The following is a 121,896-nucleotide window of genomic DNA, read 5'->3' on the forward strand; positions in this document are numbered from 1 at the left end:
ACAAAGCAGTGACACAAAATGCCTTGTTTCTTTTCCATTTTCCCCACTGGGTTTGTCCGACTCTTCTCTCTTTCCTGTCTCAGGTGGGATTGTTCCGCAAGTCCGGTGTGAAGTCTCGTATTCAGGCTCTGAGGCAGCAGTGTGAGCTGTCCCCCGACTCTGTGAGCTACGAGGACCAGTCAGCTTACGACGTGGCCGACATGGTCAAACAGTTCTTCAGAGACTTGCCAGAGCCTCTGCTAACAAGCAAGCTGGGGGAAACCTTCCTGCATATTTACCAGTGTAAGTCGCCTCGGAGCTACAAATACTGCCACATGTTGACGCAGCCAAAGTCATCTGCCTCAGACTGTAAATGGTTTTAATTGTTCAGCTGGCCTTAGTGGAAATTCAGTCAACAAACTGTGTGTCATCTGTTTGTTTCTATTCAGAGTTTCAAATTATCACAGTTTTCCTTAGGCACTCTGGCCAAAGAGATCATTTGAATGTGGATTGGAACAGCCAACCAGTAAACTGATGTTAAGCTGAAATTTGTAGCAGTGTACATAGCATGAACAGAAAGTACAGTCAAAATAAGTGACAAACAGCTTTAATGTCTCATTGACAAAAATGATTTGATAATTAGATAATAATACCTATAATATTGTTGATCTTATCCAAAATGCTGCAAATGTGAATTGTTTTTATCATGAAATGTATCACATTCTGGACACCATTAGCCAAATTTGCCATGAACAGTGATATAAAATGTAAATTTTAGCTACTTACTGCATGTATGTTTTATGTTAAAGAAATGTGCATATGTGCACTAAAAGACGACATCAAAGATTTTGATGTTGGGAACTGAGACCTATTCTTTGATGCATCATTCCTCCTCACTTCCTCTTTTTGTCTTTAGATGTCCCAAAGGAGCAGAGGCTGCAGGCCGTCAGGGCGGCCATTTTGCTGATGCCAGATGAAAGCCGGGAGGTTCTGCAGACGTTGCTCTATTTCCTGCGGGACGTTACTTCCTTGGTGGAGGAGAACCAGATGACGCCGATGAACCTGGCTGTTTGTCTGGGACCTTCGCTCTTCCACCTCAGCATACTAAAGAACGAGACGCTGTCGCCAAGGTGCATAAACCAAATGATGATGCTTACATAGAAAAACTCCACGATCAAAGTGTGTTGTTATATCAAAGTGTATTATTATTACCTGCAAGCACTGGATTAACGGAGCTTTTGCCTTTCAAAATAAATGATGTCCTGGAGTCCAAAAGAAGGTTATATCCTTATTATATGATTTTAGATTCAGTTCAATTTTGCGCCACATTATTTATGTTAATCTTCATTTTCTTTTACATTTTTATATATTCAGGAGGTAAATATTTATTAAGATAAAACAAAACAGCTCTGCGGGTTTCACAAATGCAGAGTAGTGTTTTCTTTGATTTGCAAAATGGCTTTACCCTGTTGTTCTTTTCTCCTGTCTTAGTACTACTACTAACCTAGTACTACTTGTAATACTACTGATATCATTACTATAATGATTGCTATAATGGTCTTATTGCCCTCTATGTAATTTGCCACTATGACAAAATCAAGGTTCTTCCATGTTATTTTGATGTGATTTTGGTTTCTGTACATGTCAGTCAGTTTGCATAAAGGCTTTATGCATGTATGGGAACTCCTTATGATAGAAATTGCCTTCACGTCAACAAGTGCATTCTTCTGTCCCTCCTATGTAAATGCTCACATGATTTATGTTCTGCATATTCTGTGTAATTTCTATCCCTCAAGGTCAATCCAGAGGAAGTACACCACGGGCCGCCCCGATCAGAAAGACCTGACTGAGAACCTGGCCGCCACCCAGGGCCTGGCACACATGATCACTGAGTGCCAGCGACTCTTTCAGGTCAGGATTTACGATTTACAGCAGTATTTGATTGCTTATATATTATCCATATATGATGGGTTGTTTCCATAATAGCAAAAATTGAAAAATGACTGACAGAAGTTGTACAATTCACGGTGTTGACTAAGACATAATGCATGACCACGTCTTTATATATGAAATTAACAGACAAAAATAACTGACTACAGGAAGTGGAGTGATGTTTCCCCTTCTGAGTTGTTATTATCCAAGGCCACAATATGATTATGTGTAATGACCTCATTTCTAAAACTGTATATCAGTGTGTATAGTAAAGTATATACTGCTGGTGTCAGTCAAAACCTTTTCAGGGACTAAGAAAAGCAGCCCTGATGATCACCGTGCATGTTTCATGTTTAATGCGGTTTTAAGAGTTTTCCTATAAGCATGAATGGTGGAATCTTCTTAACCCAAAGAGGATAGTGTAATTCAACGATATTTGAAAGGCAGAGGACACTGGATACTAAAATGTCTACTTTTGTACTAAAAAATACTTTGCAAGAGCTGGTATGACGTATTTTTGTCATCTCAGTGCATTTGTTATTACTCCAAGTGGACAACCCAGTCAGAAGGCGTTGTTTTATTTGTCAGGGTCTATTTCCTGCTTTAGACATGGTAGCGTTTAGGCCCGAGCTGATGTGGTGCGATGTGATGTGATGCACGTCCTCCTGCTGTTCCCCCAGATCCCAGAGGAGATGGTGACCCAGTCTCGCAACTCCTACATGGAGGCTGAGCTGATGGTGCCCCCGCTGGACGAGCTGTGCAAGGCTCACGAGGAGGAGGTGGATGAGGACGAGGAAGAGGAGGACGAGGAAGGATCCTATCATGCCCACCTAGAAAGGCTGGTCCAGAACCTCCTTGAAGAGGCCAAAGATAAGAGCAAAGGCTGGGTGTCTCGCTCAACTACTGACCACACAGAACTGGCATTTAAAAAGGTGTGTGGTCATTGAATTCCTGGAATATCATGGGATTTTGGGAGGGGCAGGAAAGACAGAAGGGAAAACAGGGAATATCAGCATCTTTATAAATGTATGACACAGGAGCTAAATTATTAAACTACTTGTTTAACATGTCATTTTCAGTTGTTAGCTTCTCCACAGGAAGCACAACTCAAATAGAAACCTGACTGTTTTTTCTGAGACCCCCACACACGATCAGATAAGGTCTAAAGCTGTTGTGATGTGTCTGTGTGTAAGGTGGGAGATGGTAACCCTCTAAGGCGGTGGCGAGTGTGTGTTGAGGTGTTGGCAACTCCCAGCGAGGTGCTGCAGCGGCTGCTGAGAGAGCGCCCTCTGTGGCAGACTGAGCTACAGCAGGAGAAGGTTCTGGAGACGCTGGATAAACAGACAGACGTGTACCAGTACTCCTGCCGCAACATGGCACCTCAACCCAGCTGTGACTATGTGGTACTCAGGTCAGGATCAATGAATATATATATTCACATGCTTTGTGTCATTTGGAATTTGTTATCTAAAGAATTATTCATTATTGAGCAGTACATAGCTTTTCAGGGACCGTAATCAATCACTTTACAACGTCAATACCAACAGATATGTAAAAAGAATGGACAGCTATTCAAAACAATCTGCACAAACATTCCCTAAAATACATTAACATTTCTAAAATAGCATACTGTATTTTATACAGTATGCTATTTAGTAGAGCTGAAACAATTAGTTGATTAAAAGAAAATTAATTGGTAACTGTTCTGAGAATCAATTAATCATTTTAAGTCCTTTTTTCAAGCAAAAACACCAAACATGTGGTTCCAGGTTCTCAAATGTGAGAATTTGCTGCTTTTCTTGGTTTTGCATTATAGTAAATTGAATATTTTTGACTGTTTGTCAAACATTTGATGACATGACCTTGTGCTCTGGGATATTGTGACGTTGTTTTCTGATGTTTTATAGACAAACAATTTATAGTTTAGTCAAGAAAATACTCGGCAGATTAGACGATAATGAAAATACTTATTAGTTGCAGTCCTAATAAAAACAATATCTCACATTCCCACATTAAATGCCTGACTAAGCTCACAGTTTTCCTCTTTTTTTGTCTTTCCGCCCCCTCAGATCATGGCGCACAGACCTGTGTAAAGGCTCCTGCGCGCTGGTGTGTGTGTCCGTCGAACATGATGACAGCCCGCGCATGGGAGCAGTGAGGGGGGTGGTGCTGGAGTCACAGTACCTCCTCGAGCCCTGTGGGGCTGGGAGGACCAGGCTCACACATATCTCCAGAGTGGACCTCAGGTGTGGGCGGACTTCAAGTGCTCTCATAGTCAAGGTTTCAATCAACATTGCAACCACTGATTTATTGTTATTTGCTATTCTTGTTACAGGGGAAGATCTCCAGAATGGTACAACAAAGCTTTTGGTCACCTGTGTGTTAACGAAGCCCAGATGATCCGCTCCTCTTTTCAGCCGCTGGATCAAACGAGCACTGAGGCCAAGATCTGAACCCCAGAAGTCAAGCTTTGTCTTGTGTCTCACTGACAGAGCAGCTGGACCTGAGAACCAATGACCCAGCAGGGGAATCATCCCGGCAGTGGACTTTAGTGTCTTTTCACACTTCTGAGCCACACTGAGCTTAACTGTACCATACTGTACTGTGTTACAGTCATTCACACACACAGAGGAGAGTGTTTTGTGTCACGTATTCCAGTTCCAGTCTCTACATAGTTGTCTTTAAACAACACATCACTACTTATTTATCTCATAACTTGTGGTTTTTAAAAGCCACTTTTTGCACCACAGAACAAACGTTGGTTTCCAATTCCAAATATGATATATATTATATTATTAATATATAACTCATTGGATTTTCTCTGAATATGATGTTTCACATAATTGTCTCATAATCATGTGCATTATCCCAAGGATGAGGTTGCATAGACAGAGATTATTTTCGGTGTTTATTCTTCCAAATCCATCATCTCCTTATGCAATATCTTGCAAAAACGATGACCTAATAAGACAGCCAGCACCAGCAGGTGTGAGCATGAGATGGTTGCCATAGTGATAGGGTTAATGTTTAATCTGCAACACCTTAATTTGACATTGCTTTGACAGTTATCTACCTGAAGCTTACACATAACTGTAATGTAACTGTATTTTGAGAAATCTCTCTTAACTCCAAATCTTTAAAATGTCACCTGGCCTGTCAGAGGAATAATACATGACTCATTTGATTGAATCCTACAAAGCTGTTAACTTCTCACTTACATATGCACATTTATAAAATGCACTTAATTATGATATCTACAGATAAAGATGCATAAATCCCAGTGCCCTAAAACAAATCCCTGTCCATAGGAATGACCAGGACCAGTACAATATGAGTACATGTCTGCATTACATTGTGAAAAGTGCACTAGTTCAGAAGAAACAAGTACATGAGGGATCTGGATCACAGAACGGGGAGGCACTCATTGGGTCCATAAATGTGCTTTAATCCTGTTCTGGACACATTGTGTTGGATGTCACTGTTGATTTAGTTCTCTGTCACTATTTTCAGTGTTAATCTTATCTAAATGTTATTTTAAAGTTATTATTGTCATTATATCGATGTATATGGTATCACTGTTGCTTTTTCCTTTTGCTGTCATGTTATACAATGTCTAAGACATGTGACCATTTCACTGCTTCTGGGAAGCATGTTTGAAATTGTGTGCGTGTGTGTGCATGGATGTGCCGGTGTATCTGCATTTGAGATATACGTACAGCCTGTATTGTAAATATATATGACGCTTTCTGTGCCAGCAGATCAAACATCATAGCTTTTCAGGGTCTTCCTATCATATTGATATGCTGAAATGTGAACTTTCCACACACCATCCTACTAAAGCAATAGCAGACTAAAGCTTGCTCTGCCGTGGCTCTGCCTTGGCTTTTTTTTGTTTTTGGCTGTAGACAGCGTTGCTATGGTGTTGCTACGATACAATATCTCTACAGTGCCACCGAAATCCTGCGTGGGTACTGTTTGCTGGGGAACAGTGTGGCGCGTGTGTGTGTGTGTGTGTGTGTGTGTGTGTGTGTAAATATGTGTGTATGAGACAGACAAAAAGACAGACAAAGTGTGAGTGAGTGACTCTGACGTGAGCTCTCGGCTGTGTGTGGAGAGGCTCCAAAACTAGCTGAGTGGCTGAGACCAGGGTGATTTCTGATCGGTTATTTTCTGACAAAGTGACAGAAAACAGAACCATTGTTTCTAAACGAGAATAAAAAAAGAACTCAACAAAAACATTGTCGTCTGTATTAAAAGCAAATACATGCATGTCACACATAATATGTTCCTTGTTATGTGCCCTTGTGTCCATTGAGTGGCGCTGTTGCCCCGCTGGTGTCTGAAGGTCATGAATGAATCTGGAAAGTATGCCATGCAAAATGTTTTTAGACAACTGAGTGAATGAAGAGTCTTCAAAGCATCAGGGGGTTCTCCCTAAGGACATTTTCACTATGTCCTTTCAAGGGATGGATGTAGGAAACTAAACCTCCACAGCTCAGATCAATACTCAATCACATTTACCAACTTAGCCGTGTTAGATGAGGCCTCTTGCAGAGGACGATGAAGGTGTTTGAATACAGACGCTGCTCTCCCCGGGCTCTCTGTAAGCCAGGGTGTCTGTTAGTTTTGTAACAACGCTGAAATGAGTGAAACATTGCTTCATTAACTTCTACCTCATTTAACATGTCAGTGATTTTATATAGAGAGTAGGGCACACTGTTACAGCTCCTGCATGTCAATGATCCTCTGCACTGTGGGTGTACTTCAGCTCCACCACTCCATGGACTCTGACAAATGAGGAACATCATGTTGCAAAAAATTACACAATCAAAAAAAAAAAGGATTACTGACAAGCATTGATTGTCACAAATGAATCCATTTTATTCCAGAGGGGTAGACTTTTTAGAGCCACAGAGGTCTAAGCAGATGTTGAAATGAAGACCCGGACTGTGCAAAAGAAAGTGCAATTGGGCTCTCAATATGTGCAGACAAAATGCAGAAGGATTTAAAAGATCATCAATTCTGCTTTCACACAGGGTGACCCTGCAAAAGGATTTGAGGATGACCTCCTCTGGAGAAAACAGGAAGTGCACGTCCAGCTACTTCCCCCGTCCAAGAAATCTTTACATCCCCGGCACAATTTTAAATTGACTTTTTTTGTCTATATGCCCAGAGAGAACACAGGGAAAGTTTCTTAATGGATAGAGGATGTCTAAAAATATGAGTACAGAATCAGAATCAGAATCAGAAATACTTTATTGATCCCCGGGGAGAAATTAGACAAGTTACAAGGTGCTCCCATTCAATAAAGGAGAAAAGAAGCATAGAGGTTTTAGAAATGAGAAGTTTGTAAAACAAAAAATAAGATATAAAAATGTAAAAAAAGAAAAATACATTTACAATGTATATGTATGCATATATATGTATGTATTGCACTGGTAAATATGTATTGCACTGGTTTCTTATAAACAGAGAATAAATAATGGGGTTATAGTTGCTGACAGAGATGAAATAAGTCTAGAATCAGTCTGTTCAGCCTCCCTCTGAGGAGTTGAACAGTCTGATGGCCACAGGCAGGAATGATTTCCTGTGGCGCTCTGTTGTGCATTTAGATGGAATGAGTCTCTCGCTGAAGGTACTCTTGTGCCTGACCAGCATATCATGGAGAGGATGAGAGACCATGTGCAGTACAGCAAAGCAATATGAAAAAAGTAAATATTTATGGATTTTCTTTGTTCCGTCTTCGATTTGGGGAATGATCATACTCTAACCTTAGGAACTAGTTTCCATAATTTGGGGTTTGGGGAGATGTAAACAGAAAATAGCCTGGCTTACTGTTGTCATAGAGTCAGTCAATTAGCTTTTTTTTTTTTGTTGCCTATATTTGTTCCCATTTATGCCAAATTGGCACCACTAAAAGTTTGCCGAATTAGCTATTAGCTATCAATTCCTGTTTGCACTGTACCCATGAATGTACAGACAGCTATCACTGGATTACTTTGATACTGAAGAAAAGTTAAAAACGTGGTGATTCTCAGGCAAATTCTGGAATTAAGAGCGTCTTTTTTCCTATGATTTCTAAGCGGATTTATGGATCTATTCGCTGTGGACATCGGACATCGTCTGGAATGGTAAATTACGCTGAGTGTAAAAATATGTGTATCGTGTCTGTATGTTCAGATTTGACTGAGTTATGACTCCGAGAAGGAGTACAATCTATCAAACCTTAAAACTGTTGAAATCACTTGAGATAAAACAAAACTTGCTTTGTTTTCATTTTCCTTATGTTCTCTCCTTCATCACAGATATAAGCAAATTATTGTAGGAGTGGTGGCTAATCTTAACCCGGCCTCACTTATGTAACAGACCAAAATAACAGGATTTGAAAAAAAAGAAAAATCTCTGATCTCCAAACGTTAAAGAGACCAACATCATTCACACTGTCTGAATAACTTAGTTGATGTTTGTTGTGATGGACTGGGGATGTTGTTTAATGTTGTTAGTCTTTATCTGCACCACGTCCACATTATAGAGGCTGAGCAGGAAAAGGGAAAGATAGGGGGAAGCAGATGTATCTCCTCTGAGACTAGCTAATCCACTGTCTTCTTCTAGACAAGCATGATAAGGTCATTAATGAATAAATTATCCGATTAATGAATTATTGATGAGACCATGTTGGCAGTTGTGTGTACAGTATCCTTGAGTGTATGCCCTGGTATCAACCAAAACTATGCACAATTAATGAGAAAAATTAGTGAAGCATGTGTTAACGCTTCAAAAGAAGGAATATTAAAAAAAAAAAGAATCTGACACTCCATTTCAGTACATAAGGTCGACAGTTGGAGGTTGTTCTAGTAGTTAAGTCGAGCAAATAAGAATTCAACACTGCTGCACAGACTGCATCACATAAAAAACCCTGACCAAATTCTGTGCCATAATGGGCACATGTTTGTTGCAGTATTTCACATGTACTTAAGTTACCTGATCACATTTTGTTACTTCCATGAGAAAACAAGTTGAGCATGACCATGGAAAATTAATTATACTGTAGAAATGTCAAGTCGTGGAGTTCAATATTGTTGCTGTTGTAAATCAGAAGCTTGGTGCATCCCTGTGAAATTGTCTTTTCAAGCCTTGCAGGTTATACATCAGCATGGAAACCTTTGGAGCAAGAAAAGCTGGATGTGTGTATCATGATTCAGTTATCATAACACAATGTGGATCACACACAGTCTTTATCTGAGCAGAGTTCCCCATACAGTAGTACATGTAAACTCCATTATTATGTAAAGTTTAATGTGTTTTTTTTCTTATACTTTTGTCATTTGGCCAGTTTAATTGTATTAATGAGACCAAATTCAGTAAAGTACCATTCATATTAATGTTTTTCGATTGGAGTTGAGGTCTACAGAAAAGACTTGGATGATAAAGCTATATTGAGCGGGTGAGTATATATATACAGTTCACTACTGCAGACATACAGTAGGCCTATACTGTATTTGCTAACTGAGTGCATAGCATTTGATTTGTTACGGCACCTCATGGAGCCCTTTCTCACAGCGGATAGGGCAGACATTTTGACTCATTATGGCAGTAAAAGTACAACTTATAACATCAGTGATGGCTCCACTCCGTTTAGGCGTGTCAGTGGACCATACAGTACTGCGATCCAACATGCACAATATGAAGACCCTGGAACAGGAACAGCTAATAGAAATCCGGCCATTATCCATGTTACATCTGTTTTTGACAAGTCAGTATGCAGTGGGAAAGGTCTATTGGATGTTATAACAAACCCTAGGAACTCTTTCTCAGGCTCGTTGGCTCAGGTGCCTCACCTGCAAACACTTAAGCTTGTTAGCAGGAGCGCTCGAGAACAGAGTCGGCCCCAGTGTGTGCCTGAGTCACAGAGCAAAGCATCCGATCTTTAAATAACCCAGAAGGTCGTTTTATAACACTTACTGCTGTCATGAAGGTGTTTTCAGAGTCCTCAAATACACATCTTACCATGAAATGAAAAAAATATTACAATGTTTTGCAGAAGACAGTAAGTGTAACCAGGCCCCGAGTGAAAACACCTGTGTGGGTATGCCATACTCGCTTTAATTGACTAATTTCTCTCATGCATAGCTTCGAATAGAGAACACATTTTTTACACTTTTCAACAATGTTAGCTGTGAATTACAATTTTATCCCCCTGCCACATTTATTCCCCTGCTACATCACTCTTTTATATTGAGTAAAATGTCTAAACTTAATATGCTTTCACTTAAAGGCTGTGCCATCACATAGTGAATTCTAGTTATGTCGTGCATCTTATTCAGCATGAGAGATTTGATATCTTTGGAGATCTTGAGTAGAATTTTTAATAAAGTTCTGAGGGTTTGAACAATGCTTAGCCACACAATGATTGACTCATCAGGGGGTTGAGGGTCTATGGGGTAGAAGAGATTGAGCCATACTGCATCACTCACATACACCGACAACAAAAGTGCAGATGCTGCCAACAAGCAGATGTGTTTGTACATTGTCCTCTGTTCTCTGGTGTACACAGAGCTGGCCTTGCAAACTCTATAGCTTTCAGGGTCATGTACTGTATACGCAAGCTTTTCCATCAAACTGAAATTTCATCTGAGCTGGGTTATTAAAGGCCACTACCACGGTTCAGGAGAACCCGTGTTCTAGCCCAGTCAAAGAGCTGAGTCCTTGACCCCAGGTCGTGACCCCTGTCAAAGAACTGGATCCTTCATCCCTGGCGACAGCTTTGACACAAACCAATGCCTCTCTCCATTTGGATAATTAAAATGAGGAACTGTGACATAAACAGAAGAATATGTTTCTCAAATATTTGCTATTAGAACATTTTGTTCCTGCTCATTAAAAAATCATTTATCTCCAAAAAAACAAGACAAAAGAGGCTTGTTTAAACCTTCATCGCTGCATACTTCTGAGTTCATCCAGAGGGGGTTTGAAAGGGATTCATAAGAGCAAAGATGGTCTAATCTTCTTAACCCATGGAGGAGTGTGTAATCCTTAAAACATGACAATGACCAATATTGAGGTTATGAGATTTTAGCAGGATGACATTTTTTTTCCTCATGCGCTCTTTCCTTCAGCTGGATACATAGGCACCCTTTTTATCTTTGAAACTTTTATAAGCTACTTTGTGGTGTCCTTTGAGGATTGTCCTCTGCAATTCCACCAGTATTAGAGTAACTGAGTGAATACGACAGGGAAAATGACCTGCTTGTTGAAAGTATTTAGCTCCAAGATTGCAGAGAATCTAAGTAAAGGAGCCGATAAGAAAATCTTGTCTAATGCCCTCAGTGTGTGGAAGTCTTGAAGTCTCTTGCTAAGTCTCATTTTCTCAGAGATTTTTTACACCTGTTTTTAATACAAATCATGTTTCAATAGTTTTCAAGAATGTATTTTTCTTGATTTCTGCACAATTAATTGTTTTAATCTGCCTTACTTTAATATACAGACTGTAATATCCAGAACATTCCCAAACAAAGAAAACTGAACAGGCATAATGTTTTTAAAGGTTGAATATGTCACTAAATTACAGTTTAAGATTGATGTTTTTGTATCGTAAAGCAAGGACAACAATATAAAAAATGAGATGGCAGAACATATGACTGAAAACAGACAGAAAAGAAAAGCTTTTGATTCGACCTAATTTACCTCATTAGTGTTTTAATCAAGAGTTTCTTCTCAGTAAATATTGGAGGAAAAAGAATTTCAGTTCAATTAAGTAATATGAAATTGCTTAATTGAGAAATTGCATGTAAAGTGACAGCAAGTTGCTGTGTTTTGCCAGCTGTGTAATCAGTTCCTATCCGCCTCCCATCTTTATCACTCTCTCTTATACACACACACACACACACACACACACACACACACACAAACATGGACAGACACACAGGAGTGCATGTGGATGCACACACACACACACACATCTTGATGATGACTCACATCCGTCTGTGAAAACAGGAAGTTATTACCTGTGTTTCTATCACTGAGGTCAGCCGTTTATACATCAACAAGTCTATTTTTCAATTGGCCCTAATATCAGAGACAGAGATGACAAAATAACGTCTTAAATTCAAACCTTTATTCTTCCATTTTGAGCTAAGAATTGTAGTATCATTTCTGACTAGGCCTTGGATGAATTTTCAGTCATTTACATGATAACAGCTGATAGTAGATACTTGTCAAACCAAATCTAACCACAACCACTACATGGGGAAGAAATTGCCAAGAAACAAACTGCATTTTCTCCAGTACACGCTGATCAAACCCTTTCTGACAGATGTCACCTCTGCTGCTCTCTCTCTGCCTGATCCTCACTGAGTCCCCATCCCCTCTGAAGCTCCAGCACTCAGATCATCAGCCCACACAAGACACTGGCACTACCTCTACACATCTCTACAAAGGTACACCAGAAGAGAGAGGTAAATGACTGCCTGCCCGCAAGTACTGCACCTCTGCTGGAGGTGAGGGGGGGGGGGGGGGGGGTTAGGTGGAGGAGAGAGAGAGAGAGAGAGAGGGGAGGAAGGAGAAGGAGGACAATGTTAGTGCTTTTTACCCAATCACCAACCAGATCTCTGTTAAGACCTCTATTTCTTCTAAAGAAGTCTTTTGTGGAGTCATGACAAAGCTGCAGAAGCAAGCCTTTGTCTGAAAACAAAGAGGAGTGTGTTTTGCGCGCAACAGAGAGCCTGCCATTGTGGTTGTGTGTGTGTGTGCGTGCGTGTGAGCCCAAGTGTGTGCACATCCGCGAGCAAGATAGCATGTGTTAGTTTGAGAAATGGCCTCCCTGAGTGTGAGGGAAGTGTGTAACAGATGCAAGCGTTGTGTGTGAGTGTACATTTGACAGTGTGTGATTGTTCCCTTCATTTTCTTTGTGCTGAAGAAAATGGCGAGATGGCCTCTGCTCATCTGTAAAATTCTCTAATGATCTCACGTGCGTACATGCACCAAATTGTGAAGGACACACACACAGCCAGACCATGTCACCCCCACCTTGTCACCCCTGTCAAAGATCAGCATCTGAAGTAAAAATGAGGAGCGAGACATTGAAGAGACTGCTGTCACTGTATGTGAAAATACACTCAGACAGACACACACACACACACACATGCAGAGACAGAGTGACGAATCAGCCTCTATAGCCACCTTGTTAATGGAAATCCTACCCAGCAGATGTGGCCTGCTGGAAGAACACATGGAGTGTGAAACAGGCTCATGTATGCATACAGGTAGTGAAGCAGTAGCCAAGGTCTGTGCAGCCACCAGAGGATACTGTAGGTGTGTGAGTGAGTATGTGTTTTTGTGAGAGGCACCAGCTCGACCTGTCAGTCAGTGCTCAACAAGACTCAGATGAGAGCATGACATCAAACAAATTTAAAGAAAAACATCCAGACAGTTTAGCATCATCTGAATTCATGGAAGCTACTTGTAACTTAAAATACTGCAACGTGTTCATATGTACTGTATGTGCATGTGTGCTGCTGCTTTTGTCTGGTTTGCTAAAAGGGCCCTCCTTTTTCCTGCCATACAAAGACATACAGCAGTCTTTTAGGGTAACGTTTTCTACATTAGGGCCTGTAAGAGAGCGAGGAATGGCGCTTGAGGCACGGGAAGGATAAAGACAAGAGGCGGTGAGGTAAGAAGGGGTGTACAAAAAAATGAAAATGATGGTAGGAAAGGAGAAGAGAGGTGTGGAGATTGGAGGGGAGGGGAAGTGAGTAAGTGATACAGGAAGAGATGAGTATCAAGAGAGTAATCCTGCGATGCTTGATGAAAAAACAAAGGTACCTGAGTTAAACAAGGGACAACAATAAGTGGGACAGATGGATGGCTTGTGAATATATAAACAGCCTCCGTCTGGAAGCCAGACTCCCTAAACTGCATGAACTCCATCTGAATTGCCCCTGAACTGCACCCACAATATGCCCACCAGTATTTATTGCTATAGTATTCTGCTCTTCTTCAGTATTCCACATTTACATATGCAAAATCCAGAGCCATTAATTATTAAAAACACACAAAAAAACAAGTTAAAAAAACAAAACAAAACAAAAACATCCAGTTGTTCAGGCGGTGCTGTGCTCTGTATGACCCCATGCTTGGATGGCTCCATGTTATTTCTGCTTCAGCACCCTACCAGAAAGTCCCCGAGTGCGCATGTGTGGCTAGAGCGCGCTGCCGCAGACAGGGGGCGTCAACATGGCGTTCTCTTCTCGACGACCGCACTGACTGCAACCTGCCAATGAGAGAGAGAGACAGAGTCAGAGAGAGGGGGGAGAGAGAGACGCGTAGGCTACCATTCTGTCAAACCTCCATCCCTTTCGCCAGCCTTATGAATCCCTACACATTTTCAGGAGGATAGGGTGAATTCAGAGGATTTTTAAAACGCCGCTCTCCCTTGTTTTTCCTGCGCAGTGGATGGTTTTTGTGCAGAAGCAGACGCAGCTTGTAGAGCAGGTGTGAGAGACAGCGGCGACCGCTCCTCTCCTCCCTGTTTCCAAGGGGAAATGTCGAGCGAGAAGCCGGTTTCAGCACCACCGGGCTCTGCTTCTTCGCTCACGGACACAGACCGAGACTCCCATCCTCCGCCGGGCTCCTCCGCGCAGCAGCCGCAGCAGCAGCAGCAGCAGGTCGCCGCGGGCGCTGGCTCCGGCGCCACCGGGGAAAGGATGGTGTCTGCAGCCGGCTCTATGGTCCTCCCGGCCGGGGTGATCAACCCCGCTGTCCCGATCAGGAATATCCAGATGAAATTCGCCGTGCTAGTGGGCCTGATCCAGGTCGGCGAGGTTAGCAACAGGGACATCGTGGAGACTGTGCTGAACCTGGTGAGTGGAAGCAGGATCAAGCAGTGTTGGAAAACACAGAAAGGCAGCCATAGAACACAGTAGAATCACTAAGCCCTAACCCGCTATGTTTTATTTACGATGCTACACTCCCATGGTTGTGTGGCTTTCAGAGGATGATGTCATTTGTTTGTTGGGAGGATGGATGTGGGCTTTTTCTTTTCTGCAGATAAAAAAAGGAGCGTACATGAGTATGAGTGAGTGTGTTGAGTATAAATAGGCTGAAGCTTTATTATTGTAAAGCCGGAGCTGAATGAAGCATGTGACCCCACCAAGGCATGGAGGGTAGTCTAATCACCAGCCATTGTTGACTAAATGACCCGTTTGCGGTGCAACAAGGAACAGACATTTGCAGTCAAACTGTAGTGTATAGGGGGAAAGTGTATGCAGGCTATTCTCCTGACCCCGTTGTGTACCCCGGACTGATGCATAGGCAGGTTGTAACAAACGGCGAATGGTTACAATGTTGCGCACAACACCGAGACCCAAACGGAATTAATTCGGTTTCCTAAAGAGCGAAATCATGCAGGTATGCAAGTCTGTCGAGCACTGAAACCAAATTCATCCAACACAGACAAAGGCCGACTAGCATTATGCTATCCATCGACATATGTGTGTGTATGAGAATGGCTCAAAATTATGCATAGGCCTATTGTTGGAGGCAGGGCCCTGCATCCTGTGCGCAGAGGAGTGAGTGATGTATAGGTAGCTGTGATACGGTTAGTGGTTTATATTGCTGTGGTTCAAACAGAGATTATTTTATTTATGGATCAGATATACGTTGCCCCCTCCCCTTCCATCTTTACCCCTCCATTCTCTGATGTGTCGGCGATGCTCGGCCTACCCTACACATCAGAGGATTTAATCCAGCTGGGGGGGGGGGGGGGGGGGGGGCAGACTGGTGTTTCCCGTTACGAAACAGATGAGCAAAATGCACAGCAGACGTGGGTCTGGGAGACCAATGCGTTAGGAGGATATAGGACGTGTGTGTTGGATGCTGCCAGGCTGTTTTCCCTCCTCAATGCATCAGGCGATGGCGTGTGCTGCATAATATTACAGATCTGCTATGAAAAGGGGGGCTCTGATCATTATTCATTTTCTTTGGAAGAAGAAGTAGAATAATGTAGACATAATTTATAACCTGATTTCAGTGCAGGGCTTTCAGGGGGTTGACTATTTCAGGGTTTCATGTAGCCAGTGGCCTATTTACTCTGTGGATGCTTGGAGCAGGCAGGACAGCCTACATCTGGACTAAACCATTTTCCTCAGCCAGACTGGTGAGCCGTCCGGATTCAGGTCGCCTCTCATCTTCCAATCGATTATTGGTACTACACGGAACAGCAGGGGGGCTTTGCTGGCTCACTCCGACCTTGTCTCCTTCCCTTACACCCCCCCTGGCTGCACAGGCTGATAACCATCCATCCTGTTCCACTGCCTCCTCCTTCACTCTGGAGGGGCTGAGGGGAGTGATGCTGCCTGCATAGACTGGCCTGGCAGGGCAACGCCATGCATTTAAAAGCAGGTGGAGAGGAGGAGGAGGAGGAGGAGGAGGAGGAGAGGGGGGTTGAGGGAGGGTGGGGGAGGAGAAGAGAGAGAGTGGAGGAGGAGGAGGATGAGGTGGTAGGATGCTGCAGTGGCTATGTGCTCAGAAATCACCAGCTGATGCAGCGGAAGAGAAAAGGACTCACATCAGATCAGGGAAAGCTCATCAGAGCATTCAACTGAAATGTACTCTGTTTTTACATAAATACCTGCGTTTAGGCCCCACGATTTTATTTGTGAATGTTGGTCTGATGCATTAACACACAAAGGCCTGACACCCTGACAAATTACAGCAGTATGTGTTATCCATACAAAGCTTTACTTGCTAAATCCTGAATTGAACAATCAGTTCTGGTTGCGAGGCTGCCAATAGCTAAGCCTGTTAGGGAATTCTGTTGCCCAGCTCCTTAATTAAAAGAGTTGAAACAAAGAGGTGTGGAGGCAGGAACCTCAGTGGTCATGCCGCTGGTACAATGAGTCCACTGTGACCCAAAAGCTGATCCATTATTCCAGTCAATGTGGGAGACCACAGCAGCCACATTCTCTGTCCACCGTGGTTGTATTGATCAGATCCCACTGCGGCTTGGGTGAACAGATGGCTTGTCGGCTGGATCAGATATGCTCCCTGTTCTATACGCCGTGATGCTGGCCTTTGGCGAGTGATGAACTGTTGTGTCTCTAGAAAGAAAGAGAAGAAAAGGAGAGAGAAGACAATAAAAAAATCAAATTGGGCCAGAATGCTGGCTGCACTGATGCTGATAGAGAGGCAAACAACAGATCAAGAATCAGTTCATCAGCACTGCTGCCTGTGTAGCCAAGAACACAGGGTATTGTTATTGTTTCTAATAATTTGATAATAGTGTTTTTAAATAAAGTGAACGTGCAGATGCAATACAAGCAGTGTACACATATAGAAACTCGTACATTATGTGTGTGGGCTGCTGCCGGCGAGGTGCTCAGCTATTATCATCAACAAGGCATCACAGTTGTCAAGGCAACACTGCTCTTTGACTGCCTGCCTCCAGACGCTCGACCACCTGGTGTTGCTTTCCACTTCCGGACTTCTGCCACAGCATCTCTCTCTATCTCTCACGCTCTTTCTTTGTCCGTCTGTCTCTGTCTCCTATTATGAGTTAATATTTTTATGGCTCGAGGAACTCTGCAAACGGCAACAACATACTAAACAGCGCTGAATAACTGAGAAAGATGCACGTTTAGTGGGATCATCAGTGAGTAAGCTTGGTTTATGTGCGGTTGGGTGACAAATTAAAGGCAATATCAGGTGCCTTAGGTGATGGGCTACCATGTGCAACCAGTTTCAATACTCCTTGCTTTGGATTGTACAAGTCTCCGGATCTCTTCTCTCATTTTTCCAAAAGATATTCCCTCATGTAGTGTTGATGGAAAGCAGGTGTTCAGTTGGGTTGCGATCTGGTGGCTGTGAAGACCATGGCATATGATTCACATAATTTTCATACTCATCAAACCATTCAGTGAGTCTACCGTGGAAGCGTCTGCATTTGTTATGTTTCTCCTCTCATTTATGTAATTATTAGGGGTTGCGAGATAAATCTGAACAGTTCAGATTTTACATTTCAGGCCCCTAAAAGTTATTCAGATAAAACAGGGCAACAAAATCTCTTTTTGGTCAAGCTGGTCATAACCCATAGACATATTCAACTGTGCGCTGTGTGTGGTCATAGGCCAAAAAGGTTTGGGGACCACTATTATAGATGACACTCCACAGGACGGGATACTTTATGGTGTGGTGATGGACCCATTTACTGGTTGTGTTATCCCTTTAAAGGCCAGTGCTTTTTTCCCCCCTCACTGCTCCGGTGATTCTGTGGATTGAAACCTCAAATTTTTCTAGCTAATGGTCAGCCACCTCCACCTCAGGCTGTGGTTATTTGCTTTGACATGTTGTGATGTTGGCTATTGGAGGAAGCCAGGTGAGGAGGAATGTTTGTTGACAGAAGGAAGAGGGTTGGGATGTGATCCATCAATCAGAGCTGTACTGTCATATCTATTCTTTATTTGAAGAATTGAAAGGTATTTTTCAAATGCATCTACAGGCAGCACTGTCAGCCTTGCCTGAATACAGCACCAGCTGTGCTTATTTATAGACAGCTTTATCTAGTTGTAATGGTTTTTTTTTTTGGGATCAAAACGGCGTGTATGTCTGACATAGAAAAAGACTGATGACACAGTCTGGCTCACTCTTGGTCTCCATGCCTGCTCTTTGCTTTGCATTCTCTCCTTCACTTTCCTTCTTGGTCAGATGCAGTATTTTCTGGCAGTGTCAATCCCCACCTGAGCCCCTTTAGCGGTCCCACTGAGTCTCTGTTAGCGAACGCCTCATTATTCTTGTCCACACACTCCACACTCACCAAGGTCACCTGATACCGAGCCCACAGCCAGTCAGAGTCCGAGTCAGCACAACACACTGAGTCTGACACACACAAAAAAATCCTGCACTCACTCACACGTTCATATGTTGACATTCACACACAAATACAGACACAGACATACAACGGCAAAATCACCATGTTATGTGTTCAATACTGCTTCACCCTCTGTCTGGAGTGCAGTGAGATTGGCGTGCTGATTTATACCGCACAGATTTAGGAATAGGTCACCCAATTTCAAAACATATCATATGACGTGCAACTTTTCCCTGAGGTGGTTTGAAACGCTGGTACAAAATTCAGTTTAATTTATCTGTTTTCTAAGTTTGCCCTGTGGCTGCACACTCAGGGCAGAGGCTAACTGTTTCCCTGCAGCACTGTAATCTGCTTGCATGGCCATGCAGGGGAATAACAGTGCGTCATAGTGTGCTCTCACAGCCATGCAGATGACTCTCATAACAAGCATCCCATTAATAGACTTAAATAGTCTAATAAATAATGTGCAACCTTGCTTGTGGGTGTAGAAAATGATCTCTGATGAACATTTATTTGAAATAAATGAAACAGTTTCATAACATATTCTTTTTTAGGTTTTCCAATTATGAGTGCAGTGTTTGGTTGTACTGTAGCTATAGCACACATTTAGAGGTGCTACATACGGCATCATTATTTTATTGTCAAATGAATTGTGATGGTGGCTTTTTATTATTGCCATCGACTAATGAGACCATGGTCAAGATGACAGGTTCTGTCTCACTAGCTCTGCCGTTTCTGAAACTGTAAACTGTCATGATGCAAAGAGGATGTTGCTTGTTTCATCTTGTGCTTGTGTTGCATTTCATGCATTTTGATAAACATATCGTTGGCCTTTATCTCTCTTTGTGTTGGAGCTGCAGTGGCCTTCCTCCTGGTTTTTGTTCAGGCAGTGTTGCCTTTTGCCATGAAGTGACTCAACTGATTTCACATTTCCTGTAAAATAGTGCAGAGGCCCGTCGAGGTTGCCTATGAGCTCAGCAGTGGTCCCGTTTGTCCATACTACTGTTATTTTTGTGATGTTTTATAATCAATTGCGACATGTGACCCCATTTTACTGTGTGCCCATGGGTAGCCTATCAGCAGTTCCTCTGTAATCTCCATTCAGTTGGAAGCAGCCTAAGCAAAGTCAGAAAACAGTGTAATTAAGGCTGCAACTAATGATGATTTTCATTATTGATTAATCTGCCAACTATTGCTACGATTAATTGTTTAGTCTATAAAATGGCAGAAAATAGTACAAATTGTCCATTGCAACATCTAATGTGACATCTTAAAGTCTTGTTTTGTCCAACCAACTGACCGAAACCCAAAGATATTAAGTTTACTGTCACATAAGACAAAAAAACAGCAAATCTCCACAACTGAGCAGCTGGAACAAGGAATTGTTTGGCATTTTGCTTGAAATGGCTGAAACAGATTATCAAAATAGCTGAAGATTATTTTTCCTTTGATCAACTAATCCATTAATCGACTAATCGTTTCAGCTCTGAATGTAATATTAGTTGTATTTTACCTGAATTTTGAATTGATTTCTGTGCAGCAGAACTGCTGGCGTATCCTGTCTTTATGAAGGGGAGGGGACATTAGCCTCAGGCTAATGCTGCAGCAATGTCTGGAGAAACCCTGAAATTTCAACACAAAAAGGTCTCAGAAAGAGGATGCACATTTTGTTTTTCTTCACCAAGTGTTTTGCAGGCCTCTGCGAGATGATGTTGGGGGTTATTTTTGGGAAAGATTAGCTGCTGTATTGCTGCAAAGCTTAGTCAGTTTGTGCCTGGGGGTTACAGCCAGTGAGCAATGTTAGCTAACGGTGGCAACTGTGCCAGTGCTAACCCAAGGAACAAAAAAAAAACAAGTCAAAGTGTTTTTATATGAGCCAGTGACCTGCCACTTTAACTGCATGGACACACACAATCCATGCCTATCCCTCTCTCTCATACACATATATGCGCACATACGTAGAGTACGTGCTGTCGAAGAGGTGGAGGACAGAGGGTGTGGCTTCCACTGCAAGGTCATGAATGACTTTGCTATCTATCACACAGCTGGGTTGTCCTGACCAGTGAATGAGCCGGAGAGAGACGGAGAGCATTTACTGTACAAAGGATGATAGTTGGAGAGTGATGGTAAACTACAGGAAGAGAAATGATGAGAAGGATTTTCAGAGAGTTTCAGAGGGAAAATTGAAAAGTCTGTGATTGTCCTTCAGGTGCTCCTCTCTTCTTGAGTGTAACATAGGTCCGGCTGTATGGTGTTCTGTGGGGGTCTGATGAGTTCTGGCCCCCCTGTGGAGCCTCATCACGCTGTGTGTATCTGTGCCCCCCTCTCCTCTGAGTGAAATGCAGTAGGAGTGCCATGGACCAGAGTGAACGAGAGAGAGCCTGCACACTTTTTTTTGTATAAAGCACAAAGCCTGTTAGAGATACCTTGACATTTTGAGTTTTAATTGGCCATTTTTCATCATCAGTCACTTGTCACGTTGTGGGATTAGCCTCTACTGGCTTGTTAGCATGGTTAGTGTCCCTGTGTGAAAGCGAGGGCTGCAGTTATAGCTTCCACACTCTGAGGCATGCTAGACAAATCTAGAAACCATTTCCACTTTGTGACAAATAACTGGGGACAAAAAAATAACCCATTAAAAATCTAAATGTTAAGAAATCCCAAATCCTCTCACTAGCAAGCTTCCCCATAATGATTCGCTTCAGAGCCAAATTAATGTTTTTAAGGTGTAATGTTGATTCTTCCTGGTTTCATGATAAATTCTTTTTCAGTCTTTTTTTGCTTGAATAATAACACAATTTGTGTTAAAGTCTTGCTGGTCTGATTTGTATGTGTGTGAAAGAATGAGGTGTTAAGCATCCAGGCTAAACCGTTCACCTCTCCGCGTCTTAGAGTGCCTCAATTCTGCTCCACTTCTCTAAATTCCTCCTCATCCTTCGTAGGGATGCTGGGATTTTTTTCCGAGGATAAGCCACGTCAGATTTTGGGTGAGGGCACCCTCTGGGAATGGGAAGAACACCGAAAAAAAATGTCCCATCCTTGCTTAACGACACCTTTTGTTACTTCTCCGTCGCTTCTTCTATCTCTCCATTCTTTATCTCCTTAAAGCACATCCATCTCCCCGACCCTCCGGTGTAATCTCGTCCCTCCCTCCCTGACTCCCTCGTCGGGTGAAGCGGCTGGTGGATGAATGTGGATGATCCCTATTGTGAGGAGGTAATGGAGCTGTCTGCAGTGCCATTCCTCTCTGGTTCCTTGTCCCCACTCACTTTCTCCTTCCACTCATCTTTGCCACATTTCGAGCAAAGAAAGCCTGGAGGGAGACTATTTGCTGTTAACCATATGGCTGCCACCTCTTCTTACCTACTGTAGCTTTGCTTTTGTAAGTGTGGATGTGGAGTTGAGGATAAGGACAGAGCGAGATGCCAAAATGAAGTTAGGTCCATTGAGAAAAGGAGAAGCTGTGGGGATAGGGAGTGGAGATGAGGAGGAATTTTTTAATATTTCAGTATTTTAAGTAATTCATTTCCAGGATTCCTGTCATTTCTGAAGACAGTGACAGAAATGAATCTTAAACCTGAGCTGTACAGTCGCTGCAATGGCCTTTGGAAGCACTAAATATTAATATAAATATACTGTATTGTATTTTTGGCCAATTTGACATGCAAAGAGTATTACAGGTTCTTCTCTGATAGCGCTGTAATAATTCAGTTTGCAATGACAGAGAAATTGTCATCAGACGTCAGAAATCTATTATAAATAAATTGCACTGATCTGCTACAAGAGTAGATATCATGAATTAAACATGAATTTCATATGGAAAGCATGTGCTCATTGCCAACTACTGAATATAAATGTAATCACTGTTAAAGCAAACATTGACACCCCTGTTTTCTATATTCTTCAGGGCTTTCATTTTCAGTTGCAGGGATTAAATTATCAATCTTAATTATTTCTTAATTAAACTTGTAATTATTATACTCACTGGTTTAGGTTTTATTAATTTACACCAGAAACACCTGGATATTTTAATAGGAGAAGTAGAAGAATCAGTTTAAACTCATCTAGCCTTCTGCAAGATGACAGCGTTCAGCACAGTTAGGGTCCTCTGGTGGTTGAGGACTGATCAGAATATACTTCAACTAATAGAAAGTGGAAAAAACACATGGAGTTCAAATAACTGTCAGTTATGCTGCAGATGAACCAGCATATCAGTCATTAGAAGAAAACTAATGGTGACACAGGATATTTCACCTGCAAATGATTTTCACCTGGACCTTTTGTAATATTAATGTTTTTTTGTCCTATTTCCCCGGGGTTTATATATCCGACATCAATGTGGATAAATTCCTAAATTGTACTTTTGAAACAAAAACCTAAAATATTGAGCCCTAATAAACATTTTCCCCATAAAATGTATAAAGAAATAAAATGAAAATGTGGCAAAAATCCCAAAGTAATGTCTATGTGGAAAGTGAACAAAGTAGTCATTATATGATGATATTAACCAAAGACAAGTGTCTCTTTGCATTTGTGAAACTCTGATCAGCTGGTCATTTTTATTTTTACAATAAATTATAACTAAAACAAAAACTTGGTTATCAAAGTGTCATTTGGTAAATTTTCTAGCCCTAAGAAATTAATCATTTCTGCAATATTATTTGTATAAAGGCTACAAGAAGCTTTCCTTGTTTTCTTCCTCTCTGCTCCTTGTTTCCACACTATTGTGTCTGGCTGGTTTATGCTATTGTGTCTGGCTCTTTTGTTTTTTTTTTGTTTTTTCTTTCTGAAATGTGTGCAACATCCGTGTGTGATTGTTGGGGGGGGGGGGGTCATTTCTATGGAATCTTCATACAGCTCCTTTGGATCAAAAACACAGTTGAAACATGTTTTTGTTGCTGTGTGTGCATCTGTTTGCGTGTGTGTGTGTTTCACTCTGGCACCCCTACAATGCACTAATCTTCACATTATAACAAGCTGCTTTGTTTGAATTACCTGGTGTTTGTGTGCTGGTGAATGTGTGTGCCCCCGAACATCCCAGAGAGTTGATAAATGAGTGTTTCCACAAACCCTTTGCTTTGTTCTCCTGCACATTTTCTCTGGCAATACACACACACACACACACACATACATACATACATACATACATACAAAAAAATACCCACACTGCTCCCTTCCTTCTTGTAGCCCACATCATTGCCTGGCAGGGGTGATTTTATATTCATGCTGGCCTACTTCGCCTCTCTCCCTTGGCTCCTCACACACACACACACACACACACAAACACATCTGCTTTACTGTGAACTATAGCTAACTGTGTAGCTATTCCTCATGCTGCGTACTGCAGTGGCCGATGGTTGATTATAGCAAACTTTGTAGTATGTGTTTGTGTGAGTGTAACTACAGTATTCAACTCCTAATGTTATTTTATACTTTAGACATCTAGCATCTCCATGCTTGCTTTGCCCCTGCAGCATGAAAACAGTGTCAGTGTGAGTAACAAGTCATTTAACACCATATTAGACTGGTTAGTAGCTCTGCACTCGCTATCAAACCAAAGCATTTTCTACTTTAGTTTCTTATTACTTCCATCTGTATTCTGCGCCAAGTGAACAATGAATCAGGACTGCCTGTTCTCCCCACGAAATAGACTTTATCTAGTAAATGCCAATGAGAGCTACGATCCCTAAAGGATTTCATCTAATAAATCCAATTCAGTAATGACAGAGAGCTGTAGATGAAGGGGAGGGTTAAACAAGGATTTTTCAGCTTTCAGACAGGGATTTTTCATAAGACGGCACAGCTTGATAAGAGAAAGGCCTTGGTAATATTTTATACACTCCAAAGAGAACTAGCTAAACAGACCAGACAGTGGCACAATATGCTCCTTTATTGTGTTCCTTTTCTGTGGATATGATACAGCCTGGCTAGCACCGCTGCAACATTGGTTTTAGCACAATAAAGTCAGGTGTGCTCTGCTCCATGTCAGCAAGGGAAATAAGAACTGTATCCGCATCTACTGAGACTTTATTCAACAATAACATTCTGTATGAGGACTGACTGTCGTTCAGGAGGGTCGACCACACAAATTAGAGTATTTTGTGCCACTGTTTGGCGCCATATTAAACCTTACGTAGTCTTCTACTAGTAATTGTACATTGTGAAATTTTACATCGCCTTTCATCCAGTCACCACATCCGTTATAGAAATCCAAAGTGATTGCTTATTGGGTTGTGACATAACTACTTACTGGAGGCAGGGCTCCTTTGAGCTAAATGCTAACACCAATGACAATGCTAACATGCTAATGCAGAGCAGGGATACATTGTTTACCATGTTCACCATCTTAGTTTAGCATGTTAGCAACATTTGCTAATTATCACAGGCTGATGGGAATGTCATTAGTTTTGCAAGTATTTGGTCATAGTAGTATTGTAGTAGTAAGTGTTGGACAAATTAAACCAAACAATTAGACCAACAGAATGACTTTGCCATCCCTAAAAAAACCCAAAAAACTAGCACTTGCATATTCAATTATTAATTTATTTTTTACCTGGAATATTGATGCCAACAATTATACAAAAGCAGTTATGCTGTTTCATTACATAAGCTTGTTTTTGATACAGACATCAAAACATGAACAGTTTTTTTTCTGGTATTGAAGTTACAAGGATGTGTTCATAGTTTTATGTTTGAATGATTAGAGGGGGGATAAATGAATAACAGTTTATAATAATGGTTTATGTCAGCATATAATCAAATAACATTGGCCACCCCTAGAAGTTATCTGTACTGGTATCAGTATCAGTACACTACCAGGATTGATGCCCTGTAGCACCATGCCAGGTTTTGCTTCACCCCTCCTGCGAGCACTTTCACACTCAGAAATGCTGGTAGAAGGAGGTGGAGGAAGAGGTTCTGCAGCCAACACCTGGCAGTGGTGACTCACTATATTACCCTCCCGCCTCATCTCCACCTCACCCACTCGCTCCCCTCCCCTTCGTTCCTCGACCCTCACCCTAAACCTCCCCCATTACGTTCAGGCTCTGGTTCCAGGAAAACAATTACGTTGGAATACAGAATGTGAATGCCGAGAAGCACACTCTTATAATCAAGCTAATGTATGGATCCAAAAGGGTCTTGCTTCTTTAGTCTTGTTTTTGTTCATGTTACCACAGGGGTCACATATGGAAATTTTAGTTCATTCTCAGTTACACAATGAACCAAATGAGTGTTTGACTAATTTGCTATTGCTGTCATGGATCATGCACAGTTATTATTTGTATTTTGTTTCCCTTTTATATCAGTGACTTCAGACGTTATTGTTTTGCTTGCCTAAGGGACTGGATTTGCACAGGGACTTTTTTTGCCTCTAAACTTAATATTTATGATTTATGAACTGTCTATTTGTTTTTCAGAACTGACACTTTCAACCTCCTACCCCATCTCATCCCCTGTTATTTCTCCTCCTGATATTATTTTGCAAAAACACTTGAAGTTTTTTTTTTTAATCTTAATCTTGCAATCCTTTTGAAACCAATTGTTTCTTTTCTTTTCTAAGTATTTGGCCTTCTCGAGGAAGAGTGTGAGCTCTCAAGGCTGTGAGTGCATGCTGGCAATAGGCTGTGATATTTGAGAATGGATATTGTGTTGATATGACCTTTTGACGGGAAATTGTTTTTTGTGAGTGAATTTGACATTTGACATCCTCATCTGGGCAGCCGGAGGAATTGTCTTGATTACATTCTGCACTTGAACTGTAATAGTACTATATAATACTATTGTAGTAATTTGATATTATTTCAATGGAATTAAACTGGAACCTATGGTCTACTGTATTGGCCACTGATACCCAACTGAATGGCAGCTGCATAGGGCCATTTAACTTTGATGACTTCACTAGCTGTGTTAGCAAATGAAAATTAAACCTCATGTGATCAGTAATCTGTATTTCAGTCAGTCATCTAACTTATGAATAATAGATATTTGTTGTAGATGTGAAGCATTTGAAAATTAACTCAATCTCATTCAGAGTTTCATACTTCGTTGCAGTTGCCAGCTAAGTTTTAAAGTCTTACTTAGCTTACTCATATCTATTAGTTATCCATTAGCGTCCATGAAAATATCCTCCAGGATGATGGCACTGTTTGTAAATGATTCCATCGTAATGGAAGCTGTGAGATAAAGTATTAATGTAGTAGATCCCCTAAGGGCATGCAAATAAGGCAAAACTTCCCAGTGTAAAAACAGAAGGAGCTGAAAATTATGGTTTATGTAAAAATGTAGCATTGGTCAAAATATGCTAAAGATTTGAATCTTTGTTGATCAACTCAAATGCAAACTGGTTCCCTTTCAAGGTTTTACTTCCAAAGCACAAGCTTCTAACAACTGCTTCACTGTTACTGCTGCGTCTGCTGTACTTCAAACAACATGAGCTTCAAACGGCGTGTCTTCACCACTGTCCACTGTGGAGGACACGTCTGAAGTAAAGCTGATTTACTGACAGGCCTGTAGCACAGAAACACCTTGGCAGAGAAGCAGTAGAAGTTGGTGCATTTTCGTTGGACCAAACCTTTCATTAAAAACTGTGTTTTACCTCCAAGTGTTTGAAATAATATGATTCGAGCCAAGTTTGGCTTCAGCATTTTCTCTGCTCAGAATTATCTGCTTGTCTAACTTGACTCATGATTACCTTGTGTGTGTGTACAGTATGTGTGTACACCATGTGTGGTCTTTTTACATAATAACATACAGTACATCATGCTCCACTAACCCTTCCAAGCCGACTGTGTGTGTGTGTGCGCGTGTGCATGTAAGTGTGTGTGTCATTCCCGACCCTGTCTTATGATGATGGATTACTGAGACTCATTGGAGCTGCCTCTCTTATCCTCCATCAGCTGTGGTTCAGTGGAACAGTACTCTCCATTGTTTCAGTGGATGTTGAACGCGTGCACAACCGTGTGTACGTGTGTGCGAGTACTTACACACATGCATGCACACATCCTATCTGCTTCAGCACATACACTCAAACCAAACCAAACAAACAGATTAGTGATCCTGAATTGCCACCAGCCTGGTCTGAGTCAGGTCTGCAGGGCTTATCTGCTGACCTTTGAACTTAGCATCAGCTAGTCTACACCTGCGTCATCTCACAGGCAGATGCACACACTCAGATTATGATAATGCAGTTGTCACTCATGAACGAATATGAAACATTTGCATTTTCATCCAGTAGACCAAATTATGATCCAATAACACACAGTTTATACACCAGACAATTCATATACCACAGTTTTGCCCTGATGAATCATTCCTTGTAGGTGCACAGGAAGAATGAGGAGTTCAGTGACTTGTAACTCTCAGTTACCGTCTCTTGTCTCTATTTTCATCTCTGATAAGCCCAGTGAGGTATAAGCAACATGCAGGATGCCCTGTAGGACTTCACTTCCTGTCAGCTTCTCTGAAATGAGCACATTTGAGTGGAGTCAGAAGACAAGGCGCGAAGGCCTTGTTAAAGTACCTTATCTCAGCCTTGAGTCCTTCCTTCTGAGGCTCCCGTGACATAACACGCAAGGATGCCCTCGTTACTGCCTGTCTTGAGGAAAAAAAATGAAAAGAGAGGAAAATTGAGTTGCCTCTTGTCCTGGACAGAATCTGCTAGTAGAAAAAAGAGACAACACCATAACAGCCCCCTCCTACACCTCACCATTCAACTCTCTGCTCTCTCTCTCTCTCTCTCTCTCTTTCTCTGTGTGGTAGAATTCAGTATCATGTCTCATTTGTTTCATGCTGTCCTTTCAACGGTGCCCTCTCAATCACCACTTCTCCATAATGCTATTTTTCTCCCTGCCTCTTAGTTTTTCTCTTCGCTGTATCTTCTTCTTCTCTCCCTGTGCCTTGGCAGTTAGGATATTTTTTCTCCTCACCTCCAGATCTCTTGGTCACCTGGTGAGAGAAGTTTCCTTTGGTCTTTTTCTATTAAACCATAAGTCTCAAGGTCGTAACAGATATCTCATAACAGTTTCTGGTCTGGCAAGGCATTTCCATGGCTGAATTGGATTGAATCTGTGCTCATCCAGTGATTTGTGCAATGTAACACTAAGTTATCACTTTCAAGTGTTGAATAAACAAAGATCACAAAGTCATGATCTGCATGTTGACATGTGGTGATTTTTAAACAAATATATAATTGTGAAAAGGTTTTCCTTTGATTCTCAGTGTTTCTAGTGTTACCTGATAAACCATAGTGGCTTTGTATGTTTATTCTATTTATTTCTCCCTATTGTCTTCTTTTCCAACTAACACTGGATGAACTGCAAAAGCTCATCTGAAAAGGATATAGCTTGGATTGAATTGTATTGTGTCCCATAAAGAAGGATGCAAATTTATTCATGAGAAAGTGCGGTGGATTATTATTTTTAGCTGGGAGGCATGATTCTAAGCTATTCTCCAACACTGTTAGTCTCAAGCACATACTTTCTGTCACTAAATTGAAATGCTAAATTGTTTTTTTCTTGCAGGGAATATACATAGAATTTAAATTCAAGTGTACAACCCCCTCATGTTTTAAAAAAAATGGCCACCACCAAAATCGAATCAATTGTTCATCGGCTCACAGATGGTCTGTTCTTCAAATTTCATAGAAATGTTTTTTAGATGTCCAGATGACTGAAAAACTACCTACAAGGTAAAAACACAGCTTTCTTGTCGTGGAGGTAAAAGTATAATGCCAAACTTTGAATGAACTAGCTATACATATAGCTATTTGTTTTATCTAATTAGCATGAATATATTTTTTCTTATTATGCATTTGTAGTTGACTGATATATTTACTCTTGACACTCTTACAAGATTACAATATGTATGTTATACGTCTGACCACCGCATATTAAAATCACCATAAAATATAGATTTTTATGCAGTTCGGATGCTGTTGATCATCTAGTTGTGAATCTATAAACAATTTGTGTAATAACGTGTGTGTGTGTGTGTGTGTGTGTGTGTGTGTGTGTGTGAGTGTCACGTGTGGTGTTCTGTAAAACAAAAAGGGGGGAAAAAATTATTTGTTGCCCAATAGCATGTGACAAGGCTTATTGCTAGATCCGTTACTAAGCCTCTTTGGCCAATCAGGTGGCAGACATTTTAAACTGCAGTTGGATGAAGTCAGAGTTGTGATCACTTGGCTTCGATTCCTCAATCCCTGTACATGCATGTGTTTCTGACCTGGATTTGTTTTTCTGAGAACGTCAGCCATGAACAGTGTGGTTCTACAAAGCAGTGGAGCTCTTACAGCTTTGGATTCCACATCAGAGTTATATTTTGCCCTCACAGACTTTTAGTGCTTGAAAATATTGACGGTATTAATACAGCAATTAGTACACTTGCAGTTTCAGCTGTTTGTCAATGAATTTTGCAGCTCAAGTGAAGGATTTCTACTGTAGCTTCTCTCCGTTGTGCATCTGTCAGCAGAGAGAGCAGGAACTGTCCGATGTGCTGAAAATAGTCTTTTGTATTTCTCTGTCTGCTTTTTTTATCTGTCATTTCTCTCTGCTTTCCCAGCAAACATTCACACCACTACTGCTGCTGCATATTTCCTTTCTGCCCTGTTTGTGACGTCTGACCTCACTTTCGTGCTCCTGTCTCCCTTCCCTCTCTTGATCTCTTCCTCTTTGCCTTTCCTCTGTTCCTCTTCTTCCACTCTGCTCTTTTTAAAGCTCCTTCGCCTCCCACTCCAGTAAACAGACTTTTGAAAAACTTATATGCTAATGAAATGGCGCCTCATTATTATTGGATTATTTTGGGATTCTCTGTATCCCTCTACTTCTCTTGCTCTTCCTCCATCTCCACTCCTTCCTCTTCTTGTGTGTACTCATGCTGTCATTCATGTAAATCGCTGCTGCAGCTGTTGTGATCATGTATGAGCGTGTTTGTGACGAACTGAGTGAGTGTGTATGTGCGAATGACTAAGACCTACAAGACTTTTTTGCAATGAATTGTTTAAAAGGCTGTTGCCCTTTGAACGCTGAGTATGTGTGTGTTTTGGCTGAGTTTGTCAAGTGTGTGCTTGTGTTGGTGCGCATTTGTCTGTATGTGTGTGTACAGTATGTAAAAACAGTATGTTTTAGGCTTGCACTTGACAAGCTTTGAGTCAGATGTTGGAGGCGGGAAAAGGCACACTGAACTGGTCTGCAGTGAACTGGAGACTTTCTAGAGGCTTTCAGAGAGACAGATCTCAGCAGGTATTACTGTCTTATCTTGCCTTCTCTCACTCCTCTTTTATGCAGCTCTCCCTCTCTGGTTTCTGGCAGTGTTAATAGAAACTGACAAGCCAATACATGGGAACGCTCAATAGCTTTGCTTTCCTTTGATGTATGTACAGAGGCACATTCATAGTTATTTTTGTGGAAAATGTGCCCAGGGTACAGCTCTTGGCACCGAGAACACAAACGCCTGGGTTTTAATCTAATGAAACTGTAAAGCATACACTTATTTGCTAAATTAAAGGTAGCAGTTGCTTGATTGGAATTTGTCACCTTCACCGCATGGCTCCCTTCATGGGATCACACTAACTGATTGGAGGCGAGCCGTCTTTGCCCTTGAACCACAATGTTTATGCATACATGACTTATCCTATATGTCAAATTAAGCCATGAAAATGGTGCAGGCCTGAATAGCTAATTTTCCATTCCGTGCATTATGGCTCATACATAAAAAAATTATTTAGCACATCCTCGGGCTCTATTTGACATCAAATGTTCAATTTAGAATTTCTCACCAATGCCCTGCAATCTGCAATTCAGTTCTTATGTAGTTTGTCTAATGATTTCATTTCTTTGCAGAGTTACTGTATTTTTTTTTTTATCTTTTGTTTTATGTATTAATTCGGAACACAAATATTCACGTATTCTATAGCTTTGGGTTTGCTTTGCACGATAGCTGCTTGTAGTTGTTTTCGATCCAAAATTTGGCCTCTACTTAATAAGAGAATAAACAAAATCATTTACATGCAAATCCTGATCAGAGTACAGCGGATAACCAGTCTAAACCAAACCTTTAGGCCGGCTTATTTTCTCCCATTTTCTCTGTATTGACTCTGTGATTGGATGGCTACTGTGTGTGAGAGAAGTGAGAGGGATGAGGACAATGTTGATGTCAAGGAAGTGTGCTTGCTGCATAGAGCTGCTCGATGTGTTTGACGTATCGGCTCGTAATGAACTGCCATGTGCACTCTCCCGCTGGGAAAATGCAATGTGTGTATAAAAACATGCAACATGAATGTTGTGTGGCTTGTTCTAGTTTCTATTGGCTGTTTGAACCTCTGTGGATGGTTTTTGTCTTCTGTTGGTGGTTAATAAAAGCCTGGTATTCACACCAGTGTTGTGTAGGGGGAAGGAGGTGCTATACAGACTCATCAGTCTCAGTCCAATCATTGAGATTGGTTGGATGAAGATCTGTCATTTTTCCATGATCCATTATCTTTATCTTACACATACAGTATAATGCAACCTACACATGGCTTGAAAGGTATTGTAATTATTTTTAAAACGTAAGGATTTTTTCCCCTGTTTTTTTGCAAAATAAAAAACCCAAAACATAATTCCAACATACGTATGTAGGCACTTAATTAGAAAATAAGAGTCCAAGAGAGATAGCCATGCTAGCGGCTCTGTGAGGCTGTACTTAGGCACAGTGCTGCTTTGAAAAGCTGAGGTCAACATGCTAACATGCTCACAATGACAACGCTAACATGCTGATGTTTAGCAGGTATTTTTTTTATCACGTTCACCAAGATCTTAGTTTAGCATGTTAGCATGAAAAGTCAGGGGATCATTAAAGTCAGTAGGATTCAACAACTGGGGACTATGAACGGCTGTGCCAAATTTCATGGCAACTCATCAAACAGTTATTTACCGACATTACCATCTCCAGAGCCCTGCCGTTACCTTGGCTAATAAATACTAAGCAGTTTGTTATGTTATGCATCTAGACATACAGTACATGTGCAATACCAGACACTGTAGTTATGGCAGATTTCCTGCAAATCTTACACAGCCCAGTGGTTTGCTTATTGTCAGATTTTGCTAAATCAAATCACTTCCATGTCACTGAGGAGACTTTAGTGCCTTAAGGGATCTGTATCAGCACCGTTGTTTTGCAGTGTGTCCGACTCAAGACATGTGCCTATGTCACTGTATGTCAGTGTTGTGACTCAAAAATTACACATTCACCCACATTATGCCATAACATCTAGATTCCATCATACATTAAAATTTGAGCATTGTTCAGAAATAGCGCTTTGAATTGATTCATCACCCATCCATAATGTTACTTAGCGTGCAGTATATAATAATGCTACATAAGCTGGAAACGCTGCTCTCCGTCCTTTTGCAATTTTTATGGTGGTGAGAAGCACTTGCAGCCTACATCAAAGATTCCTTATGAAGTCATAAGACATTTTATTATTTTATTATTGGCCCTCACCACTACCACAAAAACCTGCCTTGCTTGTGCTGGCCTAAACCTCCTTTATATCCCCAGTGTGGATTTACGTAATCATTGGTGTATTTTTGCAGTGTGTGTTGAAACCTTGTTTTTCTCTGCGTACTTCCTAAAGCTGCTCTGCTGTGATTTCTGCAGTGCACTTGACTTCTCTCTTCCTCTCCTCCTGTAAAGTCTAAAGTAAAAGCCCTACACTTCATGCATAACAGCTCTTAGGTATCCCATACTCTCTACTCTGTATGGCTGATAACGTTTATTCTGCTGACTCGTGCGTGCATGTGTGTGTTTCCTGTGTGATTATGACGTTGTTTCTCTGAACAGGGTTTCATGTGTGGGGGCTGTGTGTCGTCCCATCTGCCATCTGTGCAGACACTGGGTACAAAGGCCCATGGGAAATGCAGTCCGGGGGGCGCCCCCCCTCCTTCCCCTGTGTCTGGAGGCTACAGTCAGTCAACATGTCATTACTGATCACAATCACAGAGACAGAGACACATACGCTGCCCTTTTCAATTGCAACTCATCCCCAACTTTTTCTCTTCTCTACTGCTTCCCACTTTCAATCACACTCACCTTCACAACAGTTTTCCAGAGTTACAAACCGAGGGCTCCAACTAATCCTTTTTATTATTAGCCATTCATCTCATGATTGTTTTTTTAGCCCAAGATGATGTCTTCAGATTGCTTGTTTTGTCTGATCTACATATTCAATTAAAAATGATATAAAACAAAGCACAGCAAAACTCCTCACATTTGAGAAGCTTTAAAGCGCAAGATAGCATATTCAAAATAATGGTTTGTCTGACTTTCAGTCCAAGATATTCAGATTAATATCATGTGACACAATGACAAGTAGCTAATCCCCAAGAAGATGACCTAAACCATTATTTGATTATCAGAATTGTTGATTAATCTTCTGTGGATCGACTAATCCATTAACCAACCAATCGTTTCAGTGCCTCCATGACTTTTACTATAACAATACATATTTTTTTGCTCTTAATATTTTTGTCACCCTTGGTTTTGAAGCCAGTGAGCCCACACAGATCCTCAACCTAAAGCCTTGGAAAACCAAGATTATGAGAAATTTATCCTGAATCTGAGCCTATGATGAAATTAACCGCTGCTCTTGTCAATGCTGTTTACAAAAAAATGAGGTCACCCAGAAAACAGAATGTGGATTATTGAGTGTTTAGTGGCCAGTTTAGCTCCAGCATAATCCATATCTTTTTAGAGATTTGCTATGGTCATCATCGAGGCACTAAACCCTCCACTGCACATTGTAAGGCTGTGGGCACTAAAATCGTTCCGCCATTCTGATAAGAAAGCACAATAGCATTCAGCCGCTGTCTTGCCCTCATTTTCTTTTTCTCGCTCTCTCAAACACATACACACACACACTTTCTCGTCACTATTTTCTCTTCTGTCCAATCTGCTTCCTCTTGCCCCTTTGCGGTCCACACCGTTCATTCTCTTGTTTGTTTTTCTCCCTCTCTCGCTCCCTGTTTTTTCCTCACTCTCCGTCAATTTTGCTCTCCTGCGCTCCGTCGAGCCCTCTTGGCGAAGCGTTAAGTGTATAATCTGTGATCTCATGTCTAGATGGGCCTCTCGTCTCCTCACTCGCTCAGTGCACAAAGGGACTGAATGGCCGCGACTCACTCAGGGGACACAAATGAGTAATGAGCCACACACACTCTTTCTCACACACACACACACACACACACACACACACACACACAAACACACATGCCCGCACCTCTCCAGCGCACTCCCAGAGGCTTTGAAGTTGCATATTGATGATGCCAGCTCCAAAGGCTCAATTGAATGTGCAGAGGCAGAGGAGGTGGCTATTGACCGTCCACTCGCCTCTCTGACCTGTCATCTCTGACAACTGTAATGAGCAACAGGTGCCTCTTTTGCCAGCTTTGGCCTTGAGAGTCATGCAATATTCAACAGTCAGTCATAGTAATCAGCCAGCGTAATGGCTCATTTGATGTGCCACCGCAGCAATACATAATGGGCTGTTGGTGGGTCTGTGAGAGATCGTTTTCAGTTAAATAATGATAATTTTAATTAATGTAGCGCCTCTCAGAATGCAACTGAGAAAGTGGTGTTTAAAGGCTAAACTAATTAGTTTAAAACCAGCAGTATAAATAAAAGGCAACACAACACTATGGTGAAGTACTTATTTTACTGTCATACAAGAAATAACCCTTGTTTCAGTGTGAGAAATAGTCGTTTTTCACTGAAGACATTTGTCAACATGTACATAAGGAAAAAGCACTGGTATAAATAATAAAAATTAGTGATGGCTGAATTCCATTTAGCTGCTTCAATTTCAGGGTCCTGGTAATGCTGGCTCACTGTCACCCTGTCATGTCTTACTGGGACTCATGAATAGAACTGAGCTGTTGCTAATGTTATTAGTAACACCTGTGCTTTTCTTTTCCTTTTTCAGATTTAAAATGTTCATGTAACTTGACAAATTACCTGGTGAACCCCCCGTTTCTGCTACAAAATAAACACGTGTATTTGTAAAAATAAAAAGTCAGCATGGCTATATTTTCTGCATGAGCAAACCCCAGGGAGCTGAATGCTCATTTCCAACAGTCCCAGTGAATTGCTCTACTTTTTCAGACATACAGGATAACAGAGACTGTCCTCACCATAAAAGTCAAAAGTGTTTTGACAAGAGATCTCTTGTGGTTTTACAAATAATCACTGTCCTTTCACAGGAGCAAATGCACAAGTAGTGTGACGTTGCTATAGTGCCGCAAAACCTCTGAGAGACAAGTTGATAGTGTTCATAGTGATGAACCTACGGAGAATTATCTGCTCCCCTTGGCTTTACACAGCTTTATGCTGAGTTTCAGCTCATTGTTTAACTGTCTGGCCTGCAGCTATAATGTTTTGGTTCACTCTCACTGCTATTATAGCGTTGTTTTCAGTGCAAAAGCTCTAAAAACCCAACCCAGAAAACGTTAACTACTATCTGGTGAACAAAGTGGAGCATTTAGCAGCTAAAGAGCCAGATATTACTTGTGGGAGTCGGTAGAGACCAAAGAAAGAGCTACTAGAGAGTGAACACTGGACTTCCATCAGATGGACAGAAACACGACACCAAATGAACGATAATGTTGCTCTGTAACTGCTGGATGTGTAAATAAGAAGTTGTGTACTAACAAGTTGACTATATCAACTTAACAGCTATATAAGTCATTTTTGAAGGCAATGACAAGTGACCTATTTTGTTGTTTAAGTAAGACTTGTTGGGATAACAATGTAGAATAGGCCTTTTTTCACAGCAGACATTTTTGACAGATGTTACTAATAACATTAATGGTGGCTCTGTTCTATTGACGTGACAATGAGCCAGCACATTCACACCTGTTATTCCCACTGTGATATGTCAAAATGTCTTCAGTGAAAAAGGCCCTTGGGCCTCAGGACTGTTTCTGAGCAGTGTGGCTGGTGAGAAAGGGTCAGATGGACAGAGGGAGTGTTTGTTTTACCAACCTCTTATGAAAGCTGGTTTTGGCTGGTCGAGGTGGCTGCTCATATAAGCTCTTTGTGGTGTGAAGACGTTCCTGGCACTGACCCCCTACCCTCCTCAAACTCCCACCTCCCTGACACAGCCAGAGTGATGCCAAGCTGAGGGCCAGCTTCCCTCAGGGACTGAAAGAGCAGCACTGCAAAGCTGGTCAGGGCAGAATTAGAAATGAAGGAACAGGGAGGAAAGGTAACACATAAGCCTAAACCTATCACAAAATAAAGCATTTTTAGAAATGAAACTTTTATAATAACCACAAACAAAGAGTGAAAAAGGGAGAAAGAGTGGTGTCTGGCAGACCCATAAATAGTCCACAATATGAGGAGATTAGTCATCAGTGATAAGTTCAGTGGGAGATATTCTTACATTTCAGACTGCTCCTGGAAGTGTTTCAAGGTTAAACATAACATACTCTGAAGCAAGAAATTAAGTTTTCTTTCCAGTCATAACACAAGGGGAATATTATATTTCAATGTGTTCAATGCTGAATGTGTTTTGTTTATGTCCAATGTGAGCACAAAATTATATTATATATATAGAACACATTCATATGCATCAGCACAAACACAATCCAGCCTCAAGTGTTTACCTGCAAAATTTCCATAAAACCCATTGGAACATCGACCGTGGGAAAGAGGTTGTCACTTCCTTAGCAACTGCATGATGACAGGTTGTTTGACTCACCCGTTCGTTTCCGTGCTGATATTTTTTTTTGTGAATGGAACATGAGCCGTACACTTGGGGAGCAATCATTGTCATAATGCTGCCAAAACAAACGTCCTCGACAAGTTGCCAAGAAGACAGTGAGGTCAGTGCTCACATTGCCTCAGAGGACAGGGGGGAGGGTGGCACTGCCAAGCCCCTTTATCCTGAGGCGTGTGGCATAATGCGGGTCCCTGTTCATGTGTGTGCGTCCTTTAACCACCAGGGTACGTGTCGGGGTAGTAGAGGCCTCATGTGCGTTCTCATTGATGTGATTACTCGTCCCTTTGTGAGAACTTTCCCAGTGGGTTTATGAAGCAAAGACGATGGATGGGAACTGACATTGTGGACACGCTGAGTGGGGTGAAGAAAGAGATTCAAGGTTAAGAGTGTTTATGCAAAGGAAGCATGTTCCCTCATAAAACTAATTAGCAATCTTTTGTCTGCGTGCATGGTGGCGACAATGATGGTGCTTGAGTGCGCTCAAGGGTGCTCAAGCTGCTCGTGATCAACCTTATTGCCTTCTAGTCAGCGTGTTTATTTATACATCAATTAAAAGCCCTACTCGAGCAAATCATTTGCGCGGAAATGCTCAAGCGTCTATCATTTTTATGGAAGCCACATGAAATGGAGAACATACATTTGATGTGAGCGTTTTCACATTGAATATTTTCTCCCACATCCTTTCTTCTTTCCATCTCTCTCTGTCTGACTGTCCTTCCCTCTTCATATCACCTGATGTTGTTGGTCCAGGCGGCTCTTGGCAGTGTCACCCAGGTTTTAGTTGCCTTTCCAGATGTTGCTTCTGGTGGAGGATAGATAATAATTATCTGGGCACTTCCTAGTCGTCCCCCTCCCCCCGCCTCACCCTGCTTTTTCTCTGTGTTGTTGGTCACGAGACCCAATTTGTTGCCACCGTTTGCATCACCCCTCTCATCTTGCTGGGATGTTCTGCACACGGGTGGGAAGTGTGAGCATGGAGAGATTATGCTTGTGCTGTACATGTGTAGGTATGCCCTCGGGCTGCGTGGGGTTCCGTGTTCAAGTTGCTGTGTATCTGCTAGCAAGTTTCTACAAAGACTATCTGCGCTGTCTCCCCTTAAGCTTCCGTTGCGTGGTTTATCGAGCATCTTTAGACTGGCAGGTTATGTAGATGTTGTAGGACGCAGTGGTCCCCAGCGAGCTCTATAATTGGGAACCTCAGAGGAGAGGGGAAAATTCTATGTGGGATGAATTAATTCTTCCTCCTTTTATTCCATGCCTTGTTCAGGGGTCCTCTCTAATCTGTGCTAGTGCGTTCAGAATCAGAGATTCAGAGAGAGAATCAGAAACTGTTTATTGCCAAGTAACATACATTACAAGGAATTTGCTGTGGTCTGAAGGTGCTATTGTTTTGATAACAAATAAGTAGAATATAAAAGCTAAAATAAGAATAAGAATAAAAATAAAAATAAAAAAAAAAATTAGATAAGATAAATAACAACAGTGCAGTGACCAGAATAAAGTAAAGTGTCCAGATAAAGTGTCCAGTAGGGGGTGGGTGCGTTAATGTAACGCAGTGGGGACAGGGGTGATGTACGTTAATATAACGTATAGCTTGTGTTTGTGTTCTGGGGGGGGGTCAGTGAGAGTTTGTCAGGTTGACTGCAGAGGGGAAGAAACTGTTTTTGTGGCGGGAGGTTTTGGTCCTGATGGACCGCAGCCTCCTGCCAGAGGGGAGGGGGTCGAACAGATGGTGTCCGGGGTGGGAGGGGTCGGCAGCGATCTTCCCTGCTCTCCTCAGGGTCCTGGAGGAGTACAGGTCCTGAAGAGATGGAAGGTTGCAGCCGATCACCCTCTCTGCAGAGCGGATGATACGCTGCAGTCTGCGTCTGTCCTTGGTGGAGGCAGCAGCGTACCAGACGGTGATGGAGGAGGTGAGGATGGACTCTATGATGGCAGTGTAGAAGTGAACCAGCATTTTTTGTGGCAGGTTAAACTTCCTCAGCTGCCTCAGGAAGTACATCCTCTGTTGGGCTTTCTTGATGACGGAGCTGATGTTCAGCTCCCACCGGAGGTCCTGGCTGATGATGGAGCCCAGGAAACGGAAGGACTCCACAGTGTCCACTGCAGAGTCACACAGGGTGATGGGGGCGGGTGGGGCTGCGCTCTTCCTGAAGTCAACAACCATCTCCACTGTCTTTGAAGCGTTAAGCTCCAGGTTGTTGCTGTTGCACCAGGTCACCAGATGGTCAATCTCCCACCTGTAGGCAGACTCATCCTCTCCAGAGATGAGTCCGATGAGGGTGGTGTCGTCCGCGAACTTCAGGAGCTTGACAGACTGGTGACTGGAGGTGCAGCTGTTGGTGTAGAGGGAGAAGAGTAGAGGAGAAAGAACGCAGCCTTGGGGGGAGCCGGTGCTGATCGTCCGCGAGTCAGAGACGTGTTTCCCCAGCTTCACGTGCTGCTTCCTGTCAGACAGGAAATCTGTGATCCACCTGCAGGTGGGGTCAGGCACGTTGAGCTGGGAGAGCTTGTCCTGAAGAAGAGCCGGGACGATCGTGTTGAAGGCAGAGCTGAAGTCCACAAACAGGATCCTGGCATAGGATCCTGCGGAGTCCAGGTGCTGGAGGATGTAGTGTAGAGCCAGGTTGACGGCGTCGTCTACAGACCTGTTGGCTCTGTAGGCGAACTGCAGGGGGTCCAGCAGAGAGTCTGTGATGGATTTGAGGTGGGACAAAACCAGGCGTTCAAATGATTTCATGACCACAGAGGTCAGGGCGACGGGTCTGTAGTCATTTAATCCAGTGGGCCCTGGTTTTTTGGGGACAGGGATGATGGTGGAGGCCTTGAAGCAGGCTGGCACGTGGCATGTCTCCAGTGAGGTGTTGAAGATGTCCGTGAACACCGGAGACAGCTGATCGGCGCAGCGCTTCAGGCAGGATGGGGAGATGGAGTCTGGTCCAGCAGCTTTACGCGGGTTTTGTCTCTTGAAGAGCCTGTTCACATCTCTTTCAAGGACAGACAGAGGTGTTGATGCTGGAGGAGTGGGGGGCGCTGTGGGGGGCAGCTGCGGTGGTAGGAGGTGTGAGAGTTCAGCCCCAGGTGTGATGAGGGGGTTGGGGCTGTTGGGCTGGAGCTGGTGGGTGATGGTGTGGGGGATGGTGTCAGGACTGTCCCATTGTCTTTCAAAACGACAGTAGAAGTCGTTGAGGCTGTTGGCGAGGCGTCGGTCGTTAGCAGAGTTGGGGGCTCTTGGCTTGTAGTTGGTGATCTGCCTGAGCCCCCTCCACACAGAAGCAGAGTCGTTGGAGGAGAACTGGTTTTGTAGTCTCTCTGAGTACAGTCGTTTAGCTTCCCTCACCGCCTTGCTAAACTTGTACTTGGCTTCCTTAAACTCTGCTCTGTTGCCACTCTTAAACGCCTCTTCCTTTTCCAACCTCAGCTGTCGCAGTCTTGCTGTGAACCAGGGTTTGTCGTTGTTGTAACTCACCCTGGTCCGAGTTGGTACACAGCAGTCCTCACAGAAGCTGATATATGAAGTCACAGCCTCTGTGTACTCATCCAGACTGTTGGTAGCAGTCCTGAAAACATCCCAGTCAGTACAGTCCAAACACGCCTTCAGGTCCTCTGCAGCTTCACTAGTCCACTTCTTCGAAGTTCTCACAACAGGCTTAGAAAGTTTTAATTTCTGCCTGTATGTGGGAATCAGGTGGACCATGTCGTGGTCAGAGTGTCCCAGTGCAGCGCGGGTGACGGCGTGAAAAGCGTTACTGACTGTGGTGTAACAGTGATCCAGAGTGTTCCCCTCCCTGGTGGGGCATTTAATAAACTGTTTGTATTTGGGGAGTTCATGTCTGAGATTACCTTTGTTAAAGTCACCGAGGACAATAACTAAGGAGTCCGGGTTGGTCCGCTCCGTTTCCAGTATCTGATCGGCGAGTGCGCGCTGTGCGTCCTGCACGTTGGCCTCCGGTGGAATGTAAACACCGACCAGAATGAATGAAGCGAACTCACGGGGGGAGTAGTATGGTTTACAGTTTATGAAAAAGGTTTCCAGGGAAGGAGAGCAATGCCGTCGGATCACTGTCACGTCGTTACACCAGCTGCTGTTGATGTAGAAACAAATACCTCCACCCTTTGTTTTGCCGGAGAGTTGCGCGTCGCGGTCCGCTCGGAGTAGCTGGAATCCGTCCAGCTGCAGCGCCGCGTCGGGAGTTCTTTCCCCCAGCCATGTCTCCGTGAAGCACAAAACAGCAGATGAATAAAAGTCCTTGTTTCTCCTCATCAGCAGCTGGAGTTCGTCCATCTTATTCCCCAGTGAGCGCACGTTAGAGAGAAATATTCCGGGTAGCGGTGTGCGTTGTCCTCGCCGGCGAAGACGCACGAGCGCACCGGCACGTTTCCCTCTACGTCGGCGTTGAGCTGCAAAGGTGAGAGCACCTTTGACCAGAATGTCCCATAAAGCAGTTAAAGGTGCCAGAAATTCGGGAAACAAATCCACTGGAGATGTTCCCCTGATGTTCATGAGCTCTTCTCTGGTGAAAGAGCTCCGTGAACCAAAACAAAAAACACTGTTTACAAACAAAACAAGGCAAAACAATGCGCTCCAACAGACCGAGGCAGCCATCCGCGGCGCCATCTTGGCGTTCACAGAGTGCACTGGATCAATTCACTTCAATGGGAGAGAGGAGAGAGAACGGGACAGAATGAGCGTGATAAATGAGAGGCAGTTAGTCTGTCCGAAGAGAGGGAAGGGATGAGAAGCAGGTAGAAGAACATGGAGATTGTACACTTGAATAGGAGTTGTTTTAACGACAGAGCCCTAAATCTAAAACCTGATCAATCACAAGGTGACATTAGTGAAACTTAAAGCAAGAAAGGAGCAACGGCTTACAAGGCCTAACCCTTAATCTTTTGTGAGAAGTGGCTGTCGATGGGCCATCATGTAATAAATGCCTGTGTTGCTAATGATCACTGCAGGTAATGTTCCGTTTTATGTCAATATTATACATGGCCACATCGAAGAGACCGTCCTTTGTCTCCGATCTTCTTTTCTTGCGAGGTGCTCCAGCATGCATCAGTTTTGGGATCAGTTTTATTTCAATTAAATCCAAACCCCTGCAGTTTCTTTAAGACAAGACCATAGTCAAGTTTCCACCCAAATGTAGCACAAATGTTAACAGATTTTTCAGAAAATCTACAAAAGAAAATACGCATGAATGTCTGATTCCATCCACTACTTTTATGCGAATATTAGGCGTGTAGTGTAAAACATTTTTCGCAATATTTCTGGTTTCCACTCCGTCAGTGAATTGAATCAGATATTTAGTTTGCTAAAGTTTGCTACATTAGCTTACACTAGCATCCATGATCCATAAGGTAATACCAAACCAAGAGAGGTTGTAGCAGCAAAACCCCTGAGTGTATTGAATTTAGCAAGAGTGTATTTTAAATTCAAATTTGTAACCATGTTGTTCTTATTTCAAAAGTTTCACTTTGAATTTCTAAAAGGCCTGAAATGAATATCATGACATGAATTATATATCTATATACTGTCTGTACATATCATATATAGATATAGCAAATGAGGGTAATATCATATAGAAAACTGTAAAATTGATTTGACAAAATAGCTTTTCCCAGGGCTTTCAACCACATCTCACGGTCTTCATCAACAGATGGAGTTTGCTCAGTTGTCATGGAGACACCTCAGTTGTTGATTTTCAAGCCAGCAATGTGTTTCACTACTATGCAATAAATTAAATCAAGCTCATGATCAAGCACAAACATCTCATTAAGATACGAGTTAACTGAGAGTGCACAGACAATAATATTAGATTAATTCCCAGCCCTATTTAGAGTAGTTTTTTTCTTTAAAGGTTGTTTAATCACATGCAGAATGAATTATCAAGACGAAATCATTTCTTGAACGCAATGCAGATTCAGTTTTCATTTTTGACTGGGTGCACATTGACCCTAACGCTGTCGTTCACTGACGCCGCCACTTCGTATCCCCTCGTTCTCCTCAGGATGCAGATATCTGGGGACCACTCTCTCCTTTTCATCTCGTTGTGAAACACACCGACTGTACTCGAGTTAGCCGTTATTTTCATTCTCTCTGTCTGTGCAAAGACCGTAGTTACAGTCGTGTCTATCCTATTCTTCATTTCTGCTCGTAATCTTTCGTCTGCTACCTTTTCATCACCTACTGCATGTTTCTGTTCCATCTGATTTAACAACCTCAATGGTGCTCTCTTAGCTTGTTGGTTGCTATGGCTACCATTTCCTGGATAGCGTAGAATGCTGAGGATGAACTGCGTGGGTATGCTTGTGTTCATGTGGCGCATGAGTGTGTGTGTGTGTGTGTGTGTGTGTGTGCATGTGAGGCACAGTGATATGATGGCTGTACCATCACAAGTAATTATAGTGCACCAGCCATTAAGAGACAGAACATTTGCACTCGATTTTAAAAGTATGGTGTCCTCTGACTAATGCTATCTGAGAGGACAGGGACTGAAATGTGTATTTATCAGTGTCTGTGTGTGCATCTGCGTGTGCTTGCGTGGTTATGTGTGACAGTGGAGGGGGCCATTTTTATGCCTGCTGTAGTTTGAGAGTGATTGTAGTTCACAGAGGAGAGTGCTGCGCTCCTCACATTAGAGAGGGAGCAGAAGAGGAGATAGCGTGTGTGTGTGTGTGTGTGTGTGCGCACAGATGAAGGACATTTATTTGTTGCAGTATGTGCGGCCTCCGGCAGAAGAAATGCTTTCCTAGCCACAATCAGCATCCATCAGATGCCAGACTTACCTCTCCTACAGACAAAAGGTTAAATGCTTCAGTAAATCATTCTCTGTTTTTGTTCACTCTCTCCTCCCACTTGCTTCATCACCCTCCCCCCCTTTTTCCTGTCCCCAATCCTAACACTTCCACTGTCCGCCTTCCCCAACATTGGTTCCCTGCCCTTCCCTGCCTCCCTCCTCCCCTTCCCGTCTTCCTCCTCCTCCCTCTCCCTCACCCTCATCCTCCCACAGCTGGTGGGCGGCGAGTTTGACCTGGAGATGAACTTCATCATCCAGGAGGCGGAGAGCATTGGCTGCATGGTGGAGCTGTTGTCTCACTGTGAAGTGACGTGCCAGGCCGAGATCTGGAGCATGTTCACCGCCATCCTCCGCAAGAGCGTGCGCAACCTGCAGACCAGCACTGAGGTCGGCCTCATCCAGCAGGTGCTGCTCAAGATGAGCACTGTGGACGACATGATCGCAGGTGACTGAACAAGTATTTTTTCAATATCAATATACTGTATATTGGGATATGGCAGATGTGTACACAATCAATACATTTCCACTTTCCATGCAAACAAAACTTTTAAGTCATTTTGTTTTTTGGTTTGCTAGGAATCATAAAATGGACAACCGGTAAAAGGATGACACAGTATGATCATAACAACACAACACAATTCCCCTGAAACTTGATAAATGATGATTACCGGCATAACACACACGAAAGATAGCTGATGATGTTGCAGATGTTGATCTTCATATATCTTTACTTTCAGTTAAATGTTAATTAATTACTCTTCTAACATTATTTTGTACAGTATATACATTATTGAATCAAAAATAGACCTTTTATCAGAGTTTTACTGCAAATGTTGAAAGCATAGCTAGTGGACTACAAGGGCAAACAACTCCATGTATAGAAACACAGAAAGAATCTTTACGCTCACATAAACACTGTGACATATCCTCACACTCTTATATCATCAATTTATGATGTTGCGTGAGGACAAAGAACTGGTGTTGTGAAGGTTTATTTAATTTTCCCTCTTATCCTCAACATACTTTGGCCTAGGTAGTGATTTCACATGGGCAGTGATTTTCCTACAAGTGCCGTTCAGAATCACACAAAGAGCTCCTGCATTCAGCAGTGGGTTGTATGTGTAGGTGGAAAAACAATTGTGATGCCATAGAAAGGACAGAGTGGAAGCAGCATGCCATGTTGACAACATAGCATGTCTCAAGACTGCATTCTTGTGTATTTAAGCTGCTTCTGGTAGCAAAATTATCATCTCTGTTTCTCCTACAGTGTATGAATGTTGAACTCTATTGAAGCTGACATTATATTGTTTATTTTGGACCATTCATCCCTTACATTGTATTTTTTCTTAAAGTTCAGAACCGATAGTTGAAGATTTCTTTCACTGACCTCTGAATCTTTCTTTGTCATAGAACTATTTCATGTGTGCAATGTATGTTTGCCCTGCAGTCAGACTTCCATATCAACAACCCGCTGCTGCAGCAGAAGCAGAGTAATGACATCAGTATGTTTCTGTGCGTGCTGCGATTCGTACGGAGGGCTTGATTGCAAAATAGCACATACACAGCCATCTCTTTACATGACCATATTGACCTTGACTTCCCCTTAATGATGCCTGGGAGTGCGTGTCCTCTCCTTCCCTCCCACCAGTGTCCTCTCTGTCCTACCTACCGCCGCAGGATAATGCTTTATAACTTCTATGACTTATTACTGCTCACCACAGCAGCGTGTGTACCGCTTAAATCAATTTAATGCCAATTCTCAAAGACTCCCTTTCTGAACCACGATTCCAACACTTTTTAAAAAACTATTTAAAATGACCTACATGGATTGATCGTACCAAAAACAGAGCTTAGGGGTTTTGAATCTAGGACATTGTGTATTGCGTTTTCCTCTCATACCAAAAGCACCTCAGTGAGCTAGCCTTCTGCTTTATTCCCTATCGCTGGGCTCTGGTTAATGAAATATTGTGGGAAGACTCTATTCATATCTAGCAGGCCTAATGGGAGAGAAGAGCCTTTGTAAGCAGATTGCCTCACTCTGAGAGGGCTGTGCTGTACCTCTGCCATATCCACACTGATCTGTTGTGGCTGTGTGAAGTGAAAGTCAATGAGGCAGGAAGGTCATTTTGACTAAACAAACATCTTTTAACACAATGTGCTTTTTAATTATCTGCTTGAATATTGAAAGGGAAATATATTTGAAGCCTCAATTTCATGTCATGCAGTCATTAAACAAAAGCACTTGAGCAGCATTAGTGAGGTTGTTGACAGGTTGTTGTTGCCTGTTAAAATGTGAAGAAAGTAAAAGAATAGTTTGACATTTTGGGAAAAACTCTTATTCGCTCTCTTGCCAAGAGTTAGATGAGAGGATTGATATCTTAATGTCTGTATTTTAAGTATGAAGCTAAAGCCAGCAGGCAGTTAGCTTAGCTTAGCATAAATACTAGAAGCAGGGGAAAACAGTCACTAGCCCGGCCAAGAAGTGTCTTTTTGATTTTACATTTGTGTTTTAGTATAAGGTGCTGTTGATAGATTTTGGACAGAGCCAGACTAGCTGTTTCCTCCTGCTCCAGTTCTACTGCTGAGCTAAGCTAAGCTATGCTAATCGCCTGTTGGTGTAGCTTCATATTTAGCATAAAAACATGAGAATGGTATAAATCTTTTCATCTAACTCTCGCAATAAGCATATTTCCCAATATGTTAAACAATTCCCTAAAAAAAATTCTAAAGAAAAAACAAATGCAGCTTTTTAGTCCTGGACACACAGCGTTGAGTCCAAGACCACCACAGTGTATGTCATTTGTGTCTTGGAGTTTATTGACGCAGTGTATAATAACAAATCAACTTTGATTAACAAGCCTCATGTACACAATGTGCGAGCATGTCACTGTTGTCGGTATTAGCTGAAGCATTACATGGCTCTTTGTTTGTTTAGCTAGTAGCTGAGAGTACTTAACACTTTCTCAGTGTGTTTGGCGTCATATTACCTGATGTATTAAGATCAATATATACTAATGCTGCAATAAATTACATTGGGTGTACACATTCAAGGTGTTGAGTAATGCAATGCACAGCAACTCTGCTCCAGATTCAAGGCTGTATGTATTTTATACGCAGCAGAGGAGCTCTGAGTACGTGGATGAAACACACTGCACTGAATAATAGATTACTCAACACTCACAGTATACAAACTGTGTCTTTCTTATGACCTCATCATGTCTTATCAGAGAAGTGTCTGTAGAGGACCTTTCAAACACACACACACACTGCTCTCTTGTGCTCACTTTCTTCCTCTGCCTGTGTTTTCTCAGACCTCCTGGTGGACATGCTGGGAGTCATGGCCAGTTACAGCATCACAGTCAAGGAGCTGAAGCTGCTCTTCAGTATGCTGAGGGGAGACAACGGCATCTGGGTGAGTTGGTGGACACTTAAAACAACAACCTCTGATTGAAGTGATTGATATTGAGTTTTAGATTTTGTGTATCAGTGGGTCATACCTGTGCTCTGTAGGTGCTGGGCACCAACACTAACACTGCCGAAAGTGGAAAAAATAATAACATCATCATTATTAAATATTGTTTTATGTCATAAATTATTATTTTATTTCATACTGACTGACATTACTGACTGGATATTGACATGTCACTGAAAATGGGCTTCATGCTACACTACATTGGAAGTCCATCCACTGCGGTGGGAGAAGGAGCTTCAATCCAAAACCCCCTTTGTGGCTCTGATGGCAGCAGAGTAACAGATACATTAGACATTTTTTTTTAATGTCTAGTCTGACTTTGTTAACTTAACCATTGCTTGTTTTCATGATTGGATTCAATAGCTATTTAGATTTTCTAGATTAATTCTGGAAAAATGCGTACATTGATGATTATTGTGTCATTATATGTGTGTATATGTTTGAACTTTTTATTGTTGTTTTAATCAGAAGAGACTCAGGACATCACGTTGACTATTTGCTGCTAAAAACATTTTCACTTTTTCTCATATGCATTCTAAAATTGATAGTTGTGGAAGCTAAATTTATTTTGTAGATTAATTATACAGCATGAGTTTGTTTGCCTGTCATTAGTCTGGATGTGACTTAATGGGATCGTTGTGCTAATAGACTAGAATAATGGAGGATGGGTGTGTATCTGTGTGTGTGTGCATCTATGTTTGGATTGATTTGCGAGTGTATGTCAAGACAAGGGCAATTTAGCTTACGTTTAGCGTTTTTTTTCTCTTGTAATCAATGTTATTAATGCCACAGAGGTTTGACTGTGTTATTTTTGTATAGAACCATGATGGGTAAAAAAACACTGACAGCGTAATCAGCTGTGAAGGTGAAACACTCATGAAACAGGCTGTAAATTCAGTATTATTTAGCCTGCCATAAACTCACAATCTATATACATATAGCCTCCATCTTCTATTACAAACCACCAAGCAATGCCTTGCTCAAAGGCTATTTTTTTCTTCTTCCCTGCTATCAGATTTTTTCACCAGACTTCTTCACATCTACTCATGTCTAACTTTCTGTGCCCTTGCATGGCCGGCCCAGAAAATCTTGTTATTGTGCGCTGCCAAATATAATAAACATTTTCTTTGGTTGTGGTTATTGTCAGAGGGAGAAGGCCTGAATTACTTGGCAGGCGAATGGAAAATAGTTTGATTAATACGTTTTCTCCCTCACTTGAACATCAACATGAACCTCTCCACTGCCTCAGGCTTTCAAACTCAAAATACGATGTTACACTGTTTATTGTAGAATTTCGTCGGAATTATCCAATTAAATTGTTTTCCTGATTCATGCTTACTTTTATAGCTACAAGTTTACTTTAAGACTAATTCAGGAGTTGAGAGTCGGGAGTGCTTAGTGCAAATTCCAGTTACAGTGCTACTTGTTGTAATCATCTTAACTGCTCCCTGTAGTTTGCTGATTGGCTCAGCTTTGAGTCACTGGGTTGAGTTGACTCTGAGTGGATGTTTTAAAACCAAGCTGCAGACATTTAGGATGGTTTTGTGAGGCTAAACCTTCTCCTCGGCCAGCCATTCCTGCTCACTGTAGCGTTAGCGAGGTGTTCAGGCTGTGTGATGCCTTGGCAGCTGCTGGTGGCCACTAGCTAAGTCAATATACGCTCGTCCCTTGCCGTCAATCTCCCCTCTGCTCAGGCTCCAGGACAACCGCCATCAACAGCCCATGGTCACTGATCAGTGGTCCATAGCAAGACCATCATCCATCCCCTCAGCCTTCTCTCTCTGTGCCTCTTCTGTCCAATAACCATCCCACCTCATCCACCTCGCCCCTATTTCCCCGTCTTTTCCAATTTCTCCTCCCCCTTCAGCCCTCTCCAGAGACAGATCGATTAAGGATCGCCATGGTATTGATGAGGTGTTGTCGGGGGAGGGTGGAGGTGATTGAAGTGTTATTGATCCTGTGCGGTTGTGGTAGAGATGTGATGTCACACCATGTTTTTTTTAATAGTCTCTCCCCTGTGCCTCTGATAGTCAGCATCTGTCACATAATAAACACTTTCTTCTCTCCTCCTCCTCCTCCTCCTCCTCCAGCCAAGACATGCTATCAAGCTCTTGTCGGTGTTGAACCAGATGCCTCAGAGACATGGTCCTGATACCTTCTTCAACTTTCCAGGACGCAGTGCAGCGGTGAGACTGACCACACACACACCTGAAAAATTGTCTAATTTATTCTTTGTGCGCCCACTGAAGAGTCCTTCATGGCGTGCTTGCAGTCAGTCAGCACATCTTAATTGGCACGATTGCTCCACCAGTGCAAAGAGTTGAATGTTGAAAAGGAAGTAATGACTGAGTGACTTATTGATTCCTATAAAGATTGGCAAGGGCTGATCTCATTTGTGTATCCTCCCCCAGGCCATAGCATTGCCGCCAATTGCCAAATGGCCTTACCAGAACGGATTCACTATCAACACTTGGTTCAGACAGGATCCACTCAACAACATCAATGTGGATAAAGACAAACCGTACCTCTATTGGTAAGTAGAGCGCCATTAATGGAAACTATTACATAATAACAACAAATGGGATATTGGGACTGAAAACATCTCAAAGTACTTTTTTTTTTTTTACTTAAATGAGAAATCCATCCTTCAACACTTCAGCCCTATCAGAATATTTCGACTGGCTTTAAATCTTTCATTTCTTTGCCCGTTTTGTTGACCCAACGACGTCACATCGATATTTTTGCCAGCGCAGTTACAGAGGAGTTTAATAGAAGAAAACGAATCAAAAACATCAATTCTAAACAAGGTGTTTTTGTCTCAGTTCTTCAATATCACAGAGGAAGGGTTTCTTTGTAGACTCACCATTTTCAACTGTCATACAGAAAAAGATTATAAAAGATGCAGAAATACCAGCTTCTCCACTGACAGTGGCACAGATTTAAGACATTTTTACCAGCCGTGTCAGCGTGTGGTGGATCACTGTATCCCAGTATGTATGAGTACTCATGGGTCGGAACGTCAGCATGTTGACGGGCGTCGCAGCTGGTGTGATCCCATCGCAAGACGGTCTCTAGCACTTTTTGTGTAAGAAGTGAGATTTTACTTCTCACTGTTGACCGTACAAACTGTCTCTCTTGCTTCTGCCATGGCTATTGATCCAAGCACAGAAAAGTACACAGCTGAATAAAGCAGCTTCAGACCTATTCCTGCTGTGTGTCAAAAGTCATTCTGGTTAAAGTAAGAAGAAACTAACTGAAGTGAACATAAATGACACAGGTTGAGGGAGAGTGCACTGTACTTAATCACAGTATGAGAAAGCACTTAATAGACTGCAGACTTTGGCTCAGGCCTAACAGTCCCCCACATTAGCTGTTAACACTGTGCAGAGTAGGTGATTGAATACTGATATACATGCGCAGTTCTTTGAACATGAACAGATTTTAGGTGTTGGTTTGAAAAACTGAAAACTCAGCCTGATGGTTGAGCTAAAGCAAAGGTCAGAGGATCAGCAAAACGTACAAATGCAGCATTGTTTTATTCGTAAAACAATTTTTTAGCCTATCAAATGTTAGAAAATAGTGAAACAAGGCCATCACAATTTACAAGAAATGCTACAAATCCTCACATTTGAGCTCACATTTAACGTGTGGCATGTTTGTTTGAGAAATTACTTAATAAATACATTTTTGTTAACTGAACTGTTGTTTCAGCACTGCCAAAATTGAATTTTTTCCATCTCGGGAGTGTTAATGTGTTCTAGTTTCAATCAACCAAAGATCCGCGGCCACAGACACTGAGGTGATCACACGGTTGAATGCATCTTGTTGGAAGTAATAATCTCTCCAAGATTAAGACTTTCTAAAGCAATCGTCTCTTTTCTGCAACTTCTTCCTGAAAAACACATTCAGCCTTATTTTTATTCAGAATTTACCAAGAGTTCATCTACTGAAGCACACCAGATGATAAACATTTAACTCATCAGTCTGATTGACACGGACAGGAAGTTAATAGATAAACAGATAATGAATTAGAATCTAACTTTAAATGTCAGGGCACTCTGAGTGTACTGCTGGGGGAAGCCTCCCCTCGTCGCTCAGCTCTGGACCTCCTGACCTCGACGTTAGTGTTGTAAGTGCAAGCCGTTAGCCACTATGAAGCTTCATTAGCTTTGACCTTTCATTTAATTGAACTCCTTTACTCCGCTGCTTGGCTTCTTCACTCTGTGGTGCTAACCAGCATCCACCCCCCCCCCACACACACACCCTCACAGAGTAAAAGTCTGATTCATTATGAACAGAAAGGTTTGCTAGTATAAGCAAGTATCAGGGAGCTAGTCGTCTACAGGAAGGATGACATGCTCCCATATATTCTCTGGATACCGTCACAGAGATGAGCTCTGATCATGAAAAGTGACAGGATGTAATCCTGTTTCCTTAGTAACCGTTTGTCAGGTTGTCATGGTAAGTGAGGGGCGAGAGAGGGAGGGTGCCCTCCTCTCCTCTGGCCCAGGTCTTATCATCCTCCCCCAGATGCAGCTGCTACTCCAGCCGCCTGTGTGATACAGGCCTCCACAGCTGCAGGAAGGCCACGATAACACACTATACGCACTCCTAACGTGTAGCAGGGATTCACTTGAGAGGGATTTATATCTGCTTTCGGGCTGTGTGTGATCCTTCTGGGCCTATTTTAGAAGGGAAATGTGTCTTGTTGTTTCGTGAAGAAGCTTAGCTGAGGGATTGGGTTTTACGTGGAGGTTATGAGTGCGGGACGAGAAACATTATTGGGGGAAAATGGTGGAAAGGGGATTAGTAGTGTTTCCTCACAAACCTGTGATCTGGGACCCCTGGTGCTGCTGCAAAGAAAATACTTTAAAATCCTGCTTTTTGTGACTGGTATTTGGCTTAAATAATGCGATATGTCAGTGTAAAAGGTGCCCTGCTTGTATTTTGGTGGGCAGGATTTCTTCTTGTAAAAATATATCTGTGAAAACTGGTTTACTTCCTTTGATGTAGTTGACCTTTTGCAGTTAGAGTGGTAGCTTGCAGAAACCAAAACAATGTATTATTCACAATAAAGCCGGTCTGACAAATCAAACCAGACAACATGGTCAAAATGCAATTTATTTTACTTTTGAACTGTTTGTTTTGGTAATATCCATTAGAAAACATCAGTTCATTCAGTTTCACTAGAATCTAATGAAACTCCATGGTGAACATGTAATTTAGTCACACAGAAAATCCAATGTAGCATCATTCATTAAGAAGTACCATAATTAGTTTTAATTAAGAGTTTTTCAAACACAGATCTTGAATGAATAACAAACTGGAGTGAGTGTAACTCTTTCTGATTCTCCTGCAGTTTTCGCACCAGTAAAGGAATCGGTTACTCCGCTCACTTTGTGGGAAACTGTCTCATCGTGACATCGTTGAAGTCAAAAGGAAAAGGCTTTCAGCACTGTGTGAAATATGATTTCCAACCCCGCAAGGTAAGAAAACACACACACACACACACACACACACACACACACACACACACACGCACGCAATCAAGTGAATAATTTGTAGTCGGTGCAGAGTTTGGTAACCATGTGCAAAGATGAGACAGCATCCGGACTGTGTTGCTGCTCTCTTCTTCTTCTGTGCTTGCACTCACTGAGTGTTGATGAGTGGAGATAAGGTGTGTCAATTAAGGCCTGCACAGTGCCCCTCTACCGCACTGTCAGCATTTTGCTACTGTCCTGCCCACACACACACACCCTTTAATGCACACATAAACACACACACACACAAACACACACGTTGATGAGATGGCCTTCTGCAGTTTTTGCTGACCCAGTAGAATCTCTGCACTGCCTAACAAAGTTCCCAGTGGTTCCATTTGATCAATTTATAAGTCACCATGTCTCACAACCTTTTTTCCATCGTGTGCATGTGTTAACGTGTGTGTGTGTGTGTGTGCGTGTGAGTGCTTGCATGCATGTGCAGTATTGTCCACTCCCCAGCTATGCATACACCAGCAAAAATTCAAGCTTCTCCTCCTCCTCCTCCTGCAGTCTTCCTCCCGATTTTAGTCTTCCCTCCAGGGAACCTGTGTGCATTGTCACCAGGGAAGATGTTTTCTAATCAAGACACACACATGCACACGCACACATGCACACTGTTAATGGTATATTAAGGTGAGCAAAGGGATAGCTTTGGAAGAGAGTTCTGACAAATGAATGAGGTTAACACGTTGTAATCTTCCATGTTCGCTAACCTTCTTATAGAGAGCTAATGCTGTTAGAGGGAGCATTCTCAGTATTGAAAGACATGGATTTTGACCAAGCTAGACAAAAACATATCAGTACAAACATACAGTAGTTGACAAAAAATCTAAAATGAATCATTGCACAGCATGAGGCTCGTATCAATAATCTCTTGAGTTCTTGTTTATTAAATAACAAGTGCAAAGGTGCAAACAATACATTTCACTCACCACAGGCTTCAACAGTTCTGCCTTACAGAAGTCAATATAATGAATTTCACCACCAACAGTGCAATGTACAAAAATAATATACAAAAACATCAAACAGTATAGATACTGTAAGGCAGGCGAGGCAACACCTTTCCAAGTGCGTCAGGGTGAAGAAATAAATTAGAGCAGCATTTAAAAATACAATAAAGTACTGTTTTGTTTACATCAGAAAATATGCCTCAATCAGCATAAAACACGTGTACTGTTTGAATATAACTGAGGAAAAACAAACAAGATTCACTCTCATTTTAATTTGGTGCATTGTTGCATTTGAATTTGTTTGTTTTGATTTAATTCATCATCTCTTTCTGAATGTGTTCTTTGTTTTTTTCAGTGGTACATGATCAGCATCGTCCACATCTACAACCGCTGGAGGAACTCCGAGATCCGTTGCTATGTCAACGGTCAGCTGGTCTCCTACGGCGATATGGCCTGGCACGTCAACACCAACGATGTAAGGGCACCTTTAGAGGGACAGTTGTTGTGTGTTGTGTTGTTGCACTGATCTTTACGAAGAACAAAGAAACTTCAGAAACTGTCACAGATGTAGGAGACAGCTGTGTGTGGAGTCAGCTATGAATATTGAGCTTCTAATTAAAAAAATTCAAATTTGAATCTTCTTTGCATATGTTGTTATCAGAAGTTTTGCTCCTAAATAAGGGCTTCTGTTCCAGCCTCAGAAATCCAGTATTGGTCTGGCTCTGCTTACACTTCCTGTTGTGATATTGGCAAACATTTGAGGTTTGCCCTCTGCGTTCGTCAGCTGGGGAAGAGTTGCCCTTGGGCCCCGTTCCAGCGCAGCTCGCCCAAACTCCAACTTCAAACTTTTCAATTTAGCAGGGGATAGATAGCCTGACCTCTCAGTGACAGCAGAGCCTTCATTACACTTCCTTCCCTGGTTGGCTCTTGACACTGCTACAATTACCAGGGACTGGTGTTACTCTGTGCAAGGAATTCCTCGGCCTTGGGGTAAAACGTCTTACAGTTCACGCAGCTCACCGAAAGACTCGTAAGAAAAAGAAACATAGATTCAGCGACTAAAAGAACAGGTCTCAAAATGTGTTGATGCTATCGGGGTTTGTTTTGTCCCGAAGGCTGAAGATAAAACTTATTTCATCACTTTGAAGAAGCAGAAGAGTAAAGATCTCATTGTGATAAAAGGTTTCGGAGGGATGAAAGGCGAGTGGACAGAAAGAATGTAATAGCAGGTGATGGCAAAGTTGTAACAGAGCAGTTGGAAACGAGCAGCTATCAAAAGTTCATCTGTTTTTCTCCATCCACTGTGTTCACCACTGCAGAATGACTTGAACTTATGACCAGAGATTGAAAATGAATAATTAACTGACTCTTGGGTGCAGATCAATAAACTTTAAACAAACATTTCTTCTCGAAGGTTTTAATGTGTCCTCAAACTGAAAAATACGCAATCTATAAAAGAGATATTGTGGGAGTACCTGCAGTTTACAAGTTCAATTCGATTACTGTTTAACTTTAAATAGACTATGTAACAATTCGTAAAAAAAGTCTTCCAAAATGATCCTGAACAGAAAAGGACACTTTTGCCGTCCTTGCCTGCAGTGAATCATGTTAGCGCCATGCTACTCCCCAAACCCTGTTTGCAAGAAAGCTCTGAAAATGTGATTTGATGTGATAAGTCACTCTTTGTGTGTGTTCTGCCTGTTTTTCAGAGCTACGACAAGTGTTTCCTGGGTTCATCAGAGACGGCGGATGCTAACAGGGTGTTTTGTGGTCAGCTGGGAGCCATTTACGTATTCAGTGAAGCTCTCAACCCAGCTCAGATCTTTGCCATTCACCAACTCGGCCCAGGATACAAGGTGAGACGGCCCCCACGTAATGCTTTAGCACCCGCCACACTGTATATTCTCTGTGCGCTTTACAGGGCATCAGTGTCATGCTCCGTTTGGCAGGCGGAGTATCCTGGCAACCTGATTGCATTGTCAATGTTACTTAATGCTGTCTTCACCCGTTCTCATTGTCAGCTAGACGTGGTTGAGGCCATCAATCATTCTTGGGCTGTCAATCGCAGAAGTAGCCTGTACGTTGGTGCCAGGGTGCCCTTGTGGTTTTTGCTGTCAGTTAATGTATATACTGCAGGTTCCCCTCTTATAGTGCATTAATGCTGGAGCACAAGTTCTCTGTTTTATGACATAAAGAAGAAAGGTGTACTGCTTTTTGCGTAGGCTAGAGCAGTGGTTCCCAACATGGGTTTTTAGACGTAACTCCACAACTCTATCAGATGAGCTCAAGTACCCCTACTGTCCCCTGTCAAGTGTTTATCTGTTACTTTTAGCTCTATTTTAATCATTTATCATTTATTACTTTGAACTATTTCACTATATTCCATAATCTTTCAACAATTTATCCATTACTTTAAGATACATTTTTGAACTGTTTAATTTAGCTATCTATTTGTGTTAGATACGTTACTTTTAACCAATATCTGATTCAACTGTTTATCCACTGTAAGCTAACTATTTCAACCATTTATCCATTACTTATAGTTATTTCACCATTTATCCAGAAGTTATCTATTTCAACTGCCATTACTTATCCATTACGTTCTATTTTAATTATCATGTTAACCATTTATCCATCATTTTTAGCTATTTCACCATTTATTCATTACTTTTAACTGCTGCTCACTTGCTAACACACTTTCAATCGCAGTATACAGTGTTCAGGTGTTAAAGCTGACCTAATATGTGGATATACAGTGTGTGTATAAAATATATATATGTATATATATATATTTTTTTAAATCAAATTATAATTGCTATTTTTGGCAGCTGCAGAACTAACTGCTGGAGTACAAGGACACCTGGTTGGGAATGAATGTATGAAGCAAAAATCTACTTTACAACACTTTAAAGTAGCTAAAGCAGGTATTGTTACATGGATGGACCCCTTTCTCAACAAGAATACAGAGAGAAATACAGTGTAGAGGCAGCAGAGGTAATCAAAATGTAAAACACAGCTTCACACATAACCTCGATGCAACAAATTTTGTTGTCCAAAACCAAGCTTTTGACAGGGGAGCTGTCTTCATTGGGGTAATCTAATAGCTGTAGGAACATTTTTCATTTAGATGAATTCAGCTCCTGTCACCCAGAACATCACCGCTATCTGTGTTCACTTCTAATTCTGTTACAGAAGAGGCAGATATTCTGAATCCTCAACAGTGGATCATAACGTTGTGCAGCTGAAAGACATGTTGTGATCTGAGCGAGGGGAGAGGCTGCCATTACAAACACATTTTCTGAGCACTTATTAGCTACCTAGATTTATATGCCCACACTGAAACTGTTTTTTTAAAGTTCACACACAAATTGACTGAAGCTTATATAAATGCAACCCTGCAAATGAACAAAATCACTATATAAAGTTCGAATAGATGAAGCAGATTGAGATTAAAGGGGCACAATGAAAAAGTAAATTACTACTCTATCACTAAATACCTCCTGGGAAATCACAAATCGATGTTTGGAATTCAAAGTTTTGCAGAAGTGTGCAACGGTGGATTTTGCCTTTAAACCCAGAGTCTAGACACAGAACTGCGTTCCTGTGGTAATAAAAATTATTCAAATGAGGCCTCACAATGTTGGGTGTTGAGCACTGATAGCTTTAGAAATCACCATCTCTGCCTTTTGGCCTGGCTAACGGTGACAGCTGAGATGTCGCAACACCTTGCCAGCTGTCTGCTTCTTGTTTTGGCAGACTTGTGCGCCTCAGGCCACTTACAGCTTGTTTATGAAGGTGTCCAAAGCTGTCAAGATTTCCGCACCGTGAGGCTGCACGGATATCTGAGGCTGCTGATGTGCGCGAACAGCTGCTGGTATTTCAACAGCTCCTCAGAAAGGGTATATACTGAATCAGAAATGTGCTTTTGTTTTTGCGGTTGACAACATGCAGAGTACACGGTAGATTTTTTTTATCTTTGTCTCTCGTAAAAGCACTGAATCATACATGTGAGTTTCACGCCTATTCTTTCTCTCACAATCATCCTCTCGCTCTCAAACTCTCTCACACCACAAGGTCCGTTTCAGACTGGATTCTCACATGTTCCTCCTAATGATCACGTACTGAGGGTTTGCTGTTTCTCGGCCAGGCATAGGGATTCCTCTCTCTGCCGCAGCCCACAGTTTCCTGGGTCTGATCTGCAGATGATTGCCTCTCTGCATGGCGCAGAATGAGCTTCTCAGATGCCCCGAAGAAACCATTAAATGGCTCACTTGTTTCAAAGCCGCAAGCCTCTGCGCTGGTGTTGTAATGATGAGTGCGCTGGTTTTTCGGTCGGCTAAAGGAGAACACTAGTGGGACTCAGCTTGTGTCACACAGCTTCCTGTTTTAATGTGAATATAGGCCGGTCTTTGTTCTCATGACTTCACACAGATGATGATGTGTATATATGACAAGCTGCTGCTGGGGTATTGCCTAACCGGTGTTGAAGAGAACTGGATCTATGTATACTGTACGGTGTATATGTGTGTGTAGCTGTGTGTAGCCTCTTGGTCTCAGCCACTGTCAGTGTTACTGTTCAGTAATGAGGAGCAAAAAAAGCAGACACTCTACTTGCTCCGCTAAGCAAGCCTTCAGCACAGTGAGGGTGTTCAAGGTCTTCTCGCACGACGTGCCTCATGATGGCCGACACGCTGTGTGTACTGAATGTCTGTATGTTTGTGCAGTTCAGCACTTTCCGTGATCTCCTAATGACAGAAGAAGATGGAACATAACATCTTGTTTATCTGTGTGGGCTGTGGTCAAAAAGAAAGCTCCACTGTGGGTTTCTTTTGTGTGTGTGTGCTGTGTCCCGTCACTCGCGTGTTGTTGAGTGTGTCGCTGGATGCACTCTTCATCAGGAGTCCAGATGTCCTCATTGCAGAGCACTGCCAACAATCTGGCCACACGTAATTAATGGACCATTTGAGACACCTGTATTGTATGTCTCCGTGTGTGTTTCTGCATCTTGTGTGTATTTGTCAGTTTCATTGAAATTCTTTTTGTTTTGTGCATTTTAATATTGAACTTTTAGAGATATATTTAGAAACAGATTTTTGTAGGGCTCAGTAGGTGGTCATTTTGGTAACGACTTAACACTGAAAATCGATAACTGTCCTAAAAGCTGGCATTGAATGTCATTTACTAATTCTTTGATCAATTAGATTTAAGATGATTAGATTTTATTAAGGCAACGCTCTTGCATGAATGTTTGGTATCACAAACTCGAAGTTTGAATCAGTACTGTATTTAGTTTTGAAAATGATTCCTAGATTTGTATTTATTAAGGTATTTATTTATCTAATAACCTAAATGATTTTCCAAAATAGGTCATTTTTGTCATATGCTGGAGAGCTCATTTTGGAGGACTGGTCTTCATTCAGCAAACTGTGTGGAGATGGAGGGAGGCCCAGGTTGAGTTGAATGGAGTAGATGTGTGTGTGTGTGTGTGTGTGTGTGTGTGTGCTGTTATCACTGCAGGCCAGTGTCTTCTCTGCAGCTGTCAAGTGTGACAAAGACGGTAGTTGTCGCTTTCATTCTACTCTCTGTGTGTATTATGGTAACCAGGTGAAGGACACATGTGTTGAAGCACAGCTGTGTGAAGCTTTACACATGTAAAAATGAGCACTTTCCTTCACTCCTGCATGTTTCTGCTTCTCCCTGTCGAATGCCTCCGTACATCCCTTAATACTTTAAAGAGTCAGCAAAGCTCTTTTACACTTTGAGCTTCCTGCCTCCATCATTTCACATTTACACAGCCACATCTATACATATGCACAAGTACACATACACACACACTTCATAAATGCACCACAATAAATGAGCTTACACTGCAAAAAATGTGCATTTTAATAAGTGTATTAATTTCACATTCAGGCTATTCAGTGTTTTTTTTGTGCAGAGGGCCCACTATCCTTCAAAATAAACCGAAGAGCAATTTATTTGTGTTTGTGATTGATTATCCTTGCACATGGCTGCAGTATTCTAGGTTACTTTTAATGGATAAGCTTTTTAACACAATTGTGTAGTAGATAAGCTTTTTAGCACAGGGTCATCCGCTCTTGTATTTCACTAAAGCAATATGTTCTCTGTAAGTCAGAAACTGTACACATAGGCAAGCTGTCCTTCCATGCAATTGCCATTAGTTACTCGTGGAAATAATGTTTTGCTGGCGAGAATGTGTGTGTAGATGTGTGTGGAAAGTGTTCTTCAGATTTAGATTATAGGTTTATACAGTATAAGTAAGCTTTTTGTGTCACAAGTGATTCTGCTAATTGGAAGGAAGGAGAAAGTTAAAGCTAAGACGGTGCTAGAAAACAGTAGATTTGTATTCCGCCCCTGGACAGAGATAAGGATGTTACACTGTGGTGGTTTTCTTCAGATGTCTCCATTGTGCTGTATGCTCTCTGCTTCAGTGTGAAATTTTGTGCTGCATGGTTAAAACTGCTCTGGGCACATTTTCTTCAGCAGAACTCAGATGAAAGGTTTAGAACAAAACGGGCCTGCAGGTCTGTGAGCAGCCTGGGGCTTTCCTGCGCACTCAGGCTGAGCGAGGCACCTGGGGACCCAGCCTCTTGAAGGGCAGAGCGCCCTTTGCCTGGAGCTGCTGCACAGGGTGGCAGAGCAACTCGCTGGCCTTTCATCTGCGGGGCTTCATGTGTGTATCAGCACCGCTGCAGGACATAAGGACCCACAGACCTGTGCAGACAGACAGATGCAGACATAGATAATACAATATCTGCACGGACAAAACAAATAGATTTTTATTAAGCATTTTTCTTCAAGCTGGCCAAGACACAAGGTGTCCTTGTTTAAACATGCCTTACAGTTCTTTACAGTTCCCCATCCCAAGTGTGTGAGTTGTATTTCTGTGTTACTGGATAGGGAACTAATATCCTCTCAAGGAAGAAAATTACAGGAAAAATAGTTCATGATTTAGATATTTTAGATTTCAACAAGATAAAGGCTTAGCAGCTCATAGAAAAGTTCATGTTATGTGCAGAACAAATGTAATGTAATATGCAGAAATTGAATAACGTAATAATGTGTCTGTTTTAGTCCGAACTCTTTTGTGTTTTCTGTTGGTAGACTACAAAGAGAGAAGATAAATGTGGAGCTCTGAGTGCCTCTCTCCCACACATCCACTCCCCCTCTCCGTCTCTTATTCTGGGCTAATTGAATTAGTGCCCGGGTTACCTCTGTGTTCATTAAGCTAATGCCGTGTTGTTTACACAGGGCTCATGCTGCAATTAAGCAGACTCCATTTTGGGTGTTGAATTTGTACACACAGACACACACACACACTCACGCGTCTCTGGACAAGTCGTTTGGCTCTCTGATTCAAAGTTTTTTCCCACGCGACCTTTGACATCTACTTCTTCTTCTTCTTCCTCCGTTTGCCGCAGAGCACTTTCAAGTTTAAGTCAGAGAGTGACATCCACCTGGCCGAGCACCACAAGCAGGTGTTGTACGATGGCAAGCTGGCCAGCTCCATCTCCTTCACCTACAACGCCAAGGCGACGGACGCCCAGCTCTGCCTGGAGTCGTCGCCCAGGGAAAACCCCTCCATCTTCGTCCACTCACCACATGCACTCATGCTGCAGGTCAGTCTGGTTGGATTATTCTGAGTGGCTGTTCATCACCAGCCTGTCACCAGACCTCTGAATCACTGCCTCTTGATTTGTTCAGCAATTCAAATATGAATGATTGAAATGAAATGACATTTCAGTCTGATTATCAGGCTAGTTTGTTACAGGCTGACTTACATCTGCCTCATGGCATTTGTGAAAAATCTGTAGTATTTTCCCTTGCTTGGAGTCCTGTAGATGTGGGGGTTATCACACAAGGAAAGCACAGATGTTAGTTTAAACAATAAAATACAAAATGCACCTTGTGCCATCATACCCTGAAGTAATACCAATGTCTTGAAGCTCACAATTTCTTATTTTCGGTGAGACTCTCAGCTATTATAACTCTCTCTTTTGAGGATATTGCTTGTACAGTAGTTGCGTGTATAAGCAAATATCTTTCCAAGTGTCCTTCATTCGAGGCTGGTGGGACTACTAATAATGATTCTTCTTTGTATCTCATCTGTATTTCTAAAATTTTCTCTTCTTTGCTCATTGTGCGAAAAATGCACCCCCAATTCAGACAGCAATTACTGTAATTTACAATGACAAAGGCAGCAAGTGAGCGAAATTGTATTATAGTTATATGGTTATTTTAGTGAGTTAGTAGAGGTCGTTCAGTTCAGTGAGTGAAGACAGCGTAAGACAGCAGAGTTAGCAGTTACAGCACTTTTTTTTATATATATATTCTGGGATTTAAATCTCACATTCAGGTAGCAACTACAAGTTTTGAGCTTTAATTGCCATTCAAAACTATACTAATGCTGTGTTTTAGACCAACCATAGATGTTGTAAGTCTGTATATGAGAGCTGTTTCATTTCTAATGGCAGTGAGTGAGTGTGTGATCTTATCTGTGTGAACATGCAGTGTGGTTTGTGTCTCTGTCAGCACTAACAGTCCAATTTCATCCCACAGGATGTGAAGGCCATCGTTACTCACTCCATCCACAGCGCCATCCACTCTATAGGAGGCATCCAGGTCCTGTTCCCTCTCTTCGCTCAGCTGGACTACAAACAGCTCAATGACTGCAGCGTGGACACCACAGTCTGGTGAGTGGTCTACAAAAACAAATGAAACCCAGCGGCTGCCTGTAATGCCGTGATAATGATAGTATCAATGATTTCTAGTACAATAAGAGGGCTAAAACATCCAAAAATGAATGTTTTGTTGTTTAATGTGCAACATCTACTGCAGCCGATCCTGTTATGGACCCAGAGACAAACGAGGGAAAGAAGTGACAAAAAAGAGAAATTAGACATTGGATAAAGATGAATCTTATGAATTATCTTCTATCTGAAAGATCAACCTCAGACAATTATGCTGCAGGCTAGAAATAACTGATTGTAGAGAGCAGGGTATGTTAAGTGTGAAAGGAAGAAGAGTAATGTGGTTTTCCCTGGAGCGATGAGCGGCTTTTAGAAAGTTGGAGTGTCTGCGTTCCTCTCGCTCCAAGATCGTCCTGATACCACTCCATCACATGAGGCTGAATGCAGTTAAAGAATCAGGCGGCATCTCATCACAGCATGTTAGCTGCAGTCAGACTATTTGTCAAATATCATCAGAATCAAACGAAAATACACCTGCTTATTAAAAAATAAATGATGGAGAAGGTGAATGTGGGTATGAGGAGAGGTGAAGCAAACATGGAGCGGGTTTTCTTGTCTCTTTACTTGCACCCAGAGCACATGTAGAAATCCATCAATGATTTCCACACAGCATTACTGAAATATGTGTGCGTACAATGTGTGTGTGTTGCAGTGCCACTCTGCTGGCGTTCCTGGTGGAGCTGTTGAAGAGCTCAGTGGCCATGCAGGAGCAAATGCTGGGGGGGAAGGGCTTTCTGGTGATTGGATACCTGCTTGAGAAGGTCAGTAATAATGCTTATGTGACTACATACCATCTTTATAGTGGGCATTATGTTTTGATTGCCCTAATGCTCATGTTTATCTGCTGTATACTCCAGTATACAGCCAGTTTATTAGGTACAGCAAGGTTTATATGGTAGAAATAACAGAAACACCTCTCTGTATAATGCAATACAGTTTAACACAAACTACATCCCCTCAAATGTATTGTACAGTTAAATCAACACCTCTCTAAAACAACAGTGAAGAGATGTTTATTAATAATAGTTTTGTTTGTCCAAACTTCAGCGGGAAGTCACAGTATTCCACAAACGTGCAAAAAGAAGATGTGGGGAGAAAGAGGCCGAGATCACATGCATTACGTTACAGACTCGGTTGCCGGTGTCAATTAATGACTTGACACGTTCGGCAACTGTTAACATCTACGACACCTAAGATTATGCAATACATAACATAATGCGGCAGGTGATTGACTATAACCATGGTTACACTGGCAATACTGACAGCATCTCCTGACACAGGAGTTGTTTTTTTCAGTCTGTGCTGAACCCCGACTCATTCCACTTGTGCGTCCTCTGTGTCACTAAAATGTCAAACAGTAACCATGGCAACTACGCATCTACTGTACTGTATGGATGCAGTTTTTTGCAGTCTTTTGTAACAGTTTAAAGGAATGTTATTTGTCCTCTATTGGTGTGATCTTGCATTTGACAAACATTTGAGCAACATAGAAATTGGCTTTAATGTGTTGGAACCTGTTTTCAAGGTATATTTAAGATATTCAGTAATGTATAAAGACTAAAAGTTAAATCAGCAATGTCATTTACATAAAAGGGGGTTTGCATGACAATTCAGTCTGGTTAAATCCCAGTTCATATTTCCCGTCTTTTGTCCAGTCGTCACGAGTCCACATCACCAGGGCGGTGCTTGAACAGTTCCTGTCCTTTGCAAAGTATCTGGATGGTTTACCTCACGGAGCGCCACTCCTCAAACAGCTCTGTGACCATGTCCTCTTCAACGCTGCCATCTGGATACACACCCCTGCCAAGGTTTGCTTATTTGTGTGTATCTGCTGAATGTGTGTGTGTGTGTGTGTGTGTGTGTGTGTGTGTGTGTGTGTGTGTTTTCATGACCTTGCTGCAAAAAACACCAGGAGATGGTGGTCTGAATGAGAAAATGAATGGATGAAAGACTCAGAACAGGCATGACAGAAAAATGTATTATCTGCTTATAGTAGGTTTTTTTCTGAATGCAAGGAAAATTGAGACAAGCAAGCAACATATAATGAAGAGGGAGGGACTGACATCTTAGTGGCGATTGCCCTTTACAATAATACAACAGAGGAGGTTGCAAGACACGGAGGGAGGAGCTGGCACATCACGCAGGGAAAGGACAGAACAGGCGAGCGAAGGAAACAAAGAGATAAAGTGACATTTGAAAAGACTGCAGGAGTGGGAGAGAGAGATGTGAAGTTCCTATTTTCCCTCTCACTCTGAACTAGATGTGAGTGTTCCTGGCGTTCCCGCGGGGGCCAGTCAGCTCTTGCCTCCATTATTTTCAGAACTTCCTGACTCCCTGTCTTCTTCCCTCTGACCCTGAGATGTGATTGGCTCCTGGGTATAGCAGCGCCGCTCTCCAGGGCACGCTGGATGTTAAGACTGAAGAAATGCGACTGAGCAGTTACATCTGCTCAGGAGAATAAGGAAGGTGTGAAAGTCAGAATCCAGCACAGCATGAACACATGACTATGTGATTTCTTATTGGGTGTTTATCTGTAATTGAGTGCCAATACAGAAAACGACAATGAATTGCCTGTAAACATGGCCACAATTCAGCAGGGCCATAATGAGAACAAGACAAGCATAATAAATGTACTCAGCAGCTACACACACAAAAAATCTTTTAATCCTTTAATCTTACTTCCACTGTACCATTCTGCCTCCCTCTGAGCTTTATTATTTTCCACTTCTCAGGGTATTATTATCACCTTCATTATTGGCAAGAATAGCCTCGGCCATATTCAGGACTTAATGAAACACTTGAAGAAATCACATCTGAATCTCATCTCCCATCTCTCGTAACGTCTCCCTTGCTTCGCCACTGAAAATCAAGAGCCTGTTGTCTTTACCAAGCACTTGTGGTAAACATAATCATTTCAGAGACGGAGGGATGATGTTTGTTACAAGCTATTGTTTCGTCAGTGCAGCCAAAACTATTGTGCTATGGTGAAGGAGAATTTCAGGCTTTTCTGCAGCCGAGACCTGTTGTACCATCGCACCAGATAAACACATCTGCTCAATGTGTGAAACGTAATGGAGGCCGTTTAAGTCAGCCGAGTGCAATCTAGATGAGCTGCGGTGTATGGTCAGGCGGCGGCACTCCGCTAATTTCATCCGCTTAAACAGAGCTACCTCGTTAAGGCCGGTCCTTAGTGTCGTGGTCACTGTAATGAGCTCAGAGATTTGTGAGCGTGCAGCAGACTCCAATCTGTGCGCGGGGCGATGGAGAGGATTGTTAGAGGAATATTAAGAGAGGGAAAAGGGGAACAGCAGGAGGCAGGGAAGGAGGGAAGAAGAAAATGAGCAATCGGAGAACGCCCTCCTTAAATGTCAGCGCTGTGTAAGGAGCTCCTCAGATGTTTGACAGCTTCAGGCACAGGAACATCAAAAATAACACAAAGCAGAAAGCATTGGTGCTTTTAGCTGGAGGGAAGAAGTTTCCTCTCATTCCCCTGTGGCTGTGTTTTTCACAATAAAACTGCCTTTTGTTTGAACACACACGCAGATGATTTGTTTCTCCCCAGCAGGTGTGTGTGTACCTATATGTACTGTATAAATGGATATGTGTGTGTATACAGGTCCAGCTATCCCTCTACACATACCTCTCATCAGAGTTCATCGGCACTGCCACCATCTACACCACCATCCGTCGTGTCGGCACCGTCCTGCAGCTGATGCACACTCTGAAGTACTACTACTGGGCCATCAACCCACTGGAGTGCAGTGGAATCACCCCCAAAGGTCTTGGTATGTTCACATGTGCACACAAAGGCAACAGTGAACGAGAAACAATGGCTGTCCTTTTTACACTCCTGATGAACGCCACTAGAGATTTAAAGACACTACTCCTGACCTCTTATCTACTGTACAGGTCATATACGGCACTATAGTGTGTCTGTCTATACAACACATGACTTCTGTCTCTCCATTTTAGTCTCAAATCTCTTTTTACTGGTTTTACTATGTGTATAGATAAATGCCTTTTTAACAAGGCAATTATATATACATGTAGTGGTAGTGTCGAGCGAATATGTCTGTCATTTTGTCCATCCATCCATCTTCTATGACTATCCTGTAGAAGGTGACAGGTGGGCTGGAACCTGTCCCATTACAAGCTACTGCACAAAGACACATTCACTGTCACATTCATACCAATATGGAATTTAAGGTGTTTTTTTTTCTGAAACCGACAAGCACACAGTGATTTGTCAGGTGTTCAGAGGTGAGAGAGCAAGCACGGTTTGAACTTTTCTCTCAAGCTAGATTTTTTTTCTATTCATCAAGCAGCTATTTCTGGCACTTTTTGTGCAAGACTACGAATGCCTTCCAGGAGAGACAGTAGCCGTACATAACAGCTATAAAAAAGTTTTGTTTCCGATGTGTTTGGACGACACTTTTTACGAACTACTTCTTTTGGAGCATACCGTCCGCCTTTTGAGTTTCCCATTAAGCTGACCTGCATGTCTTTGGACTGTGAGAGTAAACTGGAGCCACACAAACACAGGCAGAATATGCAAAGATTGAAACCTACATTAAGACCCTTTTGCAGTGAGGGGACATTAATAACAACTATTATATTTACATTAAATATACAGCAGGTATTTCTAAGATGGGAGCCTGAAAAGCTTATTGAAACATTGTGTGTGATAGCAGACAATACAAATAAACTTGAGCTGACTCAACTTGATAAAGGATTTCATTAAATCAGCAGCTTTCTTAAAGGTAGCTGGTGTCTCCCCATTAGTGCAATTTACAGATGCACTTGACCTTTCTAAAACTAAGATATTACTAGATAAAGGCTTCCATTGATTAATGTATAGAGCGAGGCAGTTTTGCATTTTTAAATATGAATTTCCTTGGCCACAGTCACTCTATGCCATAGCATTAAATGCACAAGACGATCTTAACTCCACACAAGCCAAAAACCAGCAATATCTTTCTACTAAATATACATAATTTCTGAATAATCGTCACCTTTACGTACTTGTTAAAGATTTATTTTTCTCCTTGATTGCTGTGAAAACAGTCTTCTAGTAGTTTATATCCATTCCTCAAAATCTGAGACATGTAGTCACATACTACAGCAACAGCATGTGAGATGTTACAATACTGTCCTTCCAGTGAACTACGACATGGAAGTCATTACAGAGTGATAACTTTAAATGATTAAATGTGTTTTTGAATAGAAAGAATATTTTCTTTCACAATCATAGGCTTTTTCACAGTTTTGAGGAACTTCAATAATTTTATATAATACTTTATATTAATAATATTGACTTTTTTATTTTATTCATTCTACAGATCCCCTTGCTACATGCATTAAATAAGAATTGCTTTTAATTGTATGCGGTTGCCCTATGAGCCGTGATTATTTTGAGCTTTTTAAGATGAGCAACTAAAGAGGTTTTAACACTGTAAAATCAGTATTAGCTTACAGCTGAAAAACAACCCCATGAGTACATAAAGTCAATAATCAGCCAGACTTAAATGGCTAACTGGCTGTTTAATAGCTTTGAATGGCTATGCAAATTTGCAGAAACACATTATTTAATGTCAGGTCAAATCATTAGAGCTTCGTTAATTTGCATAAAATGCTGGCTATTTGATCATCGTTTCAACACGGAGTGTATTGACGGGAAAGAAAGTGGTCATTTATGCTACACACAGACACACACATGCACACACACACATTTAGTGGGTGTGAGTGGGTGACTGTCTGGGTGCTCATGAGCAAGGCTGAGCAGCTCCCTGGTGCAAATGTTTCTGTGTGTTTGAGAGTGAATAAGACCATTTCAGAAAAAGAGATTGCATTTTTTTTTTCTTGTTAAAAATAAAAAGTGGTGGAATAACAGTGTTGCCTGTGGAACAGAAATCAATTTTTTGATGTAATTTTTTTGAACAGGAATGCGTGCACATCCATTTTGTGCTTCCTGTGAATGCAGTATGTTTGGCAACAAAACTATAAAAGATTTGTCCATATGTGAAAAAGAATAGCAATTATAAAACACACTGTATTCCAAACACTACACGGAGACAAATCAGATTTTACATTTTCACTGCCTTTTGTAATTCAGCAGAGAGCATTGTTAACGCAGCCACTGTTGCCAAACACACCAGAGCTTCAGAGAGGTCGGAGCAGGCCTCTCACTTTAATCAACCTCTTCTTCTGACTGGGACCCTCCGCTGACGATGAGTACGCATCCCATGTTGCCATGGCAACAGACAGATTTGATTGGCAGATCCAAGGGAGCTTTTGGAATTTCTAATCAAGTGGCTGTCTGGCTTCCTTTCTGTTTGGCGATATTGCTGTTCGACTGCTGGGATTTAGCCCCATAAAGAACCACTGATAACGCTAGCAATTACCCTCAGACAAGTACTAATGGCTGTTCAAAGCTAAAGGACATGCTAGCTGTGGCTTCGAAGTCTGCAAATGTGTGTACTTGACTATACTGTAAGAGTGTTGTATGCATTGATGGAATTAATTTGCATAGTAATGGGCAGATATTTTGAACATACAAAGGGCTTTGTGGTTGAAAATATGTTTAACTGTGCCTCTGAAGTAATGAGGCTGAATCCAAGCTGCAGATATACAGTAGTTTTTGTATTAGTGTATTTTTGCCAAGCACCTGCTTTGAATCTGGTTGGAAATACATGTTTTCCTCATATTTTACTTATAACTCCATTTGATGTTGGTTAGAAATCACTTTCAGGACCACAAAAAGGGGAGAGTGTGTACTGTACAGAATAAAAACACCTCAGGTACATTGCTTTTGAACTTCCCAGCTAAATTATAATACAACAGCAATGGTGATTAAATGGCTTCCATTGAGTGAAACAAGAATACGCCTGAAACAAATTAATGACATAAAAGTTCTGACAAGTATTAATGCGACTGAGTTTTATTTCTTTCTTGCTCAGTGATGCCGTTATTTTTATGTATTTTGTTTTGCTTTTTTATGTTATGCCCTGTAATGCATAACATAATAACATAATGCAATCTGACTGGTGTTAAATTTGATAGTAAGGACCTTAATACATAAGTAATCCTGAGCGCACACAGACTGAATGTAGATCAACAAACAAATGAAAAGACTTCAACAAACTGCAGAAATTTGCTATATTTTTAGATCAAATCAACCCCTGTGTGTAGTTGTCACACACACTTATGTACATGCGTATATATACACACTCACACACAGACACAGCACGTGCATTGGTTCATTGAAAAAAATAACTCTCTTTGCCTCCTCACAGGTTGTCGTTACCTGGCAGAACAAAACAGTTTTTTACAATGGGTAAAACCGTTGAGTCAGATTAGGATGAAAGGAGCACAAGAGGAAGAAAATTAATTTCAAAAAGTAAAAGCTCATAATTAAAGCTGCCCCTGAGAAGCGGTTTAGATGAATATAAGCTTTGTTGAAATCCTCTGGTAACAAAAGAACCTTAAAACAGAGGTCGCGCTCGCACACGTTCACCTGCTGCATCCGTGCGGTCTCGTTTGACACGGAGCTGCTGCGTAACCATGATGGATGGTGAGTGTCACCAGTCCGCCAAACATGTACCAGCTTGACAGATAAGGATGACGGATCACAAGGGATTGCTTCAGTGTCATGTTTTGGCTTTGTGAAGAGCAGGTGAAGAGACTGAAACGCTGCATGATTTGAGGCCAGCAGAGCATGACAACAGATACGGGAAGGGAGAAGCTTCATATCTCTTTCCTTTCACACCCTCCGTCTTTTATCCTCTTAGCTTACTTCCGCTGGCTAAGCAGCTACGGGTCAGATATCGGTTTAAATGTTCTGAGAGAACGAGGTGCATTTTATTGAGCTTACAATAAACACTGTTTGCCGTTGCAGTACTCTCCCTTTGTAGCTTGCATAAAATAAGGGACGAGTCCAAACATCCTGACGCAGCAAAGTGTGCAGTGGCAAATGATCACAAGCCGGACATCATAAATGTTTATTGTTGACTTATAAACTTAAAAAACCTCTGCTGGGAACGTAGAATGCTGATGAGAACAGGCAGCTTGCGAGGTTTATCGTGTACTGACTCTTTGTTTGCTAATGACATCTATAGAAGAGTAGTAGAGGAAGAATGAGCAGGAAAGTAGGGAAGAGAAACTGGCTGCTGTGGCCACTGGGACCATTAAAGAAAAAATGCCCTATTTCTAAAGGGCGGGTCTTATCATTCTTGCTTTGATCTGAATCTATTAATCTTTTAGACTATTTGGCAGCGTATTCCATTAGTTATTTGGCAGACGTTTTGAGCCGATTCATCACACCCATAAGCTTCTAGTGTATCTGGCGTACACATTAAACACCTCAAAAATGAATGAAATACAGTTACAAGAGTGAAAATGCAACGCCAACATCTGAGTTGTCAGTTTTGTTACCGTGCTACCGTGCCGTAGTTTCAGAGGTAACAAGGAAGTCTTTGTGGCTCTGTGGTCTGCGGCAGTTATGAATCACGGCAAAGTGGAGCCAAATGCTTCAAGAATGGCAAAAGACAGCAAAGAGGCGATGACATCAGGCCCACATGAGAAATTGCTCGTGTTATGCGTCAGATGCTTTTGTGTTTTTAGCTTGATTATTTATTCGTAGCTCAGCACAGCAAACAACTGACCGAGTGCCAGAGCTTTAAAGTAGATACATTGGATTACGCTGCTTGTTTGGTTTGGATCTTTTGGACCATCAATCACATTATTGTAAATTGCCATGTCTTTGCTGTAATCAGTTAGATTAGTACAACTATAAAATATCCAGATTGCCAAATTGCCTCTGGTGTTAATGACTGATTTACACTTCACAGATCTATCATAGATGTGTGTGTGTGTTTGTGTGTGTGTTAACATGTTTTTCTCCACTCTCCAGGAAGCCTAATAAAACCTAATATCAGTAAACACCAGGGCTCACTCCGGCTGAGCTACAGACTTATTTAGCTGATCATTATCGTGCATGAAAATGGAATTTTAACAGGAAATTATTCTTTTGTTTGTTTAGACGGACCACGGCCGTCCCAAAAGGAGATCATCTCGCTCAGAGCCTTCATGCTTCTCTTCCTCAAACAACTCATACTAAAGGTACAGCGAGTGACACAGGTTACCGTTATCTTCATCACATAGTTTTAAGTTGCAAGAAGTCCTTTTTCTTCCATTATGTCCTGTGTTGTTTTTCTCCCTCCGGGGGGCTGTTGGCTTAATCTAAAATGTGTGTGGAGTGTGTGAAGAATTGCATTATAGATCAGCAGCCTGAATGAAGCGCTGTAGCTTTTGTGTTTTGTGTGTGCTTGTATTGATTTATTCCTGCATTTACATTAGTGTGTGTGTGTGTGTGTGTGTGTGTGTGTGTGAGGTTGTTGCTGCTTCACAGTTAAAATGCATCAACCAAGAACAGAATTAAAGAAGTCATCTGAGGTTAACAAGAGGTAAAAACAACCGAAGATCTTGAGTGTTGTGTCCTGTTTTTCACAGGACCGGGGCGTGAAGGAGGACGAGCTACAGAGCATCCTCAACTACCTACTGACCATGCATGAGGTAAACGCAAACTTCTCTTTCAAAACTGACACTTTGAGCGATGGCAAAAGAGGGACACAGAGAAGGGACGGTCGAGTGGAGCTGGTGGCAAAATGTGCATTATAATTTGTGGGCCGGAGTTATGGTCCACTTAAAGGAGTGAGAGTGTGAGTCAGCTTCGGCGCTGTGACAGCATGAAAAATGGCGCAACAATGGACTGAACAGAATGTACTCTTCTGTAACAATTATATCTATTCTTGCTCTGAAATACCACCTGCTCCTCCGCAACCCCCCCCTCCTTGTCAACTCTCTCTTTGTCCTCTTAACCCTTCATTTGTCTGTCCCATTGGGCGTCCTCTTCCTCCCTTGTTCACCTGTTCAACTTGGCTTTCTTTTCTTTCTCCACAGGATGAGAATATCCACGATGTGCTCCAGCTGTTGGTGGCTCTTATGTCTGAACACCCTGCGTCCATGATCCCTGCGTTTGACCAGAGAAATGGAATAAGGTAGACGCACACGTATAAAGATTTGATGCAACAACAGGTCATGAAAAAGATCTTTATTTATTAAACATGACTCTTATCATTTTCAGTTAGACCTTCGCTGTTACAACAAGTAACAGATACACATACAACATCAATACACATCCAGTTCAATATTAATTACATTATGTAGGAAAATATATTTTCCAGTAGATTCATAGAAATATGTTGAGCCACAAAGAAATACAATAGATTCATAAATAAAAAGGCCATACCTTATACATTTATACATTTCCTATTGTTATTGTAGAGACTCAAAGTAATTTACAAATTCAGTAGTGAAGATTTTAAAATCATTGTATTCTTTGGTTTTTATTGTACAGAATAACATTCTCGGCCTCAGTCTTTATTTCATGATTTGTCTGAGTTTTCTTCCAGAGTGGTTTTGTGCATCAACCATAATATAAATGCTTTAAGCCATTGTTTATATGTTCTGCTACAATAATGCTGTTACATATACAAAGGGCAGATTCAACGAGCAGCATTTTTTCTCTCTAACTGTGCGGGGAAGTCCCCCAAAAGCACAACTACACATTGATGTCTTTTCGGTTGCTATGGTAAATCTTCTGTTGCCGGAGAGCTAGTCAGCGAACTGTGTTGTTGTTGTTGTTCTCCCGTTTTTTTTTCCAACTTTTATGTCCTCTGAGTTCACTCCTTTGAAGAAAATGCTTCAGTCAGCACACGTGTTGCTAACTTTGAGGGTGTTTGCTGAGTACCAGGCAGCAGGTGTTGACTACACACAGAAGAACACCTGGATTTTATTCTATTTTTTACCTTTAACCTACATGTAAGGTTGTATAATGCCTTCATTGACATGTAATCCGTGTGGCTGTGTGTTTGACATGTTACAGGGTGATCTGCAAGCTCCTGGCCTCTAAAAGCGAGAGTATCCGGGTCCAAGCCCTCAAAGTCCTGGGCTACTTTCTCAAGCACCTCGGTCACAAGTCAGTACCTCTTTGTCTCTGTGCTTTCTGTATTCCTTTGTGTGGTGTTAGGAGCTCAGTAAATGGTGAATCACTTAAATAAGGGAGCACTTAAAAGTCTTTCCTAGAAGTGCAAATCCTTTTTTCTGTCACTACTAAAGCACAAATACTGCATCAGGGCAGTGAGATTGAGAGGCCTCACATTTATGTCTGAGAGTGAGAAAACACTCTGCAGTAAAAACTGAAAAACTACAGCAGTGCGGCCTCCAGTGAGCCTTAGAAGGACTGTTTGTTTGTGTGTGTGTGGAGGCGAAGATAATGTCCTCATCATCACGTCCAGGCGGAATAATCATTTCGACAGTGTGCGCTGGCGAGGGAGGTGGAACCTTGATGAGCGGCAATGAATGCTGGGGGATTTATTTTTCCCATGTGACATACACGCCTCTCGCTGCACGACATGGGAGCAGGCTGCCAGGCTGCACCTGAGCCCTGCACCTTCAGTCCCCCCACCTACCCAACATCTGCTCCAACCAAACATCCTGCAGGGCGGACTCTTTAGGTTTACACTTCAATACCTATGGAATATTAGTACTGATCCAATCATTTAGTGATACATAAAACAGACAGACATTTCAGTATATTTTCATAATAGTGTTAAATTATCCTTAAATCAATTGAACATAACCTATTTTCATGTGATTTACCAATCATCTGATGATTTAGTGGTTTAAAAAAATAAATGATTATTCTGCTATAATCATGATTTCAGAGCCACTAACTGTTGGTTGGTATTGTGGTACTGTTGATCTCATCGATTAAAATAAAACCAATTTAGATTATACTGGCTTTCCACACTGTCAATGTCATCTTGACTGTTTTAGAAACTGCTTGCATTCCCACTTGGTGACTAATAACTAATATTGGTACTCCAACTGAGGGAGATCTGACATTTCTACTTTGAATTTTCATTTAAGGGTAATTGTCTGCGCATGTGTGTTTTAATCGCAGTCTTGGTGCTGTGTTATTATGACAGACCAAGATTCGTAGACATAATGCGTTTAATCCTGCGTAGAGTATGCCATCATGCATGCATTCTGTTTGTTTTTTCATTTAATTTGTTCGAACAAAGATGAGGATTGGGGCTGTATGTCGAGAACAATTCACTATTTCTGTCAAATGTAATTATTCTGTTAAAAGAGTAGAATTAGTACTCATTAAACTGACTGAAACACTAATTAAACACATGATAACGGGACCTAAATATAATTTAGGAATATATATTTCATTAGATATTGCGCAAACTTAACTTTCTTGTTTCTTGTTTCTAATGACCTGGAATATACAGAAGCTTTGAGCATTGTTCGTTTAATTCAATTAAAAAAATACTTTAAAAGTTAGTCAACCCTGATTTCTGAGCCTCTCAAGTTAAAAGCCTGTTAGAGACACAATTTTCACCCACAGGCAGGGTTAATAGTCAGAGTTAATCATTTGCAGCCATATGAACGTTGCCCCAGCGACTCCTGCAGTGTTGCCGTTCTGCTAATGCCTCTTGTTAATTTCTCTTGTTGGTATTCATTTCTCGCCGTCTTTAGTCCCATCGTAACTGACAGGGCCACATGGTGCCACCTGCCAATATCACACCGTCAACGGGCCAGTGACAATCAATGTCAATTTCATGTCATAAATTCTGTTATAAGTGGCAAGCTGTGTGTGTGTGTGTGTGTGTGTGTGTGTGTGTGTGTGTGTGTGTGTGTGTTTCCCTGCAGGAGGAAGGTAGAGATCATGCACACACACAGTCTGTTCACACTGCTGGGGGAGAGGCTGATGATGCACACCAACACCGTCTCTGTCACCACCTACAACACTCTGTACGAGGTAGGTGAATGCCTTGACATGATTAAAGCAACGCGCATGAAGGGATGCCTCTTTAGTCGGTTCTGAGTCACAATTCAAGTGTTTGTCGTGACATTTAGTTGACGGCTGTTAATCTTCTGTATGTGCAGATTCTGACAGAGCAGGTCTGCACTCAGGTGGTTCACAAACCCCACCCCGAGCCTGACTCCACTGTCAAGATCCAGAATCCCAGTAAGTGCAAAAACACTGTCTGTTTGTGTTCTTTGTTCTGCCAATAATGCAGTGTTGTTTTAATGCAAGTAAACAAACAACAAAGCCTGAATTCAGACTGCTGCCGTCTCCCACTTATTGATCTGCCTCGCACTCTCCCGTCGCTCACATTTTTCTCTCTCATTCAAAATGCTTTTTATATATTTGCTTCTCCTACTCTCTCATCTCCCTCTCCCTCCCCTTGCCTCACACCCAGTGATTCTAAAGGTAGTGGCCACCCTGCTGAAGAACTCCTCTCCCAGTGCTGAGCTGATGGAAGTCAGGAGACTCTTTCTTTCCGACATGATAAAACTCTTCAGTAACAGCCGTGAAAACCGGCGGTAAGAGCCCACAGTACCTGCATTTATGACATATCATTTGCTTCAAAGTGGTTATATTTTGATATTAAACTCATGCTGCAGCCCAACTCACATACAGTGTTTGTGTTGTGTACCAGCTGCCTGCTGCAGTGCTCTGTGTGGCAGGACTGGATGTTCTCCCTCGGATACATCAACCCCAAGAACCCAGAGGAGCAGAAAATAACCGAGATGGTGTACAACATCTTTAGGATCCTGCTCTACCATGCTATCAAATACGAATGGGGAGGATGGAGGGTCTGGGTTGATACCCTGTCCATCGCACACTCCAAGGTGAGAGTGGGATATGCACTTTTCAGGAAAATTGTCTTAATCCCATTGTTAATAAATAGCTCTTTCTGGTGTACAGTACTTTACATTACTGCGTTCAACATTCTGTTTGGCGGTATATTTCTCTTAGCCGTATATATAAATGGTAATTCATCCACAGTAAACGTCAGGTTTTGGTTTAAGAATGAAAGAGCAGATGCTTCTGTCTAAACTCCCCATTTCGCACTTACAATCAACAATCATACACGAAGAAATCCATCAATGAAGAGACAGGAATAGCAATTTCCCCATCAAGAGGAGCCTCAGTAGACTAAAATGCCATGCAGCCAAATTACTTTTGACATTTTTTGGGGCTATAATTTTCTCTTAACCAGAAAACCCAAGATTCTCTCACTGTTGCAATCACTATGACTGTAAGTCATGTAAAACTCCCAGCTTAATGCAAAATTACAGCCGTTTTTGTGGACGTTGTTGAAAGGCAATTTGAGATATTAGTAAATCCTAGACAAGTAGACAAGGAAGGTTGACACAATAACAAGGTCAATCACCACTTAATTCCACTGATTAATTAATCAATGATATGCTGTAGAATAAGCTGGTGAAGTTGGGTGGACTTTTCCTTTAAGACTCTATTAGTTGTTGCTATAGCCTTGTTGATTATTTGCTTTACCACGATGAAAATGAACACTGACTATATACTGACTATTGTTAATCGTAACTGACCTGCAAGGCCCAGAAGGAGTACCACGCTGACATATGATTCATCATAGATATCAATTTCAATATTGATCACACCTCTCTGTTCACTGTTCAGTGGTGGAAATTTAACTCACCCATTTCCACATGGCAGTGCAAAAGCTAGGGGACATTATGGATGATGATCTAATAGCCCCGTTAGGCTGGTGTCCCAGTTTTATCTGTCTAGCCTTTGGCACAGATGATCCATGAGTCCCATATGGACTACCTGGTGGAGAACGTATTGATGTGAAGGTTGATGATTGTCAGTGCTTGTGTTCTGATCACATAACTAATTATATCCCCGCCATCTGTCACAGGTGACCTACGAAGCCCATAAAGAGTATTTGGCAAAGATGTACGAAGAGTACCAGCGTCAGGAGGAGGAAAACATGAAGAAGGGGAAAAAAGGCTCTGTGTCCACCATCTCTGGGCTTTCCGCCACGCCCGCCCCTGTTGTCAATGGCAACCTGGAGATTGACGACAACTCCCAGACACAGACACCTGAGAGTGAGGCCGAGTACAGCGAGGGGGCTGGCGGAGACTCGCGCAACCTCCTCGCTGAAGGCGCTGTGAAGCGACCCAACGGAGAAGCCCTGACACCCGGGGAGCAGAGCGCTGGTCCAGGGGTGAGAGTGGAGGTCCACGACCTGCTGGTTGACATCAAAGCAGAGAAGGTAGAGGCCACCGAAGTGAAGTTGGATGACTTGGACTTGTCTCCAGAAGGCCTTAGCGGAGGTGTAGGCGGAGGAGGTGGTGGAGGAATAGAGAACGGACCACTGGTAGAGGTGGATTCTCTCCTGGACAGTGCTTACTGCGCTGTAGTTCAAAACCTAAATGGGAATCTGGCGCCTAAAGATGACACGCCAGGGTCAGGGGTTGGGATGGGGTCAAGCTTGGGGCTTTCGGGAGTCACCCTGGAGGATGATGGGAACATGGGTCCACTCATCACGTTGGCAGACGAGAAGGACAGTGTCCCGAGCAACAACGGATTTCTCTTCAGCAAGGTAGGATGTTATGTGAAGATTATTGACGCTGATTACTTAAAATCTGTGGAGCCACGTCTTCCCCTGCTGACCTACAATATAATACCACCAACCGGTCACTGTTGCATCTCTACCACTTTCTGTCCGTCTTTCTACTTTCCCAAAAGAAAAATAAAGTTGTTGCCTGTTGTGTTGACTTTTCCCAATGTCTTAATGCTCTTTTATTTTTTATTACCCCATTCATCTCTTCCAGGTTGATGAGAAGCTGCTTCCAGCTCTGGCAGCCACAGACCCCCTTGTACTGCCCAGTCCAGACCAGCCCACTCCATCCAGCCCAGTCCCAGCTCACTCCACCACCAGCGCCAGTGATGACCTCAGCCTGTTGGCCCACATGACTAGTTGCGGCTCTGATTTAACACAGACCCAGAGCCACGCTGCTGGGGAACTTCCAGAGGACGGGCCCTTCAAGATCCAGAGCCCTCTTGCTGACATCAGCTCCATTGCTGAGGCTGAGAGCCAAAGCCAGATTCAGGGAGCCTCTCGACCTGATTTCCCAGAGGGAGAGGGCACATCCGGGGCAGAGGGAGAGGCTGCGGGGCTTAAGACTGGGGGAGACACAGCCAGCACCACCTCTGATACAGAGAGGTCGGATGATGGGAAAGACAAGGACACAAAGAAGATCCAAACTACTGCGACCACTCAGGTGTGTTTATGCGTGTGCATGTGTCTGATTTTGTTGTTCACACAAGTCTGCAGTCTGGGTCTGCTGGGTCGCTCTAATTGGAGTGTATCTGGGCTGCACAAGAGTCTGCCGTTGTACCTGCTGTAATGGTCTCATGCAGCTACAGAACATACTGTATGTTAAAGAGTGGAACCATTTATTTTGCTCTACTTTTTTTTTATCAGAATTTATAAAGATACATGGTTTTGAGTGATAAGTAACATTGATAGAACAAAAAAAGTATATACTGTATCATCCTCATGATCACTGCAAACATTCTCCAAGCATCATTTTTGGATGTTTTTTCCCTGTTGCCTTTCAACTAGAACCAAACACGCCTGGGAAGCTTTGTGTGGCTGTAACTTTCAATAACTGTCATTATTTCTTACTTGCATGTTGGAACTTCCTAAAATCACATCAGCGGGCAAACTGCCTAGAACAACCACAGTGATATGTTGGTCACTGACCTGATCCACTAAAGTAGGCCTTGGTCATCGGCGGAGGTGGTGAGGGGGTTGCACTCCTTAGACCTGGACCTAGATTAATCCTGCCTGAACCTTTAGACACAAGCCTTCTTATTCAACCTTTAGGCCACTGCTTCCCCAGGGTGATTGGCTGTGTGCGTTGATTAGCATAGAAACTCGGACAGTTTGTCTACTGCCAACACGTGAAACAAGTTTCCCTAATAGGTCAGTGAATACAGAATAAGAAGTCCCAGAGATTGTTCTGTGGATCTCTCATTAAATTACATTTCAGACCTGTATGTATGCCAAGTTTTATATTATACTAGTAAGAGATGTACTGAAACCAAACCTTTGCCACCGCCACCATGTTGCAGGCCCTCCATGGTCGTACTGCAGCCCAGTTGGAGCGGGACCTACGCGTTGATCTGGGTTTCAGGGGCATGCCCATGACGGAGGAGCAGCGCCGGCAGTTCAGCCCCGGCCCGCGCACGACCATGTTCCGCATCCCAGAATTCAAGTGGTCCCCAATGCACCAGAGGTTGCTCACTGACCTGCTGTTCGCCCTGGAGACTGACGTGCATGTGTGGAGGAGGTGAGTCACGGTGTTTGAGGTGTGTGTGTGTGACAAACTGTAACTGTAGTTTGGGACAACCCTCTGATTTGTTACTGAAATAGCAAGATAATTTATGCCGTAAGCTAATACTACTAGCACTTGCATTAAAAATGTGTTTGACTGAAGATATTCAAAAAGTGAAGTGATGACTACGGTGTAACTGTATTTTTCTATCGTATGTCCAACTCTTACATTTCATTTCAGCCACTCCACCAAGTCAGTGATGGATTTTGTGAACAGCAATGAGAACATCATCTTCGTCCACAACACGATCCACCTCATTTCTCAGATGGTGGACAACATCATCATCGCCTGTGGAGGCATCCTGCCTCTCCTGTCTGCTGCCACCTCCCCTTCTGTAAGTGGCTCTACTCCGCCCCTCTGTGGTAGGAGGGAAAATTGCAGGTCACCAGCTGCTTCATAGGCCTGTAACCCAGGTGCTCGTGCCAAACACAGACTTTGAAGAACCTGCTAAACTTGATTTCCACCCCATGCCCAGGGCTGTGTTGGTTTTGCATGATTGAATAGGTTAAATAATTTATTGTGTCTTTTAGCTTTTTGTAGTTTTTTTTTAACCTATAAAATCATGATAGATCAAAAATGACTTCATAAGCCTTAAAGGTTGAATTTTATACTTCCAAAAAGTTCAGTTTAGTGGCTTTGAATTGAATAATGGGTAAACTAATTAAACTTTTAAGAACATTTTCTGGATTCCTCTCATCTCTATCTCCATGTATTTAACTGTCAATCTAACACTTGCACAGTATTTTAACCTTTATTTGCTCTTAGTTCTAATCCTTTTAATTAACAATCCATTTAATTTGATAGTTTGCTAATCTATTTACTTTAATCATCTTTCTTTTTTTCTTTTCCTCTCTGTGTTACATGTATTCTGTGTATTTTTGTCTCTGTTTTTGTCTGTTTTTGCATGTGCAGAGTTCTAAGAGTAGTGCCAACACTGTAAGTTGCAGTTTCTTCCTCTCTTTCTATTCTACTAATACTTTGTTCAGGTTTATTTACCATTGTGACTGACACTATACCTTGCTTGTCTGACATCCATAGTGTTTCTATTTGTTGTGCTCCTTTGCTGCTAATCAATACTCCCCCTTATACTGTTTGTATCTATTGTGGGTATGCATTGATCTCTCTGTCTCTGTGTATCTAGTTCTTATAACTTTAAGAGCTAGATAGTACTGAACTAGATACACTTTGTATAGATACACTTTGTATAATATTCTAACAATGTTAGAATATTATACAAATAAGGGGGATAGACTAGACTAAAGGCCAGGAGGTGGATCGATAATGAGGAGAAGTTAGAGAGATAAGATATATTTGGAGGTGAAAATAGAGTATTGAGTATATTTTATGAGAGAAAAAGCATGAGAGTTTTCCAAAAGTCCTTGGGGGTTGCATCTGCTAAGCCTGTCCCATTTGTATCAACACTAAAGAAGGCAGGAGGAGCCGGACCCCAGAGGGGGTCAAAGGGAGAGGAGGTGACCCCTGTTCCTGGGGGAGGAGGCGCAGGGGGAGAGGTGCGTAAAGAGCCTGAGACTCCCACCATCACCAGAAGAGCTAAGAGCACCAACCCAAGCCCTTCTGTTCTCACCTTGTGTGTCTGTTATTCCCCAAATGTCCGTGCTCACTCGCTCTGACGAGCCTCCAGATGCTTGCACTTTGTCGACTCTCCACAGCCCTGCACATCCTGCTTACTGAAGCAGTGGCACAGCAAACCACACACTTGGTTTGATTGCAAGTTTGAACCCCTGCTATGCTGCCTTCAGATTTATTTTCAATGTACATATACTGAAAACTTGGTCATTAAATACTTAAGTTGGTGTGAACATAAGAGGGCTTTGCTTAAAATTCTATGTAATGTATTGTAGGCTAGCTTTACCTGCCTCTACACACTGCTGCTGTCACGACCCCACTGTTACCATTACCTGTGTGTCATCAGGCTGTACTTTCTGTGTGTTGTATAGAACACCTCATGTTGCCAGATTGCATCATATAACTATGATAATATTTAACCAGCATGATACTCAAGGTTGCTTTTCCTGTTTGTGACTGTTGTGGTCTTGCTCATGTAAGACCCAACTGCATACACTTTCTAACTTCTATTGTTTAAAAAAAGAGGATACTACAGTATCTTACCACCTTTCTAAAACCCGTGGGAGAGCATTCAGTTCATTGTGTTTACATGCTAGTTTTTCACTGAATAACCGCCAAGCGTGTGTGTTTTTCCTCCCTTTCCCAGACGGAGTTGGAGAACATCGAGGCGACGCAGGGCATGTCCTCAGAGACAGCAGTCACCTTCCTGTCTCGTCTCATGGCCATGGTGGACGTACTGGTGTTTGCCAGCTCTCTCAACTTCAGCGAGATTGAAGCAGAGAAGAACATGTCGTCAGGGGGGCTGATGAGGCAATGCCTCCGCCTGGGTGTGTGTTAGTTTGATGTATTCAGTCTTGACCAAACTTTTTAAAACCATTTTGACTATCTTACTCAGCTTTATAGCCTTGTTGACTAACACTTATTTTCACTACGATTAATCTGTTGATTATTCTTATCATTAGTTTGTAAGATGTCTGAGAAATAACAACTTCCCAGAGTCTAAGGTGACGTCCTCAAATAGTCTTTTTTTGTCCAGCAGTCAAAAAACCCAAAGATATTCCACTTCTAATGATATAAACCAGAGAAGTGCCTCTCATTTACAAGCTGGAAACACACAATTTGTCATTTTTGCTTAATAAATGATTTAAGATATTGTTTTAGATTAGTTTTCTGTCAATCAACTCAATTAATTAATGAATGATTTGGTTCAGCACTACTATTACCAGGGATAAAAAATATTCCCCCAATTGAAAAATGGAGTGTAAGACAACCTAAAATGAGGCTGCATTGAAATAGAAGTACATACAGTCAGTCAAAATGTAGCGTATTTTGATTTCTGAGTCTTGAACTATGAATTGATTTATATTGCATGCTCATATTGTGGTTATTGGTCTTGGATCGAATGTTCATACCCTTAAAACAAATACATTTACGCATCTGTAGTACATCAAAGGAGTCAAAAAAACAGGAGCCAATAAACACTCTGCAGGATTTATACCCACTTTTTCTTAAAAGAAATGCTCCGATCTGTTAAGAGCCCCCTCCAGTATATAATACTTACATGGTTTCATCGCCACCTCTCTGTGTCCATCAGTATGTTGCGTGGCAGTGAGGAACTGTCTGGAGTGCAGGCAGAGACAGAGAGATCGGAGCTGCAAGTCCTCCTTAACCAGCAGCAAGTCACAGGACAGCCTCCACAGTGCCTCCACCACCAGCAAGGTATCACACACACACATACACACACACACACACGAATCAAATGCACTTAAAATCAGACCCAGAAACATTCATATGCATGACACACCGCATTTGACATTCCGTCTTCCATATTTAGCAGGATCCAGACAGACTCCTGCAGGATGTAGACATCAATCGTCTTCGAGCTGTGGTTTTCAGAGATGTGGTAAGCACATGTGTGTGTGCAAACAAAAACACCTGTATAGATGTTATAGTGTTGTTTTTACTGAATAAATGTGTGTGTGTGTGTGTGTGTGTGTGTGTGTGTTATTTTGCTGTAGGATGACAGTAAGCAGGCTCAGTTTCTGGCGCTGGCAGTCGTCTACTTTATCTCAGTTCTCATGGTATCTAAGTACCGGGACATTTTGGAACCCCAGCGAGAGATTGGCAGGTCCACCAGCCTATCAGGGAGAAGTATCCGCCACGAGATCAACTCCCCAACCAGTACAGGTGATTCTTGTACATATTTTGCTGCAATATCCACAATAGTAGAGGGTAATCTTGGATGAGCCCGTAGTGACTCGTCATTGTAGAGGTGGTATTGTGAATACAGGCTTCAGGCAAACAACAATACTTTTGTCAACAATATGAGACAATTGGAGGAAGAAAGGAAGAAGAAGAATGAAGAGTATTACTTGACAGTGAACGTTAAAAACAGACATGCTGTGGAATTTCTTGACATTTTTGTTTTGTATAATTACATTCATTTGTGTAATTATATCCCTGTTTGTCCTCATAAAATCTCATTTCATCCTTTATTTGTTCCCTATTCCTCCAGAGCACCCATCCACAGCCTTCTCTGACCGTGACAAACAGACCCCCACCCCGGTGGACGACTCTCCCCGAGCCGGCCTCCCCCACACAGACTCAGGCATCGGAGAGGAGGGCCACGTGGCTGGATCCCTGAATGGCTCGGAGATGGGCCTGGGGCTCGGCCTTGGCCTGGTAGGGAGAGAGACGGACAGAGACAGAGACATGGGAGGAGGAGGAGGCACAGATCTGTTGTGTAGTCTGTCGTCTGACGTTAGGAGGTCACAGGAGAGCCTCCTGGATTCTCCCCACAACCCCAGTTCCAACTCCAGCCAAGCCCCGCCTTCGTCCATTTCCAGCATCAGCCAAACAAACAAAGGCATTAATGTCAAGGTGGGTCTGTGTACCCCCCCCCCCCCCCCCCCACACACACACACACACACACACACTTCCCCATTCAGACCTGGCTGCTTGTATCCAGATGTGTCTAAATTTGCTTCTGAGAAAAACTGTAGTCAACATGCATCTCAAAATCCCTCTGCATCTACTCAACACTATTGAGGTCCCATACATTCTTTCACTTTCAAATATGGTTTGGATGATCAAGCCTCATCTGTATTTTTAGCTGTGTGTCTGTGGATCACCTGAGATGGATTTTAATGCCAGGTCTGAACAGGGTCAAGATCTTTCCACATATGTCCTTTCAGTGAGGTTATATAAGGTTATGTATTGTTAAAACATGCACACTTTTCTTACTCATAAATATTCAAAGTTTCCTGCTGGAAAAAGCTTTTAGTTTAGTGTTGAATTTTGTCAGCGGGAATAATAATGTTTTGCAACGCAAGAAATATTAAAGTCTACATTGAAAACAAAATGTACAATGTCATGGTGCCCCCTTTAAGGAGTTGGAAAACAGCCAAGAATTAGTCAAGTCATTGACCTCCTCACAGCTTCGGCAGCTTGTGTCCTGCAGTCACCAGATGTTCTCTCTGAAATGCAGGAGATCCTGAAGAGCTTGGTGGCTGCTCCGGTTGATGGCGGAGACTTGGGACAGGAGTCTGGGCCGACGCCCTATCACCCGGACCCTGCCCTGAAGACGCACCCCATGCTGCCCATGCAGTTCCACTCCTTCGACAGGTGAGTCCCGCTCACTGTTTGACCTACAACAGACAGAGATGTCAGAGTCAGTACAGCCTGACACATCCATCAATGGATTGATTTTTCCAGCCAATACTGATCTTTTGTAAACGCTTACTAGTATACTGCTATTTGTCAAATTGCTGTACAACACTTTTGGAAAAACAATGGACACATAAGTCAATCAGTTGATTAGTATTTAGAAATTGACTCTCTCCTTTGAACAAAGCTTGTTAGATGGTAGCATACATAATGTGCTTTACTCACCAGCAGTTACATTGATTTGTTTCTTTTTTTGTAATGAAACTCTCCAATAATGCACAGAAAAGACACATAAAAATGCGAATTCAGCACAATGGCTTGTTAGTAGTTTGTGAGTATCTGAGTATCTCATTCAGATTGAGAATTCAATATAAAAACAAAATAACAATAATTTGTTTTTTGTAGCAGTGACACCATGATAATAAAACATGACTGAGATGCTGTTGATTGAATTTTTTCTTCCCATTTTTGACATCGATATTAGACTCTGTCAGACAACCATAGGGATAGAGATACTGCTGCTGAATAATAAAGTTGTTGGACATGACAGGACATAAACAAAGTCTGCACGCAGGTTCAAATTGTCCTCTCTGATAACATATAGACTCTCCACTGAGAGATGACCTGCCTATATCTGCTGTGCATCACTTAGTCTCCTTGATCCTGCTCCATGGCAGTGCTTGAGAGCTAAGTTATTGATTGAAGGCCTTGTGCATAATAGATCATGGATGGCTCTATATCCATCTCCAAGATGCCCACTGATACATCTGATCCATCAGAACATATGAATAAATGGCAAATACATAGTTACTAACAGTATTTTAGTAGTGTTTTCTTTTAATAAATATACTCTCTGATGTTGTTGTGCTGAAGCTCCCAATAGTGCCCAAGTCCCAAAACATCCTTCAAGCTCCCCGATGTTGTCAACTGTCAAAAACTGTTTAAAGTGGTAAAAACAATTTTTATTGGAAAACAAACGCCAATTTCATTTTATAGGGTTGGGATTAAAATCCCAAAACTGGCTTCAGAAGGTTAAACAACTCTGTAACACTTTAGTTGCTCTCTGTAATGTTAGAGTGGCATAAACCAACAGACTCGCACATCCGATGCTGTCATCTCGGTGACTGAAGCCTACTGTACGTTCATCCTCACAGATGTTCTCACACACTGCGGGCACTGACCGACACACAGAGCTAAGACATCACTGAGGAGCACTTGATAAAGAATATTCTGTGTACAGGTTTGTCTGATGCCTTTGTGTCTCATCTCTTACAGGAGTGTTGTGGTTCCAGTTAAAAAGCCGCCGCCTGGCAGCCTGTCAGTCAACACGGTGGGCACGCCCACCACTAGCGGAGCAGCCACTGCGGGCAGCACACCCAACATTTTTGCAGCTGCGACAGCAACACCCAAGAGCATGATCAACACTACAGGTGAGAGATAACACACACAGATATGGTGCACTTATAAATACGTATCCTCTTCACACCTTTGTCTTTTTGGTGCCATTAATTAAATTCCTGAATCTATTTCTCTTTATATTTTTACCCACCTACACGGTTGCACTGCATCTATTTAGTGTGCATTCAAGAAGAGGCAGCAGACAGACACCCACAGTATGACGAAGGTGTTCAGCAATTCAAAGGCTGTGCGATGAAGCAGGGCTGAAGTTCTTCTCCTTTTACAAAAACTCTTTCATGCTTCACTCTGGTGTCCTTTGACAGCCAGAACAAACTAGAATTGAAGAAACAAACTGGACCAATAGCACCAGCGGTTCCTTTCATGATTAGTTTTAGCCTATTTCAAGGGCAGGATCCAGATCAATGGAGCTGCAGACGACTCAGCGAGTGTGAGATATCTCGGCCATTAACAAGAAAGTTAATTTGGTGAACTCTCTCTATGCCGGGCCGTGTACCTCTCACACAGCTCACCTTTGATGCAAGAAAAAAACAGACAGAAGTGAAAAGCGTGTGTTAGATATTATTTGACCCAGTTTTGTATTAAATAAGAATATATCAAGGATCAAATACACATCAGCTGACATGCAGATCAGTGCTGTTTCTGCATCATACTCAGGAGATCCATTGTACTGTATTGATTTGTATTCAAGGCCAGGTCAGACATATTGTACTGTATCATACATGCATAATGGAAAAGAAAGGGATTTGTTCCCTGGAATGGATTCTGTATATTGATTGCAAAGCTATTTTCACAAACGGGGGCCATTACCAGAAGACAAGCAGCAGCATGTCTGGTGAAACACTTTCCAAATTGAATTTTGCCTCAGCTGATCGGGACATTAATACATAGATTTTCCTATTATTGCCCTGCGTGATAATCCTGGTCACGCTTGATTCATGTTACTGTAATGCCTGTCTTATTTTTCATCACTCTCCCTCCTCTCTGTGCACTCCAGGTGCCACGGACTCTGCCTCCTCTTCCTCCTCCTCTTCTTCGTCGTTTGTCAATGGCGCGACAAGTAAGAATCTGCCGGCGGTGCAGACGGTAGCACCCATGCCAGAAGACACTATGGAGAATATGAGGTCAGAGCTCTCAACATCACCGAGCTTCTTTATCGCTTCAGCCATTCACTTTCCTCCCGCTCTTTCTTTTTTTCCTTCCTTTTGGCTTTTGTTTTTACGTTGATTCGTCTGTTTTCTTGGGTGCTTTTTCCACTTCATTCTTGTCCCTCTTTCACTTCACACTTAGGTCTTCATCCTTCCCAAAGAACTCCCACTAGCAGTTCACTTTCACAGTCATTACTGATATTATACAGTAGGGTTAGATAAGTTTTGTCTGGAATTAGAAACAACTGGGGTGCACCCACATGCTTCTTGAGGCCTAGGTAACAATATATATTAGCCATTGTCATTTTTTAATAATGTCAGGAGGAATGTAGATGCACTAAATGTTCTGACATGTTAAAATAATTAGCCAAAAGAGAAAACTTCAATTGCTAATTTGACAGTTATACTGGGTGACAAATGACTAGAAATCAAAAGTCACAAAAATGCCAGTTATTTCCTATAAAAAGGATATATTTGCTTATTAAAGCTGATATCAAGTAATAATAATAGTCTTCTGAAAGCTAGTAAAACGACTTTACCTGTGTTAACTCACATGCACATGTTTTATGCTCACCTGCACGCATACCGCCCACACATCTCACTCAGTCTACACTATGGTGCTCTTCATCCCTGACATGGCAACTGTGTTTTAATGTCACAATTATTAATATACTAGTCTGAAATTATCAACAGTCCTAATGGATTTCAGAGTGCTTACTCGAAAACATGTAAATAAAATTGTCATAAAAACATAAATCTGTGTTTTAGTTGTGTTTCCATACTCTGTGTAGGCATGTGACACTCACTAATAAAATATCTGCGATATGAGACTGTTAATAATTAGGAAATAGCATTACAATAAGAAATAATATCTAATTCCTTTGAGCATTGTAGCAGTTTGTACTGTAACATTTCTGTCAATGTACTCTCTCCTTAGACATGTTAGACAGTTTGTTATGATATGTGCAGATACGTGTGCACACGCATGTGAGTGGGTGTGTGCGTGCGTGTGCATGTGTTTCTTAATCAGTGTGCATGTCTGTTGCTGTGTGTGTGTGTGTGTGTGTGTGTGTGTGTGTGTGTGTGTGTGGTTTGTATTGCAGTGCCTATTGTGAGGTGGCGCAGTGTGCGCTGCGCAGCGGTCAGACGCCCCCTGAGCTCAAGTCTTTTAGCTCTCTGGCAGGCTTCCAGGCAGCTCCCCGAGATGCAGGACAGTGTTTTAGGCAAGGAGATACTCGTCCTGTCCCCATAAACCCCCCCCCACCCTTCCCCCTTCCCCCCTCTGCCCCACCTCCACCACACACCCTCTGCTACGCCCAGCCACTACTAATTGTTCCCAGAATGCCGTGGGAGAAAGGACAGACATCTTTGCTAACAGCTTCAACAGTTAGCATCACTTTTGTTTTAGGCCAGCAGCTCATATTTTTACATTTGCAGTCATTTCTGGCATGGCCGCCTTCTCACACTAACCCCAAACTCAAGATCAGACCTGAGTCAAACTGTCTTTGCAAATAACATGTAGCAACAGTTTGCTTAAACCCACTCAAATGCTTGTTTTAATCTCCTCTGTACACTTTGCAAATGTCACTCATCTGGTACTCTGAACAGGTTAAAACAAAATTGAGATTTGTAAACACTAGTGGCCCAGGTCTGAGTCAGAAATCACATGCTTATAAGGCCAAGAAAATGCACTTCACTGCCATCATGGCTCCATAGTTTAGTCTGCTTTGCTGAACTCTTCCTGCCTTCCATTTCTAGTATAGAAAAGTATTTTACTCTGCACGTGTTCTACACCTGTTCACACACAAAGGCACTAATATAAAGATGTGTAGCATTTACAAGACAAGTCAAGATGCAATATATACTTTCCGGTGCAGTTTAAAATAAGGAGGTTTTTGGCAGGTTTAGCTTTTATTGCACTTCCAGCTTCACTCATCCCACAATGCTAAGTTGATTAGCTCAACACTTAAAACTGGAGTACCATCAACCTTTCCTTACCAATACTAACCCAGGCATAGTGCTTCTATACCAAACCATCATTACATCTTTGATTCTGTCAGTCTTGTGTGTCCATTTCAGACATTTTTCTGTTTCTTTCTCCTCATCGTCTCTCAGCTTGCCTTTCCCTGTCTCCTCTCAGGTGTGATTTGCTCTGTGCTTTCCTCTCCTGCCTTCTTCTCACCTATCTCTGCTCATTACCTCCTCGCATGTTTTCTCACCTACTGTATATCCCCCGAGTTTTTCCCCACATGCTCCTCTGCCCTCATCTGCATGTTGCTTATTTTATCTTCACTCCCATTCTCTTCATCACTCTCTCTCACTTATCTCCGCCACAGTATCACCACCAAGCTGGAGCGTGCTCTGGAGAAGGTGGCCCCCCTGCTGAGGGAGATTTTTGTGGACTTTGCCCCCTTCCTGTCCAGGACGCTGCTGGGTAGCCATGGGCAGGAACTGCTCATAGAAGGTACAGGTGCTGTACACGGCTCCTTTTTCTCTAACTGGCGTCTCTCTGTGGAGTCTCCCCATTCACTGTCCCTCACCGCGATGTTTGTGTGTGAGAACGACTGAGAGAAACAGAAATGAGCGAGTGAACGAGAGGATGTGTGACTGCGTGAGAGGTTGAGAGTCACTGAGTGAGTGGGTGAGTGTCTTTGAGCTGGCTGCTTCACTCATTCGTCAAGCAGGTATGAAGTCAGTATTTTGCACAATTTTCAAACAGCTAGCTAGATATTGTCGACATTTTTAGACCAGATTATGTATCAGTTTTAGCATTAATGCTACTGCTATTATAGATCGTGCTAAATGTGATGCGTTCCTCCCTCTGCCCACCTGCTTCCTGGCGTCCTGTTTTCGTGATCCACTGTCTCAATGTTGATCTCTCCCTCTCCTCACTTCCTGCCCCCCCCCCTCCTCCTCCTCCTCCTCCTCCTCCTCCTCCTCCCTCCTTCCTCATCTTTCTCTCTGCTGTTTGTTCCTGTCTTCTCTGTGGCATGCTTTTTTTATAAACTTGACTACGATGACTGTATACAATAGCAGAAACCACTGACACTACAGTGTCTTCTTTGATGATATTTTTGTGTCTGGCAGCAGTGTGTGTGTGTGTGTGTGTGTGTGTGTGTGTGTGTGTGTGTGTGTGTGTGTGTGTGTGTGTGCGCCATAGAGAAAGAAAGAGAGGCTCCTGACTGTGCTGTATGTCTCTGTGCTGCAGGTCTGGTGTGTATGAAGTCTAGCACGTCTGTGGTGGAGCTCGTAATGCTGCTCTGTTCTCAGGTTGGTAACTCCTCACCTCTCCTCTCTGTCTCTCTATTTACTGTCCTCATACATATGGTCCATTTTTGAAGAAGTTGTCCCGTTTCTGTCTCATTCTGAAAGTATTTTTGTTTTCCGGTTACACACTGTCGAGTTATTGATCTGCCCTGTGAGGCAGGGTTGACTATGTAATGAGCGCATTGCAGATGTAACATAATATTAACTTATATGCATCATCACACCGTAGTTTTCCCTCTTCAATATCAAGGCCTCAAAAACAATTTTCCATGTCAGTCACATGCACATAAACTTTTCTTGTGCTGGATTTTACTTTTAGGAACTAAATTAAATCAGAAAGGCATCACAGCTTAATTCATTTAGTATGTTATTGGGGTTATTTATCTAAGTCACATTCTAAGCCACTATCTCTATTTTCCTGAATAATACACAAAAGACAGAGTGACAACAGAGAGGCACTTACCTCTACAGAGCTTCCCCCGATGGCGTAGGTGACCAATGTCGCTTTTCTTTTATATTATGAAGTTTGTCTCCCAATTATTCTCTCTTTTGTTGGATTCTGGCTGCCTGTAAGAGCTCTTGTCCTTGGGGGAGCCCCTCATTTCTTTCCTCTTGCTCTTATTTTTCTTCAATTTCTACTGCTGTGGTCTCTGCTTTCTTCTCTCCTTTTTCCTGCTTCATCTTCAACCATACCATCAGATACCTCCGCTTCTCTGGTCCGTTTTAACTCAGTGATCCAGTGGCAACTGCTTTCATCTTGTACCACTCTCCACACTGCCCTTTCCTCTCACCACTCCTTCTCCTTTCCCTCCCCTCCACTTTCCCAGCTGGCTGCTCGTCAGCATGTATAGTATTACCCGTGGCTCCGGCCTTGTCTGCCATTAGAGGCTCGGGAGAGCGAACCCTAGCCCAGATATTGATCCTCTGGATGGGGGGATGTAACAGGAGATGCTCCCTCGTGTCCTCAACAGCCTTAAGAGCTAATGGAGCTCTGATAGTTTGAGGCTTTCAGCAACACTCCTATCATGCTCAGAAGTCCCCACTCTCATATGCACAAACACATGAAACTCACGTGCTTTTAGACCATTTTCATCAACACTTAGAAAGCTCTCAACATGTTTCTTCATCCTTTATTTTGAGCAGTTTGGTGCCTTTACATATGTGATGGCAAATGATGAAACTGCATATTTCATATTGTATAAAGCTATTTTCATCTGTATATTCACTTAGCTCTTCCAACCAGGGTTGGATGATGTGACAGTATATACAGTGAAACCATAAAAATGTGTGAGGGATTTTACTATACCATGTATACAGACATAGCTCTGGTAACCACACACAATGTACATCAGGCCACTGTGGACAATGTTGCAAATTGATAAGCAGCACTGCTTTATGGCAATATTGAATTTACAGGATTTCTGTGAGTGAGTAGTACCTTGATTCTTTTATGTATTTGATTCACAAGATTACCCAAAAACAGAAACATAAAATATGGTTATTTTATCTCTAAATAAGTTGTCAATTACATTTTCAGAAAATCTATATAAAATGATGTATACAGTGATTGGTTTAATCCATATCGGACACTACCAACCATATTGATTTTCATGTATGCTCTTGTCTTAGGAGTGGCAAAACTCCATACAGAAGAACGCCGGACTGGCCTTCATTGAGCTCATCAATGAGGGAAGGTAATCCATCACAAGGACTGATGATCACCCCACATAATACCCTGTGATCCACACATTAGCACCAACACTGTTATTAGTGCTTAACAACTAATGGCTATGATAGAGCCCTAATGAGATGAGAACCTTGCCAGGATAAGTGCATGGTGCCATGTGTGTTCAGTACGAAGTGGAATCATTAAAGTGCAATTAAGTTTACAGTTGATTTGTGCTGGTCTATTTTCAGTGCCTGTAAGCTTGTTTATTTTCACTCCAAGCTGTTTATTGGGGTATTGGTACAAACCTTACACATACATTCATGGGCCAGTCTTGTTGATATCATTTAGTAAAGGCTGCCATATTGAGGAAACTTGCTTACATTCCCTCTCATGGAGAATCGGATGTTTTCTAAATAGAGGTGTTGCTAATGCCTGTAATTTATGTCACGCTCTCTCACTTCCCCATGTTTCTCACTCCTTCACCAGACTTCTGTGCCATGCCATGAAGGACCATATTGTGCGTGTTGCCAATGAAGCAGAGTTCATCCTGAACAGACAGAGGGCAGAGGATGTACACAAACACGCTGAATTTGAGGTAAATGCACCACCTCTGTTTGTCGTGATATGTGACGGCTGCAGGTAAAAAGCCACGTGATGATCAGTGTACAGTGTACTGATTGGCCCCAACAAATACCTGGATTTATTTGTAAATTATTACCTTTAATTAGGTTTGATTTTATGTTCTCATGCATCCATAAGTGTTTCAGGAGGACACTGTTCAATTTTAAGTGGCTTTATATTCATCTGAAGGCTTCATTGTTTTTAACAACAACTCAACAAACAAACATACTGTACAGCAACTCATCACCACGGTGACAGTAACGCTCTCCTGTTTCTGTCCTCCCACTCTCCTCCAGTCCAACTGTGCCCAGTACGCTGCAGACCGGAGAGAGGAGGAGAAAATGTGCGATCACCTCATCAGTGCCGCCAAGCACAGAGATCATGTGACCGCTAACCAGCTGAAACAGAAGATCCTCAACATCCTGACCAATAAGCACGGAGCGTGGGGGACAATGTCACAGAGGTGAGCGGAAGACATGAGGAGCTGCGTATCAAATTATACTCCGGGACACTTTTAGATTGGCGTTACACAGGACGTCATTTGAAAGGAGACATTACACAGGTTGAGTGCTCACAGGGAAAGCCTCTTACGTATGATGATAAAATGATTTCAGTATGTGTTGTGATTATTAAGTCAGCGCCAGCCTCCATGTTTGGTCCACTATAACACATTACCACTGTATATTATTGCTTTTATTTGTGTAATGGTGGTGCTGTACATCAATTATGCCATCAATTTATTATACCAGTAGAGTATCATCAGCTTCATATCACAGACTCAGAAAGTTTTCATAGTGTGGATATAATCAGTTCAAAAATATAGAATAAAAACCAACTAGAAATGTAATGGTCTGTGAAACAACAACCATGTCTTATTTAACATAAATGATTATATAGCACACGCAGGCAGCTGAATCCCAACACCATAGCTGCGTGAGACTGATGTCCATCTTTGGCACACTCACATACACACATTAAATCAATGATTGCTTGTTATCCAGATCTGCCTCCAGGCTGGCAGTTACTCTGAGGACTTGTGATTTAATTTGAGGACACATGACACGGAACATCTGAAGCCTGTCTTCCTCATGTCACTGTTGATGAAGTAAAATGTATACCACAGCGTGCATGCTGTGAATAAACACCTTTTGCACTCCGATGAAAATTTAATCAAAAGTTAAATTGCATCTGAAGTGTTCTGACACCGATAATATATTTAACGTTTGTTCACATTAGCATAATGCTTATTGAAACTGTAACTTCAGCTTCAACTCTAACTTTAACTTTATTATCCCTCAAGGAAAAGTCCCAAAATGCACACCTTGCTTGCCTCCCACCACTGAAATGACTCATCTTTGCTCCTCCTCTTCTATGTCTTCAGTCAATTACATGACTTCTGGCGTCTGGACTACTGGGAGGACGACCTGAGGAGGAGACGGAGATTTGTGCGAAATGCCTTTGGATCCACTCACGCCGACATGCCTCTCAAAGCTCTGGAGGAGTACGGTCAGTGATTTGTACTAATGTAAACGTGTTGCACTAGGTCAGTACCTGCCTTTTTGCATGCTCACAACCCTCACTTAAAAACACACTCAAACAGGTACAGAAGAGGAGGAGGAGGGGCTCAAGTCGAAGAAGAATTTCCGCAGCCAATCAGTGGTCACCCAGAACCCAGAGGCGGAGTTAATGCTGGAGGGAGACGACGACGCTGTCAGCCTGCTGCAGGAAAAAGAGATTGATAACCTTGCTGGTATGATGCACACACATAAAGACACACGCACATACTATGCTACGATGCGTCTGAGCAGTAAACTGTCTGTGACTCTTGTTTTTAGTACGTTTCCGTCCAAGACTTATAACCTCCAAAGGCAAGTTGGACATTTGAAAGTTTTGCAGCTCCACTAACCACCCGGCTGATTTATCCGACTGAAGAAGATTAAGTCATAATCTACTAAAAACTGATGCAAACCAGACCTCATTTAATCTAGTGGTTCCTCTCTGATTTACACACCTGATGGGTTGTTTACTATCGTAGGCGAAGTAGAAGACGCAAATAAATGATCAATCTTAACTAACATGAAATTACTCTATTACAGTATGTGTGCCATTTAATTATCTGTTGTGTGTGATGATTATGTATTGCTATTGTGTATCATGAGCCTGTCCGTGCTATGAATACCTAAAATACCTGAGTAAAACATTTGTGCCCCCCAGGCCCTGTGGTTCTGAGTACTCCAGCTCAGTTGGTTGCTCCGGTGGTGGTGGCTCGAGGCACTCTGTCCATCACTACGACTGAGATCTACTTTGAGGTGGATGAAGAGGATCCCACATTCAAGAACACTGATGCTCAAGTAAGGGCAAGCAGTCTTTCTATGTCATTGTTCAGTGCAGGGAAAGGGACAAAAGATTTAGACTACATTCTCTCAGAGATGGGACGGATAACTTGACAATTGTTTACATTTTTCCTGCTTTTCACTTATTGATCCAAATAGTTTGAGGTCAACAATGCCCATCCTCAACAGGTTCTGGCCTATTCAGAGGGTCTGCACGGCAAGTGGATGTTCAGTGAGATACGAGCCGTGTTCTCCAGACGCTACCTGCTGCAAAACACCGGACTAGAGGTCTTCATGGCCAACAGAAGTAAGTCTGCAGATTTCTTATTACTGTTTGCCATCAATATGGCCAACTTGCCAGGCATATAAATACGTAATGGGTGGCAGGGCAGGGTAGCAAAAATACCACTTATGCAAGCAGTGTATCTTTTTTCTACTTTAAGTTCAGCTGCAGTCACCCATACTAATGTCAGCACTATACAGAGACTACAGACGTATTTGCTATTTGGTACCAGTTCAACATTAATTGTCATGGTGAGTGATGTCTTGTCTCTTCCTCTCTCCAGCGTCTGTGATGTTTAACTTCCCTGACCAGGCCACAGTCAAAAGGGTGGTCTACAGTCTCCCACGGGTGGGGGTAGGAACGAGTTACGGCCTGCCACAGGCCAGGTAGGTGCAGGTTATTGTCAGCCGGTCCACCACTGATCTGGGTTAGGGGCATTTTTTCCTGGTGTAGGAAATCTACTTTAGTGTGCGTGTGTGTGTGTGTGTGTGTCCCAGGCGGATTTCCTTGGCCACCCCTCGTCAGCTCTTCAAGTCGTCCAACATGACTCAGCGCTGGCAGAGGAGAGAGATCTCTAACTTTGAGTACCTCATGTTCCTCAACACCATTGCAGGTAAAGTATTCAATCATATTTCATGAGCTCTCATTCTGCTAAGTCTGTTCTTGTTATTAGTCTCTAAATAATATATGAACCAGTTAATGGTCACACAACCCAGTCTAATGTGCTCTTCTTTGTTCTCAGACATTTTCTAACTTATTTGTTGTGAAGATGTCACTAATGTGACCTTGTGCTGTGTTGTTCAAAAATTACGGCACAGAAATTTTAGACTCACCTTGCTTGTATTTCTCTCCATGTGCACAAATGAAGAAGCCAATGTATAAAATACTTGATTGAAGAGACCAGATAAAGAATAAGATAAACCTTTGTCAGCTACAGTTCCAGCTCAGCTGCAGTTTGCATGATAACAGTCACCAGTTTGTCCTGTAAATAAAATACATATCCAGAAATATATGAATAAATGCAGCTGCAATGACACGTATGTGTAATAAAAATGCAGAATGAATTTTAAATGCACATCTAGATAAATGGCAGCCAGTGAAAATGTGTTTAATCGCCTTTACATATGCTGGCATGTAGCAGTTTGTCAACAACAGCTTGTGCTTTTATGTCTCTGTCTGTTGAAATGTTTACTTTATTTATCCCCCTGGGGAAATTCATCTTTATAGACTATGGGACCATCTCCTGGCAACTAATAATCTTGTATCCATACCTTCACTTTGACACTTTTTCCTCTCCCGTCCATCTTTTGTCCCTGCAGGGAGGACCTATAATGATTTGAACCAGTACCCTATCTTCCCCTGGGTCTTGACCAACTATGATTCAGAGGAGCTTGATCTCACACTACCTGGCAACTTCAGAGACCTCTCCAAGGTGAGAGCACTCAGACACACAACACCTTCCAATGAAGCGCATGTGTGCTACTATGAAGGTGCTATAAACCCAAATGAATGGTAAAATACAGGTCAAGCTGTCCCACTCATATACTGTACCAAGGCTTCGCAGGAACCTCTCCTTGTTTATCAGTTAGAATAGGAACAAAACAAATTCACATAATATCAGTGAGGATGTAAGCATTGGCTGTTAGATGAAGTGCGCTTTGAAAGGAAAAGTGTATGTATGTTTTCTCTTGTAGTCGTTGACTTAAGGCAATTATTTCTCTCCGGTTTCTTCCAGCCAATCGGTGCACTGAATCCCAAGCGAGCAGCGTTTTATGCAGAACGCTACGAGACATGGGACGACGACGGCACGCCTCCTCACCACTACACAACCCTATACTCCACTGCTCATTCAACACTGATGTGGATGCTCAGAATAGTAAGTACTATTGAGTACCTCACACACTTACAAACATTAACTTCAGCAGCCGCTTGAACACACGCAGGAGACCCAGGACTTCTTTGTAAGTTAATTTGTCTATTCTTGTCCCTACAGGAGCCCTTTACCACATTTTTCCTCAACGCTAACGACAACAAGTTTGACCATCCAGAAAGAGCCTTCTCTGGCGTCGGCTGCTCGTGGAGGAACTGCCAGAGGGACACGGCTGATGTCAAGGTAACTATTCCTGATGGGCTGAAGGAACGCCCTCCTGAAGTGACTTTGACTTTTGTTTTTGATCTTGTAAAGTCAATAATAAATTTAAGCAAGTAATAGTTTTGTTACAATAAACAATGTGTTTGTCGTGTCCATTAGGAGCTGATCCCAGAGTTCTACTACTTGCCTGAGATGTTCGTCAACAGTAATGAGTATGAGCTCGGGGTGCGTGATGATGGAGTAGGTGTGTGTGATGTGGAGCTTCCTGTCTGGGCCAAGAAACCCGAAGACTTTGTCCGCATTAACCGGATGGTGAGAGACACAGACAGTCTTCTCTAAAATCTAAAAAGCTAAAAATCCACTGGAGAGACACTGAACGTCTTCCTGTCTCTCTCTCTTTCTTCCTCTCTCTGCACCTGTCACTTCGACCAGGCGCTGGAGAGCGAGTTCGTGTCGTGCCAGCTTCACCAGTGGATTGATCTAATATTTGGCTACAAGCAGCGAGGGCCAGAGGCAGTCCGAGCTCTCAACGTGTTCGACTTCTTGTCCTACGAGGGAGCAGTCAACCTAGACAATCTAGATGCCGCGCAACGTGAGGTTGGTTTCCATGGCAACACATCGCTCTTGTTTGACTCACAGATTGATTATTGCTGCGCTGAAATCTCCCCCTCATGAGTTTCTCATGCTCTGATAGTGAGTGCTTTCTACAAGATGGTATGGCAGCATCAGATTGATGTAATGTTTCAAGCTCAGAGATAAACGGTCACTACATAATCACTCCTAAGGCAGAGAAAATTGTTTTTTCTCTCTAGGGAAGTACATACAGTACATGCATATAGTTCAGGAAGCATGCACAAAAGACAAACGTGCATATTTAGGGACAGTAAAGTAAAGGAAGTAAAGGGGACGGTATAGAGGGGCATATGTGGCTTTTTTAAATTTGTTTTATGTTTCTCAAAAGTGTGCAACCTTCCTCTCCCTCTCCCATGTTTATCTCATCTCCTTCCCTCCGACTGTAGGTGATTGAGGCCCAGATTCAGGCGTGCGGTCAGGTCCCCTCCCAGCTGCTGATTGAGCCACACCCCCCTCGCTCCTCCGCCATGCACCTGGTGAGAACACCTCAACAGCTTTAGCAAATTCTCTGCATATGCTAACAGAATTCTCTGCATATGCTTACAAAACTCGTGAGAAAAATACCAATATATTTGGCCTCAGCTGCCGACCTACTGAAATACAAAACAGAAATATGCATACTTATTCCTTATGTCAATGTTATTTTATTGAGAGGTTGTTATAGAGAAAGTGTTCACAGGAAGAGAGTTTTCTCAAGGTTGAAGCATACTGAACTGATCTTATTCTGAAGAATCCAGTGTATGGATTTTATTACATACAAGTATATGTAATGATGTTTTTTCAAAGTGAGTTTTTAGCCTCTCTGTCCTCCCTGCTACCCTTAGCCGCACGAGGCCTCAGTGTCTCCACATCCATTTCAACCCAAACCTGTCAGTCCTGAACCCCGATCAGCCAGTGCCTCCACCTCCTCTCCTTGGCCCAGAGCCACCCTCAGTGTGTGTACCTGCTCTGACCCTGTGCTCCCACTAATATACCTTTTCCCCTCCCTCCCTCTGTCCCATCTGTTCTGTCTCTCCCTCTACCTCCGTCTCCATTTCCCCTCCCTCTCTCCCCCGACCTTCCCTCCTCGCTCTGCCCTTCTCTCTTCCTCCTCTTCCTCTCTGTCCCTCTCTCTTTCTCTGTCTGTCTCACCAGTGTTTCCTTCCTCAGAGCCCTCTGATGTTTAAGGATCAGATGCAGCAGGACGTCATCATGGTGCTCAAGTTCCCCTCCAACTCCCCCGTCACTCACGTCGCCGCCAACACGCTCCCCCACCTCAGCATACCAGCAGCCGTCACTGTCACATGTAGCCGGCTGTTTGCCGTCAACCGCTGGCACAACACAGTTGGTGAGTGCGTGTGTTGCGAGGAACCCGTGTGTAGGATGTGTGTGTGCAGTTGGATACTGTCATTTTGAATTGTTGTCTATGTAGATACAAATGAAATGAGATTGCATCTACTGCGGTTTAGTTTTGATAACAAAATGAATCTAAACATGGAAATAATCCTCAGTTATACACATTTCTAAAGTTACACCACTATAAAGAATAGTGCATGACATCTATCTGTTATCTTAACAGTATACAGTATTGTTATTTTAGCTGTGTGTTTGTAGACACATTCTACTTAATATACTGTAACTAACAATAATAACTTTACACCACTGGCCTCGCCTGTTTGGAAGATAATGTGACGGGACTTTTGAGCGCCTTTCTTAAACTATACTACCACAATCCCTGATAATACAGTAACATACAAAGTTCATAATGGGGTTAGTTGTTTAGGTGATTTATCAAGGAAAAATGCCCAAACACGTGAAGATGTGTGAGATTTGCTGCTTTTGTCTTTTTACAAATGGAATAACTTTTTTTTAGATGAGTTGTCGTACAAAGACTTAGATTTAGATTTTATAGAATCAGAAATATTAATATAAATCAGATGATGAAAATATAATCAGCAGCTATGCAATTAAGACTAATTTATGGACACCTGTAATTCTTATCAACTCGGTGAGATGTTAGTTCATTTCAGGGGTACTTATTGAGCCCATATTAGTGTTTTATTTTGTCCCCACCCTGGCTGTTGACATAGCAGTATTTGTTAATTAAAGCCTCAATTAACCTCATTAATGACCTCATTAGTACAGCAGGCTGGGTGTAATTTATTGTGGTAATGTGATAATGGAGTTTCATGAGGCAGCTCAATAACTTATGTTATTGATTGCCACATCAGGCACTTATTTTTTTGACATTAGCCTGCATCAGAGCTTTCATCAGAGAGCACTTGAACAGGGGGATCATATGAGAGGTAAATACAAGATGTGTGTATGTATGTATGTGTGTGTATGTATGACTGTCTGTAATGTTTAACCCTTTAACCCTCCAGGCCTCCGTGGAGCTCCAGGGTACTCCCTAGAACAGGCTCATCATCTACCCATTGAGATGGACCCTCTCATAGGTCGGTGCACAAGAATCTCCACAGCAGATTTTTTTTATTGGTTATACATTTTTGGCACTACAGATAATACCGAACATGTGAACATGAATGTATTTACAACATGTGCAAGCGTAGAAGGATCTTAAATTACAGTGTCTACAACATTACTAGCAGTCAGTACGCAATTTTCAGCAGATAATGAGGGCAGCCAGGTCACTAGTGGGACTGAAGTCAATATATCACATGATACACTGGGGATATACTGCTGAGACACAGGCTGCAAAATGTGGGGGGGGTTGCCTGAAGTGTTGTCGACACACTGACCTGAGTGATGAACAATCAGGAATGTTAGGCTTCATTGGATAGCTTATTAACCATATTGCACTCATATGCCCTCATTAAGCTACTAACATGTCTGTGCTCCCATGTAGCAAACAACTCAGGCGTGAACAAGCGTCAGATCACTGACCTGGTGGACCAGAGCATCCAGATCAACACGCACTGTTTTGTGGTTACTGCCGACAACCGCTACATCCTGGTCTGCGGCTTCTGGGACAAGAGCTTCCGTGTTTACTCCACCGAAACTGGTAGGTTTTGCATTATTTATAAGACATGTTGAGCATCAAGTACAGTAGACTCTGAGCTGTCAGCTGTTTTTTTTAACTCTATAATAAAGCTGCAATTGATGAGTGATTCTGTCAGAGGTCCTACTCTAAATGTGGATCATGTAGATTCATGCATTTGCATTTATATTGATATTTTTGTTTTTGATTTGGAAAGTTCTTTTTACATATGCACCAGTACATTGCTGCCAGTCACAAACCTGCTTGTTTAACCAGTTTATTTTTATCCTGAAATTTAAGCAACCATGGCCTTCAACAGTATGAGTAGAGGGCACACACTGATTTAGTCGTCTTCCTCCTTCCTCTCCACAGGAAAGCTGACCCAGATAGTTTTTGGCCACTGGGATGTCGTGACGTGTCTGGCCAGGTCAGAGTCCTACATTGGAGGAGACTGCTACATCGTGTCAGGCTCCAGAGATGCCACTCTTCTTCTGTGGTACTGGAGTGGACGACACCACATTATTGGGGACAACCCTAACAACAGTGAGTGGTGACATGGTGGAAATAACATGTGTGAATGTCTGCCTGTCTCTGTGTGTCTCAGTGTGTACATGAGTGTGTTCCTTGTTCAGAAAAAACTACAGCTCCCACAGGAGTGAGAAGTTTCTAACCAGATATTCATGGAGATGTGTCTCTAACTTTGTTTTCCCCTCCAGGTGACTACCCTGCTCCCAGGGCAGTATTGACAGGACATGACCACGAGGTGGTGTGTGTGTCTGTCTGTGCAGAGCTGGGATTGGTAATCAGTGGAGCTAAAGGTTCGTGCTGTCTGTACCTAAGAGAGATTTTGATTTTACTTTTAGATTTATTAGATTACTTGTTTTCCACAAAGTTTGTTTTCTAAATTTGTTTTAAAGGTTTGGCTGATTTTATTTTTTACAGACAAATATATATAACTGACCTCACAACATTCTATCTTGCTATCTTGCTTTGGTCTTGTTCCTCAGAGGGTCCGTGCCTGGTGCATACCATCACAGGGGACCTGCTTAGGGCCCTGGAGGGGCCAGAGCTGTGCCAGCGGCCCCGTCTCATCTCAGTGTCCAGCGAGGGCCACTGCATCATCTACTATGAGAGAGGCCGCTTCTGCAACTTCAGCATAAATGGAAAACTGCTGGCACAAATGGAGGTCAACGATTCCACACGGGTAAGGCTTTCAGAGTTAATACTGTTTATGTAAACACACCGTAATATTCTTTTTGGTGTGTATTTATGCATGAATACTGTCCTTATTTTTGCCCTTGAGCCTCTTTTAACCTCTCTCTGTCTCTCTCTCTCTCTCTCTCTCTCTCTCTCTCTCATTCTTCTTCTTCTTCTTCCTCTTCTTCTTCTTCTTCTTCTTCTTCTTCTTCTTCTTTCTCTTCTTCTTCTTCTTCTTCTTCTTCTTCTTCTTCTTCTTCTTCTTCCTCTTCTTCCTCTTCTCTCTCCAGGCAATCCTGTTGAGTAGCGACGGACAGAACTTGGTGACGGGAGGTGACAACGGGGTTGTGGAGGTGTGGCAGGCGTGCGACTTCAAACAGCTTTACATCTATCCAGGCTGTGACGCAGGCATCCGTGCCATGGACCTCTCACATGACCAGAGGTAAAACAGACACTCTGACAGATGTAGAGGAAGATGTAGACGGTGTGGCCGCTGTGTTTTCTTAAAGACTACTGTTGTTGTTGTGGAAACTGGGTCACCTCAAAGGGGACAGCAGAGAATACTGAATGATCCGTAATGGGGCAGTTATTTTACCCAAACCTCAGAGGGTATCCCAGTTCCAGGGAAATGTACAATAATAGATGCACTGCAACCCTAAAAAAATAAGTATATTATCGAGCATGTGTGTAGTTTGGTTTACAGATGTGGCTTTCTGCCCTCAGGACTCTGATCACTGGCATGGCGTCCGGCAGCATTGTGGCGTTCAACATAGACTTCAACCGCTGGCACTACGAACACCAGAACAGGTACTGAGGTGGACAGCGTGAGGAAGAGGAGGATGGAGAGAGGAGAGAAGAACAAGAGGGAGAGGAGGTGATCCATTCTGTTGTGTATCTGCAACGCGGGGAAACTACAGGTACCGAGTCGAAGGAATAACAAGTACCGGACCTTAGGCTCTGTTCCCTTGTGAAGTTTACTTGATTTGAGGATGCGGCAGCGCTGGTGGAAATAACTTCCTCTGTGCACACGTGTACGTACGAGCACGTGTGTAACCACAGACACATAATACCCCGAAGATACACACCAAAACCTGCTAATAAAATAGACAGACTGCAGAATGGGGAAAAGAGCAAGTCAAGCAGACCTTGTAGAGGTCGATCATACCCGTACCACTCACAGGACTGGTTGCAGTTGCCCCTCCTGGTACGCTTAATGCTTCACAGACAAAGAACCTAATTTTTGTTTTCCCTTATATTTTTCTTCTTTATCAGTTTTGTTGTATACTTTTCATTAGAGGGGAGTTCAGTCTGGGAATTATTTGGGGTGACTATAAATTAAGACTCCTTCAATGTGTCTAAACTGATTAGAAATGGTCAGATATGAACCCGCCCCACCCTCTATTCAAAAACCGGTGCTATTGGCTTGATCTTAAATTCACCCTTGAAAAATTGCTTGGGGGTTATGATTTTATTTCATTTGATCTTATTTGATTTTATCTGTTTTTATTTGATTTTATAATGTTAATTTTTGTTTTCTTTTACCTGCAGCAGGGTTAAATCTGATTTTTATGTAAATAAGGCTCTGCTTCCGTCAGAGCCTACACGTGTTCTTTCACTACACAAACTGCGCTTATCACCTTTAATTTATTAATGACTTGCTGTATGTAAAATATTGTGTAATAATTATTATAATGTTGACAAGACTGATGGTAATAACGGCGGTGTCAAGGATGGTGATGATTTTGCCGGAGATGGTAATGATAAAGAGATCTTGCCAGTGCCACCAAGGATGACAAACACAAGACTGACATGATTTCCTTTGTATATTTGGTGATTGTTTTGTCAAATATGTACATATAGTCTTGGTTCAGGCTCGGCGGGAGACTTAATCAGCTGAATAAGACTGAAAGCGCAAAGGAAACCTTCACTTACCCACATTTGTTGATTATTTAAAAAAAGAGAATCAAATCAATGTAAAAGTTTGTTTTGTATTTGCACTTTGCACCAATCACATATCATTATTTATTAGCTTGGTTCTTTCTGGTCGGCTGCCATTTTGTTTAGGTCCATTTTCCCTACGGGATTATTTGTGCATTGATGTTTGTATTTAAAACGTTGAACTCATGTGTGATTATTAGGTTTTACAACCTCACAGTTGTAAGCAATATCATGATTCTGTAGCTGATAGAGGTGGGAAGGAGGGAGGAGATGAGGGGATGAAATGTGAGATGTACTGTATGTGTGAAGCCATCTTGATCAAATGCGCACATGCACATACTCTATCGACAGGTTCAACTTACGTATCCAAAAAAAGGTTAAATATTTTTGGATCTATGAAACCCTAAAAAACTATTGTATTCATGTTTTATTGCAAAGATGTAAAATATGACATGTGTGAGTTGAAAAAAAAAATCATGATAAGAAAAATAAAATATGCAAAGAATTTGATGACTTGACTTTTCATTGGGCACATATTCTGTTTCACGAAAGGTTTCTGACACAGGGAGAGTGAGACATCAAGGACGTCTTATTGTAGCTTTCACAAGACTCCAGTCTAACAGGAATCTTCCTTCCTTAAATGATTTCAAGAGACTCTCGAGTTGTGCTGTGTTGTCAAACTACCTGCTTTGCTGTGATTTTCATCTTAGACGTATTCTGTAGCACTGCTAGAGAACACAGACACTTCTTAAGACTTAAATACTAGCTTTACAAAATTTCCAGTTTCCATTTCTCACTAGGTTTGTGCTTTTTCCATCTGCGCTGTTCCATCTTGAGGAAGGTAACTCAAAGCCTCTCCTGTGGAGCTTCTTAAAGGAAAACTGTAGAAGTGTGCTTGAGCTGAACCTTTTCCAGGTGGGAATTTTGTTAATTGCATTTGTCATAAGTTGTTGTTTCAGTTAACACGATATGTTCAATGTGTGAGAGAGGAAAAAATCATCAGTGGCATTCATTTACCCGTTTAACCCGTGGACAAAAGTTAGAGGCAGTCACAAGGTATACAGTGCAGCAAATCATGTAAGGTAAGGTATCCATGTAAGTATAAAGACACAGGTGGAAATGAAAAGAATTTTAATCTACTTTATATCTTCACTGACGGATGTCTCTGTTTGCAGGACTGAAAATAAGAGCCGTAACTCAACTGGCAAAACAACATAATTAGGGGGTTCAATCTGCACAGTGTTTTTTTTTTAACATCCCCAAAACAAAAACAATGATTTTACTTGTTGGTTAACTTAAAAACAAATCTTTTTAGTGATTATTTCAAATGTGCATCTTTTGTGGTACATTAAACCAAAAGCCTCTGGATATAATGACCTCTTGAGTGGCTTGCATACAGATTCATCAGCAGCTGAAATAATGAACCAAGTTGTAGTGGTAACACTGTGAACATTTTGTTATCTAAATTTAGGGATGAAGCTAGAAAAAGATCATTAGGTTCCTTGCTTACATCTGGGATTACAATCATCATTTACTTTAATTGTGTGCTTTCATTTGTTTGGGTCCATCCAACACATATACATTTACAATCTAGCAATTTACTGCTTTAATTCATGGATTATACTACATGAATCCTCCAAGGGGTTTGGCTAAATGTACATGACAAACACAACCGTTAAAAATCTAATCTATAATCCAAAATGTAAACAGAAGTGTAGTTCTTACTGTGCAGATACTGTAAACATGGACCAGAGAGAGTGTTTTTCATCAAAATTAGTTTGTGATTTCATGTGCCAATCCCTTCAGCTTCTGTAGGGATTCCCTGATCAAAGCTTTCCAGCAGACTATACATGAGGGAACCACAGAGTTTGGCCGATACAGTTCCATCACCTGAAACGCCCAGATTAGTGTGAGAACAAAGAGGATTTGTCAAGAAGAACACCCCCAGATCTGACTCCTTGTATCGCTCATGGCCTCGTAGCCTCCATCACTGCTCTCTGAGCCTTCAGTGTTCTTCAGTTTTTATTGAATTTTGTGAAAAGCGTGTGACAAAGATGAATGATCCTTTTTCAAATCATGTGTTCTGAATGTGTGGTGTATTTTTGTTGCCATGTCAAAGACACTATCTCACTGTATTAAACTAAAAATGATGTATTTCAGCAGAAACAGCCATTACTGTTGCTTAAGCCTGAAATACAGACAAGGCCGATAGCTGCACAGAGCTCTAATGCTTCAGTCACTATGGAGACTGCAATCAGACGCCATATGAGCTGACAGGCAAGAGGAGAGTAATCCGTTCCGCTGGTAGACCTGTCTTTCAGGACCAGAATTTCATCTTGTTGTTTATGCCACTTTTGACCTGCTCTGTCTGTAGCTGCAGTCAGAGGCTGACTGCCAGGCAATAGACACAGCCCTCATTTCTTTCTCATCTTCACATCCACTACAGGATGTCTTGTGCAATCTCCTTTCTCTAGACTTTGGGGAATCGTGAAGCAATTTGTTACATGTACAATTTTTCTTTGTCATGGTAAAAACAAAATGAAATTACAGCCTCCCCAAAGCCTTACAGAACAACTGAGGCACAAGCATGCATTTCTGTACAAACGAATGTTCTTTAATATCACTGTAATTCTGATTTTGCAATGTACTCTACAGACATTATGAGACATGCTGTACAAAGCATCACTTGAAAGCAATGTTATTTGTTCTACAGTAAATATGACAAACACAGTTGAATTTTACAAAAACGAAGAGGAAAGATAATAGCTCCTCATTATGCTTTTTTCAAAGCGCTTTGTCAGGTTCATTTGTCTTGATTGTTAAAATAAGGCTCAGAAGGGCTCAGTCACTCTCACCCCTCTCGACCTCTTCATCACATTGTGAGCTATATTTCCCCTGTGCCGATGCAAATTGCATGGACACAGCAGACTTGACCATCGGGATTAGAATATGCATGCATGGAGTGTAAGCCATGTTGTCTTTGTGTTTGTATGTCACAGTGAGGAGGTGCCGGGCCTCTATGTGCTTTGTGTGTGTGTGTGCATGCTTGCCTGTTGCATGCATGAGGACATATATCCATGTGTCCATGTGTGTATTTGCTCCCTCCCGTCCCGCCTTCAGGTGGACAGTGAGGAGATGGTGGACCTCTGAGACGAGATGCTACAGATCTCCATGTTGGTGAAGGAGCTCCCTCCCTCGCTGCTGCAGTCGGGGACAGAGGAGGAGGAGGAGATTATGTTCTTCAGCCTGTGGAGGGAGATGATGAGCAGCGTCAGCAGGAACACCAGCAGGCCGAGGAAGAGCCACACATAAACATAAACGTTGCCCTGACGTCCCGGTGACGAGGCGGCCGCCGACGTGGAAGCGGAGGTCGGGGAGAAACGCAGGAAGGTCCCATTGTCTATTGGAGAGATTCCGGTCTCGTTATGGTCCACCAGTGGGACCTCCATCCCTGACATCCTGGCTGACGTTCTGCACGAGAGAAAAAGAAGGATTTATTGTGAAGCAACAGATAATAATTTAAATGACCTGTAGGAGAAATTCTCTTTTGTCTGCTGAAGCTGCCAGGGATATAGTTTCTCCCTCCAGGACACTTCAGCATGGCAGATGCTTGCTGACACAAGAGCTTTCACCCACATCTTCAGCTTTGGCAAAGATTAAGAGGAAGGCAGAGAGCACTTCAACAATTCTGCTTCAGGGCCAGCAATTCACTTGGAGAGCCCCAGATGCGGGACAGGCTTCAATCACATGATAGTTGCAAATAATAATAATTATTTATTTTAGCCCTCTCGGAGCACCAGATGGAGAGTTCAGAAAAACAACCAAATTGTCTTACAAATAGTAACTCACCCATCTGGCATTAAACTGCAAAATACATGTCTGAGGAGATTATAGACTGCAGATAAATAACTTGGAAAAAGATATTTGCAGCAAAGAAACAAGCAAACAGGTACAATAAACATGTCGTATCATGTTATAATGTATGAAATCTGTATGAAATACCCATAATCATGTAATATACTATCACTGTATGTTCATAAACAAATTATAAAAAGGTATGTTTCACTATCAGCAGGACATGTTTCTTAGAAGTGGAGGGTTACAGAATTGCTACTTGGTCATTAAAAATGTGTTATGAGAAAATACATGATGTATAAGGATGAATTTCTGGCTGACCACAAAAATAAGAAAAAAATCCTATGGATGCTGGTCTGTTATGATGGCTGTTTTCATCGGTAAAGTCAGGAGCTGTGATGAAGAATAACAGCAGGGGGAGTACTTGTCTCATTGAATGCCTGTCAGGCTTGGTGCCTGGAGCTGCTGTATGCTCATAAATGAAGGCATCCTTATCTGATGAAATTAAAACTCCTCATAATCAGCTTTCACAAAGACAGCTGAGAGCCAACCCTCCTCCACCACATATTAAAACCGCTAATAATGTTCCACTGCAAATTACTGGCATGGCACAAAACTGACTAGAAGATGTGACTGAGCATTATCATGTAGAGATGTTCACAGTCTTTGTGCTGCTGAGAGACAGAGGGAAAGGGAGAGCAAACAAGGGCTGTTTTGTATTTGGGTTAGGCCAGCCTTGTGTATTGACTTGATCTATGACAGCAGAGAAAGACACTTCAAAGGGAGGGATGATTGACCATGACCAGAATGAAAGCAAGAGGTCAGCGCACACTCTTCGCCTCACAGTGGTGTGTGCTCATTTCTCTCTTATCTGCCAGCTCTCCCACTCTTTCTTTCCATTTCATGGTAATGCATTTCACCATGGACCATATGTGTGCCTGGCCACATTATAGTCAGAGGACTGGAGTAAACTATATTCATTGCACCTTCTCCGTGAGCTGCAATAACTGCATGTGTGGCATCTGTGTGGGTTACTGGACCATTTTCAGTACATTTGTGACGACTGGTAGATGAGCTGCACTGTATTTACTGTATTTGTATCTGCTAGTACGAAAAAAGTTCAGCAGAGGGCGTCGTCAGCTCAGCTATTCAGTCGCTATTCAAGAGTGATAGTTGAGTGTTGCTGAATATTGTCATAAATATGTTTACCACAGGTAAGAGTACTAAGAGTGCTGTTATCGTGATGAAATACAGTATAAACTTTTGTAAACGCTATAAACATTTGTTTAGGACGGAAGTAATACTACTGAATTTGAGTTTACATGCAAGGCTGGGATATGTGTATGTGCTGGAAGGATTAGCGATTTGCATTCGCAGGCTAATGTAGCTAGGTGTTAGCAATTAGCGTTAGCGATTAGCGTAAGCAATTCTCATGCTAATGTCGATTAGCATTAGCGATTAGCATGCAATTCGCAGGCTAATGTAGCTTGGTGTTAGCGATTAGCATTAGCGATTAGCGTAAGCAATTCACAGGCTACTTAAAATGTTATCTTTAGCTAATGGTCATTTGGAGTAAAATGTTTAGTTAATGTTGTCCAACCATAATAGTTTGTTTGGTGTTATTTTATAGCTTTTTACTGTGACCTACAAGCAGCTTTTGTGTAGAGTGTGTTAAATGTAAGAATTCTGCTAGTAGTGAGGCAGTGTAGCTAGCAGTTAAACCTGTCAGCCTGTGGACAATTAGGTAGGTAGGCTGGAAACTAGGCTGAATGTATTACCCAGCCAGTAGAGATAAGCAGGTATAATGGTTAGCTTTGCTAGAGGGGTGATATGTGGTCTTCATCCTGCAAAACAGTCTCATAGGAGACTTTTGTGCAGCAGGGCCAGTTTTGCTCATGCAGGTGTGAAAATATGTTTATGGATGTGTTTAATGTGTTTTTTTGTACAGAAACACTACACTTTCTTGTAAGTGTAGATACAGAGTACATATGGTATTGTTGACATTTGGTTAACGCCAGATGATGATATGAACAACGTTGCTGACTTTTGTCATTGATAACTTTTGCACAGGTTACTCCTATAATTGACTGTGTTGTACCAGTTTGGACCCTGTGTTTCATTCTGAGCCTGCAACACATGTCGATATTGGTACAATACTTGCATAAGCAACTTGTTTAAGCAAGCCACTCTGTCCCCAAACTCTTTTCTTCTCCACTAATTCTCTCCCTTTCATTCTCTTCCTCCTCTCCATTTGTTGCTCTCTGGATGGTACAATTGACAAGAACTCTGCTCTCTTTAATTTACAGCCCACTGTACCTTCAGGGAGATACACAGAATAATGAGGAGGGATGAGTTAGGCCGCTCTCTCTTGCTTCTGTGACTCTCTTGCCCCAACTCTGTTTTCTTTATCAAATACTCCCAGTGGTCTTCCCAGCCCAATGAAAAACTGTCTTGCCACTTTTGTTGACTTATATTGTCTTTTTCTCAACAGCAACTTTTCAGAGTTGAAGTATTGATATTCACTACACACACATTGCCCTTCCCTCCTTCTGCTGTCTTCTGACTATCTTTTCTGTTCCTGTTTTTTTGCCTTCCTCAATCAACCAGCACTTCATATATTTTATTCCTGAAATTATGTGACCGTCTGGACTCAAGGTATATTAACAACATTTTCATTAAACGTTTAATTGCTGATAGTGGGGGAAAAAAAGGTCCACCTGTAATACTGTAACTCCAAATTCCACCTCAGTTTTAATTAAAATTAATTTCAGCTCAAAATGTGTCAGTCATCAGAAATGTCATTGAACATGACACTGAACCCTTGCTTGCTCACTCTACAGCTCTCTGCTCTTATTTCTTCAACTCTGCCACCTTTTCTTCATCTTATCCATTGTCCTTCTCTTGCCGCTCCCTCCTACTCTTTCCTGCTCTTTATAGGCTGCTGTCGTTAATGATATGTTGTTTTGAAATCTGTGATGAAGCTTGTTCATTGTCAGCTGAAGTGGCTGATAATTGGGCTTAATGATGCTTTTTGTATCCAGGCAACAAGGTACGTTCGGTTCTTTTTCAAGCTAATCTACTTTAAGAGGGCAGGCCATGCAGTCCCGCTGAGGCTGAAGAGGTCAGACACATGCACACACACACCCGCCTACGTATGATAAATACCGGTAGTTATTTTCTTTGGGAATAGTTACAAAGGTAATATAGAGAACACGAAGGGCTAATTTGGAAAATGATGTGTCTTTATTGAGGAAAATTATATAAATAATTTTTTTTTTTTTTTTTTAATGCGGTTGAGGTAGTAAGACATGTTGGATCTGAGTTTATTCTTGTCTCCAAATGGTTAGCAATCTTCTGCATTATGTTTTCTGCTGAGCAACACAGCCACATATCTGCTCTCTCTCATTTGCTTCTATCTTTAGGTGTAACCTTAACCTCACACCAGGCACCACGAAAGAACTGTTTCACTGCTCTCTCGTTGAAAGTTTCGATCCTGTTTCTCCTTTGACCCCACCCAGCATCAGCTGTATGGAAATGGTCAGACGTTTTCTTTGTTGCACCTGTAACCACATCCAACAGTGATGTCACAGCATGCTGACCACACCCTGGAGTACACTTCTACGTCACTGCAGCAAGGTGAGAAGTTAAACCACTTGGGGTCAGCAAAAAGAAGATTTTCAGGGGGTGTTAACTCGCTTTTTTTATCTTCTCGCTGTCTTTCCTCTGAATGTGATGGTTTTATTTTTATGCCTCTGCTTCTCGTGAATCTCAGGAACACTTTGAGGGAATTTCTTCAAATTTGACATAAACGTCCACTTGGACTCAAGGATGAACTGATTAGAATTTGGTTGTCAGGGGTCAAAGGTCACTGTGACCTCTCAGAACACGTTTTTGGCCATAACTCGAGAATTTGTGATCATATTTCCCAGTTGGTCCGACACTGAATTGGTGAATTTTGACTCAAAGGTCAAAGGTGACCTTGACGAACAAGTTTTTGGCCATAGCTCGAATTGATGCAGTAATTATTCACACAGATGTTTAATGGGATACAACAATGACGTGATTACATTTTTACCCCAAAGGTAATTATTCAACACCATAACTCAGGAACAGAAGGGGAGTTTGTGACCATATTTCACAGTTGGTCGGACACTGAATAGGTGACACTTTTGACTCAAAGGTCAAAGGTCATTGTGACCTCAATTTAGGTTTTTATTTAAGAATGAATTGGGTGATTCCAGATTTCACACACATGTTGACTGGGACGACACAATGAGTAAACAATAACTAGCACAGTGCAGGCTTTCCTCCATCTCCTCCATTCTGCTTTTCACTTCTGTTTCATTCTGAATTTCAAGCGTCATCAGAATCACGTGACTGCAAACAACGTATTGGAGCGCGCCAACCTAATCGTGATCCTGTGAGTGATTGAGTGCATGAGTTTCACCTACAGCTCATAGAGAGGTTCACATCTAAAAATGCCATGAGAAAACAAAAGCACCACATTTTGTGTAGCTATACTTGATAAGAATCCATCTTTACGTAGTAATCAGCTACATGTGTACCTGTTTAGCCAGTACATCTATGATGATCCTTCATTAATCAGTTCCACAATGTATATTCACTGGAATCATACATATGTGTCATCAATATAGTGATAACTTCTATTCAGCCAATAAATGCATTTTATACCTTTTATTCAATTCCTTCCTTCCAAGTATTCACTGCATATATTATATGAGTCTGGACAGACATGAATGTAAATTGCAACTTGACTGGTTGACGCAGGCATACAACTGCAGGTGGTAATTCTAGTTCTCCAAGATATAATTTTCTACGATCATGCCTTGCTTGCTACTCATTCAGCTGGACGCAGTCACCAGCTGATCCTTAGTCTCCATGCTGATTCCCTCCACATCCCAAAGCCTGACTTACAGCAATTCTTACGTCAGCTGAGCCTAAGCCTCCCTAAATTTCTTCTCTGAGACAGAGAATAAATTGCTGGCTCTTGAAGATGGACTTGATTGTATTCCTTTTTATCTCTCTCCCACTGAGCTGTAATCTCATTTGTTCTTGAATGTCTATAACAAGAGCCTGGCTCAACTTCAGCTGTTGCTTAACCCTAATGTTTTTGTTTTTGGTCCTGGACACCTTGGTTCCTCTTTAACAGCTCAAAAAACATACTCAACATTGTTTTATCAGTTTGATACTTTGTCTTTTTCTAATTTTGTAAGGATTGCTTATAAACATGAACATGTCTGTCATGTCATGCCAGCACTGGGGTTTGTGGATCCCCAAACAATGAATACTAATGGAGGTCCTCTGGTTGCTCTAAAGCTCTGCGATGGTTGATCTTCTGGACATCAGCTGATACTGTCGGTTGAGCTTGCCACCGTTTGGCCTGGTCTTCAGGAGTCATTCCTTGACTCCGGACATGACCAGAACCTGAGGTCCTTGCATTTACTTGACTTACATATCTGTCCTTCTGTAACAACTTAATGTAGAAGAAGAAGTCTTATCCTGTCAGTCCCAGTCAGGGCCATGTGGAGTTCAGGCACTTTGAGACTTCTTATTCTTCCGTTTCCTCCTGAGTCTCCCAGCCTTGAGCTTATCAATGTGTTCTTGCAGAAGTGCTCTTCCTTCTCAGCTATGACTTTTTTCTGATATGTATTTCATCTTTTTCAATGTCAGCATTGCCCTCTCGGGTATGTCAAGCGCTTTTAATATATTCTGTATTGGCTATCTCTGTTGCACACTCAATCCGGGAGGCCTCGAGCACATTTCTTTTCATGCGTTCCTTAGCTTTCTCTGCTCCACCTTTGCTTGTCTGGTCTTGACTGGAGCGTATGTTTTGTCCACCACCAGTCTGCATCGATAGACAGTGAGCCTTGACTCCCAAAGCTCCCCTTTGTCCTGATCAAACTCCTTCCTCAGTTGCACAACCTCTGCAAGTCACTCCTCAAACAATCTCACCCTCTGCTGGTGGAGTACGCTCAGCAAAACTCCTCCTGAGACATCGTGCCGCGAAGCTTCCTCTGCTCCACTTTCTCAATCTGTTCCTCATCCTCTGCCCTCCGTCGCTTTCTCATCATCTCCTTATAATCTTCCTCACTGTCACTGCTTTCAATGTATATTTGGCATAATTTGTCTAATCTAACGTGTTCTGTCCACATTAATATCCTGTGCTCTTGTTCTCTCTTATTTTATTGCCTAATATGTATTTGTGTTAAGTCTTTTGGGCAGTGTGTATTTTTTATGTGCTTACTGGAATTTGATACTGCCTGACATTTGTTTTATTTAAATGATAATGTTTGCTGTACATGCCTTTGCTGTTTTATGCTCTAAAGGTGTTTGAAGTGTGTGTCTTTAATAATCTGTCAATAAAATCATAAAAATATAGCAATTGTTTGTTTTTAGAGATTACATTTTTGTGATTTGGTGTTTGGTAGAGCTAAAACACGTTTAATTTGTCCATATTTTTATCTGTTTACGGTGAAGACTCGTGAGTAAGTCTGGTTTTATGTTGTAATGTTTAAAATTAAAATTTTTGCCTAAGGCTTTTTTATATTCACAATGGCTTGCCCATTGAGGGCCAAATATAGACAGCCTTGGACTCTTTACTGTTTTTAATTAAAACCATGAGATATCTTTGGGTGACAGAAAATAGCCCAGGCCATTACTGAAATTTTTTACAGTCCATGCATGCAGCATATGCAAATATTTACTGAAACCTCAACTTCCCAGAGAAACACATTCTGTTGTCGTTCAGTTCTGGTATTAGCTCATCACTTCATGAATAATGGACAAGATCCATGTGTGGCAAAATGTCATGGCATTTGGGCCATAATCTTTTGTGTCTGTGTGTGTGTGTGTTTGTGTGTGTGTGTGTGTATGTGTGTGTGCGCGTGCACACTTTCTCATACTGTATTCATACCACATGCCTGAACAGACAAAGACAAGCTGAGCCAATAGCAAAAATATTAATTCGCATGCATGTATGTGAAAATGCGAAAGATTTTAACACATGCTGTATGCACAAACACACAGTTCACACTTTCAGCTCAAACAACAGATTACCAGGAGATAAAAGTAGGCTGGATTTCAAACATATTAAATATCTCATATTCTGGGCCAGATCAGCTGAAAACAGACCTCAGGCTCAACCACATGAATTCCAAATCGCCTCTGCAGCCCCAAATACCGCAGATAACCCACGTAGGGGTCAGAGATATGCAGGAATGATGAAAGTATGAAGAAAGTGATGTTTCAATATGTGTCAGAAGCTCTCTCTTTTTTTTTTCTTTTTTTTTAGCAAGACACAAAACAATGTATCTCTCTCCAGCTTGGATTGTTTCAGTATTTACTTTAAAATGATGCCCTTTGAAAGACTGTGTACAAATCTAAATACAAGTAACGTGCCAATAAATGACAGGCAAGACTCCAAATTTAGACAAAGAGGTGCAATTTGAATGAGTTTTCAAAACAATAAACTAATGTTTTTATTCATTGCCTTTACATTTGAATGACAAAATCTCACAGCGCACCTGAGTGCACTCGAAGCCACGCCAGGGGTCCAGCACCGCTGTTCAACTGTTATCTGATTCTCTCAGATATTCAGTGCATGAAAGTAAGGGTTTCAGAAAGCCAAAGTGGAATGAGATCTCAAAGGTGTTGCAAAGGGCTTATTATAACTGAGAGGTAACAGAAGTTAAATCCTGAGAAACGTTCATCATTATGAATAGGAAGTATTGGAAGGTTTTTTGGTCAGTGGCCAGTGAAGATAATGAGTTCTTTTGCTTTGATGTCTGTGTGTGTGTATATGTGTGTGTGTGTGTTAGTTCATCCCTGTGGTAAAGTGTATTTTTACACCTCATTCTCATATCTGTCAATTACTCCTGATAATTCTGAGTGCAGTTGCCAATAAATGCGATACTGACTGTCTGTCTGCAGCTCATGTACACACGGTGTTTATTGTGATGAACAGGGTGAGTCATACATCATTTTGAACACAAACCCTGCTCTTGTTCTCGTTGCCCTGAAAGGACACTTTCTATGTCCTCCACTCTTTTTCTCTCAATCAGCCGGTACAAGTGCTTCAGTCATCACTCACTCCTTCCCTCTTTTTCTCAACTGCCACATAGGAAGCCCGCTTAATTCCCAAGTTTGTGAATGAATGTGTACATGAATTCTTCCCTCCCTTCCCTTTATCCTCTTCCTGCAAGTCTATGTCTTTATCTATCATCATTTTACTCTCTCATCTTCCCTTCACTGGATTTCTTCTCTATAACAGTGTTTGTTCTCTCACTACTACTCTACAGGCAGTGATAACACACCAAATAAAGTTGTTGGCAACTGAAAAGAGAGATGCATTTGAGGGGAATAATGGCTCTTTGTATTCAGCGGGAGTCCCCCCTCTTAAGATTTACACCGTTCCCACTCTGTCACCCTCTTAAAAATAATTTGGAAACATTTCATAAAAAAAGCAGCCTGAAGCATCAGCAGCATACATGCAACTGTTTGGAAAAACAAGAAATAGATACAGACCTTTTTTTTATTTGTGAGGCAGCTGTTCCTCGCTCGCGTTCACGTTTTGCAGAAATCCATCCCGTTGTGTTTGGTCTTTCAGCCGTGCAAACCAGATCTGTTGCCCCAGAGATCTTTTCTACGAGTCTGTCCTCTCTCTCCCTCTCTCTGTCTCTCTCTCTGTCATTCAGCGACACACACACACACACACACACACACACACACACACACAGACACACACAACACAGGCACTACAGCTGGAGTAGACACTGTCAGATGTGGATCCTCTCAAATTCAATAGGGAGCGCACGCATACACAAGGTCTGTAACTGAGATACTGTAACTAATGAATGAATTTTTTTTTTTACTTGAGAAGTGGTGAAGAGGAAAGAGGGGAGGGAGTAGTGCTCACTCTAATCCCATCCCCTCTCTCGGCTGTCACTCCCTCTGTCTCTGACCTCCCACTTTTCTCTCTGCTGCCCATCACCTTTCAACAATGATCACATTAACAGTCAAATCTATTCTTGGCTTTTTTTAATCTCATTTTCATTGAGCAATTATTCCTCACAGTAACAATCTGTTGAGAAATTAGCTAACATGGGCAGACGAATAGCTAGATCAGTAGGCCTACAGTCAGATAAATGCTTTGAGAATTGTCCAATAAACCAATATTTGTCATTACATCCACACCCTCCCACACACACTGCGCACAATCAACCCTTTCTGATCTCTCTAGTGTTTGTGTGACATGGCCTTGCTCTGTGCTCTCCGCTGACTGCGTCAGTAGACGGTATCCAGTGGTGAGCAATAACCGGCTGCCGTTGTGCTGGCAGATTGAGCTGCACAGATGAGACCCCAAACCGGCATGATGAATGAGAAGGGGACGGCCCGAGAAGAAAGAAACAGCCTTTAACACCTTTCTCAGCGCAGCTCTCCTCGCCACTCTTTGTCTTGAAACTTGTATTTTTCACTTCCCTCTCTTTCTCTCCCTCCAAACAGTGTATGTTAACAGCAGCTCAGCGCATCTGTTCTGTAAAAAGTGCACATGTCTTTTTATACTAATTGAAATAAGCATATGCTGAAACTAATCACATGTGAAACAAGATGATTTTTTCAAAATGCTTTCCACATCAATCAGCAAAATAGAGATAAGTCTATTCTCTAAGCTAAACTGCTTTGTGAGCAAAAAGCATAGCATGACCCAGCATTATGGACTCAGTTCACCCAAATTATAAAAAAATATATATTTCCTCACTCAACTCTAGAGGTATCACTGCAGGTAGTGGGGATTTATTTGGGCAGGTTTTGACATTTACATCTGCAGTTTCTGCCACTGCACTAATACAATGGAGGTGGACTTTGTGGTGCTGATAGCATTGATTATATTTAAACAAGACTAGCGGCTCTGTGAGGCTTTACCGTGGTGCTTTGAGCTGAATGCTAATGTCAGCGTCACCACGCTAACATGCTCACAGTGGTGATCCTAGCATGTTGATGTTTAGCAGGCATAATGTTTACCATGTTCACCATCTTAGTTTAGCCGGTTAGCAAGCTGACGTGCTAATTATTATTAGTGAACACAAAGTACAGCTGAGGCTGGTGGGAAAGTGATTAGTTCTTTGCAGGTAGTAAGTATTGGACAAAAATCTACAAAATGTATATTTGACCTGCTGGTTGCACTAAAGGAAAACTTAGAGGATCACCAAATTGATTGAATTAATCCTCTAGGGACCATGAATTTCTGTATAAACTTTCATTGCAATCCATCCCATAATTGTTGAGCTATTTCTGGCTGGACAGACTGACAGACCAACATTGCCACCCCTAGAGCTGTGCTGCTGGCATGGCCAAACGATTCAGCAGTAAGATCTCTTTCCAGAAACAGTGCTCATGTTACTTGGGAGAATCCACGGAACACACAGTCAACAGTTTTCAGAATGACTGATAGAAAGTTGAGAAAAGTGTGTTTTTGTAATGTGGGTGAACCAACCTTTTAAAGTGATTCACCTTTATTGTAAAACTGATTGTAAGTGTAGGCCTGTAGCTGATTTTGGAATGAAACACTCCAAATAAGGTCCAGTCCCTTCTGATCTAAAATAAATTTTACGCGTGGCCCTGAATCTCATATATGAGCTTGTTAGCACCTTAATGGTATTCAGGAAGATGTTAATTGTGTGGCAGATGACACCTGTCCCTGCTCTGTGAAGGGGAAGAGGCGCCTCCTCTTCCACAGATGCCTCTGTCTGCTGCCATCTGCCCGCTGACACCGGCACCAGAGGGGACCAGCGGCAGCGGAGAACAGAGAGAGTAGAGATGAGAGGAAGATGACTTTATTTCACATCCGAATCCAGCTTTCACCAACATCACTTGGCTGGGACTCGTGTACTTCAGACAAAAATTTGACAGCTATGTGAAGAGGTCTGGGATTCATCTGATGAGGATATATGTTTGTGAATATTTTCATAATCTGAACGACCCAAAAGAAGAAAAATATCGTTAAATATTTTTAATGAGACTCTGTAGGCAGTTTCACTGGTGTTGACAGTGTTGAGACCAAGGACAGAGGAAGGGAACATTGCACATCATTTAACTATTCCAATAATTATTTCCCCTGACCTCCCCACTACTAATCACACTGTGCAAGGCCCTTTTTCTAAACCTACAGTATCGTAGGGAATCGGTACACTCACACAATTCCTTATTTTCCTAAAGAGGGAATATGTTTGGCAAAGCTAATTATGCCTGTGTGAGTACATGTGCTTGTCTCTGTGCAAACTTGAGTACTCTTGTGTTGCCTGTGTGTGTGTGTGTGTGTGTGTGTGTGTGTGTGTGTGTATGAGAGAGAGAGTGAGTGAGCGAGAGGACTGAAGGATGGAGATAAGAGCTTTGGCCTCAGCTGGCTTTTGTCACTAATCCCAGAAGGCGTGGCCGCCAATTCCGTGTCATTCCCTGATATCCCAGCCTGTTCTGACTCCATGCCATCCCTGCGCTGCCCTTGTGAGGACACCAATCTCTGCACTGCATGTTAATGAGGGGGAGACATGCAGCACGAAGGGGGGGTGCAACTGCATTTGTGGGCTATTTTGGGCTAAAGTGTGTGTGTGAGTGTAAGCTCATTCTGCCAACTTTAAACTCTTGGATAACAGACAGTAAAGTGTCAAGACATTAGTTGCAAAAATGTTAGAAGTTCAGGGTCTTTTAGCTCCACTACTAGATATGCTTTACATCTCTCTGGTAATCGGAAGCAATTTGCAAAGCCCCCTACTGAGAGAGAAAGGCACACAAAAAGCTAAATTCAAGACTTGAGCGTAGGAAGGCTAAGTGTTTCACTTGTCTTCTCCTTATTGCAGGAGAAAGTGTCTTTGCGTCTCTAAGCTTGGAGAAACTGTTAGAATGTAATAAATATTTTGTCCATGAGATGTGACGTTCAGTTTGGTTTTCAAAGATTCTGAAGATCAGACATCTGCCAATAAATTTGCACCGACTACAATCCAGCTTTTCGTCTCATGGCAGCGTCATGCCAATCAAAATGAGCTCCACAGATCTGACAGCATGGAGCGGAGAAAACATACTGAGGCGTAACAGTGACACACACACGCACACACACACACACACACACACACACACACACACACACACATACAGGACAGCAGCCTGACAGGCGAGTACTTGTCCAGAATAACAATGAGGGAGATGGAAATATGATATCGACACTGTCTCAAAAACAGCCGTGTACAAGAACACATGTCTGAGCAAGAGGCCCAAAAGTGGACCGAAACCTTTTGAAATCACTGCTCTACTAAAACCTTTACCACTAATAGTCTTGGCAATTTTGCCTGATCCCTCTGAAGGGTACACTCTAAATTCATGAAAGAGGAGAAGAAAGGAAAAAATGTCCTCAAAGTCAGATTCATTTGAATATATGAATAATTTAGTGTGCCAAAAGATTTGGGGCCCTTAAATTGCAAATAAAAAAAAAAAGCCCTTTCTCTTCAGACATTCATAATTCATATGTACCACATCTCAGGCGTGGAGAGACTCGGAGGTATTTGATGCACAAGTTCGCCATAGAAGGTAAAGAGGATGCAAGGACAAAAGCTACAACGCAACACTTTGTCTTTCAGCATAATTACAGTCAGTTTATGTCTTTCTATATTTCAGTCAGTGAATATTACTGCCCCCCCCCCCCAATGTTTTCCTCTCTGATTCACTCAATAGTTAATGAATTGAAAAGAAGGGGCAGCAGAAAGCCCCAAAAAGTAAACAATTAAACTTTCATCAAAGGTTTGTCGCATCATTATGGTTATTGCCACATGCTGTGATACTCG

At 42.1% G+C, this 121,896-nt stretch overlaps 3 protein-coding genes across 8 annotated transcripts in view; 2 read left to right on the forward strand and 1 right to left on the reverse strand.

Annotated features, from left to right (window-relative positions):
• The window catches only part of stard13a (StAR related lipid transfer domain containing 13a), a 20,356-nt gene extending 15,816 nt beyond the window's left edge, over window positions 1-4,540 (forward strand). Inside the window, exons 7-14 of one of the 2 annotated variants that reach the window (XM_070916717.1) lie at window positions 84-282; window positions 896-1,109; window positions 1,776-1,890; window positions 2,592-2,690; window positions 2,721-2,843; window positions 3,105-3,322; window positions 3,981-4,157; window positions 4,247-4,540. In XM_070916717.1, the coding sequence (XP_070772818.1) occupies window positions 84-282; window positions 896-1,109; window positions 1,776-1,890; window positions 2,592-2,690; window positions 2,721-2,843; window positions 3,105-3,322; window positions 3,981-4,157; window positions 4,247-4,364 (1,263 nt within the window). In that variant the 3' untranslated portion in view covers window positions 4,365-4,540. Of the gene's footprint in view, window positions 1-83; window positions 283-895; window positions 1,110-1,775; window positions 1,891-2,591; window positions 2,844-3,104; window positions 3,323-3,980; window positions 4,158-4,246 lie in introns of both variants that reach the window. The other variant, XM_070916718.1, reaches the window with a different exon arrangement.
• Window positions 4,541-14,450: 9,910 nt separating this feature from the next.
• LOC139295653 (neurobeachin-like) lies at window positions 14,451-104,066 on the forward strand. Of its 4 annotated transcripts, XM_070917874.1 has the most exons (62): window positions 14,451-14,768; window positions 44,534-44,765; window positions 47,632-47,732; window positions 49,883-49,978; window positions 50,204-50,325; window positions 53,152-53,278; window positions 54,641-54,760; window positions 55,995-56,141; window positions 61,728-61,925; window positions 62,866-62,999; window positions 63,709-63,817; window positions 64,712-64,864; window positions 66,673-66,841; window positions 72,094-72,173; window positions 72,564-72,626; window positions 73,014-73,111; window positions 73,999-74,091; window positions 75,837-75,945; window positions 76,074-76,155; window positions 76,391-76,514; window positions 76,631-76,823; window positions 77,876-78,562; window positions 78,795-79,244; window positions 80,101-80,318; window positions 80,544-80,697; window positions 81,276-81,299; window positions 81,791-81,874; window positions 82,597-82,777; window positions 83,545-83,669; window positions 83,785-83,853; window positions 83,969-84,137; window positions 84,466-84,830; window positions 85,438-85,574; window positions 86,892-87,046; window positions 88,030-88,156; window positions 89,284-89,403; window positions 90,517-90,650; window positions 91,389-91,450; window positions 93,077-93,141; window positions 93,603-93,711; window positions 94,034-94,200; window positions 95,119-95,243; window positions 95,338-95,487; window positions 95,573-95,605; window positions 95,952-96,088; window positions 96,260-96,377; window positions 96,637-96,739; window positions 96,851-96,966; window positions 97,673-97,785; window positions 98,089-98,229; window positions 98,347-98,466; window positions 98,605-98,757; window positions 98,878-99,042; window positions 99,465-99,554; window positions 100,213-100,405; window positions 101,442-101,513; window positions 101,924-102,079; window positions 102,428-102,598; window positions 102,772-102,873; window positions 103,063-103,259; window positions 103,543-103,694; window positions 103,976-104,066. In XM_070917874.1, exons 1-62 carry the CDS (start codon window positions 14,451-14,453, stop codon window positions 104,064-104,066), a joined length of 9,168 nt encoding a protein of 3,055 aa, XP_070773975.1. The 4 variants fall into 4 exon arrangements, with proteins under 4 accessions (XP_070773975.1, XP_070773974.1, XP_070773979.1 ...); XM_070917873.1 differs by lacking the exon at window positions 95,573-95,605 and having other exon boundaries at window positions 96,230-96,377; XM_070917878.1 differs by lacking the exon at window positions 95,573-95,605.
• A 4,240-nt stretch (window positions 104,067-108,306) lies between these two features.
• On the reverse strand, window positions 108,307-117,619 carry LOC139295823 (serine-rich and transmembrane domain-containing protein 1). 2 transcript variants are annotated; one of them, XM_070918087.1, is made up of 2 exons: window positions 117,586-117,619; window positions 108,307-108,653 (listed from the first exon to the last, which is right to left on the reverse strand). In XM_070918087.1, exon 2 carries the CDS (start codon window positions 108,646-108,648, stop codon window positions 108,307-108,309), a length of 342 nt encoding a protein of 113 aa, XP_070774188.1. In that variant the 5' UTR covers window positions 108,649-108,653; window positions 117,586-117,619. The 2 variants fall into 2 exon arrangements, with proteins under 2 accessions (XP_070774188.1, XP_070774187.1); XM_070918086.1 differs by lacking the exon at window positions 117,586-117,619 and having other exon boundaries at window positions 108,307-108,648.
• Window positions 117,620-121,896: the final 4,277 nt, after the last annotated feature.

The sequence above is a fragment of the Enoplosus armatus genome, chromosome 13 (assembly GCF_043641665.1).
Source record: "Enoplosus armatus isolate fEnoArm2 chromosome 13, fEnoArm2.hap1, whole genome shotgun sequence".
NCBI classification, from domain to species: domain Eukaryota; kingdom Metazoa; phylum Chordata; class Actinopteri; order Centrarchiformes; family Enoplosidae; genus Enoplosus; species Enoplosus armatus.

What these genes read in the sequence shown, in the direction of transcription:
- LOC139295653 (XM_070917874.1), top strand. Translation starts at nt 14,451, where the DNA reads ATGTCGAGCGAGAAGCCGGTTTCAGCACCACCGGGCTCTGCTTCTTCG. An exon ending in CTCAAGCACCTCGGTCACAA is followed by an intron (nt 74,092 to 75,836) that starts GTCAGTACCTCT and finishes GTTTCCCTGCAG; the next exon opens with GAGGAAGGTAGAGATCATGC. An exon ending in CAAAGCTCTGGAGGAGTACG is followed by an intron (nt 95,244 to 95,337) that starts GTCAGTGATTTG and finishes ACACTCAAACAG; the next exon opens with GTACAGAAGAGGAGGAGGAG.
- LOC139295823 (XM_070918087.1), bottom strand. Translation starts at nt 108,648, where the DNA reads ATGTCAGGGATGGAGGTCCCACTGGTGGACCATAACGAGACCGGAATC.